We start from the raw sequence: 125,461 nt of genomic DNA, 5'->3' as shown, positions 1-125,461 counted from the left end.
CAGACTGAAGTGTAAGTGTAAGACCTAATAGTCACAATAAAGAGGAGTTCAGGGAGAGATTTAAAACATCTCAAAGTATTCATGTAGCCATCATGTAAGACCTCATTTTTTGTATTCTTGAAAATAAGAAACCTGTTTGAAGCAGTATTTTTTTCTCTGTAGTGTCTGTGTTATCATACATACAGTAAGGATCTATTTTTGAGGTTTCCTGAGAGATTTGAGATTTGAGAATTCCCAGCGTGTAATTATTTGAAAGGTCTTGTAGCATCATAAATGATTATGCTGGGAGAGAGCTGGGAACACTTCTTGACTTCTGCTATAATCAGACATTTAATAATTAGACATTAATGAATTTGTGTTGTTGGGTACGTTAAGTTTTTGGTTTTTATCTTCAGGAATGCAGAAAGGCTATGAGTCAGGAAGTCTGTATTTTAATTCTGTCATTCCTTCAGCTAGGTTAATTCTCTTTTCTGTTTCACTTTTACAACTGAATTAATATCTAGCTACACTACAAGCTAAATATCAGAAGGAAAACAGAAGCTAATTTCCATAGCTGTGTGCCATTTACACAGTTTGTGCATCACCACTGGATTGCTTCATGTGATTTAAAATATGTACGTAACTAGTACATGAAGGGAATTTAACTCCAAATGGGTCAAGAGCCAGGTAAGCAAAGGGCCCAGCTCTTTGAGGATATTGACTCAGTATCTTGGTTTTAAGATCAAGGTAACAACCTTTCTGAGATAAATGGAGATGTATTCACATCTTGCTCAGATATATGTAAGTCCAGAATTCTGTGAGGGTTACTTTACAGCATGTTTATCAGGCTGGGGAAATTTAAGGCTCCTGTCTCTGTGAAAGAATAAGCTTATCAGATTAAGAGCCTATTTGGAAATCTCTATCAGACGGTATAAAAGAGAGGTTCAAGTGACTCTGACCTATTGAACTTATTGCAGAGCACGGATTTGACATTTTTCTGGTACAGGAAGACTCCTTTGGTAAAGGAATCACACAGCAGTATCTGTAATTCAACAAATCCTAGGTTTTGAAGGATGACAGAGTTCCTTCATGATTTCTTGTTGTGGAGCAAAACAGAACTTGTAGCATAAAATACTTCAATTTGTGTTTAAAAGCAGTACTCAACCTGGGCTGAAGAAATTATGTGATAGACAACCCAGCAGAGTAGGCCTATGATGAAGAATTCTCACAGCTCAAGATTTCCCATTGAAATTTTCTAGATTCAGTTTCAAATCCTGGTATTTATGAAGTCAGAAAAAAAAAAAAAATCCCACCATGGTGGTAATCAAGACTGTGAGCTAGACAGAACTTGTAAGTCATGGTGTGCATGTGGGGACAAGGGGCATGAGTAGACCTCAAGCCTTACAGTGCATCTTTGATATATCTTTGCACATTGTTCTTTCTGCAGAAAAACTGTTTAAAATATGTGTTGAGTAATAACCTCAGTATGTGATGATAATTATTGAAAAGGTAGTGCTATTTCCTTATTCTATTTGATCTTTCTCTAGTTATACATGCACAGACTACATTTACCCTCTCAGCTACAACTTTGCATTGGGAACTCACATTGAACTGTTTTTTTCAAGGGATTAGCCTTTATTCTATAAGGATTTTTTCTTCTGTTGATAACCACACATCAGAAATAACTGTAGCCAACAGGAGCTCTAACTATAGCTTATCCATGTGAAAATAAAGGTTTGAAGGTGTCAGTTGAAAATGTAATGATTTTTAAACTAAAAGTATTGATTTTTGTTTCTATAATCTACCTTTTGTGAATGTAAATTGGAGAATAATATTGACCTTCTAGAAAAGCTTGGGTGAAGGGTTAGTTGAATGCTTATTTATGTAACTCACCATCTCTATTCAATTTAATTTAAGATGTTCATGTAGTGAAGCTGCTGATTCTGAAATTGTTTTTCAAAATAGAATTTTTAACTTTTGAAGAAAAATAATACATGAGAAATGAAATCTGTTGTTGTATTAGCAGAATATCATATACATCAGAAATCTACTGATTTGTGGAGTGCAGTTCTGTGTTCTCCATACTGCCTACCCTTGAGTATCTGGCTCAAGACAGGAATTTCTCTTGTCAATATCTGTGTTTTCATGCATGTTTTCCCAGCTCTAAAAAGCCTGTGAGGCTACTAGGTGGCACAAGCATGACATGAACTAGCTCTGGAGAACGCTGGTGTTTAAAACGAACAGTTTGATGTTCTGACCCAGGCGCTGTGAACTGGGGCTCACCCATTGCCCTCCCTGGGCCATGAAGTGTGCTTTCAGGAGAAGCACAGTCTCCTCCAGCACCTGGATCCAGGAGCTGTGAGAGCAGGCTGCTGACAGCTACACATTGAGTGACAGCCTGCAATCATCAGGCAATTGAATTGATGACTTGTATCCAACATCAACCCGGGAAAGCCAAATAAACATTTAGCAGGAGACAGGACTGATGACTAGAATTCTTGAGATTTAGCTCAGCCCAGGACTGGTGCCCCAGCCCAGGGTCAGGTGGATTTACAAGCAAAAGGCTGGGGTTGGTGGGTGAAGGTTTCTGGAAGAGCCCCATGGCTCTAACAGCACTTTTTCTTGCTTTTCCTGCAGATATTCAGGAACAGCAGGATTTCACTTCCCACTTCAGCCCATCAGGCTCCCTTGTGCTGCTTGTCTCTTAGATCTGCTTTGATTCCTTACTCTTTCTTGGCTCCTACTCTGCTTTCAATCTGATTTTCCAAGCCTTCACAGGTATGATTACATGGCTGTGAAGTTAATGAATGTTTGTATATTATTGTTGTGGTTATTGTTGCATTCATTTATTATTTTAGAAGGAATCTATATTTGATAAGGATACCTATGAAATGTTAGTCTAAACTAGAGCTTGTAAAAAAAATTTAGCACATCCATTCAACACTGACAGAAGATCATGGTCTTTAAAGACAGTAAAATGAAATGCCATTACCTCCTCCTCGTGGTGTGTCAGTTCAAAGGGAAAATAAGCAGTGATAATTCTTTAAACATTTTGCCAATAAAATTCTCTCCTTAAGAGGAAGTTTTTAGTGGGGCTTCCTATGAAAAGAAGTGGCCACAGAATAAGTTCTCAGTTTTCTAGTATTGAGATAGTCATGCCCTGCAGATAATACAGACTTCTCCCACAAAGTGAACGAACAGGGACCATGTTGTTTGCAACTGATATGAGCTGCCACTAAGATAAATAGCAGTCAAATGATCTTTTAGTTTGTCAGGACAAGGAATTTCTCATATCACTGTGATCCTTTTACTCTTCTATGTTTAGCATTTGCAATTCTGTAATTGAATTTAAAAATGAGTGCTTCTACAAGTTTTAAAATAGTAAGTGGTGTGTATTGGACATATAATCTTGGTGCTATAATCTTGGAGAGGTAAATTAGGAACTGAAGTGTTAAAGCATCAGAGATTGCTTTTTTAAGTAAATGACCTTGTGTCTAACACTGGATGGCACTGAAATACTTCACAATGGAGCCAAGTAGGGTACAGGAAATGGCTAACTTCATTATAAAGCTTCATTTTGCAGGGAACTAACTGGATAAGGGGTTTTCATGGTATTAACCTCTCCCAAAATAGTATCTCTTTAAGATGGTATGCAAAGAGGATTTATAAGTCATCTGTGAGGTCTGATTCAGAATTAATCCTGGCATTACGACAGAAACTTAGCAGATACTTGATATAGTGATAATTTAAAAATTTATGTTGAGACTTCAAGGCAGAGTGCAAACTCTATCCTGACACAATGTGGGCCAAGTTTCTGTCTGGTTTCATGTGAAGCTGTCTCACTTCACTCACTGACATATGCAGTTTGCTGAGAGTTGAATATATGCCCTCTATGTAAGAGAGATATTTCAATGTTCATTAATATGAAGGATTTGCAGTGGTGCAACTCAGATGAGGAAGGGAACTAAGCATGTGCTGAATTTTAAGCACACTAGAAGTCCTCTGGGAATTAAATAGCCTCTTGCTTCAGTGCTGACCATGTGAGAAGAATGAAGAGCAAAGAATGATGCTGCAATGCAAGTATCAGATGACTGTCAAGGTCTCCTTCCTGCCTTCTCATATCTGCACCTACTGTGTATTCTACAGAAGAAAAGTCTCAAAACATTCAATTTTGGGTGATTTTGAAGAAATCATCTAGCCTGAATTTTAAGTTTTGCATTTTTCTTACTCTTAGAATTTCTGTATCTTCAGACGTCTTGTGCTTAGCAGAGCAATAAAAGGGCAGGATCCCTTCTATTTTGTACATGTCAAAGACTTTGTCAAGTCCCTTGTTGTTTATTATGACACAGAGGCCATCTGCAGGAGTTGGGCTGATTCTTCCATGTAACTCCCTTTTTAAAAAAAAAAGGTAATATTTCTTGATGTTGCAAGAAATACAAGTATTTCCCTTGTTTCATTGTTCTTTTTGAAACCATAATGATTCATTTCTAGTCTTGTCCTTAACTGTATCCTGTTAGTTTTGATGCTTGTACTGCCTTGGAGTATGATCCTATATTTTGTCAGAGGTACATAAAGTATCAGAGACTGCTCAGTTCATTAACAAAAAATCATTTTCCTCAAACAGTAAACATAGCCCAGTAATAATATTAAGAATATAATTTTTATCACAGTCCTTACCTGAATGAGGTCTCTCAGCTTCCTGTATATGCAGAGTTTATTTTTCAACAACTTTTCAGTGGCATCCAAAACACCTTCTTAGTTATGACTTTGAGCTAGAGGATGTTCTATGCTGGTAACATAAACTAATCAAAGCCTAATTTTGACACATTTCTCCACATATTACTGACATCAGCAAGTTTTTATCTTGTGTGATGGAGACTGGAACATGGCAGCAGCATCTGGAACCATACTAGCATCAGCATCTGGCTAGTAATTAATATTTAAACTCAATGATTAAAGCCAACACAGAGATGAGAAGTAGTAGAAGATCTAGTAGTATTTATGTCTTACACCCAAAAGCTGATATTTGGGGACAGGACTACTGTGTCCATGCAGAGGTATGGAATGAGTCAGTCATGGTCCAAGACAGAATAAAAACCAGAGATGTGTTTTCCAGTGCTGCACCACACTGATCACAGGTCATAGTAAGATATGGCAGCTTGTGGAGTTCCTCTTTCCGATGAGCACCCATGCTGCTTTTGCTACATTTTGATTCTCCTATCATGCTGTGTTGTTGCAGTCTCCTGTGCTGGTAGGTTGTATGTTAGATACCTCACCTATAAGACTAGAGATTCTGGTTTGAATCTCTGATCAAAGAACCGGAAGGCTATGCAGATACTGTGATAAGGATGGGAAAACTGTGCAACAAGGAAATAAACTTAGAAGCACTTTTTAGTAGTTAAGAATTTGTTTCTTACAAAAGGTTTCAAGAAAAAAAGCACACTAATATAGAATATGGTTTCTTAAAAAATATGCTTAAATAATTCATAAAGTGAGATGCAAACATGTCATAACAATTTTTAGATTATCTAGTAATAAATTCTAACATCAATGACTCATTCCTTCACTTCCTATTCCCTCAAAACTTTCACAAAGATTTTGTGACAGGGACCAGTAATGGCTATTTACCTTTAAGGTCTATTCTTCTGAAACCTGCTGACTGAAAAAAAAGTAGTGACTCATTGTTCTTGTGTGTGGTTCCTTGTTGCATAACATTTGTTGACAGTGTGTGAAATGCCACATACATAAACCAAAATATGTATGCCACTTGCTATGGCCTCTAGTTTGAAGTCATAAATCCTGAAACACTGCTAAAAATACAGTGACTTTCCAATGAGTGAATGAAAAGTGTCTCACCTTTTCATCAGCTCCTGATGTCCCTAAGTAAACAGTTACTTTGGTCTAAAAGGAAGTGTAGATGGATAGAAAAGCAAGCCTTCTTGTGAAATATCCAATGGCACTTACTTTACAGGGGTTACACGGAAGTCTAACAAACTAGGGAGAGGAAAATAAATCAATTGTAACATGTCTATAGATTGTCCCACAAAATAATACTGATCAATGCTCATGAAATTTTCAGTATTGTTCAACCCTGAGAAGCCTTAAATTTTTTCTGACATTGCAGTGGTTTATATATCATTTTTATTGGCTTAATGAAATATATATGTGTACATTCTTTCTTGCCTGCCCTTGACTCTTCCTAATGAGCTCATCTTTTTGTAGCCTTCATTTGCCATAACAACCACGTTAAAGCAAAAGGAACAACATAAATAATTTGCTACCTACTGGGAATTAAACTTGATATTAAGATGTATTCTAGGTATTATATATATTCTAGGCTTCATACAGTTGCCCATTCAAGCTATCTGTCCTAACTCTGCTTATGAAAAAATCAGATTTCATTGATTAAAAAAAATTCTTAGATAAAATTATGTGACCACAGTTATGCTGATCATCTTATTATTTACTACTTACTAGTATTTATATGAAAATTTTATAACCCATTGTAAACCCAAGAAAACAATCAGCAAGAAGAGGTGGTTTTAATGAAGAGCAGGACTAAGCTTTAGGTGTTGATTCCTAACCAAGTCAAGTCACAGGATAAATGATTGAGTTCCTTTTGAATATGGGATAATGCTGAGGTCTTTGAATTTAGGGAACAATTTATGACCCAAAAGCAGCAGTGTATACCTTGCTGGTTGTTCAACCCAGTAATTATGTTCATTTACACCATGGTTTTGATATCAGTGATACCAGAAGGGGAAAGTGCAAAGAACAGAATTAATTTATTTAAATTCCGATTGGTATTGGTACATCAGGATGAACTCATCACTGTATTTTATTTGCCTTCTTTGCCATACCTTCTGTTTTGCTGTGACACTGTTTTTGCCCCCAGTGTCTGATGCATAAGTGCCACAACTGCACAGCCTTATTCCATTGACAGAACTCATCTGAGCACATATTTGTACCGTAAACGTGCTTTGCTGATATTTGTAAACTTACGAATTTTATTTCTTGGCTGGTTTTCTTGGCTAGTAAGAATTGAGAGAGAAAGAAGGAGGAAGAGGAAATTATGGCATTTGATCTCCCCAAGTCACTGCTAAACATGATGGGGCCCTGCTTTCCTGGAGATGGCTGGATACCTGCCTGCCCACTGGAAGTGGTGAATTAATTCCTTGTTTCGATTTGTTTGTGTGCACGGCTTTTGCTTTTCCTATTAAACTGCCTTTATCTCAACCCATGGGTTTTCTCACTTTTACTCTTCTGATCCTCTTCCTCATCCCCCCAGGGTGGTAGTGAGTGAGCAGCAGCTTGGGATTCAGCTGCCCACCAGGGTTAAACTTGGCACCTGTCTTCTTCAGATATTGTTTCTTGTCATAGTGGATGCTCAGTTACAGAGTGCTGTGAACTCTTGCATAGCTTCATTACAGACTCTGACTTCCTGTCCCTGACAATGTCTTACTGTTCTGTCAGAAATTCATTGTGTCCTCCCCACCTCACCTGATCACAGAGACATCTGTGATGTCCCTGAACTTCTTGTCCCAGAATCTGCTCCTGATCTGCTCTCTCAATAGGTATTCAGTCCTTCAAAATCATAAGACTGTTTCTTTTTTGATGAGGTGAGCCATATGTTCTTTTTTGCACTTTCCTTAAAATAGAACTATTTCTTACGTTTCGCTTTTTGTATGGAGTCCTATTCTCTCTGGTTTCATAGAATTCAGTTACCATTGCCCAACAACTAAAAGGCATTTAATTTATCATGTGCTTCAAACCCAAATATCATCCCGTATTCTGCTTGCAAAGTGAGTTTTTGTTAAAAATTTTTCCAATACCGATGTCTGTGGCCCCAAAGTCTGTACTCATCTGTACAGATTTTAAACTTTGGTCTTTTAGCAGCTCCATCTTTCCCATTATGGTTTCTTTCCTCTGTAAGTGATGACCAGGCCCTGTGGTTTTACAGTCTCCCTAAACCAACAGAATGACTGGCTGCCATTAAAGGTAATGATGTCTCCATTACTCCCTGGATTTGTAGCACGTCCTGCTACTGTCTATGGGCTGGTGCTAGCAGCTGTCTAGATAAATGAAAACTCAACCATTTTTCTTTCCTTTGGCTACTTTTCAGCTAGGTCAGTTTCCTGATCCAGACTGTTGTGGAGATACAGAAATTCAGCCTGTCATAGCATGGAGGAGAAAGGAGGGAAGGCAGAAAAACCACAGGAGGAGGAAGAAGTGGCAGAAACTTTATCCTTATGTCTGAATCTTTCTGCTAGAAATCTGTTCCCCTTGTGTTCACTTTGTATAGCAAGATGCCCCATCCAGACTCAGATGTAATATTGAGGTTTTAAATTCAGGTTCTCCTGTGTGGCAAGAATGAGGATATGGGCCAGATTCTTTTGATAACAGATGTAAAATCCCTTTTGATTTAAATATAATAAAGATTTCACTTCAGGCAACACGGAAATCAAAGTAGTTCTTGTTGGTTGTTGTGTGCCTAACACCTTTCAATCTGTTTAAGCACATTTAGACAGCTAGGGTAGAAGAAAATCCTCAAAGCAGAATTAGTGGGAACCTGAAGAAAGTTAATTTGTTTGTATATGACATGGACAAAGAAGTACAGGCAAACTGGATAGTCCCATTGTTACAATACTGAGCTTTATAAACACAATCCTCAGTTTAGCCTTTGGGTGTACAGGTGGTTCCACCTCTGATTCTGACCTTGTGGCCATGTCTACACTGCAGTTTGTAGGTCACCTCACAGCAATGTAATGGTTGACTCTGGGTGGATAGCAGGTGCCCTCTGAAGTTGCTCCATCACTCCCCCTCCTCAGCTGGATAAATGAGTGAAAATATAATGAAAGTCTCATGGATTGGGATCAGGATGGAGAGATATCACTCACCAATTACTGTCACTGATATCACTCACCAATTACTGTGAGGCAAAACAGACTCAGCTCAGGGAAACTGACAATTTATTGCCAATCAAGTCAGAGTAGGAACAAAAACAAAACTTAAAACACCTTCACCCCATCCCTCCCTTCTTCCCAGGTTCAACTTTTCTCCAGTTTTTCCTCTACCTCCTCCCCAACAGCAGCACAGGTGCACTGGAAATGGAGGTTGCGATTAGTTCAAAACTCATCTCTACTGCTCCTTCCTCCTCAGTCTCTTCCCTTGCTCCAGTGTGGTGTCCTTCCCGTGGGAGACATGAATTCTATGAACTTCTCCAACTTGGATCCTTACCAGAGGCTGCAGTTCCTCACTCAGTGTGTGTCCCTCATGGTTTGGCATCCTTCAGGAACAGGCTGCTCCAGCATGGGTTCCCTGCAGGCTCAACACTCCTGCCAGCAAACCTGCTCCAGCATGGGCTCCTTTCCATGGGGTCACAGTTTTGTTTGGGCATCTGCCTGCTCTGGAGTGGGATTTTCCATGGGCTGTAGTAGTGTATCTCCTCCACCCTGGACCAACATGGGCTGCAAGGGCACAGCTGCCTCATCATAGTCTGCACTATGGGCTGCAGGGGAATCTCAGCTCTGGTGCCTGGAGCACCTCCTCCCCCTTTTCTCCACTGATTTTGGTGTCTGCAGGGCTGCTTCTCTCACATGCTCTCACTCCTCTCTCCAGCTGCAGTTGCTGTTGCACAGTTTGATTACACTCCCTGCTGTGCTCCCCCGCACCCCACTTCTTAAACAAGTTATCCCAGAGGTGCTGCCACTGTCACCAGTGGGCTGTCACTGGCTCTGTCAGGGACAGGTGCTGGCAGCTTCTCAAAAAGTGGCCCCCTGTGAACCCCTCACAACCAAAACCTTGCCATGCAAACCCAAGACAAATGGCAAAAGTTTAGCAGGAGCATCACAAAATTTTCACGTGCCTTCTGCAAGTGTACCATCCCATAGAAATGCCCTGTGAGGTCCTAATTCACGAAAGAACAAATCACTCTTAAATTCAATAGGAAAATTGTTGTCTCCAGGAAGTTTTGTATTAAGAAGCACCCAAAGTGCAGTTTCAATGAGTGCTTAAAATAGTGTCTGCATCATCTCATTTAAAACAAAGAACCAAACAAATGCAAGAAAAAAAACCAAAAAAAACCAAAAACCAAACAAAAACCAAACAAAAACCAAAACAAAATAAATAAATTAAAAAAAAAACAAAAACCACCAAGACCCTACTTTTGTTTCAGCAGTGCTAAAAAGTACTTTGTGACACAGAGTTTCAAAATGTTTTATTCTACCAGGAAAAAAAATTGTTTGCATCTGAAGAACTTTTCTTCCTTTCAGATCAGTTTTCAAAATACCTAAAAATTAGTGCATCAGTTTCGTTTTCTTTTTTCCTGGAGAAAAATATTGGAGTGCCAGGGATGTATGAAGGGCTCACACCCTTCACTATAAAGATCATGACACAAAGAAAGAGTGTGCCTTTTGGTTAGCTAATGATGTTGCAACTGCTCTTAACTCAGCCAGCTGTTTTAAGTTGAAATCTGAACACAGGACACTGCTGCAGAATTTGTAAATATACAGAGAACAAAAATTAAGGAAAACTATTCTTCCTATAATTGTTTAAAAAGGCAAATCCAAATGTTTTCTTTCTCTATGTCCATCTGAGGAGTAAAGGTGCTTATCCACTAATAACTAGATCATAAAAGATTCAAAGCCAGCAAAGGATTTTTCTGTTGTTCTCAGTTTTCTCTCTGGAAACTTCATGCAAATTATGATCACTGCACTAATCAAAGGGGAGGCACTTTGGAAACCATCTGTTTGGAAATTACTCACTTTTACAGAGATAAAATGCTATTTCTTATATTAAGGAACCATTTTGCAGTATTCAAAATCTCTCAATAATCTTTCTCTCATCCGAAAGCAGGGCAATGTGTGAATTTCCTTATAACTGAAGCCTCTCCATACATTGGCTTTTATATTTAGAATAAAAAAAAATCTTGGTAATCATACATGAAAATTCTACCTATGGTATGAATGAGACCAGACACCACAGTAATCCACCTCTTTTAGATGATAATGTGTTTGGTGTCACTAATCCCACTGCTTTATGTCTCAGGGAACCCATAAATATAGGCCATTATTTTTAAGTTTGTTTGATGACTTGGACATTAATTTTTCTAGTTTCCTTTCTATCTACCATGAGAAAGAATGCTATCATCCCAGGTACAGGTAACTTCCTACTGCATCCTTGTGACTGAAGGGAAAGAAACAGAAAGATCAAAGATGGCATACAGATGAAGTAAAATCTAACATGTAAATTGGAGAGCAAAACAGCTGTCAAGGGGAATCAAGACAGAAGTGTAGCAATGAACCAAAAAGATAAATATGCAGGAAAGGAATGGTCATGAAAGAACAAGGAGAAAAATACAGTAAGAGAATAGTTTAGTGAATGAAGGTCAGGAGGAAATACACAAGGGAAAACATATTTCATGGTTGTGAATTTGTCAATCACTGCTTTGAAAATGTATGTGAAAGACTGCTCCTTGAATGATTAATACAAGTTGTGTATCTGATATGATGTACGTTTTTAGCCTCTTTGTACAGTGGCATAACTGAAACTATCTAAACATGAAAAAAGTAATGTTAAAAATAATGTAGTAGAGAGATCACACAGAATAGGAATTGGGAAGATTTGGATTTGGGGCTTTTTGTAGGTACTCCATGGAATAACAACTGTGCTTGGTCTTTTCCCATATGCTATGAATAACTTCTGAAAGCACAATGTTGAGATTTTGGAAGTGATCTAAAATAAGGGTTTGTTGATAGCTGTTAGAACAAAGCTGCAAAATTTTTAGCCTAGTATTCTTTGAGCACAGAACTGCAATATGCAGTTTCAGTACTTATTTCTCTGCAGCAGTTATTCTATACTGTTTTTGGCTTTCTAAACATGTCTACTGATTGTGATGATATGAGAGTCTAATGCACTAATATTTTTTTACCATTAATGCTAATGCACTGACCTTAAGCAGCTTGAACTGAAGATATTTATAGTTTGGCACTGTCTGAAGTCTTGGATGTTGAATGGGAAAGCCATAAGTGCTTCCTTCAATTGTTCATTTCTGACTGTCAGCTCAGACTCTTGGCATTCTATCAACATGTGGGAGCAGATGGCCTATTTTGTCTTGTATTCACTAGTGTTGCTGAAGTATTTAAAATTACATTAGTGAGAATGGTGTGATGACAGCACTGTGCTATGTGACCTGTGGTCCAGGGTCAGTTTCCAATTTTAAAGCATTATGGCAGAGGGAAGTGCAGGGCAGTACCACTTTGAGCAGTTCTGGAGACCCTAGGGGGCTCTAAAAGACCAAACAACAGATGGAAAGGCGCATTTAAGCACTTCTCTTTATAGCAGGCCTAAGGCAAGTCTTCTTGTTCTTTGTCATTGTTCTTCTTCAAAAGAAAATAAAGAATTGGTTTTTAATGCTTGAAGTAATTTATTGCAGAACCTGCAGGATCTGCCGTTTTTTGTTTTGGTTTGGTTTTGATTTTTGGTTTTTTGAATTTAACTTCATGAAGCCAAATGAAATTTTATGAGATAAAAGTGACTCTGCACAGCTTCTCTCTCCTCTATGGCAGGTCTGACTTTCTCACTAATATTAAAATTCAGTTTGTAAATGAAACCATGCACAAAAATAGGGATTCTTAAATTGGATCTTACTTTTAATATGGATGCTTAATTTAAGAAGTATAGACCAAGAAGTAGTAGAAGCAGAGTTCAGGGCAGAATGTCAGTAATACATTTTAGTTAATGTGCTGATCAAGGACTGCATCCCTGAAAGTTTAAAATCTTTTTAGAAGGTCCTTCAAGTCTTCAGGGCAAGATATTCCCTTATATTGGATGTCCAGACTGGCATACTTAAAAAATGAAACCTTCTACACAAAGTTACAGACACTTTAAATGTACTGAAACCCTGCCTCATTTTTCCAATGCTATCCTTTGTTCTAACAACCTACCTATAAAATATGGTGTGTGTACCTTTTGACAAAATATTATAGATACTTAATTAGTGTCCACTTTTGCTGTTTGCGTACACATCTTAGGGAAGTCTCATTGGGACTTCAGCTAAGCATGCCTCTGTTTAACTGGGAGGGGATACCTTCCATGCTAACCAGATCTCTCTTTCCTTCTCTTAGTTTACCTTTGTCACTCCCACGTAATATTTCCTTTAGAAAATATTTTTTAAAAATTTCCCAGCAAAAGTATTATTTTAAAATGCTGAATGTTTATACCAGCAGGTTTTTTATTGATTTTTAGGTATTGTTTTGGCAGTTTAGCAAAACCTCAGTGTAAATTGCTGCTATATATAAAAGACAAATTGACAGATTGCAGTGAATGTGGCATTGCTGGCAAAGAGGTTATGTTGCAAACATAACAAATGCACAAATGATCTTTTTTTCAAGCCATGAGGAAAAGACATGATCAGAAAGAGATATTTTCTTCCAAAAGTATCATAAATTTTTAAGTTATGGTCTTATTTCAAGATTTTTTCATCTAGAAAGCAACCTTCAAGACTTGCCCCTCTAAACTTGTTACTTGTCAAAAAATAAAGGTCACTTACAAGTTAAAAAGCATCAAACAAGTGAGTTTTTCAACAAGTAGCTGCAGTCTTCAAATGCCAAGTTATGAAGAGTATCTGAAATAGAGGCAAACTAAAAAAAAAGAAGTATTAATGAAAAAGGGGGAGGAAATTTCAGATTACAAGGATTCTCCAAGTATTATAAAAAAAACAATTCAAATTAAAAGGCTTCTGCCTCCAGCTATTTCTATAATTAGCTCTTCAGTCTCTCTTTTTCCCCTCCATAATTTTGAGATTTTCAGGCTATTTTTGTAATGAATTAAATAATCTCTTTATAGCAGTTTTCAGAGTCTCTCTAGGGAAAAAATAGCATTGGGAAAATCCTGTGGACTTATCAGGTAAGCTGTGAAGTCTGTGTCTTGAAAACCTAACATTATCTGCTATGTGAGTGTCAATGACTGGTTTAATTATACAACCTTCAGTAAGTAAGAAGTGAAAATATCTGTCTATATCTGTCCTGTTGTGAAAATCTGTCTTCTGCACATCTTTTGTATTTTTAATACAATAAACAAATGTACTTTCCTCCCCCTACCCATGCAGTCTTCTGCTCTACTCTGTCCCCAGCATCATTATTGTCACCTAATTTTAGGCATTTACTTACTAAAGAGTCCACATCTAAGGTGACAATCTGGTTATCTTTTAGAGAATGGACGGCAATCCTATAATCTGAAAACAGATGAGTCAGCTAACTTCTGCTTTAAAAGTAGGTCTATCTTTTAGTTAATTAAATAGAGAGATACAGAGATAGCTTAGATGAACCCTCATGAGTCTGCAGATGACACCAAGCTGAATGATGTAGTCGATACTTTAGAGGGAAGAGATGCTATACAGGTGCACAGTGAGAGGCTTGAGAGGTGGGTCTGTGTGAACCTCATGAAGTTCAACATGGTTTGGGGCAAACCCAAACCTGAATTCAGACTGGGAAATGAGTGGATTGAGAGAAGCCCTGCAGAGAAGGATTTGGGGTATTGATGGACACAAAACTGCGTATGAAGTCTGTCAATGTGCATTCACAGCACAGAAAGCCAGCCGTGTCCAGGGCTGCATCCAAAACAGCGTGGCCAGCAGGGAGAGGGAGGGGATTCTGCCCCTCTGCTCTGCTCTGGGGAGACTCCACCTGGAGCAGTCTCTTCATTCAGCTCTGGTGCCTCTGGCATGAAATGGACATGGACCTGTTGGAGAGCATAGAGAGGAGAGCCACCAAGCTGACCAGAGGACTGGAATCCCTCTCCTATGAGGAAAGGCTGAGAGAGTCGGGGTTGCTCAGCCCAGAGAACAGAAGGCTCCACGGAGACCTTGTAGCAGCTTTCCAGTTCCTGAAGGGGGCTCACAAGAGAGCTGGGGGGGACTTTTGACAAGGGCATGTAGTGATAGGACAAGGAGGAATGGGCAGTGCAGATTAGATGTTATGGAGGAATTCTTTGCTGTGAGAGTTGTGAGGCTCTGAAACTGGTTTCCCAGAGAAGCTGTGGATGCTCACCCCTGGCAGTGTTCAAGGCCAGGCTGGATGGGGCTCTGAGCAACTTGATCTAGGGAAAAATATCCCTGCACATGGCAGGGAGTTTGGAACGAGATGATCTTTAAGGTTCTTTCCAACCCATTCTATGATCCTATTTCTCTCCTGGATAAATCTAAAGCCGGGTGAGAAGGGTATTATTACCCAATATTTACTTTTTTTTCTTGTTTTCAATGCAAGTTGCTTACAGGAACTGAGGAAGTTAATTTTGTTCAAAGTTGATTTTGTTCCACCTTAGGGATCTCCATAGCCTCCTATACTGCAGCACTTTGATGTAAATCATGAAAGATCATAAATCATAAAGAGCTATACTAACAATATAGTATGGATTTGGCTTCATGACATCACCCTTGAACACAAAACAGAGGAAGGCTACTTCCATTGGAAAAACTGGAAAGATGCTTACAAATTTGCTGAATACTGTGTCTTTGGACTGTATAAAGCACCAATGGGTTGTAAAAAACACTTTTTTGCCTAAATTTATTTTTGGGTGCAAGGAGTGGTGGTTCAAATATTGCACACATGACTACAATAGAACAGAGAAATGTGATTACAGTGTGTGGAAAAAAAGGCATGGTTTTCAAATTGCAGGTTGGAAGTGGTTGTGAATCCCTGCAGTAGTTGGATATTAAAACTCTGGCATAAGCATATCCATGAGAACTAGCTAATTTCTGTTTTGTACTCAAAAGTAGCTCAATTGCTCTCTGGGATAAAGGTGATTGTTGCAGGTATATATGCTGGAGACAGAATAGGAAATAAAACCTCTAACTTTTGGCTAAAATCTGGACAGGAGTGAATGAAATGAGCTAGCCAGTGCTTCAAAGAAACCATGTGTCACAGAATCCCAGAGATTATGTAATATTACAAAGTACTGTCTAGGCAATACTGATGGCCCCTTTAGGCTCCTCAGAAAAGGATGAGTTGAGGAGTTTGAACAGTGCTCAAGATTCATTCTTTTCTCATTGATATTCTGCTCTACCTCTTCTGGGGCATTTACATTTATTGCATTTCTAAATGCTAAAAGGCTAAAGACTGGAGCCTTTTAAAAAAAATACTGTGTTCTGACAGGAATCTGCTGCCTGCTTTTATGATGCTCTGCCTTGCCTACAATGCAGTGAAAGCTTAGAAGAAGCACACAGGAACTTCGCCCACTTCACCCTGCTTTGCCTTCTGAGGTGCATTGAGTCCCTCATGCAGGTATAGAAGAGGTTATGGAAAAATAAAGCTTGATAATCCCACAACATTTTTGTGAGTCACTTTGTCACATTTTTGGGGAAAATACCTGAGAGGCCCTGCAGCAAAGAAGCAGAAGCTATGGAGAAGAGGCAAGTAATCATTGTTTCTGCAGTGGAAGACCAGAACTAGTTTTTGGGGTTTTTATAGTCAGTGGAGCAGGGGGACTTGTTTCTTATCTATTTTGTTTTTGTAGAACCAGAAAAAATCGTTCTTTTTTCTTTTTCTCTCTAGTTTAAGCCTTGAAGTTAGTCCAAACTGCGATTCCTAATCAATTAAAATAAGCCAATTTCATTAATTGTATGACTTCACTTCAGCCACTGGAAAGGCTGTGGCAGTCAATTCCTCACTTTCTGTACAAACTCTGTTATAACTCAAGCCCAGTCATACAAATGATGGACAAAAACGAGATTCCTACACGGGAATTCTGAAAGCCCTTCTTGTGTAGGGAAGAGATGGAATATGAATCATCTTGATAACTGAGAGAAGTGTACTGGTTATTTAATTAACAGAAAGGAATCTACAAAGTAAAAGCAGTGTGGGTGATGCCAAGTTGTGGCTTGGATGCTCTCCCTGTTTCAGCTTCTCTTACTCGGCAAGGGGATGGAAACGCAGTACTGGGAACCTGGGAGTGTAGAACAGTCCACTTAAGGAGGGCATGATGTATGCTGAATAACAAAGGCTTCTTTCTTTCCAGCTTGAACGTCAAGGCTAGAGAACTCAAGGCACATGTTCTTGTGATTGAGGTCCCTGGCTCAGTGCTTACCTGGGATCTGGTACATGGAGGAGTACATAGAATTACTAGGTGATAATTATTGCAAGGTTTTTAGTGAAGCTGTTAATCTTTACATAACTAGTGGAAAGAAAAAAAACATACAACGTGAACTCAGAATGGAGGGAGAGGGATTTGGATGTTTTATTCACATAAACATCCAAAATAACAGGTCAAAATCAAGATGTTCAAGGATCATCTTATTTTATCTGAAACATTTGAGTGCACCAGTCACTCTTGCATTATTTCTTTTGTCCATCGTCTGGCCTTTTTGACCCATTCAAAACTCTCAGAAATTATCTTTCTGCAATTAGGTCAAACCCATGTTAATTTTCAATCTTGTGGAGACATGGACTTGGCTTTAGTGTCTTAGCATTATTCTTTCAGTAAGGACCACTGGGAATAGATCGCAACAACTGTGAATTGTTGCTAATCTCTGTCAAGGGTGGCAGATAATTCTTCTCAGTACACCAAATAGGCACAAATGGGGTAGCCTCTAAACCATGGACAGCAACATGAACAACTGGGCACAGGATTTACAGTTATTGGATATTCAATAGTACAGAAAGAATAGTTGGTGCCCAAACTTCACACAGATTTGTGGTAATTGAAACACAAGTATCTGGGCAAGAAATTATTATGACAGAGGTTAAGAGTTAATGGTACATCACTGAGCCAGAATTCACTGCTTCAGCGACTGCTGCAAACCTGGGAGATCTGTTTGTTCTTTAAAGCTCATATTCTAATATAATTTGTTATGAAACTTCGGCTGTTTCATGCTGACTGCACTGGTAATTTGAATCTCTGAATGTTATTTGCACTGTAATGAAGTCCCTAAAAAAGGGTACATTGAAGGTTCTGCAGTTTCATCTAGTATTTCCTTCCCAACACATCTCCCAGCATAAGTTGTCTGTAATGTTTTGTCCTTACTAAACAACCTATGTTTCCACAAAAGAAAAGCAGAGCAGAATCAGAGAATCATAGAATGGTTTGGGATGGAAAGGACCTTAAAGATCATCTGATTCTAAATCCCCTGCCATGGGCAGGGAGACCTTCCACTAGACCAGGTTGCTCAGAGCCCCATCCTACCTGGCCTTGAACATCTGCAGGGATGGGGCATTCACAACTTCTCTGGGAAACCTGTGCCAGCACCTCACCACCCTCACAGTAAAGAATTTCTTTCCAATATCTAATTTAAATCTACTCTCAGTTTGAAGCCACTTCCCCTTGTCCTGTCAGTGCATGCTCTTGTGAACAATCTCTCTCCATCTTTCTTGTAGGCTCCCTTCAGGTGTTGGAAGGCTGCAATTAGGTCACCCCAAAGACTTCTCTTCTCTGGGCTGAGCAATACCAATTCTCTCAGTCTTCCCTCACAGCAGAGGTGCTCCCTCTGATCAACTTGGTGGCCTCCTCTGGACTCTCTGGCTCTCTCCAACAGGTCCATATCTTTCCTGTGCTGGTACCCCAGAGCTGGATGCAGCACTGCAGGTGGGGTCTCACCAGAGCAGAGCAGAGGGGCAGAATCTCCTCCCTGGCCCTGCTGCCCACACTGCTTTGGATGTAGCCCAGGACATGTTTGGCTTTCTGGACTGGGTCAGGTCCAGCCTCTCATCCCAAGGACCCAAGTCCTTCTGGGCAGGGCTGCTCTCCATCTATTCACCACCAGGTGTTGACACCAGGGGTTGCCCTGACCCGGGTGCAGCACCTTGCATTTGGCCTTGTTAAATCTCATGAGATTCCCTTGGGTCCACTTCTCAAGCTTGCCCGGGTCCCTCTGGATGGCATTTCTAGTGTCCTAAGATGTTTTTTTCAGCAAGTCAAGAAAAATGGCCTATGACTGATTCTCAGGCCTAATAGTCTCAAGAGCCAGAATTTTCTTTAGAAGGTATGCATTGGTTTGTGTTAGCTGCTTGTGTATCACAATGAGACAAAGACAGTATGATAAAAATATCTAAAGATTAAAATACTTACAAACATCTCTACTGGGATTAAAAATAAAAGTAAATATGAAACAGTCACTTAGCTACAACTGGAATTACAGCACAGAACTGAAAACTGAGTAAGAATTTTTCAACGTGTATATATAAGTGTGATGTGTTCTTACTCTGTACACTCTCTACCTGCACATATTGTTATTCATTTATTTCAGATGACTTAATGTGGGCCTAGTGATATGTTTCATCTGTTTGGTTAATTACAGCTTCATTACATATAGGATTACGGTTGCTGCAGTGCTTTCTTTATGACAATATTGCCGATACGGTATTGCAGGGAACTGCTTACCAAGGGACAGATCAGAAGGAGCACTCATTGATTTAATGAAGAACAAATGATGCTTACTTTTTTGCTGTGCTCTGTTTCCTCGGAGTTGGGGATGTGGCCATGTTGACATCTGTGCAGCTTAGTAGCTCATCATCTGTTTCAAGGAGGCATGGGACAGAATATGAGCAATTTAGCCCAACTGTTCTTCTGATTAAAATTTTTGATTCAAAAATCTAAGTTAGCTGCACACCTAAGGAAGGCTTCTTGTTCTACTGTTTGCACACAAACACATGCATATGTGGGCATGCCTCTTGTCTGCACAAGAAACAACCTGAAGATGTGTAAAGTCCACTTTCAGGACTTCTGGCCTACTAAGACACCAATGCCTAGACACTGCATCACGTGTATAAGCAGAGCAACTGTATGAGGTGCTCCACCACCTCTGAAGTTGATCCAGGTTATTCTTTGCTGCTAGGTGCCCTAGCTGAAAACTGGTGCTACATTTATAGGCCAAAGACTGTGTCTTGTCTGCAGGTATTTTTCTGGTATTTCTTAGTTGTTATGATGAAGCGGCTGCTGCTACAAAATGTAGCTAAAAACTGCTACTTAAAGACATGAAGGTGGCTGAAAATTAATTTTAGATGTGATTCTTAAAGACCTATTTATTATCCAGACTAGGCAGAATTCAGTAAATGAGGGATCTAACTACTTATTCAACTTCTGGAAAAACCAAAATAAAAGGAGACTTGAAGCTTGAAAAGAACCAGTCCATGCTCCCTCTTCATAACTAATGGAGCAATTAACAAAAATTTACTAGCTTACTGCTGGTGGTAAACCACAAGGGCAAGATTCATTATTGCATTGTCCTGCATTTTTCAAATATGTAATTATAATGGACAAGGCACAACATTCACGCAGAACTGCAGGATTAATAGCACTCCTCGTAGAACATGGACTGGAAGTAAATAAGTATCTTTGGGAACAGACAGGACAGAGCTCAGCAATAATCTTATCAAAAGCATCCTGTCAGAAAAGGCTCTCATCAGCTAAGACAAACAAAAAAAATGCTTGTTAGTAAGGTACTATGGGAAGAACACAGACCTTGTTTTCTTTGGAATATGGGGACAAAACCCTGGCATGCTTTAACGAACAGTGTTTGAGAAGTATACTATCAGAGTAATGGCATTGTGTCCAATTAAGCTTTGTGTACTTTTATAAAGAAGAACTCTTGGACATTGTAGGAAACCTCATCTGTTGATCATCTATTAAGAAAGAAAACTGAAGTTGTAAATTCATGAGCCTGGAGAGAGTTGATTTGGAAGAGTGAATCTACGAAACATGGATAATCTATGTTATGTTTGAAACACACAAAAATTTAGCTATTCAATCTATATCTACTGTGGTTGGAAGAGTAATAATATTTAACTAATAAGAACAATGCTGTTAATCCTTCTTTATTTTATTGGTTTGTGTGAAATGAAATTAAATGGTTCCTGTAATTCAGACAAAGAGATATGGCTTATTGATATTTTTCTGTCCTGATTCTTTCCTTGTTAGATGTTTGCATCTTCCCTTGCTTGTAACTTATTGCCTATGTCTTGCGTACATTTTTACCTTCAGAAGCTGACAAAATATTTCCTAATCAAGGAAAAAATCAGGTTTTTAAAAGATAATACAATAACAGATTTTTTTGTTTGCTTCCTTTATGTCTTACACTTACATGGCCATCTTGCACTCTTTTTAAAAGTTACCATTGCTTTAATGTCCATGCAATTTTTCATTGCCTGTTGATTTCACACAGCTTGGATTTAAATGTCTTCACCAGCTGACCTGCAGTAGTGTAGCCCAGATTAGATTTCAAATGAGGGCTCTGATTTTTAGTTTCTGGCTTAATTTCTTACTGAGCTACACAGTCCCTGATCATTTGTGGGTGATTAACCAAACCTTCTGTGGAGCCTTTCCTATTCATAAGTATGTTTATGTTTTCTGTCCTGCACAAGATAATATCAACAAATATTTCATGTAAAAGTATTGACGTAGCACCATAGGGAACTTTATAAATACCCAAATTCTTCCCCAGTGAAATATGAACGAATGCTCTAAGAATATTTTGGTATTTCTTTGGTGTTACTTATTTGAAAAAACTTGCATTCATAATGCTGTTTGGTTTCTTTTTTTGTTTGATTATATTCACATTTTGTTTTTCAATGTGATTTTATTACCAAAGTGCTAAACAGAGTGATTTGCTTCCACTGCAGTTTCTGATTTGCTTCCACTGCATCCATGCCATCCTCTCCTGGAATTAGTTTTTTGCATTCTCCAGATCAAACATTTTTGCTAATGTTTTAATTTTATTTCTAGCATTTTATTTTATTTCAGTAAGCAATTTATCAAGGGGGTTTTACTATGCTTTACATGCCTTTGTGCTGTTGAAATATTACCGATTTTTAACAGAAAAAAATTCTGAAAAGTTGTATCAACTAAAGTATGAATCAAATTCTTGAAGACCTACTGAAGTGAATATTTCCACTTATTTCACTAAATGACTTTCAGAATGAGATTGCAATTCTAAATTTGCAGATTCAGCTGTATGTTATGTAAGAACTATAGTGATTTACAACCTAATGTCATAATAGTGCATGAAAGAAAAGGACTAGGATTGCACCTACAAAGGTCTTTTTCCTTCCTGCATTTGATTATTTCTTGCAGTTGCAACAATGGCGACTTCCTTAAGTTATTGTTAGAATTTTTTTTCCAAAGTGGAATAAAAAGAAGTGCTTAGCCTATTACATTTATTCATTTTAAAAATGGGGTTTGGACTTATGTGTATAGATCTCATAAAGACATAAAAATATTCTAAAATGTGATACATTGTAGGCAAACATAATTTGTTATTGTTTGCTACCATTTATTAAGACCAGAAGTCATCTCACTGAAGCTAATTTCGAAGCATTATTTAGATTCCTCCAGAAAAATGACATGATATACCGAAGAGCAGGCTCTAAATTAATTTCTCTTTGTCCAAGAAGTTTCATCATTTAATTTACACAAAGTCCATTGACACTGGCACACATCAAAGGTGTTTTAATAAAGATAAAATTTTCCACTCCCAGGAATATAGATATTCTAGAAGAAAAAAAAAAAAAAAAAGAAAAAGAGAAGGAAGGAAGTGTGAGCAGGAGTAAAAGTGTCAGATTCAGCTGTGAGAATACACAGACAGTAATATAGGTGAGTCAGGGCATTCAACTACTATTTGGGCTGATTTGCAGCCAGGCATCATACTATCACTTCAATCAACAGTCAGTGAGAGCTGCAGGGGTATAATATCCTTGAAAATGAGGGACTTCCTGTATCTCCAGCTCATGACCCACATACTGAGTTTGGTGGACATTTATATGTCCATTTATTTATTTTTTACTATTTATTGATATAATTTTCACATAAAATTTGTAGTGGACAGGAATGTACTCTTTTGAAATAGCCAGCAAATGTTAGATCCTGAAATGTAACCACTGAATTCCAGTTATTTGGTAACATTAAAAAAATATTCTTAATTTTATAAAAATAATTTAAAGTTATGACATTTATAATTTTCATATGTTTACTTTCTAGTTCTCACTGTGTTTCCCAACTGAAATGCCCCTTCCCAAGTACTAGGTACAATGGGAGTTTTCTGTTAAAAGTACAATGGCTGGCACAAGAGACTCCCACTCTCTGCCTAGCGTCTCCATATGGTCTCATTTTTCACCCTTTAAAACAATGTTAGTACGAGAGTGGATGGAAGTGTTTCTGTGCAGAGCTGGGACTAGGCCAGAAAGCAGTGCTTCCTACTCATGCTCAGGATGAGGCTGTTACCATCTCCCACTCTCCAGTGATGCGAGATATTCTTAACTTGCCATTCTTCACGATTAACAACTTTGCCTCCAAAAGCACTCACAGAACTTGCATTTCACATCCTTTTCTTCACTGCAAGTAAATTCCAAGAACTGCACTGTATCAGTGATCTGGAGGCACGGCTCTGCCTCTGGATGCCCAGAGGTGTGGTATCGTCCCTTTCCCCACACCTGGTAAGGCTGAGATGGTATGTACGCCTGAAGAGTGCAGCAGTGCAGTTTGGCTTGGTGCAGCAAGCCTGTGTGGAGCACCATGGCAAGCCCTCATAGAGTTTATAAACAGTTTTAGGTGCTTCTGAAAAGCTGTCTAACTAGCTGGAGTGATGAGTGTTTGTTGTGATGGAATTAAACGCCAATGTAGCATGACTGCTTCCGAACAGCTGACGAGCTTCGAGTGTGCATCTCCGTCGTGCTAATTTGCAGCACACATATGCAGTGACTGGTTCAGCCTGCAGAGAAGGATCATTGTGTTTGAATCACATTGCTCATGTTGTTTAGGCTTTTGCTGGCAGAGCCTAATAATTGCTAATTACTGTTCTGCTAGTGTTTATAACACTGAACTGCAAAAGTACACGACTTTTATCTGGGTTCTACGCTTTTACTCTCTAACCAGCCAACAGCCACACCAGCAGGCTGGAACAGGCAAGCTTTAGAAGTGCTTTTCTATGCATCACTGACAATCTGACGGGAGAAGAAAACAGCACTTGTTGAGGTAATCACAATTAGCCGGGGTTTCAATACCAACTGTGGTCCAGCGAGGCACGATCAGCCCCAAAGAAGCTGGCCTTGCTAGAAACGTTTTTCTCAGAAAACTGGCCCACGCTGATATTCCCTCTGCTATTGCTTTCTCTCTTGCCCCCTGAACTTACTGCTCCGCCAATTTCTTCTCGGATTCATTTCCGCGGATGCTGTCCGGCGGGGAGGGTATCCCGGTCCCTGCCGGGGAGGCTGCTGAGGCGAGGCCGAGGTCCGCGCACGGCGGGGAGCACGGAGAAGCCGCACGCCCGTGACCCAGACCGACGCGGCGGGAGGCGGGTGCCCATCCCGGGGGTTCCGCACCGGACCAGGGCTCGGTTCACCGTTCGGAGCCGCGTGCGCGAGCGCTGCCCGCCAAGCGCGGGGGCGGGCGGGGGCGCGGGTGCCCGGGCCGGCGGCTGTGCGGCGGCGGCGCTGCGGCGGCCCCGGGAGCCCCGCGGCGGGCACTGCCGGGGCACCTGCGGGCGGGGGCGGGCGGGGGCGGCGCGTCCCGCCCTGACGTCACGGCGCTCCCGCACCGCCGCCCCCGTCTGACAGCCCCGGTGCGGTGCGGGCAGGCAGAGAGCCCCGGCTGCGCCGCTCGGCTCGGCTCGGCTCGGCTCGGCTCGGCTCGGCTCGGCTCCGCTCCGCTCCGCTCCGCTCCGCTCCGCTCCGCTCCGCTCCGCTCCGCTCCGCAGGGCTGCAGCGCGCTGCCCTCGCTATGTCGGTGGCCGGGCTGAAGAAGCAGTTCCACAAAGCCACGCAGGTACCGAGCCCTCTCCCACGGCTGCGGCCCGAGTGTGCGTGGGCATGCACGGGTGTGCGCTGTGCGGGGTCGTGCGCGGGTCTCCATTCGAGGGAGTGCAGCGTGAGTGGGTTTGCGCGGATGATGTGCCGGGTGGTGCCCGATGAGTGAGCGTGCGAGGGGCCCTGTGTCCGCACGGGTGTGCGCGGTGCGCGCAGGGATGTGCGCTGTGCGTGAATGTGCAGGGGGGCGGAGGGTCCACAGGGGTCTCCATCTGCGGAGGGCCAGGACTTGCGGGGCCGCCGCGCCTCCCCCGCCCGGCCCCGGCCGCGTTGCGGCAGCGGGCAGGGGCTCCTGGAGTGCGGGAGTAGCTCCGGGCTGCCCTGTCCTCCCCGCTTGGAGCCCGCGGGGGCAGCTGCTGGAGCAAATACCGCCGTGGGCTCGGACCTTCCCTACCGAGGCGCACCGTGTTTCCATAGGTGTTGTTTTAGCCTGACTTTGGGAAAAGAGCAATAAACATGACCTTTTTGCTTGTGGGTCTAGACTACAGCTGAAATCCGAGTAATGAGGTTTGGTTCTGTTGCTTTAGGCATGGTGCGATATTGCAGGAAGGTCAGGGCGAGTGTTTCACCAGTAGCTGAGTTGTTTCATAATACAAAGTCTGTGTGTTACAGTCTGCAAGGGTACAATTTCTGACTCAGTGTGCTTTGGGGCTAAATTTAAAATGGTTTCATAGAAGTCAGAGGAATTGCTTTGAATCTAGAGATCTGACACCAAGACCCGTGCAGTGTGCTTTTTTTTTTTTTTAAATTTTGTTTCTTCTAGTTTGTAACGAAGTAGAAAATCTCCCATTATTTCCTACTACTTGCCATTGCAGAGATCTTCAAGTAGGAGTCTTGGTCACTGCAAGCAGTCTATAGACGCAGACACGCAAGATACATTCAGCTGTTAGACTTTTCAACACCCATGTATTTCCCTTTCTCATGCATCTCATCTCTTGCACACTATGGGGAAGTGTTCCCTGAAAGAATGATCCTTAATCAAAGTATTCATCCAAATTCTGATTTTCCATACCTTGGAGTTTCACCAGTACACATTGTAACTTTGAATGCAATGGGTTATGCCAAGTCCTGCCTGGGCGCATGGAGGCATTGAGTAACACGGTGTCTCACCTTTCCTGCCACGTTGTGCTGCATCATTGGTAAAATAAGCCTCACAAGAAAACGGCTGCACTCAAAACAGATGCTGCAAGGAGCAGATAAGGGTGCCTGAGCCCATCCGGCAGTGCCCATCTGCTGCTGTTACTTTGTTGTTTCTTCCCCTGCTGTCTATGGTGCTATGAGAAACCCACGAATCATCATTACTGCAATGAATTCTGGTACTGGAAATAAGAATTTCAGTGTCTGTGTGATCCATGTTTAAGAAGCAGGCAAACTGAAGTTCACTTTTTAGTACTAGAAGTCTCAGTTCTCCATTATTGTAAGGTAATGAGAATGCATCTGCATCAGCAGAGGTAAACATCTTTTTTTGAGGGAGCATGGTGTGAAAGCTCTGTGCATGCTGTTTTGTCCTTCAGATGACACTCTCACACTGATTGTCAGTACTGTAATTTAGAAGGAAGGAAGAGTTTTAGCTGTCTGGAGCCAAAATACTAAGTCTCTGATGCCAGATTTAGCCGCCTGACATCTGATGACCCTGGAATTTTTGTCCCCAGCCCTTACTTTCAGAGTTTGTTTTCATGCAGGCCATGAAGACACATTCATGTATGAGAATGACTCACAAGTACGTTGAAGACAGATCTGTTTATTGGCTTGTTTGCATTATGAGTGAGAAATCTGCGATGTAGTTGTGCTGACCTTGCTGTAGGGAGTAATCCTTTAGACTAGTGATTAAACCCCAGGTGAAATACAGATTGACATTGCTGGCATGAACGGAGCTTTCCAGACAGGACCAGGAAAATAGGAAGTTTTAAAAATTCTGAATTACAGATTTGGTTCTTACTCATGTTTATATATATGATGTGCTGTTTTAATAGAGTCCTAAGTCTTATCAAGAACGCATCTGGATTGTTTTATACAATGTAAAAATTTTATTTAATGTCATTTATTGTTTTCTGACTTGTTAAATGTCAAACTAACTTGCATGAAGTACTGCCAGTTTAGAAGCCATGCTGAAGAACTTCATGCCTGTCAAATTTCATGGACCAACTGCAACAGCAGTGAGTCACTGAAAAGCAAAGGGATACTTTGCACCTTCTGGAATGAGTCAAGTGTTCACCCTTTTCTTTTGCCTTTCAGCAAAACTAATGCGTTTACCTCTGTGCAGCAGAGAACTAAAGTTTAGAGAAATCTCCTGAGTTTGTAAAAGCAGGGTGAGTCTGGAAGTCCTGACATTAATACAAAACTGCAAGATATTAGACCGACTGGTGTGGAGCAGGTTAGGTTATTAATTTGCTTCTTATACCCACAAAGCACCTAAGAAGGAGAAATAACTCCATTTGAATATTAATGTGCTGCTGCAAATCTATCATACGTCCTGAAGCTAGGAAGATTGATCTAAAGAGTGTTTTTCCAGAAATGGGCAACAAAGTGCTGTGCCACCAAATTATCCCTTTTTCTTTAGGCATGCACACTCCTTTGCCAGTAGTGCTATGCCAGCATGACCGAGAGAATATTGCTTCCTACAGGTTTATGTACAGTTTTAAAAGTACCATAATCACTTTGGGTGATACAGATCTGACAGTCTGGGGCATTTAAACAGAGTTGTTTTAAAATAGGATGAGCTTTGTTTCCACATGACTGCATTCATTGCATAATGTGGCTCTTGTGAGGCACAGTCAAAACTAAGCTTTCAGAAAGCAATAATTTCATAGGGAAGGAGATTAACAAAAATTCAGGGAATGGCCACATCTGATGTTCCATTGGAAGCACCTGAATAAATGTGACTGACATTTAAATAGCAGTCTGAATGTGGTGATTTGAACCAAAACCCTGTCATACAGTTTCTTTTCTACCGCTGTATTCTGCTTTTATGATACGTGACTAAATTTGTCTCAACACCAAGACCAAATTAACCAGTTTATACAGTTTTATAGAGAAAAACGTTTGATATTGAAAGAAATAATCTGAAGAAATTACTTCCACTCCACCCATCGTTGTCACTAGATTGTTAGATGCCCTGACTTTAGGTGGGAAGTACTGTGCTTCTGTCTTTAACCACATAAACTATGAATTGCACAGTAGGAGAATGACTGTGGTGGTTAATAAGAAGCAAATGAGACTCCTGCCTTGCTATGCTATTGTCCAGAAAATTCTGTGCACTTCACAGGGATTCTTGATTTACAGCCTGTCTACGCGGGTTCTCTTGCAAAAACAAAGACAGAATATTAGGGTTTATCTGTCTGAATGGTTTTTTTTAATTCCTTGGTCAGAAGTATGTAAAATGTTTTTCACCGGAATTTATGAAGCAATCCGCTTACTAAACAAACTGCAACAAAACAATTTTTACTGTTCTGTGTTGATATCAATATTTTCCTAAATCTCTAGCACCCTCTGTATTCATAATGTTCCCGACTGTCCTGCAATGTTGAGTAGGAGCTGTGTGTGCTTTTCCAGTGATAGGACGTCACCTGTCTTTTCCAGCTGACTGTGGTTGAAGCTGGGCTCACACTGGGTCTGCTTTTCTCCTTCCATGTTTCCTCATAGCCTCACCCACCGAATAATGGTCAGTTCCTGTATATGTAAAGGTAGTTATGGGAGTTGGTCTGGGAAGTTGGGCAATGTTGCATTTTTCTTAGTGCAAATGCTGTGCCGTGTGTCTGTCGCTTATGTGGAAATTAATGAGCTCATTTCTCATGGAGTGTGGGAACTTGTGAGCAGTCTGAGGAAAGCAAAAGGGGAGCCATTTGCAGGGTGGTGTGGCTCTGAGGATGGTGCCCAAACAGGCTGCTAGAAACTTCTGTCCAAGAACATGCACCTCTGGCAGTCTGTTGGTTTCTCTCAGTGTGGAGCACTACCTTTTGAGATCAAGGAAAGGGAGCAAATTTCTGATCTAGAAATAAAGGCTATTTTTAGAAAAAAATACTTACTTAGCTGCAGAGGGGATTATTTCCACAGCAGGTAGGGAAATTCCTTCTGTTTGTGCACTCTATCTTGATTGCCAGATACATTATTCACATTTGGCATCATTCCCATGTGTCCTTTTATTGATATTACATAATTGAAAGGGTGAAAAATTGACTTTGATCTAAATTGCCCTTTAGTTGGATACTGTGCAACCCTTCTGAGTTGTTGATGGCTTAAACAGTCTGCACCAGTTTCAAACCCTGTTTCTAAATCTGATTAGAGGAACTGCTGCTTTGTGTACTAAAAAGATCATAGCTTGTTTTTTTTAAAGATTTCTCGAACATGTATTACTGTAGTATCTTTCCAACTGATAGATGATACACTTTCCATTTTTATGTAGGTATATAAAAGTTGGAGCACTGAATGGCACTCATCTCTAAATTTTCCCCCAGTGATCTCTGGAGGCAAAGAATACCTGTGGATGCTGTGCTCAAAACACAGCCTGCACCAGATTTTTGTTTGATATCTTGACTTCCATCTTAACTGGAATTATTACATAGCAAGGAAGAACTGTCTGCTCTTGGTCACTCATGCAAAACAGTCATTAAGTTTTAAATGCATCCTCACAACTAGCATACTGATAGATAGCATGTTCATGAAAGTGCTGGAGCAGCATAACCAGTTTTGATTGAAGATTTTGCAGAGGTTACTGTGCAGAAGATTCTGTAGTTTTATGTAGCTGTTACTTGCAAATGTAAGGGAGGTGCTGGGTTGGTCTGAGATAATCCTTGTGAAGGATGGAGGGTTGAGGAGCTTGAACACTGGCTGTCATGACCTAGCAGTGTACCAGTGAAGTCTGGCTTTGAAAAGATCAGCAAGAAGGACAGAGTTGAAAATCTGCTTTGGGGGCCCCAAGGAGCTGCTGCCACTCTGTGTGTACATATGAAGAGAAACTGTGTGGACAGCTTTTAGTGGGAAGTGCCCTGATGAAGCAGACTCATGGCCCTCTTATCAGTGAAAGTCTGTGATATGTTCAGGGACAGGCAAAACATCCTCCAAACCTCTTCTCTTAGAACTGAAAGGTCGTCCTTGTGCTGCTTTCCAGAAACTTCTGTGGCTCTGGTTCTCAATTTCTTCTCATGTAGTGGCCACTGATGGACAATGGTGGTGCTTATCCTTTCTTAATTATATGGAGATAATCAGACGAAAGAAAATTGAGTTACAGCATGGTATTATTGTGATGATGTTTGCCACAGCAGAATTACCTCGCTTTCAGTGCTATCTAATCCTGCACTTAATCTTAGAGACAAAATAGTGCTTTTTTATAATCTGAGGTTATAGCACACCACAGGAATCCAACGAATCTGTCATAGAAGTGCTAGGAGTTAATTTTTTTTTTCTCACGAAGTTGAGAAAAAAAAGAGAAATTGCTATTTACTGTGCTTACATTTTTCATAAGCTTTCCTTTATGAAGGCTCTACAGACCTGCATGGTAGAAAATGAAAAATTCGAAGTGTTTTTTTGAAATTCAGCATATTTTCAATTTGTCTGTGGATGGAAATCACTATGATGGACCTGGACAGAATGCTTCATGGGTATGTAGTTGCACTTGATGTAATAGTGATGATGTTCTTGTGTCCATGATGGAGGACATATCTTTATAAATAAACATCTTGCAATTTTTTTTTTCATTCTATAGGCTGAAATTGGACTGATGTAATTGTTGTAGCATCATTTGGTTCACACTGAATGCAGCAGTTTACTCTCACCTTCTTTGCCCATCATCATTCCTCCACAGAAAGGGAGTGTTATTTGATCCCAGCAAAGGTGCTGCTGAGGCAGCAGCAGCATAACCTTGTGGTTTGGTGTGATGCCAGAGGACCTTCTGAAAGAACAAGAAATTCAACCACTCATTTGGCTATTTTTCCTCTTACTGGGGGAGGGCTGGAGAATTGAACGCATATCTGTTTCAGAAAAGATAGGTGCCACTAGCTGGGATCCTTGTCAGCATTGATGCAGTTTCCTTCAGACTGTTTTGGTCTTGTGTTCCTTGGATTTGTTATCACTGTCAAAAGGGAATATTAAGCTGAATACTTTATAAGCAGAAATTCTAAAATAGAGAAAAATATTGGCTTTCTCTGTCTTTTCCCCCTCGATTCTATGGAAGTAGAACACTTCACAGTGTTAAAATGTTTACATTCCCCTCTGCCTCAGTCATATTTTTTGTGGATTTCAGTTTGGTGGTTTTAATAACTTGTGTTATTAATATATCAATTGTTACTCTTTTTGATTGCCTAGATTCCAGTTTCTTTTGGCTGCAAAAGGTCTTTAAATGTGAAAATAGTTTACCTAAACATTTTGATATAGGGCTTGTTTTTCACCTTTGTGTCACGAAATTTGGTGACTGTTGTGCAGAAACAACAACAATAGTATTTATCTTTCAATTTAAAGTGTCCTTAGGCACTAGACATCACTTCTGTTCTGCTTCTCTGGGAAAGAGTGCAACTATAGTGAAACAGGGTGGTTGGAGAACATGTTTCATTAGAAATGAAAGCTGGGGTTTTTTTCCTCTGGAAAGAAAATTGTCCTGAAAATTATTGTTGATTTTGTCTTTTATGACTTTCAGTAGACTAATGGGACTTGCTCTTTTAAGCATCACTAGACAGTTAGATATTTTTGCTGAGTTCTTTTCCAATCTGTACACTTTTCAGCTTTAAGATATGTGCCAGAAATTCCTTTTCATGCAAAATCAATCTAGATGCAGCAAACCAATTAATAATTCATAAGGTATAAATGTCAAAAATAAATAGTGTTTGCCTTTCCAGATGAGTCACTTAGAGCTTGGCTGTCTTGGAAAGTTATGGCATCATAATCTAAGGGCTGAATTGGAAGTGGTGCAATTTTACAAGTATAACTCTGCAATGGATAGGTTTCTTTCTGCCTGTAGAAGAACAGCTTTTCAACTTTATTGGCTTTTTTTGAGAAGGGAGTTGAAGGCATCAGACTAAGACCCATCCTTCCACTGCAAAGAAAGTACTTGCCCAGAACTGGCTAAGGCATTAGAGATGATCAGTTAGTGTATTTTTCTCTACTAATTCACCAGCTTGATTTGTTTGCTTCAGAGGAAGTGAAGTGGTTTCACTACTTAGGAGCAGGTCCTAATTGAATCTTCTGTTGGCTGCTTCCTCCCATTTCTTGCACTGGTCAGGAAAGGATGGAACTTGGTTTTATTTTTTACTATTATGAAAGGAATTAGTAACTTTTAAAACAGAGCTGAGGCTTGCAGAATGTTCCAAGCAAATGCAAACATTTTTAGGAACCAAAATGTTTGAATGTGGAAATGTGCCTTGATGTGCAGAATAACCACATGAGTGCATGTTTACTGGTTAGACTCCATCATCCAAGGAGCCTTTCACTAGTATTAAAAAATGGAAATTTGTCTTTGAGGAAGAATGGTTGAATCTTACTTTTTTATTTACATTCTAAATTTGGGTTTTAAATATGAACATAGTATTCTGAGGCTGGCAGGGAATCTGCCTTTTTCACAAAATTCCTGAAAAACATATTGCCAAATATGAGGCAAATTCACCACTGTCAGATGTGGATATGACTATTGCAAGCAGCAAACATAATATGCCTTTCTTCTAGAATGCCATAAGTATAGACAGATAAAATATGAGTTTTCAAAGCATAGGAAATGTAATTGCTGAAAGCTGAGGCAAGTTTAGGTAAATGATCGTTAGCTTTTTAATGCAGAAAAATTTGTTTTCCTCTATCGGACTTTTTCTGTTTTGTTTTGTTTGCTATGTATGCTGCTGCAAAAAAGGCATGTAGGAACAAAAGTTAAGCTTTGCATGGTAGGAATGGGATTTTCTTACATGAGAGCGTAAGAGCCAAAAATATATAAAATATCAAAAGGTAAGTAACTTTTTTTTTCTTTGTTTTACAATATTGTTATTCAAAATACATAAGTCGGGGTGATTTGGGTCCTGTTACTTTTCAAAGGTCTGAATTGGCATGTTTTAGGAAGGCTGCATTTTTATGGCCAAAAATCTGTAACACTTGAAATAGAATAACAAAAGCTCTACAGCTTCTGGAACGTATCCTGGTTTTTTATTTAACAGTAGACTTGGTTGGGAATAAAATGCTAGAAAGGAAGATGAGTGAGGATGAAAGACTGGAGAGGTCCACAACGGGAATCCTTGAAAACTGAGCAGATGCAAATTCTCTGCTCTGTTATGTATGGGTAGAGGGAGAAGGAATGGCAGATGTTAGTGAATGAAGCTAGCACCTGCTATTTCCTGCTTCGTTAGCCTGCTATTTCCAGGATTCCAGCTCCTGATCTGGACACAGTGATCATGTATGTTGTTCCAGCCTAGGAAAGATGAATGTTCCCAAAACTCATACAGCTTAAGTAGCACCAATGGGTTAACGAGGTCATCATGAATTTAATGGTGTTGGTATAGGTGGAATTGAATGTGATTAACAAGGGAAAAAGCCAACATTGTTTCTAAGATGACAACCCCAGCTGTTGCAGATTTCCTGTCTCACAGGGAGAAAGAATAAGGCAAAGGCAATACTCCTCTGCTGCTCTGATTTCAGGATAGTCTTTTAACAAAAATTGCTGGACAGCCACTGAAAAATAAGCTCTCCATGACTTAGTGCTTTTTCCGTTCCCTAGGGAGAGTTTGCTGTTCTGAGTAGACTGACAGAGCCTTTATGTTTTGTGTGTGGAAAGTTTCTCCAGCACTGGCTGCCAAAGGTTCTGCTAGGTTTTGATCAGCAATGTCCCCGCATCAAATCAGTGACTCATTCAAACTGTTCGGTGAAGCTCAAAACTCCCCCAGGCAGAAGATGAGCTCTGGGCTGGCATATTCCTGGGATCTCTGCAGCGCTGTGGCGTGCTGGGGCCCAAGGTGCTCTCAGTGACTGAAAGTACCCAGCCAGGCTGCAGAGGCAGAATGCAGTAACAGGTACTGGTTATGCAGATGTATAGCTTTTTGGGATGAAAGGCAAGATTGTCCCAGTGTGTCTTACTTCTCCATAGCCCCGAAGGAGGGGGAAGACCCTCCTACTTTAACTTGAGAAAGCATTGCTGCAGATTCTTAAGATGCATTTCAGTGTATCTGTAGAAAAGGAGTTATCCTTCTGCTCTGTGCTGTTCAGTGCATGCCACCGATGCCTGGAAGTGGCTACCTAAAAACAGAGGCTGGACAAAAATAAGATAATAAAGGAAGGTATTTATTTGAAGGGCCTTCAAAGGTACACCCTGGGCAGGCCAAAGGCTACACTCAAGATGGACCCTGGGTCATAGGTTCCTCACACTTTTATAAGTTTGATCCATTTTCATATCAGGGTTAATTCTCCAATTAGAACTTCAGTTAATGATGTAGTTACCCCAAGTTTGCCCCTTCTCTTCAAAGGCTCTTAGTTTACATATTTTGGGGCCTGGGACAATCAAGGTGTCCTTGAAGAGCAAACCTAGAGAGGGTTTGTTATGTCTAACCAGCATGAGAGAACAGCAGTTAACAGGCTACACGAAACTTCAGTTACACACTAGGCAGTACAGGATTTGAAAAATATAAAAGTTAAAACCTATGGCATCATCACAAGTGGCTAAATCACATATATTCTCCTTCCTCAGAACAACGTAAGTCTCTGGACATGTGTGCGGTTGTGGTGCTTGAGATCTAGAGAGCCTTGATGGCAGAAGCTGAAGTTTGGCTTTCTTGTACATCCTGAATGTACTGGCCAAGAAAGGAATCGAGTGTGCTTGGGTTGAGTTTCTGACTGGGGCCTACTGGTTCCACTGCAGAATCTATTCTAAAAATAAAATAAGATCCTCAGATAAAAACAAATTGGAATGTGGATGGACTTCTACTTGAAAATGTCTACCAAACTATAGGAGAAAATTCACATGATGCCCAAGGCCTTACACTCATTTCTTTTGGGCTGATAGGGTAATTGCTGATTTACTCCTCTCATTTTAAGAACAAAACTGCTTCCAAAATCATGTATTAAAAACAGCTATATGGGATTTCCACCAACTTTTATAAAATGCAGGCAGTTTTCCTGAGCAGATTTAAAAGCTTCTCTAGAGACATACAGACATGGTGGTGTTAGATCTTGTTCCTTCTGAAAGACTCTTTCTCTCTTTTCTTGCACCACACATTGGAGCAAGAGAGATTTGAAAATTTAATGAAGGTGCAATAAAACAGCCTATTCTAGTTCCATCTTTTTCTCATTTCTGTTTGCACATTAACTACATGTGTGCCCAGGGAAACTTCTTGACCTACAAACAGGTTGACTGCTGTAGACTTTTTTTTCCTGATTTACTCCTGATATTTCCTTTAAACCTTTGGAAATTGTTGTTACAGTAAATTGTATTTCCTTTAAATGCTATATTAATTTTCTTGCAATAAAATTAAAGTTGGGAAGGTAAATTAAGCAGCTGAGGGAGAAGCCATGGATGTCAAATAAGCTGTTTCTTAAGGAATGAAGACCAGATCAGGAGTATAAGTAACAGCCTTGTGGATGGCTGAGCCAGAGGGCTCAGGTCTAGAAACTTAGGGCTTTTGCAGCATGTGGTGGAGCAGGTAGCAGGGAGCTACAGCAAGAGGGGAGAGTGGGATCAGGTATTGTCTTTGTACGCTGTGTTTTAGCAATTTTATTAGCACTACTCTGAGGACTTAACAGAAGAGCATGTGACGAATATTTATTTTTTCCTATTCTCTACTGTGATGATATGCATGTAGTCATGATATCACAGCATACCATGGCTGTATTGCTATCAGAAGTCATCTGGTATGTCCATTTCCTGCCCTAAAATCTCCACTGTTGCCCTTGAGAGTGACTGGGTTTGTAGTTACAGGTTTAAGTTGTGAAATATTGAAGCTTAGCAGCATTAATAAGCAGGGATGAGATAATGCCAATTTGCTCCTTAGTATTGCCAGGTGAGAGATGAGAGCGCTTTAAAATGCTGTTGCCCTGTTTTTGCTTTCATGGGCTTGCCTCGGAAGTTACTTTCTATATACTGAAGAAGAAAGCAGTAGTCATTTCTGGTGCCCTGTGCTAAGCTACAGGGAAGACTTGAGGGAAAGGTATAGGAAGTCTGTCCTATCATATCACAGATATACCTAAGTGTCTGACCAGAAATCTCAGGGAGGAGTGGAAGTGGCAGGGGGAAAAGACAAATTAAAGTATATTTACAGGTACTTGGTTTCCTGCCACAACCCTCCTGTGCCTGTGCCAACAAGGAAAGCTCTGCAGTGCTCTCTTCTGCAACCATTCCTCTTCCCACATCTCTGCTGCAAAGTGACCAGGAGGGCAGAAAAAGTGACTTTTTGCTCTTTTTCCGTGCCATCCTTCAACATCTGAGGAATTTCTGGCAGGGTTTGTGGGCCTAGTTTTCTCTGCAGCAGGTCAGGGTGAGCAGGGAGCTGAGACTTAAACAATTAATTCATTGTTTCTATGATTGTGACTCCTTGGCTCTACTGAAATATAGTATTTGGTTGGCAGGCTGGAAAGGATAGGTTTTGTTCTGATACCTTATTTGTTTTTAAGCGGCAGGAGTCCTGTCATTAACAACTGCTCTAAATTATAAAACAATGTAGTATAGCTCTTAATTCTTCAATGTAATATTTTAAGAGGTGGTTAAATTAGTTCATGAAAGCAGAAAACGTTTATGTATTATCAAAGATTTTGCAGGCAAGCAGTGCATAATCAAGATTTACAAAAATTTTCCCAGTATTTTGTTTCCAAAGGAGACTTGATACAAATGTACAGTGGAGGTGACCTGGTTGTTGATATGAGACATTCACTAATGCATATGGTATATGCCTTTACTCAGTAGCAAGAAAACATTCTGCATACTAAATTCTGCAGATCTAGGTATTTTTGCTTTTTTATCTTAAGCATTCAGAGGTCATCTTTAACTAAGCTTTTTTATTGTTATCATTATTAATAGTGTTTTAGCAGCATATAATTCCAAATGTTAAGGAGATATTACAGAATCCAGATGTTTTAAAATTAGTAATGCAAGAGCAAAACCTGTGGTTTTGTTATAACCACATGTTTATGAGACTTAAGAGTTTTTAGGGGGAAACAACACATAGCAGCAGACAAATGACAGGCATTGCAAAGAACCATCAGTAATTCCTCTGAGACATTTTGTCTTCTTAAAGTTCACCTCCTTCGAGAGCTGTTCCAGTTTAAAGTGTGTGCCAGATCTTTGACAGTGTGTGATTGTGCCCCTCCCTCTCGCTTTCTTTCAGATAGAGTGATGTAGCAGCTGACCTGAACTTCTGAGGCGGTGTCTATGTTGGAAAGTCACACAGTGCAAAAGGCTTGTGAAAATTGCAGGAAATAATCCAGATCCAGATGGACTTTTCTATGTCATGCAAAAATCTAAAGTTTTTTTTCAGACAGCTGTGAAGATCTTTCTGTTCAGCTGATGGGTTGACTTAAGTTTTAGATTTAGTAAATTGCTTGGCTACTACTAACTTCCTTTGCAAGCAAGGGGGTAGGTAGATGCAAGAAGAAAAGTAACATCATCCACACAGAAAAGAAATCATGTAGATTTACATGAGAGCTGTATTTTAGGAAATGGTGTAATAGTGAACAGATGTGGCAGAGCAGGTGTCTTTACCTTTCTCTCATTTTAAAGAACTAGACTGTATTTTCTGAGGCACAGGCCTACATGGGACTTTAAAGAGACATGAAATACCAAGAGGCCAGGATAGAACTCCTGAAACACTCCCTGTGATCTCTGGTGGTCTTGGTAGCAAGATGATGTCTTGCCATCTAGGAGGGTCATCTTCAGGAAATCTGAGGTAGTGGGTACCCTGCTACAGCAGGGTTCACATCTCAGATTGTTCACATCTCAAAGGTTGGTCACATCTCCAAGGTTTGAATAACCAGAGAGGAGACCAGGAGGCTGGTGAGGAACCACTTCTGTGCTCCATTGTGAGTTTTGATGTCTGCCATACTTGGCCTAGGAAGTGAAGGATCCTTAACCATTTTCTTTCTGTGCACCCAGACATACGCTAGGCAGTAAATAGTTGTAGTCATGAAGGGATCCACACAGGCAGTGTAAGCTCTGCTCAGAATTCCTCTCCCTGCTTTGCATCACTTTTGTATCACCAGTATGCAAAAGTTGTGGCAGTGGAAAAGCAGCTGCAAACTTGTGAGGAAACTGTGAATTCATGATCTCTGAGTATGCCAAAGAGGGTGGCTATTGTAAATGTGGCCCTGAAGGCAAATATCTATTTATCCTGCTTTTTTTTTTTCCTTTGTATTTCTTTGTATTTTGCTGATCTGAGCCATTATTCTCATGCAACCAGAACCCAATGACTAGAGTGGTGTATCATCTTCACTGATGCTGGTCTTGCTGAAGATACATGCTGTGTAATTCTGACTTGCTAATTTACCCAAGTGTACAGGGCTAGTGTGTAATGGTAGTGCCATACCTGTTTCTTGTCAGTGATTTGAAATATGTTGTTTTAAAACCACACTTTTCAGACAAAGATAGACCTGTGATTTCTCCTTGACTTGACAACTTCGGTTTTGCGGCTGATCAAGTAATCAACAGGACTGGAAGATCTGATGAATTTAATCTATACTCAGCAGGTAAAGATCGTTGTAGGAACTGAAACATTTTAGGTGAGTATGGGAAGACCCTGGATTCTGCATCCCTCTGAAGAGTCAAGAACATGATGCCTCCTGATCTCTGGAGGCTTATCTTCCCAGATACTTCCAGTAAAGCAATGCACTTCATCAGAGCCATGTGCCATGAATTTTAATTGCCTTCAAATTCTTTATTTGCACTGCAGCCTATTTTTGTGTGTAGAAGGAGAAAGATGGGGACACCCTGTATATTTATGTTATTTTTAAGGCCTTACATTTAATTTCTTTGTAGAATTGAAGATTTAAATGAAACGAGTGTATTTGGAAAGGTAAATTTTCAGCACTGAGAATGAGTTGATCAAAATTCATTATCCTTTTAAAATTTGGGCTCTTTGGCTATACTTTCCCAAAGTTCACACAAAAGCTTGATACACTGTAATAAATACCATTTCTCATGAATAACACTTTAATCAATCAGGGAAATTATAGTTTTGGTAATATATGTGGGTGAGAGCCATTCTATATTTAAACTGTTTGGTGTACCCCCTATTTAATCAGAGCTTTGCTCATGTCATTATTTGTCTGTCTGGTTCTGTAGAGTCATTGTGATCTCCTCAGTCCTGCATGGTAGGGGTGTGTGCATGGCAAAACTTCCAAGGCTGCATGGACTTTTGAAGTTTTCAGAAAGCACTCTTTGTTACAGAGAGCAGTCATGTAAAGTGGATTTTCCTTCAAATCTTCCTAAAGCAAATGTCATCATTGGTGTACTTTACTGTCATGCTGCAGAAAGGATGCTTATCTGTACTTATGCAAATAGCCTTTGTGAGAGCTCTGTTCCTTCTGTTTATTTGTGTTTCTAAGGCTGTTACAACTTTTCTTCCCATAAGACCTAATGACATCACTGAGCAGCATTACAAGTGATCTTCATCCTTTAACATGAAACTAATCAGTCACACAGAATTGTCCAAGGAGTAGACCAAAACCTGAATAACCCGTGTTGTATTTTTTCAGTGGAGTGTTCAACAGAGTTGCACACAGCAGAGGTCCGAGATCTCTATGCTAAATAACAACACAGAGATTCTTTTGCCTTCAGAGTGCTATAGCTGATGCTGCAAATAACTGTAAAGATTGGTGTATCCCAGTGGCATCCTATATATACACCTGGCCTTCTACCTGTGTCCTTGCTGCTGTGAGGACAAAACCAGACAAAACTAGACTGTGACAGACACTTTCCTTATACACTTCCTTCACACTGAACATATATATACACTAACTTGGTATGCACAGTTTTATATCTTGATTTCTTGAGTGACATCATGAAAACTAGCTGTCCCTCTGAGACTAACCCAGCTTTGCCTGTGTTCAGACATCTTAGTAGTTGTCTGCTTCTGGGGTGATGTGTATATGGCAATTACTCTTCTTCTCTTCTGGTCCTCACATCCTCTCTCAGGAGCTATGAAGCTCTTAGGAGCCATAAAAATACATTTCTTGTACTTGCATTTTTACACTACAAATATATTTGGGTTTATAGCACTTCTTCTGCCCACATAACCTGGATTTTTCCTGCTAATTTCACATACTCATTCTCTGTAGAAAGACCTGTGAGTCAGTTGCTGCTTCTCTGCATTTGGAGAAGAATTTGAGATTCTTGAATCGAATTAGACTCTCCCCGTAGACATGCAAGCTTTTTTCATTTCACATTCTTCTGGTTTTCTTGTGCTTGTGGAACTAGCGGTGAAATTACTGTAGTGAATCCCTATTTATATATCTGTATATGATTATGTATCAAGCAATCCCAGCCATTATTAGGGATGTGAATGTAATACTCAGACAAAGGAGATACGTAATTTTGTGTACATGTCCATTTTATTTATGTATCAGCATAGGAAATATTTAGATATAGACACACTACCCCTGATACTCTGAAGTTCCTCTTTAGGTGATGAAGTGGTACATCAGAGAAAATGGCTAGCTGTTGTTACCATCTGACCTGTGCAGAATATCTGAAAACGGTGCATCTATTTTATATATGTGTGCTGCAAACATAAACAAAAGAGCGGATTTGAATACTAGCAGAAAGGAGATCAGCAAGCTTTTTGTAGCAAACTTAAGCTTCAGCATTCAAATCCAGGGATGAAAGTGGCTTCTGAAGTGGAAATTAATATTTTATGTTTTATATCCAAGTAGCAAATTATGGTAGTTTAATGAGACAAGCAGTACTATTTTGATGTATAGCGTAGTCAGCCATGAACATTTAAAAATCATGAGGTGGGCCATTATGTGTTGGGGTCTCCTCCCCTGCCATGGAGCCCTGGGAGAGGGGCCCTGAGGGGAGACACAGGGTTTCCCTGCCCCTGGTCAGCCTCATTCCCCATTGGTTGGTTTGTGTTCCCTGGTGTGGCCAAGGACCCTCGGGTCCCGTGACTGTGGAGTTCCTGGGCAGAGCCCCGGCCATGCGGCTGGAGAAATAAACATCTCTGAAACATCTACCACGAATCTGTCCATATATACTTCGTTTCTACGGGACTCCTGGTTTGATATATGCATGTTGCAGTAATCCCCACTGCAACAATTATGATACTCAGAGGCTGAATTAAAAGCATGATTTAAAAAAATATACTGGACTGAGTTTGCATTATTCTTGATTTGAAACTTTTTGTGTTCATGATTCCAAACCTTTCAAGAAGTGCAGGGCCCAAATGTTTAGTTTAAAACTCCATGAAGTAGGTATCTTCAAGTAAATCATTTGCCCCCAGGTTCTGGAGCTATTATGAAAATAGTAAATAAAATTGCAAGATTTCAAAGTAAAAAACCACTGACATTTCATAATCAATAAAGTGAATTCCTCCATAGACTAAGTGTGACATATGGCTTTTTCTTCCCAGTCTTTGCGTTGGTATAATGACCTTCCCAAAAAGTGATGTCAGCTGCTCTTTGTAAGTCTTTCTCTGAAGATCTTTCACCCCCTTGGTCACCCTCCTCTGGACATGCTCTAGTAGTTTGATGTCCTTCTTGAACTGAGCTCCCAAAACGGCACACAGAACCTGATGTGAGGCTGCACCAGCACATAGTAAAGATGGATGAGCATTTCTCTTGCCCACAGCTGGCGATGCTGTGCCTGAAGGATCCCAGAACACAGTTGCCCTCCTGGCTGGCAGGGCACTGGTGCCTCATATTCAACTTGCCATCAATCCAAACTCCCTCTTGTCTTTCCACAGGGCTGCTTTCCAGGCTCTTGTCCTTCAGCTTGAACATACAACCTGGATTACCGCATCACAGGTAGAAAATCCAGTACTCGCTCTTGTTCAATTTCATACAGTTGGTGATTGCCCACCTCTCTAGTTTTATCCATATCTCTCTGTAAGGCCTCTCTACCTCTGAGGAAGTTCACAACTTTTCCTCTTTTGGTAAGATCAGCAAAGTACTTAACATACTTTCGATTTCTGTGTCCAGGTAATTTATAAAAATATTAAAGAGCACTGGCCCTAAAACTGAGCCCCATGAAGCCCACTGGTGACTGTCTGCTGGCCTGATGTGACCCAATTTACTGTAAGCCCTACCCGTCAGTCAATTTGTCACCCAACATGTTATAGACTTTCCTAGCTGTGTGCTGGACATTTTGTCCAGCAGGCTACTGTGAGAGACAGCATATTAATCATGCGTAATGAATGCTTTCATTAAGTGCAACACATCACATCTTCTTCATTATATAATATGTTTTAACTATTTATATTCACAACAGAGCATGCAACTTTTTTAGTCAGTTCTTAAGACTGTTAAATTTTTCTTGAATCCTCTATAAAATTTGCATTAAATCTCACCTCTTCTAGTTCTACTCCGTGAATTGTTTTCCCATGTCTAAAACTGCAGAGATGACTCACATGTGCTCGGTGATATCTTGACCTCAGTGAAGTAGTTTTATAAAACCAAAAGTATTGCATTTTTCTCTGCACTGAGAGACAGACAGCCTCAGATACTCTGCCAATAGGATGTTGTTTAGTGACAGAGGGAAAGGGAAGCTCTAGCAAAAGAAGGGTCACTGTACCAGTATGGAAATCATAGTATGTGGCACTGATAAATGACTTGATTGATGTATTAAAAACATGCTGGGATTAAAGACATTATGAAGCTCTTACAAGTAAAATGAATTATAGAAGAAAAAATTGCTTTGCTGCTTCTGTGTGAATGGCTTCTTTTGGCAGAGGTCTGGAGATCAGGAGTCAAGTCAGTCCCCAGACAATACTTAGCTGTGTTAGGGCAAATATGCAGTATAGAGCTGCCTGAACGGGTGGCTGTGAAAAAGGAAGGACAGAGGACAGGGATCTGGTCAGGTAGTGTTACACATGCTGGCCAAAGAGCCTGAAGCAATAATGAGTTATGAGTACCTTGGGGGGAAGATCAGGCTGCAGGAGTCTGCTGAGGGGTGTGGTGTCTGCCCCTGTCATGGGGATCAGCACAGATATTCAGGTTTTTGGAGTATGCAGGGCCTGGTCTTCAGGTACTGTGCAGTTAACAGAATGTGGGGCTTTCTTAAACATTCAGTTATGCTTTCAGATTTTTCATCTAGGTTTAAGGTTTTGATTTAAGGCTAGGAAGACAGATGTAACATTGAAGTAAATAGAAACTTGTGGCATAGATATTTGTACATAACGTATCAAACATTTACATATAGGTACTTTCTGTAGCTTAATTAATTCCCACTACAGAACACATGCAGACGTCTTAAGCTCTTAGTATCCTAATTTTTATTATTAATTGATTATCATGTATAATAGAACTTCTGTTTTATGTAATTAGGGAAAGAGATTGTTTTTATAACTCAAGTTCTGCACTTTGATTTTCTTTGAACTTGAATTCTCAAGGAAGTGGTTCTTAAGCTACTTCAGACGTGTTAACGAATATTCAAATCCCAAATACTTCCAAAATTTGGTGAGGACATGAAGTAATATATCCAGTGCTGATGCCAGCTATTGTGATTGTAGTAGGAACAACTGTCTGTGATTCTGAGAGAAAAGATAAGTCATACTGAAAGGTTTATGACATCTTCTTTCACTATTAAGAGATAATTGAACAACAGTTAAAGCCTTGTTAGTCTTGTGGTATATTTAAAGCACAGATATGTACGGGAGATTAAGTATTCTTTGTATGTCTATGTGAAAGACAAGTTCATACAACTGTTGAGTTCCAAATTCAGTGTTCTTTTTGCTGGTGGAATGCTTGAGATGGCCACCTAAAAACAGAGACTAGGCAAGAATAAGAGAATAAAGGTAGGTATTTATTTGAAGGGCCTTCAAGGTACACCCTGAGCAGACCAAAGGCTACACCCAAGATGGACCCCAAGTCACGAGTTCTTCACACTTTTATAAGTTTGGTTCATTTGCATATAAGGGTTAATTCTCCAATTAAAACTTCAGTTAATGATGTAATTTCTCCAAGTTTGCCCCCCTTAAGATGTTAGTTTACACATTTTGGGCCTAGGACAATCTGGGTGTCCTTGGAGAACAAGCTTGGAGAGGCTTTGCTACGTCTACCTAGCATGAGAGAACAGCAGTTAACAGGCTACAAGAAATGTCAGAGTTGCACAGCAGGCAGTACAGGATTTGAAAAATTAAAAAGTTAAAACCTAAGGTGTCAGAGCCATTGGCTGATTTGTCCCATAGAGATGGTTCTTGCTAATATGTAATCACATGATACAGGAGTTATGTTTTAACACTATCTTTAGAACGGAGCAGTTTTGGTAAGAGATACAAACTTCCACAAAATTTTTGGCAATTATTGATAAACTGCAATGTTTATCAATGCAATGTAGAGGATGTAGAATAAAATCCATATAAGAATTTGACTGGGGAACAGAAGTGTCAGTTTGTGTTTCAAGCAGTTTGTAAGCCAGTGTTTGACTGATTTTCTGCTCTTCTTTCTTAAGCAACTTCAGTTTCTTAGAGTAGAAGAGGTTTTTTATCAGTGAAAGGCTCTGAAAGCAAGAGTGACCTCCAGTGATAGAGCCTGCTTGTGAGGAAGTAGGGGTGTAGCTTTGTAAGAGCAAAGGAGCTTACCTGCTGAAAAATTCTGTCTCTCCTTTCACAATGGCTGAGAGGACCTTATCAGCCTGAAGTCTTCATGCTGCTGCCATCAGCAAAGCCAGTCTTGGTTCAGATGTCCAAGTGAGTTACCCACCCCCCACTGTCAGGGATGGAAGCGGAAGCAGAATCACTTTTGGGAGAAAAGAAGGAGAAGGCTTCGTGGAGTATCACTCTGGAAAACACTATTGTCAGGAGACAAACCAGGTTAAAGATGAGCACAACAGTGAGGATTAGTGGACAAGGCTGGCAAATGAAGCCTCACTGGCATTTTAAACCAAATAAGAGTATTTATTATCCTTCTTCTCAGCATCTCATGTGGAAGCTCTCTAGTTGTGCAAATATGAGAAGTGGGGATTTAATTCTACTAAAAAAGAGATATTGAGTAAGTCCTTTCACATAAATAATGGCTTTTTCATAGGAACAGAAAAAAGACCTCTTTAAAATTTGTGTTTCCATTTTAAGCTGACTAAAAGGTCAACACAGACATTCCAAAGACAAGTGCTGGGATTAAAAAATGCATGTTTCTAGAGTTGGTTTGAGGCAGGAAAAATGCTGATGCATTTCCAAATGGGGATGCAGTCTTTATAGGAACTTCTGACACACCACAATAATCCTCTTCAAGTTCACACAAGTAACTTTAGGAAATGGTAGTAAACAATTAGTTAAGAAATGAGTAGTGTGTGGTAATAGACAAATACTTTTGACTGTACAGTCCAAATTACACCAATAACAATTGGTCTTTCAGTCTTGTTTTGTGTGATGAGAGTGCCTTTGTGACATGACGATGGCTAAAGTTCTGACACATATCAGGCTTTGAGACAGTGATGCTCATTATCAGCACAGCTAAGTCACAGTAACTGTTGTATTGCATGTTTTACTCTGCAACAGGTCCAATCCAACTGAATTTGGTAAATTGTTTTAAACTTCTTTTGAGTACTCTGCAGAATCGAGCACTGTCAAAGAGGTTCATTGTTCAAGGCTCCACTATGTGGAGGCCTACAGAGGAAATCTGAAGAAAGTAGGTCTGGATGGCAAATTCAAATACCTGTGTTTTGTAAGAATGGCATATCTAATTAAGACAGAAAAGGATACACTTTGCAGGGTGTCTTGGATGTTCAACAGCATCAAAAAAAACCCCTAATGACGTTCTAATTTAACTGTATGTAGAAAAGTCCATTTGACATTCCAGTCATATTCAAAATACCTACATCTCAGTGTGCATATTTGAGATTTAGGTAGTTGCTATGCCAAGTAGAGGAATTATCATTGAACTAAAGGTTAAATGATCTCTGATTTATTGCAGTCCAAAGGTAGAGGAACACTAAAAAAGGTTACCACATTTGTCACAGGAGTTTTCAAATGAGACAGTAAAATGAAGTACTTCGATTTGTTGGCTTTATGGACAAGACTATAAAAATATGAGCTTTTTTATTTTGAGCTTTGTCAATTCAGACATCACAGCAAAAGATATTCAGTAGAAAAGCCAATACTGACCTGAAATTTGCATCATTATGGTAAAGATCCCTGTCTGTGGGACATTTTAAAGTCACATTTCTTCTAGGCTTCCCCAGAACATTGCTGATTTGGAAACCGAGTCTTCCACTGTTCTTTCCTTTCTGCTTGCTCGTGCAGACATCACTGACATTGGAATAGTGATGCCTGTTCTGTCACTCCAGTAAAATCTGTGGTTTCCAGAATAGAGTATGCTATGTGTTGGTGTCCCAGAGAATATTGCTCTCCTGTGACCTCTCCTTCAAAGAAGCTTCACTTACTTTCAGCACTTGTATTTGTTTATTTCAGTCTAAGGAAAAATCCTCTGTGGAGGAGTTTGACTTTAGTCTACTATTGCCTTTCTTCCAGCAGAACACTATTTATTTTACATCCCTTTTCAATTCAGATATATTTAAAATGTCCACTACAAGAGGGACACTGAAGGAACTGCTGTCTTGTATTTCTTTCTCTGTTCCACCTTTCCTTTGAGTTCTCCTGATACTAGTCTTGATGAGGCACAGAAAAAGTACTGATTAGCAGGAAAAAAACATCATATGCTAAGAGAAGGAAAGTCAGACTTTTTGAGAAGTCTGCCCAGACATAATAATGTTGCAACAGACTGGAGCTGACTACAAGAGTGGCTAGCGCTTTGAACAGCTATGTGAATTGGGGCTCTCAGGAGAAGAGTGACATTAGCAGTGTAAGTGTTATTCAGTATTATTTTCCATTCAAACCTCACACTCTTGCAAAGGCATAGAAAGTTAATAACACTTCAGACATGGCATTTTCAGGATACAGAGAAAACATCTACAGGTCCTTATGCTTGCTATTCCCTGACCTTCTTGCCATTGATAGATTGGAAGCAGAAGCACTTGGGAATTTGCAGATAACTGGTTCCTGCAAGGATTCACTAAAGAAGAAGGAGTACTGCAACACTTCGCCTCTCTGTGCATTTCTGACTATAAATGGATGAACTACGCATTCAAGACTATATTTTGAAATGAAAATATCACTTTTTCAGTGTGAAGCGGTCAATTAATTTTATATGCCTATAAACAGGAAGACTTACTATAGTCTCAGACAGAAACCTTGGCTCTGACTCCTGCTTAAATGGTGATTACTGTTGTGGCTGACTGTTGGGTGACTAAATGAGGAACATCCGTGACTAAAGGTGAGAGATGGTTTAGGTTAATCTTGGATCTGTAGGCTCCCTGTCTGGGTTTATTGTTGGTTTACATGATGCAGAGATAGAGGATAGGAAGGAGCCATGATTATTGGATCAGAGCTGATTCATTCTGTTCATCCCTTCAAAAAAAGTTGTACTCATTGTGGCTGGCTCAAGCAGGGATGCTGACAACAGAAAAAAAAATTGCCATTGTTTTTCTAAGAGGCACAAGTCATTCAATTCCTGATGAGCTGTACTTAAAACACATTTCTGCTGTAGAGAGTTTGACAGCATCCTCATTTCCAGACAGTCAAATATGCTGTTGAGGCTGTTTCAGTAGCACTAATTAACATGTTCTCTCCTGCTAGGAGTTAACAGCAACTATGCTGAAATCTTCTAGACTAATTTCTCAAAGACTCACGCTGGTCTATTTTTAGGGTGTTGAGCAGCACAGCAGCATTGTTAGGAAGATTTTAAAGATGGCTTCTTTGTTGCCTGCAATGTCAGTGCCTGTATAAAATTTCTTTCTTGTGTCTTGCACTGTGAGCACCATTTTGCCTGTGTTTGGTGTGAGGTGAGGCAGCAGGAAGCAAGGGCTGATCACTGGGGAGCAACACTGGATTCCCTGGCAGCTGGGAGCTGCTTAGTGACTTCAGCACAGCATCGGTTCAGGCCCCCACTTAACAAATTTCAGTTACCATCAGTTATGAGCACTGAGGAAGAAGGGGGGCATGGGAGACACACTTCACCCCGTGTCTGACCATTTCCAGTTGATTTAGGAGTATTACACCACTTATATAATGCAGTTATTGCAGTGTCCCGGGAGGCATGGGCAGCAAATCGCATAGAGGAGGTTGCCTGATCAGAGAAATTCTGGCTTATGAGCCACTGTAGGGCAGCCTTGTCCCCTACTCTCCTGAACTGATTTATTGTCAGCTCACAAAGCAGTACAAGCTACTTTTATTCTCTTGATTTGTCTGATAGGGTGTTAAGATTTTATTTAATCACAGGGTACGATAAGCTCTATATGGCTTATCTGTAGATTATGTAATGGCCCACAAACACAGGCTGGGGTCTCAGTTGGTCCTGAGCTATCTGTGCAGGGCTTGTGCTGTAGCACTATTGTCATGGCCCATATTTATCCATTTATTTAGAAACAGCTCATCCATCTCATATGGTCTTTATAGAAGATGCTAAGGACAAACCTTAAGAAGCCAAGGCACCTGGAATAAGTCCTTTTTCCCTTTTTTTTTTTTTTTTTTTAAGTTATAATAATGCATACATAGAAAGTGAAAGGGTGATACAATGAAATCGTTATTATCAGTGTTTTGCCATTTCTAAACTTACATTTACCTTGGTGAGACCCATTTTTAAATATTTAAGAGCATCATTGTTACCAAAAGCTGATACAGTATTCAGTAATAAAAGCTCTTGAATTCTAGAGCAGTTGACTTAAAGATCATCATTTAACCCTGACAGGATTTTTAAGCTGTTCTCTTTGTGCTTTATGAGCACTGCCCTTTGAGGTTTAAAAGATCTGTTTAATAAAAGTGAACTTAAATCAGATATTGTTGCAGCTATTTACAACCTTTGTATCCCTTCTGCAGTTCATATATCTTATTTTCTTTATAAAGCACTGTTTTTTAAGCCAACTTCAGTTCAAAGGCTGTTTAAAAGACTTTTGATCTTAATTAAAAGAAAGAGAACAATAGGTATGGAAAGATTCTTACTGAATGGTATTATACTGCTTGAATGCTGTTTAAAGACATTTTTCCTGCAAGAAGCTTATATATGGAAATGTTTTTCAATACATATTTTTCTCCAACTTGGTATACACTGCCTTATGGTTGTATACTTTCTTGACAAATCACTGTTTCTGAAATGCATTTCTTGCAAACACAGCATCTTATGACATAGCACTACCGTAACGACAATGAGGAAGAGGCTGTGGATGTTGTCTGCCTGGACTTCGTCAGTGTCTTGGACACTGTCTCTCACAGCACTGTCCTGGAAAAGGACAGAGGCATCCTTCATTGTTTTAAGGTGGCCGAGCTGGACAGCTGGGCCCAGAGAGTGGTAGTGAATGGTGTTGCATCCAGCCAGCATCCAGGCACTGGTGGCATCCCCTGGGGATCACTGTCCTGTTTAATATCTTCACTGATGATCTGGATGAGGGGAGTGAGTGTGTGAAAAAGTAAAAGATGAATGAATTAGTGAAGATGTGAAAAGTTAAAGAAGCTCAAGATGTCACAAAGAAGTTCTGTCAATATAGGAAAAGGTGTCACCACTTAGGCTTTGATCAAGTTACAGGAACCACATTTTTGTGAGGAACTGTTGCTTTAGCTATGGAATAGTTTTATTCAGTCACTCCAACATTTGTAAATATCTTCTACAAATAAATCAAACTGCAATAAAGCAGTTGGATAGTCTTGCAACAGTATTAATACTTTTCCTTTCTCAGCAATGTCAAAATATTCTGAGGAGTTACCTTTGATAGGATGAAGCCTACACACCAAAGTGGATTCTCAATAAATTAAAATGTCTAGTGAAGTTAGAGACATGGAAAATATTTGGAGTCAATTACAAGTAATCAATGAACACATTTGACCATAAGCTGTCTTTAACTATTTCAGCAGAATCTGGTATCTTGCTTACTGTATTCAGATGGTGAAAAAAAACTCTTACTAAAATCAGAAATCAGAAGATTATCGTAAAAAGTAGATGGAATCATATCAAACTCTAGGACTTGTACTTTGAATAAAGATTTTTTTCAAATATCCCACCAAAAATACGGCCGTGAATCTTCAAGTGCTTTTATGCAAATCAGTGCAAGCAACCACTTGATATTTCTGACAGGAATATATCGCTATTTCAGGCTCTGCAGCTTCTGTGCTGGAGCGCGAGGTGTAGCGATCTCTAAAAGGCATCTCCAAAGCGAAGCCGCTCAGCAGGATCGGCTACACACACACGCGTACATGCACAAACGCACGGATATCTCCAGTAATATGGGTCGATGGCAAAGAGGCAGGCAGGGTCCTTGCACAAATTTCCACAGGAGCAGTTTATTGCTTCGACACTGTGAAAGATTCCAGAAGCAAAGACAAGAACAGCGGAAAACTCAGGTTTAAGTACGAGAGTGGAGCGAGTGCCAGAAACCAATGATCTGAGGGCATGAGGGTGGTACAAAGGCGGGACTAGGGATTGGGAGCCAATGGGGAAGTTCTGGGGGAATGGCGAGGGGCAGAGGCCAATAGGGGGAACCTGGAGTGGAGAACTCTCTCGGATTTGAAACATATAAGGCAGCAAGGGGGCTGGGCTGCCAACAGCCAACTGGGAAAGCAGAACTGGGGTAGATTACCATAACAGAACAAAGCGTTCTGGGAGAGGCTTCTTTTCTCACCGTGACTGACAGAAGTCTCTGGTACCAGGGACTGTCCTACCGAGAGCTCTTTGTACCTTGTACCACAGGCTAACCGGCCACCACAGGAAAGGACTAGATAGACGCTGAAATTGAGAGAGCTGGAAAATGAAAGTACATAGATTTGGATGCTATACCTACCCTCAAGTAAACCTTCTATATCCTACCAGAATGAATTTTTTAGCTAAATAAGAAAAAAAATTATACCATTGACTATAACAATAGTTCCTTCATGAAGTCTATCCCCCATGTACAAAGATTTTACATGCAAAATGGCAAGTCAGTTACAGAGCAAAACATAGACAATGTATGCTCTATAAAAAGTTGAAAATGCCAAATTTCTGTGCTCTTAATCTCCTTAATTTATATTAATCTGGGGCCTTAGGAATAGTATTTATTTTTGATAAATAATTGTCATTGTTTAGGAAATTAGTGTCTTCCCCCCCTCCCCCCACTGGAAAATAGTAGCCTTTAGAAATATTTCCTTAATGTTCTAAATAGAAAAAAAGCTGGATGTAGCAACGGAGTTCAGTAATGGCAGCAGTTCTGGCTTTCACCAGCCTAACAGTGGTTATCTTTTTGACTGTATGTGTAATCCGCAACCTAAATTGAACCCAGCTGTCTTAGCTTGTTATTTAACTGCTGCAGCTTCTGGAACAAGCATGTGTTCGGCTGAAGCTTCCTGAAGATTATCCATGCCAGTGAAAAGGAAATTGAAAAACTGTGATATGTCTCACAGTACTGGAAAAATTCATTTTCAGTTTAATGATCTGGGTCAAATAGGTAAAGTTGATTCAACTGCCTTCTAATTTTGGTGTGTTATGATTATCCTGAGAGCTTTTCTTTACATGTCATCTGCATAGATCTTTAATTTTTTTTTTTTTTAAGAAAATACCCTTTAAAATCATGCTTATTTGGAAAAAAGAAAAAAGAAAAAAAGGAGAAAAAAAAAGAAAATAAGAAAAAAGAAAAGATAAATTTTGAAATCTCTGCAACTAGCCAAAGCAAAGTCCCTGGAAAACTGACATCTTAAAGATGTCATTCCCTCTCTGGTTCTCTGTGTCAACTGGTATCAAAAGGGAACATCATCTCCAAATAATTTCTATGATTCTTTTTTAAATTACAGCATACTTTTTGGGGAAAGTCCACATTTTGGAGCAATTTTGCATGCTTTCTAGACTTAAAAATGTATAAACTTCTTATATTTTTATTTTTGAGTCTGTGAAACCTACTATATGTGTAATTAAAACATTTCTCCAACCATCTCATATCTCTATAAGAGATATGCAATTTGAAACAACATTCCTTTAGAATGGCTTTTTTTAGTATTTCTGGGCTCCTGTCTTTTAATTTCTTGAAAGGATTTTTCCCCTGGTCGGTCTTCATTTTAGATTTCTCAATGCAGCTTCAAAATCATGTCTTACACCTGGAACTTTGTATGTCGCATGTCAATCCCTTATCAGATAGTGATGACTTCTAGTTATTGGTAAAGTCTTACTCTTCCACTCTATTAAATTTTTAACCTGCATATAAATCAGGGCCACAAGAGGATCTTTCCCCTTCTTATTTTCTAGGATTCGGGTTTGTGTTTCATCTTGATTAAAAGCATAGCCAGAGGAGAAGTTAGAAGATGATGACCCATACAGGTTTTCCACTTTACAATAGTACAGTTTGTGTTCTTTTCTTGATAAGAATACATGATGATTATAGAGCTTGGGATGTGTCTCTTACAGACAAAAAACCAACAGTCTTCAAGAAAGATTGGTTGTTTTCAGGTTTTTTTTTCCCCTCAGCATTTGGATAGAGATTCTATTTTGGATTTTTGGGGGTGGGGTGCGGGGATTCTGGTTTTTTTCACTTAGTGCAGGGTTAGTGATCTTCTCTGGAAATTAATTCACAGTCCATCTTCAGTCGAGCTGGTAAATGGGATTAAACAAGCAGAGTTGACATGCTTGCAGTAAAACTCCATTTCTGCTTATGTTTATTTTTCCTAAAAGTAAAACTATAATGTAAACTTCACTTTTACAAGAACTGTCAGCCTCTTAAGTAAAACTTTAAGTTCTTTTATTAAATATAAAAAAGTGCGCCAAGAAAATTTTGGGGAATTTAACTCTGGGGGATGTATTTCTGATGTATTTTTCCCTCTATGGGCTAAGCTCTCATGTTGTACTGCAGTTGTGTGAAAATGGGTATGGTCTGTTATGCTGTGAGTTAACTTTGCTTAAAGAGCCTTCCAGAGAAGGAGGTGCTGGGTGAGGCTCTTAGATCTTATTTCTTAAGGACACCATAATACCTTTTTTGAGTTTTCTGCCTAGAAAAGGGTGAAGTATGGGTAAGATAATGTATTTTGACTATATATGATTTGATGCTAATAAGAACATTTTAAGATAATTATTAGACGATAAAACTAGCTTCATTCCTCAAGCCTACTATTCTATTGAATCCAAGACATAGGAAGATGAAGGTGATACTTTGAAAATTATGTGAATGTTACTTCTTAATGAATCCTTTGAATAAAGTACTAGTAAAACATCTGTTTTTCTCTTTGTAAATTTTTTTGTGTCTTTTTTCAGTCTTTATATGGGAAACAGATCAATTTGCTTCAGTAAAACCTTGCCTGGTTAATAACTGAGAAAAACTGTGGACACTTTATTCAGCTGAGAGCCAGCAGCTCTGAGTTTAAATCATCTGGTGAAGTGGTAGAAACACCACTTTTGTGACATAGTATCTTGCTGTATTTTCTTTTCCTTGCTGCTGATTTGTTTCTCAATATATGCAGAAAAGTAATGACTGTGTCATCTCTGCTTTCCTAAAACATAATAGCTGCTGAAATAGTGTGTAATGTAGATGTCTTTCAATGTCTGCCATCCTGTAATTTCTGCACTTATCTTCTGCACATTTACAGAAAAAGAGACATAAAAAGAGACTAGCCCATTTTTTTTTTTACACAGTGGTTTTGGGTTTAAGTCACAAAATCAATGTGTATATTTGTCATTTTTACATTCCCATACTCAGATCAAGGATATTCCAATACTTGGAAACATGTTTGATTGTTGGAATCCAGGTATTTTGAAGGGATGTAGTGTTATTTTGAGTATGAAATTATTTAAATTGCCTGAATGGAATGATTTGAAATCTGCCATGAGCTACCTGTATTTGTTGGAGACATAGGTAACAAAGAGCCTCAGCTAATGGGAAAACTTCTTTTCAGCACTTAATATCAGAATCTATTAATGGCATGCACATGACTGTTATGTCCAAGAGCAAACCAAATCATCCATCTTTTCCCTCACTTTCCCACTTGGAAAATAAGAAGGATGTCAATCATTCATCTTGAAATACTATTCACACTGATACATGGGTGTCATCCACCGTACCTCCAAAATGAGTCTGTCACCACTTTCTGTGAAGAAAAGCATAGGCAGAAGTAATACTAATGAAATTCGTCATTATGAAAGGTAATGTGGTGATACATGGAAACACTAGTGAGTGCAACAAGGTATATCTGCTGGCTAAGTAATTAAATTGCTTACACAACTAAATGTATGCATCTTGAGCTTCCTTGTTGCTCCTGAGAACTACGGAAGAACCTTTTGGGCTTTTTATGCAGAATTTTTAAATTTTGGAGGTTTGGTTGGGGTTTTTTTTGTTTGTTTGTTTTTTGTTTTTCTCTTTGGTTGGTTTGTTTTGTTTTTGTTTCTAAGAGGCAATGAAGACATGGTCTTTTCCTTGGGCTTTTTGTTCAGACATGAATCATAATTGAAAATCAAGGAAGAAATAGACATTTTAATGCAGTGGTGTCAAGTTTACAAATGCAAAACATCCTAGTATCATCTCATACAGTCTTTTCTAGACTCCTTTGAGGTCCAGACTTTCTACCATTTAGAGACTTTGGTAAAGGTTTATTTTGAATTAAGAAAAAGGAGGAAAAAGTTTGAAACATTATGGATACTCCAGAATAAATCTCTATGCTCTACAATGAGAAACTTTTTGCCGTAGCTGCTCTGTTAAGAGGGAACATGGCTTACCACATTTGTAAGTTGTATCAGAGGATCCATCACTTGTTATGAAGTAATTACTTTTTTTTTACTAAAATAGTGTGGTTTTGAGACTTTTAGAATTTTATCAAAGAAAATAAAAATGTGTTACAGAGAAAGTGACAGTGATATGGAGTTTGTTGCTTGGCTGATTGCAGTATTTCAACAAATACAAAATAAATAAAAATGTTGGAACCCACAGTAAATAATTGTCTCACTACAAGCTAGCAAGCTTTGTCTCGCTAAAAGCTATCAAGTTTTTTTGTTAGCTGCTAAATTAAGCAGACAACAGCTGCTAGCTGGGAGACATTTAGGTCTGTATTTACATTTATAATGAGTCATTCTGATTATACTTACCTTTGGGTTACTTAAAGTAAATTATCTCACCTAGTCATGCCTGTATCTGACACTCATCTGCATATTATACTATTTCTTTAGTCTGACTTTCTCGATAAAAGATACATTATCATGGCCTGATAGCAATGAATCTTCTTAAACAGTTTTATTTTTCATTTCAAGGGTTAAATGTTTGTAATTCTTTCTCAGATGGTAAAAATTCTGCTTTCAAACTGCTTATAGGAGAAAATTGTCCACTTAAGCATAAGGTTTAACTAAAAATTTAGGGTTTCATAGAAATTTGGTAATACACAATGCTTTATAATATAAATCCAATGGGACGTGAAGTAATAGATACTTTAGATGTTTCTGTATTGAGGAATAAGAACAGAAAAACCCTGTCTCAATCACTCGGCTGGTTTCCTGGTCTGCTTGGATGCCATTGGCGCTGGTCTTGGACAACAGGTCATTGCTGCTTTTGGGTGGAATTATGTCACTTTTGCTTCCTCCAGTCAGAAGACAAGTCAGCCACAGTTGCCTGATTGTTGATGTTTGGGTACTTCTTAGAGTAAGGTCAGTCTTATTTTCTTTGACTGAAGAGCTTTGTGCTCAGGCATTGATGTAATGAAAGAGCCATCTGTTAATTTCCATTTGGGGCACATCAAGGATAACAGATCATTAACTTAAAAGCCATTTTTATTCCTGTGCAGCTTTACCATTCTCTGAGTGTATGGAAGGATCTTGAAATTCTCTATATAATATGCTTTTTGACTAACTAAGTTTTGTGAAGGTGCTGCATGTCAGTGTTAGGAGATGCTTACAATGCAGTTGTAGTTTTACTTTGTAAGGTAGCTAAAATTGTCTTTTATAGTTTGGATGTTTTTGGCATCCTAAATGCAGTGAGTTTTTAACTTAAAAATGTCAGGCTTATTTTGATAAATTCAGGGAGATTCTTTTCTCCAGTACATATGGACATGCAGTAATGTTACCCTTTTAAAGGCCATTTGCCCTTATGGCTGGATCTGAAACCAGATTTAGCTGAAATCTGTCCCTCAAATTCCAAAATTTAAATCCTGAAAAATCCTATTCTGCTTACTCCTGGGCCAGAATGCCTGCAAAATTTTACTGGCTTTTAAAACCTTGTCTCACCTAGTCTTTAGTTTTGTGACTAGTCTGTTAGTGACTTTGGTTCTGTTTTCATAGACAACCAGCTGAATCCTAGGCTTTAGGCAATTTCGTAGCTGAGCACCTTGCTTATAACTTAGAAGAACAGGGGTTAAAAAACTTGACACTCATCTGTCTGAATCAGTCAATGCTTCATGCCTTCCATGCAGTAAGAAGTTTTGATCTCATATTCACCTTGGGACTGTCATCTCTCTTTTGGTGGTGGATTTATTGTACCACTTCTCTTAGCAGGATCTACAACACTCATTCAGAAAACGGGAGAATTCTTCTTAAGGCTAGCAATGTCCATCATCCATGCCTCCTGTTTTTCTTAGCAGTCTTTCAGTCACCAAAATGGGAATATTATACCTTATTTCTGAATCAGATCTTACAAATGAACAAGTGATCTTTTGAGTGACTGGGAGCATGGCTATGCAATGTGATGTTGTCCTACCTGGTTTCTCCAGATTGAATTTGGAAGATTTGTCTAGGGACTGAGGGGAGGACAGCGAGTCAACATTTTTAACATCTCTTGCTCGAGTTATTTTACTGCCATGTAATTACATGCCAAATTTTAATGTAATGCTAACCGAGACTCTCCAAAGGGTCTTAAGTGTTAGTGTTATAATTAAAAACCTAACATAAACCATGGATGTGCATGGTTACTGAAAATGTTATTCTGTATTCCCTTCCCTTCCCTTAAACATTCTCTGAGGGTTTGAAAAGCTGCAAATGGAACAGAACCCTGGCTGCAGGTGGAAGGTGAAACACGGGAAGAAGAACAAGGCTGAAAATTGAGCTCGCCCTGGTGCATGTGGGTGTTAATGGAGCTTCAAGTGGTCTCCAGATGAGTGAATCAGTACATTTTCCTTTTCAGCAAAACATCATAAACAATTCATTTCACAGGACACTAGGGCCTGCTGGCATCTGTAGGGGTAAAGCAAGCAGGTTTTAGTAGTAAGTGCTGTAAGAAAAGGAGGATTGGGGGTGGGGGTAAGGAAGTGTCATGTTTTGGCTTCCTCACAACAGTATTTAAATGACGACTATGCCCTAGGCCAGCTGGTTACAGTTAACTCTGTGTATTTAGAGCAATCGGGTCAAACATGTTCTGGAGACATCTGCTGCAGTATAGGAGCAGGACAGTGGGACGAGGGAAGTCAGTTTACAGAATATGCATCAGTGTGTCCAGATCCTGTGACCTAAAAGGTACTCTAAACAGTCAAGCAAGGAGTTTATGTATCATTCCTATGCTCTTTATCATGCTGGTGTAGCAAGGCCTCAAAAGTAGAACTCAACAGCTTTTCCTCTTTTTCTGAGAGGAAAGTGTGTAGCATAGGGTCTGGTTAGTCTTAACTTCACTCATGTTTTGCTTTACATTAAGGAGCTCCCTGCATTTTCCACTGTTTCTGTGAACATTTGTGGATGAAAAATTCTAGAAATCATGTGCAATCATTTTTGTAAAAGCTGTTTTTAAAAAATGAGGAGAAACATGTAGAGAAGATAGCATTAAAGGAGACTGGGAGATTGTGCTGGTTTGGCCAAATTTAGAAATATATCCTCTGAGAGAAGGCGCAACCACCCTCCCCCACCAGGTTTGGGAAAAAATAAATTTTCCTCGAAGGAAAGTGAAGGAGATAAAAACTATTTATTTAACAAACACACGGGAAAAGGAAAATAATGCTAAATGATAAAATCTTTCACTGTAGAGAAAAAACCTGGGAAAGTGTTCGAGTCCTCCCTTTGGTCTCCTCGGAGCTGGGACTTGGCCCAGGGCCAGGCCCTCTATGCTCGGTGGAAAGTCCTCCTGATGTGCTCTGATATTGAAGCAGTCCACAGTAAAAGGGAAAAAATCCGGCATTCCAGGGAAGGAAAAAATTCAACTCTCAGTCTCCCTTCGGAGAAAAAGAAGCTGAAACTGGCCAGAAGCTGATGGGGAAGCAGCAAGCCGGGTGCTTCCTCGCTCCCCTGCTGCAACTGGAAAAAAACAGTCACTATCTGTGTGTGACCTTGAACAAGCTGCAAACTGCTTTGAAAAAGTTTTGCTCAGTTTTTCCTTCCTCCTCTCAGGCTCAGTTTAAAGGCATAGAAAGGCACAAGAATTAATTTCTGGGCATAGGGCAGCAATATGGGATGCACATCATAAAGTCACCCCAAGACAGAGATTTAATTGAACAAATACTCTTTTGTAGAGCAATAGCACTTTTCTCTTATAGTGACTCCTGTGACAGTGTTTCAAAGATTTTTATCTCTTTTCACAGATGAGGAAACTGAGGCAAAGGCATAGGCAATTTACTTGGCTCTCCTGTGCAAGTATTTATTTGTATGGGATGTGGATTTTAAATGAGTAAAATCAAAAGCTGTTTTTTTAATGCTTTTAGTGGGAAAATGGGTCATGCAGAGCTCTCTCAGGATTTTGGACACAGCATTACTCAGATCCATTTCTGTGTTTGTAGAAAAACCTAATATACATGTTATAATATATTATACCTAATATACATTGCTACTGATGTGCAGGCAGAGAAAATGCTTCTTACGTAGTTACTGCTCTTACAGTTTCATCTGTAGAGTTAAAAAACAGAATAGGTCAATGACATAAAGATTACTAGCATGTTAGTTTTACCCTCCTGGACTTGAGAAGACCTAACAGGGAATTGATGTTGCTAACAATGTTTCAACCTTCCGTTTAAAAAGATTGTATGTGGAGAAAGAGAGGGAAGTACTGCTACTAATTTCAGATTTTGCTAAAAAATTGAGGTGTTCCGTTCTGATACTGATGTCATAATCACATAGACACCTGCACATTTATCACTGTTTCAGTTAAGCTGCATAAACTTAGCACCAGACAGGATCACTCTAACAGAAGTTTTATTTAAAGACCACTGTGGGCCTGATAAAACCTGTTTTCAGAGGAATGGGACAGACATAAGAATACAAGCGGAGGTGTGATTATCTCATAGCTACTTACATCTGTATTAGTCAAAACCCCTGCTAAAATGTCCAAAACCACTTGTTCCCTTCCAAATAAACAGACGTTGGGTGTAAGTGAACAGCTTGTGTTAAGAACATCAAGCTGCTAATAAAATTCTGCAATAGTTTTCACATTTATTTAATTTAATCACTCAGTAAATATAATCCTAAGAAGTATCTTGCAAGAAGGAAATGTACTTTGTGAAACTTCATATCCCTGACAGAACCAGAGCAATGGATGGTTCTTGACATCCAGTTATCTCCCTACCTGCTTTAAAAAAATAACATGCCTGACCTTACATTTGATTATTCATGTATCATCCCTAACAAACAGAAGCAATACAATATCTCCAACTTGGATGATTCTTTGTAATACTTACAACTTAAGAAGCTGGTTCCTACCGTAAAACTTTCTAAAAATAACCATTCAAAAGTAGCAGAAGGACCACTCTCTTTTCTCTGTTTTTTTTCCTTTATGATCATGAACTGGATCAGTGAGTTTGAAATTAACTAATAGGTGGCACTGAGAACTCATTAAGAAATCAGTCTCTTTGAAATTCAACATGAGTAATGTCCACCACCCTTACAGATTGTTTTGTGCCACTTGAGAATAGTAATGACAGACTATGATCATAGGAATTACCTTATGATGAAGACATAATGCTGTGTGATTAAAGACTGTGTCTAGGTTTCTTCAGATCACTGGACAGTATCAGGACCTGTTAGCAGAAACTAAATTTGTACTTTTAAAGAGACTAAATATTCCAAAACTAGTCAGTTGAGTAATTTATCACATGGAATATCACAGGAGAGCATGGTATGTAGCTAATGTTATGCAGACAGGGAGACTTGATAAGTATTTGTTTCTTTTGGATCTGTCTTTAGAAGAAAGATTTCATCTGTTTCTTTTCAGAAATAAAATACCTATCTTCTGAAGAACTTTGAGGATTAGTAAGTGGTGCTTTTTTGCATCTTGCCGCTACACCTTGTGTCCTTAGAGTGTTCATTTTTCCTCTATTGCACTGTATTTTGAGTATGTTACTCCAGAATAAAAGGAAATTTATGGGGAATGTGAAAAGTGTCATCTTTTAAATGCAAGTGAGTAGATATGGAAAGAATATCTTCTGGTGTGGTGTTGTGTTATATTTTGTAAATGAATTACAGTTGTACTTCAAGCACTGGCTTCCATTATGGCTGGCTACTATGATGAATGGCGTATTTCTTTCTGGAGCCATTAAGAAAGAATAACTATGGAATAGGTGAGTTGATATTTGGTCATTCATCCTTCAGAGAGGAGGTGATGACATCAGATCTCCTTTCAGCAAGACATCCTTGGGAGCTATATAAGACCAGTGTAAGTACAAGGTCCCTCTGCAGCTGCAAAGCACAATGCCCTTCACCTGCAGGCTGCAGATGACTTACCTAGATGGCCAGGACACATTTTAATATGTATTTCAGATGCTGACCGTGTGAAAACTCAGCAGTCAGCATCCTCGAAGCTGACTCTGGATTTAAATGAGGACAGCAGTTTGCCTGGGCTGCAGGTTGCTAACTTCTGCTCCTGGCCATGAGTTCCAGCTGCTGCACCACTTTGCTTTGTGGTGGGATTTTTCCTCTGATGAGGAAGGGGACCATGGCCAAAATAATCTCTTTCTGAGACAGTTTGCCTGAGTTGAATTCTTGGCATTTTTAATAGAAAATAATGTAGTTGTGTATATAGCAAGAAAATGCACATTTCATGAAGTAAGTGCAGACCTGCCCACAGCTTTATTACCAACAATGGCCAGTATGAACTGACTAATTTTTGTCCAGATTAGTTACATCTGGAAAGAAAAACTGTTTTGTTGATGGTGCCTCCTCTTCAAGACATTCTCAGCTAATTAAGATGCAAATTCCTCTTATCTGTTACATGGTGGGTGTCTGGGTTATCTTTTGTGTCCCAAAGATGTGGGTTTGGTTTTGAGTGCCTTGTTCATGTTTCTTTCTGGTAATATCCTGAGACTAACCATTTCTCTATGTTGATATATTCTTAGCAGATTTAAACAGCAACTAAGATTTTAAGGCTGCAATAGGACATTTGGGACCAGGTAACTCATATTGTACTCTTCAGTAGCACCCAAGCCAGACCATCTAATGGGATATTGCAGTGCAGTAACTCTCCCTGACGGAGCTGCACAGTCACACTGCCGTTGCCAAGGGTAACTGCAGTAAAGGCAAATTCAGTATTTGGAGGCCTAAGTTCCCATCTCAGTATTCCCATGGGGTGTCTGGATGCAGTTTCTCTGCTGTGCTCTTCCTCCTCTGATGTATCACTCACTTCCTGTGCTTTGTATTCTTACAAAGTAATGCTTAAACTCACTGTTATGGTCTTTCAATAGTATTTTGCACTGATGTGAGTAGCAAACATCAAATGATCATTCAAGATAATGAATGAACCTGGATTGGTGCTGTTGAAGTTGTGAAGAACATTAGAGGTCAAAAATCAGCTTTGCTTTGTACCCCTAGCCTCCATCCAAAGTCAGGAGTGGCAGTTGAAGTTAGGTCTTAGGGTATTCATTTGCCGTTTGTATGAGGAAAATTTAAAAAGTTAGCTTTTATTAAAGCTGATCAATCTGAAGCTAGATGCATGCTGAACACGCTGCCCTCTTGATATAGTCAGTAACTGCAACATCCTGATCAGAAATTAAAATGTGTTAAATATTAAAATTTATTGAGATATAAGATGCTAAGAGTCTTAAACCAATAAAGAAATAGAGCTTTGCTGCACCTTTATTTAGTATGTATCTTTTTCTGTGTTTTAGGGCATTGTTCCTTAAACCAGAAAAAAAACAGAACAAGAAAGGAAACATAGCTTCTGCATGGAATAGTGTCAAGTCCCTCCAGCTTAAAAAAGCAACTAGTACAAACATTTTTTAAAAAGCATACTGCATTATCAGATTAATCATTCTATTAATCATATCATTAATCATATTCAGAAGTGTAGCTTGCTTTTCGGCCCTTTAATGCTGAAGTTAGATGGTTCTGGTAGACCCTCCTGTAAAGTCCAACATGCATCTACGAAATTCAACAAAATCTTGACCTCAGGTGATATGTTTTCAGCTCAAAATGTCCATCTTCTTTTTTGAGTAGTATCTCTCTGGCTTTCTGCATGTTGATGTTCAGTATCTTTCTAACAAAGATAATGATTTTATTGCAGATGTCTAGTAGCCATAATATCCTAATATATTTCAAGGATTGGTAGTTTTATGCTGTACATCCATTAAGTAATAATTATTTTTATAAACTTGCTGCAAATTATATACATGTATAGTCACAGATCCACAATGTTTCTGGAACATATTCTTTTTTAAGAAAGGGTTGTTTTGATTTGGTTTAAATAATCATAACTAAGTTAGTTTAAAATCCCATTAAATGTTATAAATACTGCGGCCTCATACTTAGACAGACTCTTCGTACAGCTGGATAATCCTTTTGATGTTGGTTTGGAAAACTCACTGCAGACCAGGAAGAAGAGAAGAAAGGACTTCACCTTTCCTTTAATACTCAAAGATAGACCCCCAAAATTCACAGAGATGCTTCTGCACAGCCCTTACTCATTCTGCAGACGACATCTTCAGCAGGTGAGGCAAGGGATAGTTTCAGCAAGGACAAGAATAAAATGGCATAAATAGTAACCAGCCTAACCAAAAAAGTGGGTTTAGATTCTCTCCAGCTGAGATTCCATCAGAGTTCAACTGATGCAGAAACAATACAACTTAAATTGATTTCAAGAGAGATATAGTCTCACAGAACTTCAGCTGGCAATTGAACTCTCAGATTCTAAACCCTCTGTAAGAGGAAGAAATGTGCATTGACGTAAGTTGAAGGTAAATTAGAGTCAAGACCTAGGATAGAGTGATGTACCTCAATGCTGTAGTGAGTTGCAAGCTTTTACATATTCCATTTAAAGGTAATGAAGGCTCCAAAATCGGCAGTTTCATCAGGGAGACATCCCCATGACTCATCTTGCGTAAGCAGAGCTGAGTCCTCATGCCAAAAATAGAATAAAATACTCCCATTCTATGAAGTGAAAGCAACATAGTTGTGGAAAATAATTTTTTTTCCCCCTTTTTTTCTTTTTTCTGGTTTTTCTTTTTTTCCTTTAGCTTTATTTCAGTCGTGATATTGTGGCTCTTAATTAAGCAAGATTTTCACAAACTCATAAAGTCTCAGCATGTCATTAAAAAAATAATGAATCAGATGAGCTTGTTTGTGTAACAAATTGTTACCACAACCAGATTGTTCAGTGACAACTATTTTAATTGTGATAATCCTTCAATTTGGAGGGCATTTTATGAAAAATGGATATTAATTGTCCTGTGTTCCATCATGATTTTAGAAATTGTGTCTTTTTAAGGACATTAAGAAGTGCTTTTGTTAGATGTCTGGAAAAATAATCCAAGTAAGTTTTTTCTTTTATATCGTATGACTGTAAATGGCTTAGATAAAAAAAAAGGAGCCATGTTTTTACTGCATTTTCATAGCACCATGCCCAAAGATGTATTTTTTATCTCTTATATTTTGTCATAATACTATTTTTAAACATAAAATGTTAGTCATAAGAAGTCAAGACTTTTGAAGTAGCAGTAGCCATGACAACCTTCACTCTTGGGGGTGCGGTACAAGGTCTGTTGCTGTGTGGCTGGACGTATACTGCATGTGACTGAATGAAGTGTTACTGTGTATGGTAAAATTACTTATGACTTCATTAAAGACTACTTTTTCTAGGTCACACAACAAATTAGCTGCAAGCTGCAACTCAGGAAATTAGTTGTCACTGCTATGCTTGTTCCATCAAACAGTGGATAAAGACACTGTTGTGCAAGCAAGATCTATTAAACAGTGCATGTTTTGTGGATTATTCTTTTTATTTCTTTCTCTTTTCAGTTTTTTTTTTCACATTCTGCTTACTTTTCTTTATTTCCTCCCTTTATTTTCTTCTTTTTCTGTTTTTCTGTTTTTCTTCTTTTTCTGCCTCTGTTTTCTGCTCTTGATCATCCTTTGTACTTAGCACTGGTGAATTTGTAAAACAAGTAAATAGACTTTTTTTTTTAACTTACTTGGGAGATACACCTTTTTTAACCCCATCTGAGTTGTACTGATCTTTAACTGCATAATTCTCACTGCAGTCATTTGGAATAATTGTGATACCTACGTTTAAGTATTTCAGAATTAAAATACAACATGTTTTCTGAAGACATGTTTTCCCTGAGGACATGTGGAGCTCACCCAAGCAGTATTTAAAGGAGTGATATTCTCTTGAGCACCTTCTGTATTCAGCAATGCAGTTAGAAATGTCTGAGTGAAACTCTGAAGCCCCTGTTGCTGCTGTATTGCAAAAAAATTTTCTGTGAGCAGGGTTTAAGCTTTGTACATACAGCAAAGGTGCTTATGATCATGTATTCTTGTCAATCTATAAATACCAGATTAAAAGAATATCAGAACTTATTTAGCAAACATTAAAAAAATAGGTTTTTCTACAGAGTTTTTGTCAAAATAAATTCAAACATGGTTTTGTAGCACTCAGGTATTAATTAATATGATGGGAAAGGACGTTATGAAGAATTTAATCTTTATGCATGTCATGGTTTTGTTGTAAGACAATTCTATACAGATTGCACAGTAGAGCTGAAACAAAGTAAAAGATACGAGTTTTTAAAATTAATACTGCTCATTCTATATAGTGAATAAGAAAATGATAATGAAACTGCAATGAGTGAAAAAATAGTAAATGTTTACATATTTTAGTGATATATGCAGAGAGCATATTAGGAGCTAAATTAAAGTTACTTAGTAAGTCTAATTGTGCCATGTCTTGTATTTTTGAATGTGTCTATAAAGCATTCCTTATCTCTAAAACAATTTTATGCATTTGGCTTAGTTTATCTGCTTTTATATCTCTAAAATACAGTTACATAGACAGTGTTTTAGCAATAAATATAGAGACAGTATTTCAGAAATAATTGTAGGTTGTACTCATTAGAAATACAATTTATTATTAAAGATACATTAATTATGGTTACATAGTGTTATAAATTTACATATTAATATAAATTTAAAATATTTAATTTAAAATTTTAGGTACATATATCAAATCAATAAATATGTGTCTTCAAGTTAAGACAACTGCTACATTACTTCTCTGAATGTTAAGGAATTTTCACTTTTCAGTTGGACAACTAGAACAAAGCTAACCTAGGTTTTTTTATAAAGTTACTTGGGAATGAAATAAGAAAAAATTGTATCCAGGCAATAGCACCTTAATAATTTTACAGCATCTTAGATCCACTTGCTCAATATTCAAACCATTTTCTGATCAAGAAAGAGCAACTTACATAAACTACTTGCTTTGTATGTTGTTTATACGTCTGGATTTCTGGTAAACGTGGGAGTTCCTCCGCATTAGTACACAGCTAACAAGAAGTTAACAGTTAGCTCACTAGTACCTGTATTTTTACAGGTGTACATATCAAGCTGCCCTGACAGCAGTGTGATGTTTTGTGTAAACTGTGCTGTTTTGACAGGCAATGACCTCTGTACTTGAACATAAATATTACATTGGCTTTCAAATGGCAGGAGGAGGTTAGTGTAGAAACCATCCTCCCTTTTAAGGATCTGATGGCCCCTGCTTCTCAGGGAAACCAGTGTGAAGAGGTTCTATTCTTGCTCTGTTGAGGTAGCAGAGACCTGGAGTCTCCTGTCCTTGAGTCTGTGCATGGTGACCCTGACTGCTTAGAGGGAGACTAGTGGGGCATTTGCCCTGGTCCCCAGAAACAGGCTTGGAAGGCAGGGGACAGGGTGATAATGCACTGTGGACTATGACATTTAATGAAGTTATGTGTGCTAAGCAAAACACCTGGGAAATTCCAGACAGGGAGGCAGGAAGAATTTGGGAAAGGTTCACTGGGGCATTTCAGATTAGGTAGTGAGGTGACAGATTGGGCATGGCAGCTTTTCCCCTAGGGAAGTGAGGAAGAGCCTGGCACTTTAGGGTGCTGCTGTCCAAGAACTGTCAGTACCATCTTCTCTTTTGGCCTAGTCAAAATGATCTCTATTGCAAAGAATCACAGAGGTGAAAATCCTGCTTGTGATCCAGCATCTTCCACTAGAGTTTTCTTTTCATTTTTGTTCATTTGTACAAATTAAGAGAAGAGATAAATCTGGTCCCAGGAGAACTTCTTGTGATCAGCCCAGAACATTCTCATGCACCACACAGGCCAGTTACATGCTGCATGTTTGTATCTCATATAAGAGTGTGAGCAAACTGACTAATCAGATTATATCAGTGGTGCAGCTGGCATATTAAATAATGTAATAACCCTTACTTTGCTGAATTTGGACATAATCATGTCAGTTGTTCTGGTGTGTTTGACTTCACACCTTCAAGACAGATCAGTAATTTCTGTATTCAAAGAAAATCTTCTCTAAGGCATACAGTATTTGAGCATGTGGAAGGTGACACTTCACCGTGCCATAAATCGAGTCTCTCCTGATGGGAGAGAATTTGCTGAAAGTCCTTGCAAGGAGTTTCAAAGATAAAGTGAGACGTCTTTTGTAGTTTCAATGCTTCTAGATAGTTGTTTATTAAGTCTTATCAGAGGAACTGAGCCACTAGCATGACCCAGGTACAGCATAGAAGGAGGAAAAGTAGGAGTGAGAGCAAGAGAGAGAGCAATTATCAAGATTTACACAGCCTTTTAAAGATATTTTAACCAGTAGTTACTGAAAACGTACATTATTTTCACTTTCTTACCAATTATTCAGTAACACAACTAGGAACTGCGGAATTTTCTATCCAATCAATCCAAACTACTTTTACTGCAGAACATGGAGTAGTAGAAGAAGGAGAAGAAGGTTTAGAGAACAACAACAATCCTCCATTTTGATATTTTTTACCCTTATCCATTTACTATAAAGAGAAGCCTAAAACCTCTAAATTTTTCACCCTGTGGCAATCTTACATAGTAGTCTATCACCTAATTCACACCACTGTATTTTCTAGTTGTTGTCTGACTGTTGGTAATTTTTTCCAAGGTTTGAAGCTAAAACAGTGTTGTTCAGGGGGGTAAGAACCCTTAAAAACAGGCAGAGAAATATTCTCGGCGCTCTGGGTTCCTACAGAAGGTGAGCATGGACTGCATTATGTTTACTCTAAAAGGTGATAGCTGGTTTTGTTTTGAACTGTGGCCGATGTGACTACTCTGTTTCTTTCTCTTTGGCATTTGCACATACCAGAAAGTCAGTGGCAGCCTGTGTCTAAATCTACCTGTGATAGAGGGATCACTTCCAAAACAGCATTTTGTCAAGACTACCCACTTTGGGTGTGTCTTTTCTGAAAAACTAAGATGAAGTTCTGTGTTTCATTTTTTCATTTACAAGACCGTCCCTTGGATTTGAAGGTGGTCTTTTTTTTTTTTTTTTACCTATAAACCCGGCTGAACCAGCATAAAAGAAACCTGTCTCATAAGCCAAAAAGAACATTAATCTGGAGGGCAAAATGTAGAAAAGGGTAAGTACAGGAATATATTGAGATCCTATGTTTTGTGGTGGTAAAGAGTTCATTATTCCTTGAAAGGAATAGCATAGGGGTTTTTTATTAGTTGGCTGTTTTTTAGCCTAGATTTTGTTGTTGTTGTTTTCAGCTAATTTATTGAAATAAAATGCTCTGACATTTTCCTGAGTATTTCAGAATGGCTCAGGAAGCTTTTTAAACAGCCTAGAACAATGCTGGGATACAGCAGTGGAAAAAAATCTGCTCATAAATAAATTATATTTACTGACAGGAAGTCAGTATAGTTCTCTGGTAGCGATTCTAGCATGATAATGCAAAATATCCTGTAGTTCTGAAAGGATAGTGGAATTTTCCTTTTTTTTTTTTTTATTTATTTTATAACTGCTTAGGAATGCCTTATTTTGGAAGAATTCCTTATTTTGGAAGAATTTATCAGTATTTTAACTCTTGTGTGAAATACTTCTTTCAAATTCTACCTCCTTGAATGCTTACAACAAAGCCACACAGTAAATTTAAAACACAAATGACTTATTAATGATCAGGTAATGACCTCTGTTTAAAGATTGGTGAACCTTTTTCATAGCACAAGTGATAATGTTGAAGTTGCATGTCTATATAGAGACATGCAGTGTGCTGCACAGAGCAGTCCCATGTTATCTTATCTGAATAATTCAGGGCAAAAAAAGGCAATGAAGCTGGTGAAGGGTCTGTAGCTCAAGCCCTGTGAGGAGCGGCTGTGGGAGCTAGGAGTGTTTAGCCTGGAAGATAGCCTGGAGGAAAGGAGGCTCAGGGGAAACCTTATTGCTGTCTAGAACTTCGTGAAAAGAGGGTGTGGTGAGGTGAGGGTCGGCCTCTTCTCCCAGGCAAACAGCAACTGGGCAAGAGGAAACAGCCTCGAGTAGCACCAGAATAGGTTTGGATTAAATATTAGGAAAAACTCTGTTACAGAGAGGATGATCAGTCATTGAAAAAGGCTGACTGGGTTGAATCACCATCCCCAGAAGTGTTCAAAAATCATGTGGATGTGGCACTTAGGGACATGGTTTAGTGCTGGACTTGGCAGGGCCAGGTTAACTGGTTTGGACTTGATGGAGATATTTGAGGTCTTTCCGACCCAATTGAGTCTATGATTCTAAGACTACATGTGAAAAAGATGTATTTTTAGTAGTGATTTACCTAAGAGCAGTGGAAAATTGTTGATAAAATAAGGGTCCTCAAAACTCAAAATTGACTTCTGGTTATCTGTGCCTGCTTTCTCACTGTTTTGAAGGTGTGAAGCATCTGTCCTTGGACAACGTTTGCTTCAAAGACTCCCAATGCCCACCTACTCTCTCTGCTTTGTATCTACATGTGCAGCATTGCACTGCACTGCATACGGATGCATCCCATGAGATACAGGCCTGGTGGATTTATTTTCAGCCTCAATGGGCCACATTTTGGTTTTGCAATGTGTAGAGCTCTAGACCAAGAGCTGTCACAGCTCACTGGATTCTATTTGTTTTTTCAGATAACCTATTTCATTGTGACATGTACGACTCCCATGAAACCATGAAAAGTTGTGAGGGAGATATGGGACCTCCATCACTGACAATATCACAAGACAATGATTTCGTCTTAAATATAGTTCAAAACTTCAGCAGAAGAGAGAGAACAGAGCTGACTTACTGTTCCTGGTGAGGAGCTGATGAGCTGTATTATGTGTAACTGGAGCTTATGGAAGTCCCTCTGAGCCTTGCAAATACTGAATTGCAGTAGCGAAGCTGAGAAATAGCCGACTGTCAAATCACTATCTCAGGACAGTGCCAAATAGGCACCAGAGCTTGAAAGCACTCTGCAATTGATTAAAGCACTCTGCTCAGTGCTATGCTAGAGAGCCTATGAAAAAGCAGATACTTCTTCCAGAAAACAAAGCAGAATTTAAAACATCTGTAGGGCTGAGAGTTCAGCATCACCATTATCTAAGTCAGAAGATTTTTAAAAGGTGAGAACAAGGACTGAAAGTTCATTGAAGCAAAAATCTATGTGTTATAAAGAAAAGATGAATTAAGACTAAAAGTTTATACTATAAGGAAACAAAGACTTGTCTGTCTCAGCTTTTATGTCATCAGCAGTCACAGTGGGTCTCTGTAAGCAGAGTACATTCCGTATATAATGTGATCATAGTTACTTCTCTTTTTCAGACAGTGGTAGGAACAAATTTGAGTTATGTTTCTGATTTTGTACTTCAGGAAAACACAAAGGTTTTAATTCTTCCATTGCTGTAAAAGCAATATTAATTTACAGAGTGTACAGGAAAAAAATATGGAAAATTGTTCTTATAAGTTGAATTGAAGCTTACATGTTTGAAGAAATTGCTTCGGGAAAGCTGTGTTAAGGAGTGATTTTGGGTTCTCTAAAGAGGGTAAAACAAACCAATTAATGTAACCTAGAATGACATATGATCTGTTATTGAGTTTTTAAGGTAATTAAATGACCTGTCTAAAGGTGCTTAAATAACTCAGTACTGGTAAATGAGGATAACATAGTCTGATCTGTAAGTCACCAGCTCGTATCAAGATGAATTGTGTAGGTGGAGCTAAAAGTGATGCTCCTGGTCTGCTGCAAAGCAGTCTGATATCCTGCTTTAAAACAAAACTGACCCTCTACAGGGAATTAGTCTTTTAACTCCCAGGAATGTTGCTGTGAACACTGAGTGACATAGCATCTTACAAACAAACTTCAGCTGTTACCAGTCCAGGAATTTATGGCCCTGGAAAAAAACAGTTTCTCTGACGATTTATGTAAGTTTTCAGTTAAATAATAATGAAGTGTTATTTCTAATGTGTTTCATTTAATAACATCTCTGGGACTGTGTGTTCTGCTGTGTCAAAAATATTATTATTCAGTGCAGGGTTTTGCCTGTTCTTTGTTAGAAATGGAGTCAGGTATTATAGAATAATTTCCAGGCTATTTGTGACATGAATTTGTTTTGCATGATATGTTAATGTACAGTCATATCAATAACCTGATTCAACATTTACAGAATGAGAGCACTGTTTTTCAAGTTATGTTCCCTCTGGGCCAGTTTCATAAATTGAAATTGCTTGCTAATGAACTCGACTTTTTGTGGGTTTTTTATTCAGCAATACTGTATATAGATCCAAGGTTTCTCTGCTATGCAAACAGATTGGTATTAGCAGGAAGCATATTCTAATCTTCTGTTTACACTGCAGAATTCAAAATATATTGTTCACTTTTGCATTTTTTCACATAGATCTCCTTATGTTTTTTACCTGTTGATAGAACTGATCCTGGCTGAGTTAACTGGTAAGGAAGCCAGCGTTTGCTAGACTTATTCTAACAACTAGACAATTCATTCTCATGAAAGCTAATATGATTCAGGAAAATTAATCCAACTGTAGATTTAGTTGGCGAAATACACAAACAAATTTTAACCTTAATATTTATAAATGAAATTGAAGCTATTCATCTTTGAGTAATAAAATGCCATTAGGCACTTCAGACTCGGAACAGAATGCTAGTATGAGAAAACTGCGGTGGTGGTAGGTGTGATGTGTGGAGGCACTGCATCATTTTGTTACAAAGGTATCTTTTTACTTGTCAGTAGGTGAAGGGAGGTTTTTTTATGGCCTTTGCTTTACTGGTAAATTTTTTGTATCAGTGTAGCAAAGTGGGACCACAGTGTTTATTTTCCGAACTGAAACTCTATGGACTTGCAAACGGATGCAGAGTTTGCTGGTGCTTTCTGCAGGACACGTGGTGATAAGGCCTGTTATATAGGTCATGCTTTGGACTTATTTATTGGGTTAGCAGTCAGTTGTTTTGGGACATTTGTAGGATGTAAAGTTTCTTGCTAGCATACTCTGGGATTGCAAATAGTCCAAAATCTATAGTAGAGTTGTGAGGTTTCAAGTAGGTGAAGGAGAAAATCTGGGGGAAGGTTTTATGGCCTATTAACTCTGGGTTGGCATCTTTTCATTTGCAAGCTGTGTGCTGTGTTTTGTATATTCTAGTGGGCACCTGTTGAACTGGTATCTATTAGCCTACTAGTTAACTGCTCATCACAATAAATGCAAAAACCCACAAAGAATAAGGGAAAGATCAGAGGAAAAATGACAGGCACAGGAACACTTCTAACCTACTGCAAAGTACACTGAATCAGGGACTTGTCATCATAAAATACCAAATAAATACCATCAGAGAGGGAATGTTGGACAATTATACTTAGTGCAAAATCTAAGATGATTTAGAGAAAAAAAAAATCTACCACACTAACTAATTGAGGGAGATTCTCCTTGTGGTTTGAACTGACAGCAGAGAAATCCTTTTCTTGGAGAACTCTCGCACAACTTAGTTCATTCCATTCTGTGTCCCTTCAAAAGATAACACTTGTTTCTTTGACCCAGAGACTTCCCATCCACTGCATGCATAATTACTCCTCTTGCGGGAAGTCTCTGAAATAAAAAAATCAAAATGTGTTGCTAAAACCATTGCTGAGTGTTTACATGAAGATAAGACTGCAGATGTTGAAATGCTTTTCCAGTTCATGGTCTTGCAAAATTGTTTTTATTTCCAGAAAGATTTCTTCCACCATGAGAAGAACCACAGCAAAATATTTAAGAGAAGAGCTAGATGAATTTAATTTCATACTCAAAAGGAGAAATGTTTTATGTAGTGGTTTATTTGAACATCCAGTGCAGCTACAGGAATTACTTTGGTAATTTCTCTATGCAAAACTCCTAACATTGGTACTGCAGAAAGACAGTGTTATAATGACAAACATCTTTTCTTGCCGTTATACAGCCAGCTGCTGCACATGGACATTAATCTGAAGCTGAAACAAAGTTGAATCCATTCAAGATATAATATTTCCCTGGGATATAATCCTTGTCCAGTAGCTTTAGATACTGCTCAGAAAAAAAAGGTGTCAGTTAGTGTGAGACTGAGGAAAAGTAATAATTCGAATCTTGGTTTAAGTGGTTACTAAGAGAGGGAAAAGAGTTCTGTTAAGTGCATTATAAAGCATTTTAACACTGTATTTATTCCTTTTAGATCCAAGTTTAAAAAATGAAATAATTTCCATTTCTCCAAAAATACTCTGTTGTATGTGACTATTGTAATACCACAAAAATATGCTGATCCTTGTGTTTTGAAGACTATGATCCTAGAGATCTAGGGATTTTTTTAATAACAAAACCCCTTATTCCTAACTCTGTTAACACATACGTTTCCTATTTATTTTCTACTTAATAGAATTATTTTAATTCCACTGGTGCCTCTCTGGAAACCTTAACTTAGTCACAAATGAAAACTGGAGTGTGAAGAGTGGGAAAGATCCAGCTCTGCAGCTCTCCCATAGTTTGAAAGTGTTGTGTTTCTCCTGGAAGTATGAGCAACACATCTTTCTGTAGGCAGGTGTGACTGGGTCATGTCCTTGGGGCTGCAGGTCTCAGGTCAGGCTGCTTGGAGCTATTGCTGTCTTTCTCTAGCTGAATTCCAGCCAATCCTTTCTCACTACCCAAGCTATTTTGATGCCTGTTACAAAGGTGGATTTAGCTTCTTACTGAACTGTGAGTTGGAGACCTTCAATTTATAAAGAGGTACAATTCACCCCAAAAAGATACTCTTTCAAATGAAAGTACTAGAAATTTTCCCTCTTGTCCAGTTCAGCTGAGATGCAAATCACAGAGTCTAGATGATTGCACATAATCTCTTAATCTAGCAGAGATTTTTCTTGTATTGCCTCCCTACCTAAAAAACAACAGCTGTCATTTTCTACATTCTCTGGGACCATCCTTCCTCATGTTCAAACCACCTGGACTGGTATTTTTAATGCTGGTGAATAGGAGCTGCACAGCTCAATGCTTACATTGCAGTTTGAGCTATCCTTTTTCATTTTAGATTTGTATAGCTGAAAAATGTCTGTATGCACTGACATTTCTTTTGCTTTGTGTCAGTTGTTTTCTGCACTGTTTTTCTTGTTTTGATTGTTCTAATTTTCATAATTCATTTGTTTGATACTAGATGCTTTTCTTTATATGTATTTTTTTTCTGCAGCTTTGGATATTGTTTTTATTGCCTTTACAGTTCTGTTCTATGTGGGTTTTTTTGCTTGTACTTTCCACTAAATCTACCTTTCATTTCATAAGTCAGAAAAGGTAAAATTTTAGGCTGTATTTCTAGGAAACAATATTACTGGTAACTTTACTGACAGTTCAAGATTTGTAGAATGACATTATAAGTTTGAAAAGTATTATAGAACTGTCCTTGAACCTAGCTTGAGACACTGCATATGTCTTTAGTTGTCTATTACAGAATGACATTTAAGCATCTACTGCTGTTTATAATTTTTATTTTATAGCTGCTCTCTTAAAAGTCTATACATAGGCCTTACAAAGTTCTAAAAAACCTTTCCGTTCAGTAGTGTTAGATGTTAGCAGTGTGGTGAACTTGAGATAAATCACTGGCACATCCAAGAGTTAAAATACCCACCACCATCTGTAATGGGGAAAGAGCTGTGTGCTTGTTAGGAAAAAAAGCTCAAAGATTATATTCTCTGAGTCATAGCTACACCAAAGTTTGTGTAGCTGATGTAGTTTAAGCTAAAATGTGTACAGAGATATATCTACAGTTTTTCAAGTGAAGGATTAGCTTTGCTCAGATAAAAACACAGCATCTTGCAAAACTAAGTTGGAGCATGGTTCCTCCTGAACAGTCTTCAGACATAAAAACTTTTAACATATCTCTAGTATCGACATCATACAATAGCAAAGTATGCTCTCTTTAAAATGATGAATATAGAGCTTCACATAGTGGTGGTATTGTCCAAGAAAATAAGATCTTCTCTATCATCATCTTGAATATCATAGTATAAGATCTCCCTTTTATCAGTAGTAGCTGGCAAAATTGACAATAGCAATTGCAGGTTGTACATCCTTATTATGTAATTTAAAGTTCAATAAACACTGAGTTATTCTGAGGAACAGACTGTAATAGAGATTCCTGGTAATGGTACCCCTGTAAAGAGGGAGGAAGGTGTCTTAGGGAGTCAGATACCCTAGTCCTGAAGAAAGTGAATCAGGTAAGGAGTAAAGTTAGGCCTCTGAACTTAAGAAAAGCAGACTTCCAGCTCTTCAAGGAGATGCTCAATAGGATTCCCTGGGAAACTGCCCTCAAGGACAAGGGAGCAGAACAGAGCTGGCAGATCTTTAAGGAAGTCTTCCATTGAGCACAAGAGCTGGCAATCCCCAGGAGCAAGAAATTTGGCAAAGAAGGCAAGAGACTGGCTTGGCTGACTAGGGAACTGCTGGTCAAACTAAAGGAAGAGAAGCAAATGCAGACAGCAGAAACAAGGACTCATAACCTAGGAAGGGTATAGATGAAGTTCAGTTGCGTAGGGATGGGGTAAGGAAGGCCAAGGCAATGCTAACCTGAAATTGGCAAGGGACATAAAGAATAAAAAGAGCTTCTTCAGGTATGTTAACCAGAAAAAGAAGGTCAAAGAATGTGACCCACCCTCATAAAAAACGCTGGAAAACTGATAACTATGGATAAGGAGAAGGCTGAGGTACTCAACAAATTTTTTTGCCTCAGTCTTCAACAGCAACCTATCTTCTCACACTGCTTGAGGGGATGGACAGCAGGATGGAACTGGGGGGTCTAAGTACTCCCAACTGTAATTAAATGTCAGCTTCATGATCACCTGAGGAACCTGAGTACACATAAGTATAAATGACCCAATGAGCTGCATCCCAGAGTCCTGAGGAAATTCGCTGATGTAGTTGCCAAGCCACTCTTTCTGATATTTGAAAAGTCGTGGCAGTCAGGTAAAATCCAGGGGACTGGAAAAAGGGAAGCATTGTACCCATCTTCAAAAAGGGTAGATATGAGAACCCTGGGAACTACTGACCTGTCAGCCTCCCCTCTGTGCCTGGGAAGATCCTGGAACAGATCCTCCTAGAAGCTGTGCTAAGGCACATGGAAGACAGCGAGGTGATTTGAGACATCCAGCAAGGTTTCACCAAGGGCAAGACCCCACCTGGAGTGCCGTGTCCAGCTGTGGGGTCCCCAGCACAGGAAGGACATGGACCAGTAGAAGGACTGCCACTAAGGTGATTAGAAGGATGGAGCACCTCTCCTAAGAGGGAAGACTAAGAGAATTGGGATTTAGCTGCCTGGAGAAGAGAAGGCTTTGGGGTGACCTAATTGTAACTGAAGTAACTGAAGGGAGCTACAAGAAAGGTGGAGAGAGATTGTTTACAAGAGCATGCACTGACAGGACAAGAGGGAATGGCTTCAAACTGAAAAAGAATAGATTTATATTAGCTATTAGGAAGGCATCTTTTACTGTGAGGGTGATAAGACACTGGCACAGATCTGCCAGGGAAGTTGTGCATGCCCCATCCCTAGAAGAATTCAAGGCCAGATTGGATGGGGCTTTGAGAAGCCTGGTCTATTGGAAGGTGTCCCTGCTTTTGGACTCTATTGGGACTGAGAAACTAATACCCACAGTTGAAATAATGTGCCAAAGCAATGTATGCAGCACTGATGATTGGCTGAGATTTGAGACAGGTATTAAAATTTTTCACTATCATCTTACAGTAGATTTCCTGAATTTCCTCTATGCACACATTTCATGTGTAAAGCAAAGAACTAAAGTGACGTAATATTCATAACTAAGGTTGCTGGTTGCAGCATGTTTGATGCCTACTGTACATGTAAAAGTTTCAGATGTACAATTAATATGTATGTTTTTATGTTAATTTATTATTCTTTCTCTATGAAACCTCTATATTAAGCTCTGATTTGATAAAAAGCATTCTATCACATCTTTGCAACTCTCTATTTGATGTAAATCATGTATAAGCATGATCAGACTGCCCAGCCAATCTGAGGATTCCAGTGCATCCTTCAGTGCATTCCTCTCTGTCTCATCAGAGCAGTGAATTGCATATTTGGAGCTTCAGTGTTTGTGATTTCTGCTTCTCTAGTGTCATTTCTATTGTACATAGATTGTTTACCAGAACTGTAGTTAGTAAAGTATTTCAGTAGGTGGGATCACTGGCAGATAGTTAATTTTTATTTTCTTTCACCCATTTATTTTAGGGAGAGAGACCTCTGAGAGGGTGGGGGAGAAATGTCTGCAGTACACAGCAGATGGGATTCCAAGAAAGGAAATGTAAGCACGTGGAATGGCTGAAAACAAAACAGCTACCTGTAGACAGTAAAAAAACCTGCAGAGGAAGCTCAGGAGGAAGAACAGAGTTCCACAACTGGACAAGCACTGGACATTGGATTATTATTTTACCATAGGCTAGTGGTACAGTATGGACAGCTAAGGGAGCTGCCTATAGCTGAAAATGTATGGGGCTGAATGTCAAATATTCTTATAGTACCTGCTATCTTGCATCTTCTACAAAGTTACCTTTTAAAAACACCCTGTACCTTCTACTTGGAGTAAGAAGAGGTCAGACAACAATTACTTCAGCAGTGGGAAAATTTGTGTACAAAAATCATTTCAGGATCCATTTTGTATCAGGACTGAGACTGTTTCAAGATGCCGCAAAAGTTATCCACAGAGACTGAGCATTTTTGTTCTTTTTTTCTCCTTCATCCTGGTTTGGGTTTGGTTTTTTTTTCACAGCATTGTATAATATCTCTCTTATGACTCATGGCTTATCTGACATCTTCCCAAACAAAACTGCAACAGTTGAGGCTGACCTGATAATAAATTGGACATGCCTAGTAAGAAATGTTACTTGTGTGGGAAGTGAGAGCGAGATTGTTTGTATAAGACTGGATTATGGTACTTCAGAGAATATCCCTCAAATCCAAACACTGGTGAGAAAGCTGTGTGAAAAAGGATGGGTGTATAGCTGACAGCATACCTGCTAATTCTGTGCTCTTTAGCTGCCATTGAGAGTGCTTGCAGAAAAACAAAACACAGTTTTGTGGTGTGGATAGTGGATCTAAGCCTTTATACTGCTGTATCAGTAGTATATTTCTTCTCTGAGAGAGTAATATTTATAAAGCATAAAACTGTACCAGTGTAAGAAAAGAGTGAAACAAATTTTGAATGAGGACACATTTTACTTCTGAGTTGTTGCAATGAAATTCTATCTATGTTGAATTCTGTGCCAGTAATGGTTATTAAATACATTGTAAAAATGTCTATATGATGAATACTGTCTTCTGTCTGTGCAATCCTAACTTAGATCTAACTTAGATCTATCTAGGAGTATTTTGTTGGGGTTTTTTTTAATAGAAATTGGTGACAGGTAGATTTTTAAAATAAAGCATTTGTCCCCTGCTTTTCTTGAATAAGAGTGTTTGCATGATTTAGGAAGCTTTGTTGGCATGACTTCACCATTTCTTCAAATAACTAGTGCTCTTTTAAGAAAAACTATGAAAAAGTTCACTCTTCGCTCATTTGAGGGACCTGTCTTATCTCCCAGGGTTTACAGTAGGCAACAGTATTGAAAAGGTGGTTGGGTTTGGTTTTTTTCAATGCTCATAATTTTGCACCCTAGAACTCCCTTTTTTTGTTGCACCCTCAGTTTACAAATCAGTAAAAATGTACTGTGTTTCTGAAACTTTATATTAACCTATGGTGCTTAATGATTACCAGCCTTAAAGCCAGCAGATTTCTTTATCTGCATGCATTTTGAGGTGATGCTTCTGTAGCTCTGCATTGCAGTTGTGGCTTAGTTATACCCTGCTTTCTTAAAATTTCTTCTCCTCTAAATATTTAACTTGATAAAAAGATGGTGAACAGATGGTGAGATTCCAGGGCAGACCCTTGATCAAGACCAATTGTTATCAGCCTATAGGTAGAGTATGAACCATTATCCTGTGAAACTGATTGAGCCATATTTTCATTCATCTGCTTGATCATGCAGACAGTAGAATCTCTAATTACTGGGATAATCTCAAAAAGCATCAGTACCAAGATTAGGAATGCTAGGCATCCTGGCCTTATCCTACCCCTTACAGTAGTTCCCACCCTGTTCAGAAAGGAGCCTGCATTTTTCTCTTTATTCTAATGCAATTAAAGAAGCTTTTCCTGCATTTCTTTGTGTTCCTTGCCAGTTCTGGCTTCAGCTGAGCTCCAAAGATTTCCAATGTTGTCCCTGTACATGCAGTCAACAATCTTAACATTATCAAGTTTGTTGCCTCTGTTGGTCAAAGTATTTCCATGAGGTAACTAGGAATATAGAATTGAAAATAAAGCATGGGAGTGGTATGTCTAGACACAAAGGTTTCACTAATTGACTTAGTCCTTAAAAATTTTTACAAATACCACCTGGGATAAAACCCAGCAATCCTTTGCAGTACATTGCTGCAATTGTCTCAAATATCCACAAAGCAGCAAGACATGTCTGAAAACCCTTATTACTATTTTCTCCATTGAGAAGTCTGACAGATGTAATATGAAATCACCATTCTTATTTTATCCTTTGTAAAAGCTGGTGATTTAAAAGCAAAACCTTTAATTAGGTACAGCAGGCTACCATGCAGTAATTTTAATGTCTCAGTACAATCAAAATACATAGCCAAAATACAAGTCAAAATAACTCTTGCCTACATAAAAAAGAAAGTAAGATTTTCTGTGACTTAGCAGCCGCAAAGTCTGTAATGAGAGCCAGAATGGCTTTACCCAAGTAAGAATGGTTGATCACTTAACTTATCAAGAGCTGTAGATGAATGGATTTTTAGTAGGTAATTAAATTAAGAAACACTATATAATTAAGCTCGTGGATCATGGAGAATGTTCCTTGATATTTTTGCTGTGCAAACAAGTTGTCTCTCTCTTGTGTATCTAATTACTTAACACTCTCTAAGGGCACCTTTCTAAGTGGAAATCACCAGAAAAAATCTCACTGATGCTATGATAAATCAACCAGACTTGGTGGTATTGACACATGGAGGGATTCACACATTGTGCATTTGTAATGTTGTCTTCTGCCTTTCTTACCTTACTTTGTAACCGACACATATTTACTGATGACTTAGTTCTCAGCACTGCCAATATTATGGCAGAAAAGGCGTTGGTGAATCAACAGGTCACCAACCTCCAGTGCAAGGTATCTTCCATACGATCTGTTAAAAACACAAGATACCAAGAAATACTGTAAGATACAAATTCATCATATGAGGAAGAGCATGATTTTCTTGCCCTCTGCAGCCTTTCAAGATTGCAGAAGATTTGCTAACTTGCATGACACTGAAACTAGTTCTGAGGTAGCAGAGAATTTTTGTGGTAGAAGCTGAGAGCAACCTGCTTAATATGTACTATCCACGTACAAATTTCTCCTGTGCACTAGATGACCTTAATAGTTTCTTTTGGACTGCCTCCACTTTCTGTGAGTTCCTTCTTCCCTTCACTTGTTTCAAAATATTAATTCAAACTGTTTGAGGAATTCCTAAACATACCTAAATCGACTCTATAGTGTACTGGCAGTTACTATTTCTGGGTATTGTTCAGATGCCCTAAACTGTAAAAATCTTTCTGAAGTTATTAATGGTACTGATCTTGTGGGTTCCCAACTTTACAAAGGGCATCTGAACCAGAAGCTATTACACAGAAGAGATTGCAGGGAAGAACAAAACATCATCGTGCTGTATCATTTGAGTTGTTTGAACAGAGCTCAGATCAGTCATCTCCTTGATTGTATCACATGAGATGGCCAGTGTCATAAAAGCTTCAGTTTTATTGCTTTTGTTTGCAGCTTGCAGGAGGCTTTATAGCTTCATGAGGAATGTGAGAGGCTTTTAGTTTTTAGACATATCCTTTTGCTGCATTTTGTATGTCAAAATTCCGGTGTTCATCTCCTCAGCACTGGCAAGCCTGTGTGTACCTCAGCCTCAGCAGTGGCAAGCCTGCAAGTCCTGATAGATTGAACTAGCATGATGAGGTATATACTGTGTGTAAAAATAGTCCCAGTGTTACCCAGGCAGACTTACAGCTCCAGGATACAAAAGAGAGAAAAGTTGAGGAAGTAGATACTACTCTTCATGCAAAGAGCAGTGACATAGAAGCATTAGCAGCCTCATTTCAAGAAAAGGCTAGCTCTGTCAGCTTGTAGGTTAGTACATCTGGTCCCAATCTTGCAGTCTTTTAGAGCTAAAATTTCTCAGAATTTTACATAGGAATTTTTTCCTGTGTCAGGAGAACAAAACTTTAACTTGGTATTGTTTTGTGTTGATTTCTTTTTTCAGTTTCAAATTTTATTATAATTGTAAAATTTGTTGTTGATAAAGCTATTGAGGGCATAATGTCCTTATTTTAGGGTGTTTTTTTCATACATAAAACTTAGGGGTTTTTTTCCTTTTTTTTTCTGACACGCCCACAGTATGAGAAGGGAGTACTCATTTGCAATTCTAACTGTTCATTTTGCTCTGTTTGACAGAAGCAACATCATATGTTAAGAAAAAGTGTGTTGGAAAAAGCCCAGCTTCACAAAAGAACTTTATACAGCAAATAAGAATTAGAAACTTATCAGTTACTCCTAAAGATAAGTAAAATGTTTGTTATAAGAGCAAATTACATGCTCTTTTCCATTAAGCACAGTAATTCTTTCTTCAATTTCGTCAGTAATTTAAAGTAGCATTATGCTTCAGAGTGGCTGTGCTGTGGTAAGATAAGCTTGAGAATGAAATAGAAACTGTAGAGCCGCAAAACCTTTTCATCTCCCCACTTTCTACTAAAAAAAACCGGGTCATCAGTCATGAGAATGGAGAGCACTGCCAGGTTATCTCAGCAAAGGTTGTACTGCTGCTGAAACTATAAAAATACTAAGTCAGGGTAGCTCGTGGCAGAACTGATGCATGAACAGATTATACTGTGGTATGTAGTGATCAGAAATAAAAGCAAATGGTTGGGTGGCCACCAGGACACAAGAGCTTGTAATGATTTTTTTCTGACAGCTCCACAAATAGATGCTGCCTCATGTTTGTGAAGTACAGGAGATAGTGTGTAGACGGGAGTATCCTTTCTTCCCTTAGGAAAAAGACTTTGGGTTGTGACTTTTTACCATCTTTTGACATCTTTAAAAGGAGATGCAGTTGGCTTTAGTTTTCCTAGTTCAACCCCTCCCCACGACCCCCGTCCCTTTTCAGAAGGGTAATGGCAGTACCAGTTGTACATTTCTGTGGTGCTGGAAGGGAGTCTTCTCCAAGCTCCTGGTTTTCCACCACTGCAAAGGCCAAAGCTTGCTTTCCCATGTATCTCTTTAGTAAAAGTTCTAATACAAGCAGGATTTAATGGCCGCCTTGTCATGGTCCACATATTTGTAGTGGAGAACCTCAGGAAGGGTTCAAGAGTAAGAAGTGAAAAGTAAGTATTGAGACCACCAAGAATATATGTATCCATACAATTTTTTGCCCTGATTTGTCAGATTGTGTTCACCAAGCTAATTCACAGTGTCTTTATAAATGATGTTCTTTTAGCTTTTGAAAAGTCCTGCTATACTTGTGTGTCAAGAATATCTTTTTTTTTTGTATCTCTTGTTTAGCATTTGTCCATGTTTATATTGGCATAGAGTGTCTGGATATGAGATTCTTGGACCATAATCAGGAGGCACAATGTGACAGATTTCTAAATCCCATCACAACTCCTGCATATTTCAAGGAGAAGATTAAAAAAATGGTTTATTTTTCTGTATCCTATCAGTCACAGAGTAGCTAAAGAATTGGGTCACAGGGAAAATGTTATTCACAGTTCATCCATATTCACAACATAGCTAATTTATTGTCCACCAGTCTACACAACTTCAAAGTGAGTGACATATTGAGCATAAATGGAGTATGAAAAAGGAGATATTGCAAAATCCAGTATGATTTATCTGTCTCCATACTTCCTAGTTTCATTTCTAGATACTTTTCAACCACTAAAATCCTGGGTTTTGAATTGCCATTAGCTAATGGTGAAAGAGAGAAATACTAGCACTTATATATGTACATTTATACATATATATACTATTTATATACAATAATTTTATTTATTATTTTTAAAAAACCCATTAATCCGTACTGATATGTATTGTAATCCCTAACACAATGTAAACTGATGATGAAAAACTATCCTGCAAATTTCATACCAAATTATTGTTGCCAATCAATGTAGTAGCTCAAGCTCAAGACACAAATAATTCTTTAGTCTTAAGGAGAAGATACAGAAGTTGTCTTTTTTTTTTTTTTTTTTTTTTGGATGTTGGATGGTGTAATGCCATTATCCTGTAAAGCTAAGTGTTAAGGGTGATGTACCTAGGAAACGGTCATGGTGCTTGCTATCATTGGATTTTGTGTGAATAATTTTTGACCTTCAACATTTTCATTTAATCTAGAGAATCAAAGTACTATCATTTGCATATTTGGGATGTGCATACCTAAAGTGTAGCTATACTTTCATTCATTCCTTCTTTCCCAGCTTTCATGAACAGCAGTAGGTGTAATTCAGCATGCCACTATGCTACTGCTTCTTACAATTCCATCTTCAGGTCTAAGTTGTCCTTACTATATCTATCTGACAGAATAGCTATAGTGTAAACTACTTGACTTTCACTTTTGCTGACAGCACTGGGAGACCAGGTGTAGGTGAGTCACCTGGTTTTGCATAGTAAAGGTCCCCTCCTGAGTAGTTTGGAAATATTATTGTCCCAAACGGCAGCCTAGCATCTGAAGGACTTCTGAAGCCAGGCTACTTCTAACCATGAAGGAGGTTGTTTTGCAAATGACTCCCTAGAGTAGACAAAGCTTTTTTGTATTCTTGTTAACCACATAAAATCGTGTTTAAAGCAAAAGACTTACGGCTTTATCTGTGGACTGCTGCCCTATAGTGGTTAAATACTGATTGTATTACATTGTAACAAATAGCAGCTGATAGCTACTAATGAAATGTCAAACTGTTGCAAGGTTGGCATTTCTTTAACAGCTTTTTTCCAAAATGTCTAACATTGCTGTTTACTTTTGGGCTGGTATTTCTGAGATCTGGTTAGAACAATGTTACCAACTCCAGTTACTTTTCTGTTAACATAAGAGACTCAAGAATCCAAGGAAAAAGTATATAAAGGATGAGAAGCTTATGAGGAGAACCTCAACAAGATTAATTTAAAATTAGATTACTCATAAGCAGAATGCAGCATTTGTTATAGAATTGGTATAGAATCATAGAATCATTTAGGTTGGAAAACACATTTAAAATAATGATCAACTGTTTTCTGAACTGTGTCATATGAACTTATATGAACTTATATGTGTACAATTCTTAACCTGGCACTGCCAAGTCCATCACTTAACCATGTGCTCCCAAGTGCACCATCATTTACACCATTATCTGTTGATGGTAACTCAACCACTTCTCTGGGCAGCCTGTTCCCATGCTTGGTAACGCTTGAGGGCACAGCAGTGCTGAGTATACCTGGGGCATGATCCCTTCCCTGGTCCTGCTGGCCACTCAATTTCTCATACAGGCCAGGATGCCTTCTTGGCCACCTGGACACAGCTGGCTCATGTTCAGCTTCTGTCACCAGCACCCCCAGGTCCTTTTCCAATGGACAGCTTTACAGTCGTTCTGCCTCCAGCCTGTGGCACTGCCTGGGATTGTGGTAACCCAAATGCAGGACCCGGCACTTTGCCTTGTTGAACCTCACACACTCGGCCTTGGCCCATCTCTCCAGCCATTCCAGATCCCTCTGCAGAACCTCCCTGCCCACCAGCAGACCAACACTTCTGCTCCGCTTGGTATCATCAGCAAACTCACCGAGGGTGAACTCAATCCCCTCATCTGTCATTAAGATGTTAAAGAGAACTGGCCCCAATTCTGAGCCCTGGGGAACACCCACTGGTGACCGGCTACCAGCTGGATTTAACTCCATTCACCATCATTCTCTGGGCCCAGCCATCTAGCCAGTTTTTCATACAGTGAAAAATGCACTTGTCTGGTTTCTCCCGGAGAATATTGTATGAAATGATGTCAAAGGCTTTACTAAAGTCTAGGTAGGCAACATCCGGAGCCCTTTCTCCATCCACTAAGCAGGTCAGATGTTTAACACTACATCACTCCTTAACACTGCTGCTTTCCTTGATTCTGTATTTGTAAAATCAGTGGGAATTTTTCTGCTGAGCTCTGTGGTAAAAGGTCAGTTCTGGAAACTACAGCACATTTGCTAAGAAGCAAGTTTTGCTACTGTTCTGCCAAGAAAATTTGTACTTCACAAACATTCTAACTGAAAGACGTGGTGGAGACTGGGATCCTCATTAATCCATCCTTTTACTGATACGGTGTAGGGAAGAATGTGTATGTGCTGAAATCTGGTCGCAGGAGATTACAGGACTTGGCTTAAGTCATGCTCATTCAGTGAAATACCTCACTGTAAAAACATTTCAAAGCCAGTGGCATAACAGACCCACTCACATATGAGAAGAAGTGATGTCTTAAGATGTCTGTAGGGGTACAGTTTCAGCTGTAATACAGGGCTTCCTTGTTTACTGGGTTTCTGAAGACTATGAGGATAAATGGGTTTAAAATATTTTTTAAATTATGTGTACGTGTGACACCATCACAAGCAGATAACAGTGAAAAATCTGTTCTCCTCATAGACTCAACAGCCTTCAGATGGTACTGTAGAAGATGCAAGGGGCTTCTGCCTGTCACTGAATGCTTTGTGCAGGCTAGTCTAGGATTTTCTCTACATGGAAGGTGCATTAAGGCAGTTCAAGACCAACAAAGCATATTTATATGTTTAAAGCTGACCACCTCTGTGTATGATTTTTGCTTGTGTGTTTCTTTCAGAAATTAATTTGAATAGAGTATTTTAAAGCAAGAAACAACAGTGTAAAAGATTTAGGGCTTCCCAGGAATTACTTTTTACCTCAGATTGTGTACACTGCTAAGCAGCTTCCAAGGCAGAGTAAACCAGTGAAGTATTTCTGTGTTTCTTTTACAACCAACTATAGGTCTGGAGACTTTGTAAGAATACAGAGTCCAACTTATTCTTCCTCTCACGTCCCCAAGGTAAAACTGTCTGGGTGAAATGAACATGTTAATTGACTGCAAAATGGACAGTAGCTCTGAACACATGGATAATTAGGCTAATTAATCTCATTCATTAAGAGGCTACTGCTGTATTTTCATTTGTGGTTGTTATGTTTAAATTTTGACATTTTAAACCTCATCTGGTCTGCATTTTTGTTAATTTTTGCTTTTACATCACCACAGAATAAGTTTCATATTGAAAGTTGTGGTAAATTTAATATTGTACATAAATGTTGTACTAAATTTAATTAGCAGATGAACATAAAGGATCATACATGCTTTAATATCCCATGCAGACTGCAACATGTTTTCATCCTAAAATTCAAGACTTATTTTAATACTTGCCAGTATGGAAAACATGGGGAGGATGGAGGGAACAGAAAGTTCTACTTTTGCCTCTAGTGTAAGGTGACTGTCTTCTAAAACATTTCTCATTAGGTTATTTCAAATGGAAGAGGAATCCTATGCATTTCAGAGCTTTATTTTGCATGTCCCTTTATCTCATTCTGGAAAGTACAAAGATACCTTTTGATGAAATGTAGTACCTCTGGGATAGAACCTGGAACAAAGCAGATCAATGCCTGGCAACACAGTGTACGTGTTTTTAAGAAAACAGATGAAAGAAGAAGAAGAAACGAATCTTCCACTGATAGGGCAGCATAGAGCATCTGCAAGAATTACTTGTGTCATGAAATGGAAGCTGATTCACGTGTGCTACACCAACTGAAGGGCCTGTCTTCTTTATGATCTGGTTTCCTTGCTTTTTTCACATGCCCTCTCTTCTTCTGCCAGGCAGTACTCTTTTGCAGGTAGCAGATGGTAACTTCGGTGTCTTTTACAGAAGCTGTAAAGTCTCCATGCATATGTCAAGGACTGTATGATGTGTCTTATGTCAGCTGTATACTACAAAATGGAGAAAATAGGTGTCAGGGAGATGGCTGTAGATGTGGAGGCAGAGTCCATGGGCATGGGCTATAAGGACTGCCTTTACAAGTCTGTTAAAGACAGATGTGGTCTTTCTAAATGGGATGAGACAGGTTTAAACTATTGCTGTGTAACTTAAATTGACATGAATATGCAGCAGTCTTTCTACAAAGAAAGATGCTTAGGATACCTCTTCCTCTGCATTAACATGCAGAAAGAATCAGGTGGGGTTTTAGCACCAAGTAGTATATATCCACGTCTACATTTCTGTACTCTTAGTTGTGAATATTGCCCCCTTTATGTAGGTATGGTCTTATTCAGAGTGCGCTGTCTAAGAGGTGATTGCCCATTTTTCAGATGAACGTGCCTCTGGTATGGTTTAGGAAGGATGAAATGGCAGCATTTATAAAATCTTACCTTTATTTTTTATGAAGACATCAGTATTTTTCAGACATATTTTATCTCAACTCTGAAAGCAATCTATTTATGCGTGCATGTACATGTGCACATTGGAATCTACTTTGCCTGTTTTGTTTCCTGCATGGGCTTATGGAGTTTAAGAACACTTTCATTAGGGAGTTTAAAAACACTTTTATTATGAATTATGGAGTTCCAAACACTGAGGACGGGGAGTGGACATAAAAATGGATTAACTGTCAGAAGGCAATTCAGGAAAGAATCTGTTGTCAGTTCTCATATTTTTGTAAAAGTTAAGAAGTGTAAGTAAGCATTTCCACATTTGCATCTTCCAGATCACTTTTTAAAATTCAAAGTCCTCATTTTTAATGAGCCGGCACAACCAGGTCTTGAAGACTTCATAAACTGCCATAGTTTATTCTCATATACTGTTAAAGTTACAGGGAAAAGGCAGAAGAAAGCAACTGAATTTGTACATGAAGAGGAACATTCTTCTTTTCTGTGAAACTTCAGTATGTATATAAATAGATCCACAATGGCTCAGAGGTTTGACTGCTATGTAAGACTGAAAGACTGATTGTAGAAGACTGCAATTATCTTGAGGTATTCAAAGGTGTAAATTTTACAAGTTTTGAGCTGGCTGCAGGCCCTTTGACCGAGGACCTGTGTCCTCTGTTGTTTGGGAGTTTTTCTATGCTGTTCTTTTTTAAAATCACATTTTTGTCAGGATTCCATCAAACAAATTGTGAGCTAACATTAGCAAAAATGCTTTTTTCATTTTATCTCTCAGAAATCTGTATCTCCCTTCTAGTAGTAAGACACTGCTTTGTAAATTAAAAACTTACTGAAAGGTTCTCATTTTCCTTTGTCACAGGAGCCTCCTTAGAGCATAAGTACCTTGAATATGAGCTAGAACCATAGACTCATTACTGCAACTAAGGCAGAGTTTGTTGTGTTGATCCATGTTGCATTATGATCAGATGTGACCGTAGTCATAAGCCAGTCAGTGTGATCAATCCTGTTGTATCATTTATTTTCAGGGGGATTTTATGGTCATTTTTCTAATTTCTTTGGTATCTCTTAGATAGCAGTACCTATCAGAGAGCAGCAGGCTCAGCTCTGCTTTTGCTTAATGCAAATATGTTTGTGTAGCTGCCTGAATGTCAGAGGTTCTTTTGGCGGGTCTCTTGTTTGTTCATGCAGGTTTTGTTTCCTTACATTTTAAAATTACCTTTATCATTGGTAGCTGATACACACAGTGCTGAAAGGAGGAAAATTATCATCTTCAAATTTAAATATTAATCCCTAAGGCTGTGGCTATGCCTTCATTTTAGTAGGAAGGGACTCTCTTCCTCCATGCCAGGGATTCTGACAGAAACCGTCTGCTCACCTTGCTGCAGCTGCAGAAGAAACACTGCCTCTGCTCTGTGTAGCGAGCTCATAACACAATACAGTGTCAGGCTAAGTGGTGCCTCCAGTCATTTTCTTCTTATATCTGAGTATGTTTCATCCAGTTGTAACTCATTCAGTCCCCATTCTCTTCTTTTTCTCTTGCATACCTCTCAGAAGCACAAAAAGGCATGCCACCATTTCAGTCCATCAAGCGGGTCACCCCACAAATGCCCAGTGGCTGACAGAGCATTACTGTTGTATTGCAGTGCTCTTCAGCTCCTGAGAACAGGCTTTGGGATATATTGCTCTTGCATGGTAAGTTGAGACACAGGACATCACTTTAAAGGGAAAGCATTTGGTTTAATTTATATAGTGCTTATGTAAAAAAAGTTAAAGCCTAAGCAGATTTCAACAATTTCTAAATGTGCTGCTATCAAACTGGAAGTGTTGGATGGGTTTGGCTTGCTCTGTATGTAGTTAATAAGCTATCAACACTGCCAACAGCATAAGAAAATAGTTTGGACTGGCACTTCGCTGTGCTGTGTAGACTGCCTTTTAGATGAAGTAGCAGTAGGAAAACCAGAAATAAAACGTATGTCAGTATTAGCAACAGCTTACAGACAGGTTTTTCCTCACAAACTTATTTTAATGTCTTCTCTTAGACAGATAACAATTAATTCAGTGACAGTTTCCAGCAAACACTTTTTCAAATGTAGCAAGAGCAACTTCACAATAGCACAGTTTGTACAGCTGCTAAATTGATGAATCATATTTAAGCCATGTTTTGTTCTCTTATCCTCTAGCAGCTTCTGAATGTTCCTTGCATTCTCACATTTCCAGATGTTAAAGACTAGGCTGACTCTCACCCTGCAGAAGGCATGTAGACTAATATATATTAGGTAGAGGTGTAAACTACATCCTAAATGGAATTTAGTTGCTGTAAATTTCTCCTGCTGTTATTTTGCCTGTTCTTTTGGGTTTTTTGTTGGTTTTGGGGTTTTTTTGGCCAGATTATGCCCTATTTATTTCTGCTAGACTTTAATTAATTCCTGTATTGAGAGAAAAATTACAACACCCCCAAAGCTCTAATGCTCTGTAAAAATGAGCAATTGATCTGCCTAACAAAATCACGTGTAGTAGAGTCTGCTTTACCAATCAATATTGTTGCATCACTGCTTGCATAATGCTGATCAAATATTTGGGCTCTTTATTGTGGAGATCTTAGCAAGCTGTAGATTGTGCCCTAGCACTCTTTACCTGCTATGACTGTTTTTCACTGCTGTGAAATACTCCAGTGTTTTTCAAAGTTGATGTCTAGTACATATAAGTCAGCTGGATCAGTAGCCAAGACTAAACATTCTTCTTGAGGAGTGAGCATGAGCTCAGCCTCCCAGCTGGCATCTTAAGCCACTGCTGCAGGAAACACAGTTTTGTGCTGAAATGGAGTAGGTGAGGACAAGTGGTCTGGTGACATAGTTTCAGAAACCATGGGATGGTTCCTGTCACCTGTGCCTGGGTTGCATCTGCTACATGGTAAGGTAGGCATGTGCCAAGTGGAGCAGTGGGATGGAGATCATAGTTTCTGCTGAATTTAGAAGCCACATGGATGAAGCAAACATGTTAATGTGTGTAGTTGAGCTAAGATGGATCATGATCCATAAATATGCTCCAGATTAGGATGCTAGCTGGATGGATACCTGGGCTGTGTTCTCTTTGTCTCTTTTTCCACTCCATATATTGTCATATTGTACACATGCAACTCATCTGCCTTAAAGTACAGCAACAAAATTCAAAGCTGCAATTCTACCTACCTAGAGGAAGCAGCTGCCTTTGAAAGCCTCATAAAAATTGCTTTGGAGACATGAGAGAGGTATGGAAGTTTGAATGAATATGTCATTTTATGGTGTACACTCTTTCAAATACATACCCGATAGTTATTCATGATAATAGCATGATAGGTCAGGAGCTGGCAACTGGTAGCATTCCAGATGAGAAAGCTGGTGCTGTGCACCTTTCTAGGAAAGAAACCTGAGAAATCCAGAAATTTTTAGTGGTTTTGGATTAGTTTTGCCACTCTCAGAATTTTCTTATCACCACACAGCTGAATGAGCTGCTTACATTAAAGGAACAGGCAGCTACCAAATTTTTTTGGCACTCAGAAATACTGCACAGATGTCTTCTTTCTCTGTGGCACTGCAGTATAGGGCAGGGCTCCCACTACTGCTGTGTGGTGAACTTGTAAGAAATGTGGGTCTGAATCCAGATCCCTTTGCACAGAAGTAAATCTTGTGGGCATTTTATTATCCACAGGTTCACTATAGAGACTGATCAAATCATGGTACTGTTGTCATCAGAAGTAGAGATACCATACAGGAATAGATTCTCTGCTCCTTTTCTGTACCGCAAAAAACCAGAGATCGGCATGTCTTCCAGCCAGCCCAGCCACCTTTTTAATACCAACTTCTTTTTCTCGTACTGGTGTCCTGCTGGGGACAGAGAGTGTTGAAAAAAAGCACACAGTGTTCTGACTGTCTTCAGCTCTCTGTCAGCTTTTGAGCTTCTGCCAGCTTCTCTTTGTCAGCTCCCAAGGCCACTCTAAACTTCAGAGGTGCTGGAGTTGTGACCAGCTTTCTGGCTGAACTTAAACTTTGCAGAGAGCCAGCCTCCTGTAGTGTGTGTTTGGTAAACAGGAGAGACTTCAATAATAAGTTTAAATGCATGAAATTAATTCTGTTATCATGGATACATTGCCATGTCTCAGCTATCAGCCCACTTCTGTGACTGGCATGCATAACATTTATTTCAATTTTTGTCGGCCGGAGGGTAATGCCTTCCTCATCTGTCACAGTGGGTGCCTCTAGACAGGGACTTCCCTTACAGAGATGCAGCACAGGGCAGTACTACACCAGTGCTTCTTCAGCAGTGCCTTCCCTGCCCTCACCCAGCTTTATTTCACTCACCAGAGGACAGCCTCCGGTGTAATGCATCAGCATAGCAGCAGAGACTCTGCAGTAACTCTTGTCAGTGCAGAAGCCTGCGGCATACTTTCATATTGTGCGCTAGTGCTGAATGTGAATGACTTCCCCTGTATTGCTGGAGTTGCAGAAATTCTGCAGTATGGGCCTTGGTAGTAGTTACAAAGCAAAAGGCTAGATCAAACTGAAGAACAGATTGTTCCAGCCACCCTCTTCCCTCCCCTTTGACAACTCTAGCTGAAGATAAAAAAAAGGGATTGAATCTAAGTGCAAAGAGTACGAACATGGTTCACAAGGTTCACAGGTTCACAATGCATATTTCTTACCACGTAACGATGCTGAGGTTGGGATCCTGACCTTTATGTATCCTTCTTGAGGAGAAATCGTTCCACTGAGATATTTTACTTTTGCTCCACACTGGCATTACTGGAGAGCTTATCCCACAGAGAGTTTCATTCATGGTTGACAGGCTTTAGCAATGGCTTGTCTTTCACACTGACAGTTCCTGTGTCTTATATATGTCACATCTATAGCCAGTTTCCCTGGCTTTGTGACCTGCCTTCAGACTGTTAGTGGAACTAATAAACAGGGCTGTGGGCCCTACTACTAGCAGCTGTGAGGACTAGCAAGGCCAAGCTATTGTATAAATATAAAGGGTATTTAGAAGATGCTTTGTGAGAGAAGAAGGCAAGCCTTTTAGAGTCCAGTCATAGCCTTCCCTGCTTGAGTTTCCAAAATTCAGTTTACTTCCTGGTCTTTGAATAGTGGACTTTATTGTTCACACTCTGAATCCAACAGCAGAGTCAAGGGAACTTTTAAGGGTGAATAAAGCTAGCCAGCCTGTGGCTAGTTTGGTGTTGTGGTGGAACAGGCAAGCAAACAAAGATTTCTAGCTGGAAGAAAGTGATTTCAGTGTCATTAGGGGACAGACTATATTATTCCCTGATTAAATATATCTACTGAGTGACAGAAGGGAAAAAGAAAAGATGATCTCAGGCATGTCTGGCAGATGCGTACCTAAAATACATCACGAACATTTCTGTTAGATATGCTGCTGATGGCAAGCAGTACCAGGTGCAAATTAATGCTAACCATTTTCCCATGTGCTTTGCAAATGCATTTCTTCCTTTTGCCAAGGAGAAAGCAAAGCCTCAATGACATGATCAAAGTCTCAATGAAAACAGGAGATAAAAATTAAGTTCTCTGGAGATTCTTAGATCTCTAGGTTTTTTTACTTGAAATATCACACTGTCTTCATGACCCATTACAGCTTCTGTGACAGGAGCGGTATCACTGTGCTCCTTACAGAGCAGCAGTTCTGTAAGGCAAGGATCTTCTGCTGCTGAGCTCCAGCTGGCATGGTGGCCTGCCATTGTGGCTGTACAGCTGAAGAAGAGGAATTTACTAATGAAATGGACTTTGCTGTAACTTAAATGTATGTAAAATTTTCATTTTACTAGTGAAGTGGCTTTTTTGTATTCTCATGTATTCTGTTGACAGTCTCTATTTTTCACAAATTGCTTACATATTTAAAAGAAAAATACAATAAAATTAAAATAATTTTAAATGCAGCATTGATTGTGATAAGCTTTCCTTGTGAAATCTGTTGTATTTAATGGAAGTGTGGGGTTTGCTCACTTTCACTAACAAATAACAACAGTGTGAATGTAAGGCTTATCGCACACTTCTAGCTCTTGTGAGATTATCACAATTGTTGAGTTTTCTGAAGTTTTCCAAAATTAATGATACTGGATCATTTGGCTTGTAAATGAGGACTAGCCTCATCTAGATGGTTATTCTGGAAAAATTGAGCAAGATCACTCTACATCAGCTAAAATCCTTTTCAGTACATGATAAGGTGCTGTGAATCAACACTGATATTTTCTTCAGCCTCTTAATGTTTCTGAGATAAGGTGTCTCCATATTAATCTGGAAAACTCCTTCTTTTATTCTATATTTTGTTGCCAATTGAAAAAGAAGAACTCTTAAAATGCAGCTAATTTACACATGCTTTTGTGGTGGGTTTTTCTTATAGTTTCTATTCTAATTTATCTGAATAAGCAGAAAAGCTCCTCTCTTGCTGACTGTTATTGCTGAGAATGTGGTTTGCCACAAGATGTTTCCTAAGCTACAGAGAGCTAGGGTCATGATCATAAATCTAAATTGCAGATGTCACATGTTTTCCATGGTAATAAATTCTGATACCATAAATGCCAAACAATGCAGGATCATCCAGACGAAAAAATTAGCCTTCAAGTGGCAGTTTTTTCTTACTCTAGTGTGTGAAGTGATAGAATAAAAAAAAGTTTTGGTTAGAGACTGTGAGGTTTTTTTAAATAAAAATGTTCCTTTTCAAATATTTTCTTCTGAAAAGCCTGCAATGTTGGCAAATCTTTACCATATATACACAGACTTCTTCCCATTAAAATACTTTCTTTTGAAAGTCAGCTATATCTTCCTTGTGTTTGAAAAGCTCAGAAAGCATCACAGAATTTTAGAGCCTTTCTGAAAATCCTTAACAAACCTTAAGATAATGCTGTCACTGTGCTTCCTTATTGTGACAAAAAAAACTCAAAATGGCAAAAATGGCATGGAAGAACTTTAGAAACCTGTGGAAGAAATACTGAGCAATCAGGAATGAGAAATCAAGAGGGTGACTTGAATTTAATGAGCATGAACAACAGAAAGCATTATTTTTCTCCATTCTGAATATGTAACTTCATTCATTACTCCTTCCCATAGCTTTCATATTAATAAAAATGTTCCTTCTACCACCCTGCCCACTGTGTGACAATTTGATAGGACTATGCTGTCAACAGCCTTCCTTTGAGGAATAGAAGGTATGTAGCATGGATACGTATTTGGATGCAATAAGGAGACTGTTACTTTTTGGACTTACTGTGGTATCACCGCCTTGCAAACAGGGCATTCATTTTGCATCATAGGAAAAGGCAGTGTATTGTGCTGGTAATCTATTAAAAGCTGTTTTTCTACTCCTGTATAGAAACAAAGCTGCTATCTATACATGCTGCCAAATTAGTATGTTATTAAAATCATCAAGCTGCAAACTCAGGTGGCAACTAGTGTATTTTAATGCTGATCTTACTGCATTTTCAAATTTGGGTAGTGTCATATCATACTCTGCAGGGGTTTCTGATCACAGTTGTTTGACCTGTGAATTGTTCAGAACTCTGGTACAATGCAGTGTTCTGGAATAGATGTTTAATGCGTTTGATTTGTATTAATATCTTGTGAGTTGTGAGAGATGACAGCATCAGAGTCACATCTTTAGAGGACTGCGGTATGAGGCATTGTGTAAGCAAGTGATCATCAGTGTATTCTCTAAAAGGTAACTGGAATTTTCAAGATATTCATAGTGACTGCACAAGAATTCTTTTGTCCTTTGACATGCTGCATCATAACACGGCAACACACCAACAAAAAAAAAAGGGTTATTTGCACAAATATATGAAAAATGGTATAAATGGCTTACAAGTTTTGTTTTTCACATGAAATCCATCTACCAAACCTCATTCCTCTTACTATGGCTTATGTTCCAGCTCCTGTGAACATTTACCAAAATCTGTGTTTTTAATATTAACTGCTGGGGAAAAGAAAAAAAAATGTTTTTTTCCTCTAACTGTAGGAAACAGGCCAAATTTTTTTGTTCCTGATGAAACCATGCTGACCAGCAGATGTCAAATTCATGTTCTGCCCGGGTGGGAATAGGATCTTTATAAAACTGGGATTTGCTCTAAGGAACTCTATAGCACTGTTTTTCAGTGAAATAAGGTATGAAGATCCCAACAGTAAAACATGACATTTGTAGGGGTAGAAGAAGTCTGTATATTCTTGATTCATAAAAATATTTTCAGAATACCCACTCCTTCCTTAAAAAGATTAATTTTAAATCTGTTGTAAAGCGAGAACCAAAATGTTGAAACCTTGAAATGATGTAGCAAGGGAGACTTAGTTTCTGGGTAGCTGTAGCTGTTAGCAGACAATGTTCCTGAGAGCTTCTGAAATTTTTGGCACAAGAGCACATCCTGAGCTGATGGAAGCTGGCATGGTTTCATGACCTATAATAATCAAATCTGACTATCTTAGGTATTGATGGAGTGGTAGCCTTAGTGAAATGCTTTAACAGTTGATTTGGAGGATGAATATAAACAGACTGAAAAATATGTCTAAATTTAGTCAATACTACTAGAATGGCATAGATGCAGGCCCTATTGCAAATGTCTTTTTCAGGCCCAAAGGTTCCACCTGATCTCTTTTGATTATGGCCTTGAAAAGGTGGTGATACCCTCTGTGCTGGTATGGCCAAACTTAGAAATATATCCTCTGAGAGAAGCAGGCCACAAACCACCGCTCCCCCACCAGGTTTGGGAAAAATCGAATTTTCCTCAAAAGAAAGTGAAAGAGATAAAAACTATTTGTTTAACAAACACACAGGAAAAAAAAAATAATGCTAAATAATATAATCTCTCGCTGTGGAGAGAAAAACCTGGGAAAATTTCAGAGTCCTTCCATAGTCTCTCTCTCTCCCCCTCCTTGGAGCTGGGACGGGGTGGTGGGCCCCCCTCCAGGGCCAAGGCCTCGGTGGAAATTCCTCCTGATGTATTGTGATGTTGAAACAGTCCAGCAGAGAAAAAGGGAAAAAAAATGAAGTCCCAGGAAAACAGAAGTTCAATTTTTGTTGAAAAGGAGCTGAAAAACTGGCCAAAAGCTGGCTGGAAAACAAGCAGGCTGCTTCCCCCCTCCAACTCTGCAGAAGCAGACAGGTTTTATCTTTGTGTCTTTGGAACATGAAAACAAACTGCTCTGAAAAAGTACACTTTTCTCTCTCCCCTCTCAGGCTCAGTTTAAAGGCATAGAAAGGCATATATACTAATTTCTGGGCATAGTGCAGCAATAGGGAATACAACATCAAGTCACCCCAAGACACCCTCTTTCGAGCAGATCATACCCTTCTGCCCCAAGGGGCAAGAACAGTTGAGGGTTTAACATTTTATCCTTGAATTTGAATTCTTAACTTGAGTTCTCCTCTCTGACTGCTTGAGTGACGGTTGTCTTCAAGGAAAAAAAAAAATCAAAACCAAACGGTATTTCAATTTTTAAGTGGGATTTTGGTTCAGCTGTTTGTTTCCTGAGGTCTGTCAGTGTTTCTCCAAACCAGAGGTTTGTCTGGCTAATGGAGGTGAACACAGTTCCTTGAGGGCCTGTGATGTAACTACCCCGAGAGAAGAGACTCCCAGCCCCAGAGGGGCTGAAGGCTTAACAGTTCATCCCTCTTTCCTTTGGCTCACTCTTGTTTGTAACAGTACTTGACACAGAGCTTTACAAATTAATTTTCTGCTTAGTACATAGTTTTTTTAGCCACCTTAAATGAATGACTCTTGATGGTAATTGTGAGCCTAATATTGACAAGGTGACCAAAAACTGAAAGCAAGTTTAGAAGAGACGGATGACCTGTCTTTTTGACTTCGCAGTAACCACTCCAGCAATCTGTAGGGTTGTGCTTTTAAGAGTGTCACACATTCCTCAGCTAGAGTAGTGATGAATATGAAAGAAAGGAGCAATCGCTACCGTTTATAGATGTGAATTAGGATGTTTAGGGTATCTGTGGGGATAATAAGCCATGTCTTTGCAAATCCTCATCAACTATGAAAATATTTCAAAATGATGAAATGTAGAGCTACAGCCAAAAAGGGCTGGGAGTTAAATTACCTTTGTATCCTTAGAGTTGAACTACAAGTATTAAAATTTATCTTAAATATTTAAGTGCTAGCATATTAGCGTACTGTTATTTTCAGAGATCTGAAATCTTTATGGTAGGAAGCTCCTGTGTCGATTTAGCTGTATTATCTGTGGAAGAATATCCATTTGCAGAAGATTCATTCATGAAACTAAAAATGAATACAAACTTTTAGGACACTGAAACTATCCCTTGTCCACTACTCCTAGCAGTACTGTGTTTGAATATTTTGTGGCACTTCACTCATCTCTGTAAGGCACAATTTAGTAATACAGACCACAAAAATTCATTTGTGTTCAAGTTATTGATAAGAGGGTGTCTATACGGTTTTGCATATCTCTTTTGCACAGGAAAGAAGGGAGAAATACAGTTCCTTGGTTTTTCCATAGTATTGTTGTTTCATTAATGCACAATTTTGGCTACTAATTTGTGAGAAAACAAACAGAGCTGATAGCTATTTCCTATTGCATAGATAATTACAGCCTGCATTAGTAAGTGCTTGGCCATGATGCACTTGCAGTTTTGTTGTAGTGAACTGGAGTGAAATTAAAATTATTCAGATGTCTGGATTTTACTAATTGCATGTGAGTGACTGGTGGTATTCCTCCTCTTTATACTAAAAAATACTATGGAAGACTTATCACAGTGGTTAAAACCAAGAGGGGGAAAGTGCAGTTTTTCTTTTCTTTCTTCTTGTTTATTGCTGGAGTCACTTCACTGAAATCAGTAGTTAATAACTCATATGTCTGATTAATTTCTTATGACAAGTTCCACCATCCCAGTGAAAGATTAGTATATTCACTGGATCATGTGCACCTGACTTAGTTGAAGGATTATACCACTAAAGTACTTTGTGACTGACAATGTAATTGCTAAAATCCATTTTGAATGTTGCTGCATAGCAGTTTCCTTTCAAGTCTGTTATTGTCAATATTACTGACTGTAAAGGGAAACATAGTTCAATGTATTACATTGTATCAGGGAAATGAAACAGTAGCACAATATAATTTTCCAACTAGTTTTCAAACTGAATATTTTATAAAAAACCCATAGTATTCGCTAAAGTCATACTACCAGAGTTGCCTTTCTTTCTTTCTAGATAAGTGAGTTGGGTATTTTATATATCATTTACGTAACACTTAAGATCTTTCATGGTGTGAATATAGGGGTTTTTTTAATCAATCTCTCTATCTTCCTCTCTGTCTATCAAGTTTATATATAAACTTTTGATTTTTACTACTTCGGGTTGAGTCAGTATCTGAGAGTTCTCAGGCATGGGTGCCTCTTGCGTTCTGGATGGCTAGAGCCTGGCCTTGGGAGCTTCTTATTGCTCTGTGCTTAGGTATGGTTTCTATCCTTGGTCAAAGATTGGGTCTCTGAGGCTTGAGCAGTAATATTTTATTTCTGAGTGTTTAACTTCAGAGTGTGTTTGAAACAAGTTTTTCAGAAGGAATAAGTGTGATGGTTGTACTGACTTAACAGGAAAGAAATCCTAGCATTTCTACAAGGAAATGTCGTAGCTAGATTTTTCAGTTGTTGCTGAATCTGTTTATTGTTCTTATTTTAATTGCAGAAAGTGAGTGAAAAAGTAGGAGGTGCAGAAGGAACCAAGCTAGATGATGATTTCAAAGAAATGGAAAGGGTAAGTCTAAATACAGATGCATATATTCATTATTACCAAGCATTTTTTTCTTTCTAGGACAGGAATTTCAAAGGTTTTGTCCCTGAGTCACTCAGATAATTTTGAAATACTCAGCTTTTATTCAGAGTTTTCCAGTTTCTATTTCTTTTTGTTTTCTGACCAAGGGATATGTAATGTATGGCACTCTATAATGCAAATATTTCATTCAGAGATTGAGGCTTAAGTCAGCTACAAATTAGCTGTTTTTAAACCCTTGCAGAGGACCTCTGAAAACTGAGTCTGTTTACAAGACGGCTATTTCAGTGGCAAGGGTGCTTGTAATTCTCAGCTCCTGGATTATCAAGGCACTGGGCATGACAGTGGCACTGGGATATTCATTCACAGGTTCAGAGGTCCTGTTAGGCAGTCTCCACTGGCCAAATGCTTCAGGTAGATGGGGCTAACCCTCCCAACAGGCTGCTTGGTGAGGCTGGCAGTGACAGCGCTGAGTATCTTAGTGGAGAGGAAAAAAAAAGAAAAAAAAGCCACACCTGTGTGTGGCAGTGATAGTATTTCACCTGAAAGGATCAATAGGGGCAGGGTTTTTTCAGGCTTCAACTTTGAAAAGTACTGTCAAATCTTGTAATAAAAACTTGTGCTATGAGATTTGTAAGGTGTGTATCTGATATATAACTCTGATTAAGAGAAGAAGAAGCTGTTTATCTGTACCTTTGTATAATGAGGTGGGGAAAAAATCTTGGATGGAAAATAAAGGACATATCCTTTGTGCTTCTTACAGAGAAAGTACAGAGTTGGGTTCTCCCCTTCCTCTCAGCTTCTGTTTGAATGGGTTGCAAGTATAGGCATTCCCACTGGAAGATGTTAACAAAGATACAGAAAACTAGTGTAAAGTTTAGAGTGGAAAACAGGACATCACAACAGCCAGGTGTGAGTCCCACATCGTGCTTGGCATGGGTTGGCAGCTCAAGAGATAGGAGCACTGAGAGTTGAGAAAGAAGTGGTGTAAACTTATCAGTTGCCTCCACACTCCCCACCTGGCCCTGTGCCCACTGCTTTTCTGCAGGCAATGGACATAATCCTTCTGCATGTCCCTGGCCTTCTGTTCCCTCGCTCCCACTATCCTCTGCAGCCTCCTAACCATTTCTGCATTCCCTGCCAGGCAGTTCAGCAACTTATTCACCCAAGTCTGGCAGACCTCTCCTGCTTCTCTGTGTAAAGGATAGAGCAAGACCCGGCAGATGGCAGTGACAACAGGAAACAGGAAAGACATCATGACAGCCTGATGCAACCAACCTATCTCAGGTGTTCTTTTTTAAAATAGGAACTTGCCAATATGGTAAAGGAGTTCACTCTGTAGGACACAAGCTACCCTGAAGAGAAATGCAATGTGTCCTCATAAATACAGAGTACAGGACATTACAGGGATCCCCAATCTGCCAAAGCAGCATTTTTTCTTTGAGACCTGATTCTGAGAGTGAGAATAGTTGCATACTTTGCAACATTCGTCTAGGAAGTGGATAGGAACTGCTTTCTGAGAAAGGAAGACTTCTTAATACAGAAGAAAGTAGAAGAAAGTAATGCTATTCAGTTCTAAGTATTTTAAAATCCTAAATATAGGAATCAGCCAGGGGGAAATGGTCAGTGCATTCATGCTGATAGGTTTCTTGAAACTGGAAACTGAGTGATATTTAGTCTTCCTTACCCCAATTTTACCAGACCTTGCTCTGGAAGAGGTAAACAGCCCATTTTATTGTTAGTGGTTGATTTTGAGTGACTTCTACTTCCTTTCTGGCAGTTATTAGGGGATCAAAGATAGCCAGCTATCCAAAAAGTTGACAGCGACTGTTCTATCAAAAAGTTTATACCCAGGGTTATATAAAGAATTAGCACTGTGCAGTGATCAAATGTATCAATAATGCTGTACAATGTATCAAATTCCTAATACATCCTGAGGTACTCTGTATTGATGGCCTTACTTTAGAATGGATCTGCTATAAACTGAAATGGTGGACTCACGCTTTAGTAGTTTTCCAGGTGTTATCACCATTCTGGTACCAGGGCTGTTCTGAAGTACATAAAAATAAAATTGTAAGAAGAGTTAAAAGAATTTATAAGAACAAAATGAGAGAAAAACTTCTTCCTTTTGTCTAACTTTCATGTTTCTTTTTGTTTAACCCTCTGTCTTTCAGAAAGTGGATGTTACCAGCAGGGCAGTTATGGAAATAATGGCAAAGACAATAGAGTATCTTCAGCCAAATCCAGGTAACCTAATTTCACAATTTTACAATTTTGCAGCACTTTTTGAAAACACTCTTTCTTACCAGTATAAAGTCTGACAGATCTCATCCTCACTGGTGCAATTAAGGCTGACACAAAATTGGTGAAGTTACCGTGAAGTAAGCAACAGAGATGAGTACAGGCCTCTATGTTAGGCTGTCATGGTGAATGGAGACTGGATTTGGAAGGCTTGTTTTCCTTTTGAGTCTTCTTACTTTGGGTAAGTGGGCAGCACATGCCCACCAACCAGGTGCATTTACTTGTAGGAGCCTGTGTGTCAGCAATGTGAGCCTGGGGGCCTCCCCTGAAGCTGGCGACAGCCGTGGACTGCCCAGGGCAGCAGGGCAGTGCCTGCAGCCAGCGCCCGTCCCACAGCTCCAGCCAGGAGTGGGAGCCACTGGGGCAGCCCTGACATCAGGCACCACCCTGGGCATGGGGCAGCTGAGGCCCTGCAGTCAGCCCACACGTGGGGACCAGGAGAGGCACGGTAGGAGTGTCTGCAGAAGACAGCTCTTTCTTTTACCTTCCCAGTCATTCGCCATGTGAAGGAAAAGGACCAGGCAGTCCTTGCAGACCATGGTAAAAAAGGCAAAGTTCCAAAGCAATTTCCTTCATGGCACAAGAAGAGATACCTCTTCTCCTTTTCCTCTGGACCTCTGGCAATTTCCCATCCTTATTACAGAAAAGGGATGGTGCAAAAGAGCTTTTGATGTCATACCGGAGAAAAGGACAGAAAACCAAGTGTTATCAGACATGTCTAAACTGAACCCTCAAAATAGAAACCAATGAGTCTTTTCCATGGGGAGATGGAACAACATGTTCAATTGGGGTCATGGAGAATTACATGTTCCTCTTTTGCCAAAGGTTTCTTGCAAGGAGGGGTGATCTGGACCTGTAATAAACAAGTAAACCATTACATTGAATAATACGGAGACTTCTGTAGTGATCTAGGAACATAAGTGTTTTGATACTAGCGTAAGTCAGTGCCAGCATCACTAATAAGGTCAATGGAGTTAGCTGGTGATAAATCACAAAATCACAGAATATGCGGAATTGGAAGAGACCCTCAAGGATTATTGACTCCTGGCCCTGTGCAGCACCATCCTCAAGAGACACACCATGTGCCTGAGAGTGTTGTACAAACACTTCTTGAACTCTGTCAGGCTGGTGCTGTGACCACTTCCCTGAAGATAAAATCAGGCCCTCTGTCTACCATAAGTATCTTAGAGTTTCATGGAACTACAAAGAAAATTCACTCATTCGCACTGAGAAATTTTATTCTTAATAGCTAAAATAAATTTGAACTGCTGTGAAATATTTCAGCTCCAGTGTGGTATGCTGAAGGACTGTTGCTGCGACAGATTAATTAGAGATATTTTTATGTTAGACCACAGAAGAGAAGATAATTTTGATGATGCTTGAAAAAACTAAAAAGGAGAAGTAGTATTTACAAGTTCAAGAACAGCTAGAGAGAAAATAATGATGACTAGAACAGTTTCTATGTCAGCAGATGAAAGTCTCTGTATGATTTGAGTCTACAGCTTCATTGCTCATCATAAGAAAATACTCTGCAGGAAAAGCAACAGGATTGGCAAACATTATGGGGATAGTGATAAAATTGTTAACTGCTGTCAAACCGCTGTTAAGCAACACTGTGTAGACTGAGTTCAGTTCTTCTCTGACTGCCTTCCTGACACAGCTGAGTGGTTATGATTGCTGTGAATCATGAAACAGGCTCACAGCAAAAGCAGAGAGCAAAATTTCTGCAAGTAGCTAAGGGTGTGATTTCAGGCAGGTGCAAATTTGGAATGCTGCCTGAAAGAACAGTTTCCATAGTCTAGCTACATATCCCTTCATCTGCCTGTGGCACGTGCAAGTAGAATCAAAAATTAAAAATCATAATAGGCAGGAGGAAGATTTACTTTCATGCCTATATAATGAGATCATGTTACTCATTCTACAAGTAAGAGGAAAGGAAGACTAAATCTTTTCAGTATTCATCTGATCTTAGATTGTTTTATGTCAGTTGCAAAATGGCTCCCTAGAGTGAGAAGAATTGTAATTTATTTTTTCAATAAAATAAAAATTTTTCTCCTTTAAAATTCTCCCTACAACTATATTACCTTTTACATGGGTAACCAAAAATACCAGTATTCAGTATTTCCCATTTTCTTTCTCACTTTCATAAAAATTAGGAATATTACATTGGGAAAACGGAGGGAATTTAATTAAAAAAAACCAAACCAAAACAAGCCATGAACAGGAAAGAAACCATTTAACAGCAGTATTTTAAAGATTAGAAGTTTACCTGGTTTTGGTAGGAAGAAGAGGAGTTGGGATGTAGCACACATTCCTTGATATGTAAGATGTGCCTGGAAAACACTTGGATAACATAATACTGTGAAACTACAGATCACTTGGGTCTGTGGTGTTTTGAAACATCAGTAAAAGAAGTATGCCTCATTGTCTAACTTTTGCTTTCTACTCTTACCTTGCTGTCCAAAATATAGCCACTTCATTTTTTATATTCCCTCTTACACTTCTTTCTTTAATTTCTGAAAATACTCTCATTTGTTCCTGATTTAATTCAGCTTGCTGCCTCCATTCCTCTGACTAATCTTGATTGTGCCTTAGTTTCTTTTGTGTTTCTGTATTTTCTTATTCCCACCATCATTTCAATGACATTTAACTTTGTTAAAATGCAGTTTCTTATACTGAACTGACTGTTGTTTTTTAGTGGGTAGAAACAGAAGGCATCAAGAAATTCAGATGTTGACAAGCATAATCTGATGGCACTGAAGGGTAATGGGAAAACTAACAAAAACATAATCATGTTAAAAATGTTAAAAATATGTTGTGCTTTCATAGCTGCTTCTCAGGCAAAATAAGTACTGTGAGACTTGCCTGATTTTCCTGTGTCTGTTTCCATCTCTGTCTCTGTGTGAACAGATACATAAGCTGCAAAGTCAAACATACTCAACAACAAGAATTCTCTCTTGATATGCACTTTTTACAATAAATATATGAAAAACATTTGTTGACTCCAGTCTGCTAATACTATGTTTTGCTGCAATAACGTGTGCAAGGTTGGATTTTGACCAATGAAATCAGCGCACAACAGTGTGAACTACTAATGTTTTGTAAACAGAAATACTAACTTTTAAGAGCACCTTATAAAGTCAAGCATTTGCAAGGGGGAAGGTAGAGATATTCATAGCTGTCCTTCAGTAGCACAAACAATAATGTAGTTAAGAAACATGCTCTGAGTCCACATTGCTGACAACACGAATTAGCTGGCAAAATTTGAAGCCAAACAGCATTAATTAATTCACTCTCTTCAGGCCATTCACATGCTGTTGCAAAAATTCACTAAAGTACATCAGCAAACAAATTAATTCTTTTATGTTTGCTGTCTTTGTTTTCATCAATTATGGTACTTGTGTCCTTTCTTTTGATCTTCAGTTGTGTGTCTGAAGTAAAATGCAAGCCAAAGTACAATTGAAAATCTTATTGAAGTAGGAGTTTCCCTAAATCCCCATAAAAAGCAAAAAGTGTTGCAAAGGTTGCTGCACATCATGTTTGGGGACATAGGCTGCCTTTAATATTCTACAACAGAAAAACTTTCAGACATTTAAAAAATGGGGGATACCACAGTTTGATCTTGAGTGTACCTAGTCTGAACTTTCCCTTGAGGGGAAGGCTGGCTCAATCTGGCATCCATCTGGTACCTAGGGATTTTAAGATAAAGAAGAATTTGGAATATGTTAAAGATTTTCTTCTCTGTCACGTGTCAAACATGCTATCTTGGGAGTGTTCCTGGGCTTACTTCTGTCCAAGTCATTTCAAGGGAAGCTTTGACTTAGAAGTTCAGGACAGAGACTCCTCTCTAGTCTGCCAACAAAATAAAAATGGTAATGACCAACAACATTTCATTCCTTTGCTCTAAGAAGAACTAATGAAAAACAGGGCTTAGTCCTAAACCTATGTAGGTTTAAAGTACATTTTAAGTCACTCACATAAAGGTAAACACAAGAATGCATTTATGCCTGTGTAGGCAAACAATAGCATGTCTGTAACATCTGTCACTTGCCTTCTTCAGCTTCCAGAGCTAAACTCAGCATGATCAACACTATGTCAAAAATTCGAGGCCAGGAAAAGGGACCAGGCTACCCTCAAGCAGAAGCCTTGCTGGCAGATGCGATGCTGAAATTTGGCCGAGAACTTGGTGAAGAATGCAACTTTGGTAATTTGTTTACTTCCTTTTCCATTATAATGTAATAAAAATGGTAGTAAAATTTCATATAGCTTTCACTATTAAAGGGCTGCACTCTTATAGAGGAAGAACTTCTGCAAGAAGCATTAGAGTTCTGCTTCATCAGACTTTAAGTTTGGTCTAGGCCTGTTTTGAGTATCTTTTGAAGATTTGGACTAGAGAATTTTTCCTCATAAATGAAAGTCAAATTGTTTCCATTTGTACCAATAACCAGATAGGCTTTAGCTCTCTATCATAAATTGTGATACTGTGACTGTGTTGGGATGAAATACATCCATGTACAGAAACTGTGTTGTTGTCTATGCATATACAGACCAAAGCCTCTTTGCCCTCAGAATCCTTAAACTGTTATCGTCTTCATTGCAATCAAGGAATAAAAGCCAAGAGATTTTTAATAGGCTTTGGCCTTTTTTTCTGACCAAATTCCACACTTTAAGGCAATGTGAGCACTCCTGTCTTATCTGTTAATTGCTCCTCCCTCCAAGCCCAAATGAGTTTACAGCTGAGTTACAAATGTTAAACTGACTCTTAAAACTTTGTTCAGCAGTAGAGTTCTGGTTATAAAAAGATGACATTCACAACAGCATATTTTGTCTTTCTGGCTTGTTTGGACTTCTCTGTGGCCATTTCTACATGACAACACACAGGACCCTCAAATTGGACTGTGAAACTCCTCTATTTGAACCATCATAAAACTGTTTTCTTGACATTTGGAATGGAAAAAAGTACTTTCTTACTTGTTTTATGTAATTCACTAGTTAGCTTGACAGATGTAGTTTGATTTGTGCTAAATACTACTGATTTTTTTTAATGGGTTGCCTCTCATTTGCTAAATTTCAAACATATTTTTAAAAGGAAAATCAACAAATATAATCTAGTTTCTGCAAATTGCTGTATATTCTGTGATAGCTGCACTAACATGCAGCAGAACAGATACAGCAATTATTTTCACATTCTTAACTAATAGCAGCTATTATGGCTATTTGTCAGTCTTTGTCCAAATCTGGAAGGCTCTCTCATTTCACAGTGCATTGCTGGCATCCACTGCTTGGGAGACAAAGCTCTTTTGGTTTTCAGACCCTTCGTACTACTTCAAAGTGGATTTTTTTTATCCCTAACCTATACCTCAAACCAAGAGGGTATGTTTGAGCTTCTTGCTTTTCTTCTTATGCAGCAGAAGTAAAACAGAATGGTAATTTTTGTGGCCCTCAAGTTAATCCTGGAGGAAATCTCAAAAGGCAGCTAATTAGGGTTATTGAAGTTTATGAGCTTCAAACACCTACACTTGAGTAGTCTATGTAGTAGACCTCCCAAATATAGTAATACTATGAAGTCTATAGTCTCATCAAAAAAACCTTTCATTAAAAAAAACAATCTGTGAAATTGTTAAGAATTTTTACATTTTATACTGTCACCAGTCTCACTGATAGAAACGGGGAGACTTAGGCTTGAATTAAAACTATTTTAAATGCAATGTAGTGATGGTACTACTGAGAAAATACAGTTAAATCTCTTCCAGCATGTTTGTTTCAACAGAGTAAGGAATAAATGGACAACAAGGGATGTGGAGGAAGCTGTCTTGACACAGCATGGAACCACAAATTCAGCTGTATTACAAAGCATGAACTCTGGTGGCTGCAGTGGTGTAAAATCTATATTGCTCTTTCACATAGTGCATCATCCTCTGTTTCTTTCCTAAACTTCAGACTTAAAATGAAATACTAACTGAATTTTCCGTGAAGTTTCCATGAGTCAGCTTCATTCTATGGTGATTCAAAACTAGGTTAATTTGAGGAAAACTGCATCTTTTCTTTCAGGACCAGCACTTGTTGATGTAGGAGAAGCTATGAAGGAGCTTTCTGAAGTCAAGGACTCTTTAGATATGGAAGTAAAGCAAAACTTCATTGACCCACTTCAGAATCTCCATGACAAAGATCTGAGAGAAATACAGGTATTTCCATCAATGCAGTATTTTAATAATGCCAAATGTGTGGACTGTCTATATATTCAGAATTTTTATTAGTTGTGTAGTTTAAAATGGGGCACTCAGGTTTGAAGAGACTTGATTTTTGTCTCTTTTGGCTTGAATTTTACATTTCAATTCTGTGTCTCTTGTTGATGGTTTAGAAAGGGAAAGATCAAAATTTGAACATTTTTGGATGGTAGAATTTTCAGTCTTATGCAGGCATGAACACAGTACTCTAAGCTTACCATTTGAAAGCTCGTTTCACAAAATAGATGTACCAATGTTTACATTCCATTTTCTAGTGTATGGCAAATGCTTATTGGCCTAAGTAGCTGCTGTTCTCAGCTCAGTAAGGCTTTAATACTATTAAATATATGTGGATGAAAGATATCTTGGACTGTTTGATGTAATTTAGAAAATTGGTAGTTATATCACAGTCGATGACAAATTGATTCTTCTGGGAGAAAGTAAACGCCTCAAGTAACCATGGTCATGCCGGTAGAATTAACTTTTGGCCAGTTGGATGTGGCAGCTGCTAAACAGATAAACATGAATGTTACCTCAGTTAACAATCTAGAAAATCTTCAGTATAAGAAAATCTTAAGATAATTTAGTGGTCTGGTAGAAATTATTAAAAATATTTTCTGTGTTGCTTTGTTTATGAGTGCTGTCACACAGACAAAAATGTACTAAGTTCTGCTTTTAAAAGAATTTTCTCCTGAACATCTAGGGAAAAAAACATAGTGCTCAGGTAATTCTTCATTAAAGAGCAAGAAACCTGCATATCTTTAATACAGATGGCAATTGAAGTTGTCCATTCTGCATGGCCTTTTATTAGAGTTGGTCTGTCACTTAGATCATTGCTTCTTAAATGATACATAAATCCACCTATTATTCTGTGTTTCTCTCCTCTGGGGAAGGGTTGATAGACAACAAACAGCGTATGCCTGCAAGTGTGCAGGACTACCTCCTTACAATGCAGTAACAGGGAAAATCCTTTACACTGTGCTTGCATTTGTGTTTTGGTTTTTTTAGCATCACCTGAAGAAAATGGAGGGTCGACGCCTGGATTTTGATTACAAGAAGAAAAGACAGGGAAAGCTCCCTGATGAAGAACTTCGCCAAGCTCTGGAGAAATTTGATGAATCAAAAGAAATTGCTGAGTCAAGCATGTTCAACCTTCTGGAGATGGATGTGAGATAACCTTTGTTAATCTTTGACCAGAGTCTTAGAAAGATAGTGGAAGCACTTTCCTCCTTGTTGGACACAGTGAGAGGATCAGAAGCTATAGTAATGTACAGCATGTTCATGTAGGACCTATTTCTTAGGTATTTTATAGATAACTGAGCTAAAGAACATAAGTCCTCTGTAGCGTTGTTGTGCTTCCTAACTGCAAAGCTTTAATTACAAAACCAAAGTATCTTTCTTCTTAGTATCATGTAAATATAGCTAATTACTCTTACTTGTAGCTGTAGGGTTTGTGCCAAGGCTTTTGCTCAAGTGTGTGAGCTGCTGAGAGGATTGTAAATATCAGAAATGATGAACTCACAACCCCATGGTGTCTGTTGTAATCAGATGCAGTTGTGAATAGAAAACTCAAAGTTACTGTGTCTGTCTCTATCTGACTCTGCAGAATATGTTTTGCTATAGACTAGCTAGGATTGAGCATTTACTAGGTTTATCTAATGTTCTGTTTACAATTAATGTTGAAATTGTAAAATTAAGCAATAAAAAGCATCTCTATAACATGTCAGCTGAAGTCTGTCTTGTAGAATATGTAGCCAAAGAAAATTAAGGATTTCTGTTGATGTGAATTACTTGATTTAAGTGCACACCTTATCTAACTCCTCATTTTGTTATCAGATTGCTGTAGAGGAGCTATAACAAACCTGAATATATTTGCTTATAGAACTTAATATTTGCATAGGAATTAAATATAGCTGCACTGAAATGAAAGAAATATAACAAGTTTGTAGTTTTAGTCCTTGTAGTAACATCCATCCCCATGTGTGCAGACAGTGCTGGGCAACATTACACCATTGAGGCACTGTGCATGATGGAAACTGCTAGCACTTGTGTTGCCCACAAGTGGGGTTTTGGGTGTTTTTTTCCCCTCATGAAGTGGAATGCTCTCTGCCTTCACTACAAATATTCTGCATCCCAGAGTACATAGTCTCTTTCCATTCTGGTCTGCTTCACAGGTCAGAATACAACAGAAGCATGACCATAGTCCCTGTGGTTCTGCGCCCTTCAAAGGCAGGGAGGGAGAAGGTGTACTATACTCTCATTACAGTCTCGTTTTTACTTTCATAGTGTTTGCTGAATGTGGTAGGTCTGTAGGCTGCTGTTCATGCAAACCAGCCATGGAGAGATGATCAGCGGAGAAGAGTTGCAGTTACCATTCCAGATCAGGTCATAACCAGACGTGGTAATGAATAAAGACTGATATGTAAATATTTACTGCTAACTACAAAGATGATTCAAGTTTTTAGAGAGATAAGTAAAACTGCCTTTGCAGTGGACCATGGTCCTTATTCTCTATTGCCTGAGATGTTAGTATTCACCTAAGATCCGATGTTTTAATGTCAATCCTCAGATTGAACAAGTGAGCCAGCTTTCTGCTCTTGTGCAAGCCCAGCTGGAGTACCACAAGCAGGCCACACAGATCCTACAGCGAGTTACTTCTAAGCTGGAAGATAGGTAATGCACTTTTTGTAAGTTTCTTGAACAGTTTGTTAGTTCAACAGAGGTAGAAAACCTATGAGTAGAATGCAACTCTGTTATCTTTCTCAACTTGGTACTTTTATGTTTATGAAAACAAGGGTCATTTCATTAGACGATTGCAACCTGAGGTTTAAATGTTTTGGAGATGCATCTGCTTCTGAGTATGAGCTCAGGAAAGCACATCAGCTCAGTAAAGCTGTTAAATGTGAGTTAACTGAAAGTAAGTGTTTATAAATACTGAATTCAGTGACACCCGCAGCTTCGGATTCCTTACTGTTTGTGCATGTATTCAAAGTGTGCTTATTCTGAAAGAAGATGTTAAAATTTGATTTTGAAAAAGAGCATCTTGTTGCATTCTTGTCTACCTGAAGATCTTCCTGAGCTAGGTAGTGACACCCTCATTATCTACCACTTTATTTAATACTCCTCCTATTATCAGATCAAACTTGATACAAGACTTAACTTAGTTGACCTCTTCCATCCCCTTTTGTGTAACTGCATATGCTATCAGAATTCCTGCAATATCTTTTTTAAGAGAGTTTAATAATTTTTATTTTAGAATATTTGTTTCCATCAAAACAGATTGATCAGCTTCTCACACATACATCCTTCTTCACGAAACTTTAACATACAGGAAAGGTTTCTCTACCAATATGGTTCAGGAAGACTCTTAGTAAAAGCTGGATATAATTCCCAAGAGGGGATAATGTTCATGTACTGTGCAAAGGCAGCTGTTTTCTGATGTCATTAGTATAGATCAAGTTGCTAATACTGCTGGGTCTGTCAGTGTTGCTTTTCTCAGAGCGTGCATCCTGAAAACCTCATTCAGTTCTAAGTCTTAAAATCTTTGTGACTAGCAGCAGCACTTGTTTTGGTAGATGGGCTTCCAGCTGACTGCTCCTGGATACAGTTTGCAGTACTGTCTAACAGCTAACAAAACAATTTTTAGCACTTGCAAAACAATACTGCAATTCACATTCTTTACAGAAGCATTAAAAATTCCTCAGGAACAGGTGGTTTATCCTGTAGTCCATAAATTATGCCATTAAGTGAACATAACACTCTCTGCAATAGATTTCTTTTCTTGTATCAATTCAGATGATCCTTTGCCCTTTTAAAATTTCTGCTAACAGGTCACTATTTTTGCTTTAAGTTTCAGCTGTGAATGGTTTTAGCTTTTCAAGGCTCCTTCATCAGAATGCTATGGTAATTCAATTGAAGTAAATCTTTTGCATGCCTAATTGTAAAGAGGCTGCTGGCTAAATCGTCCTTCATCCACACCACTGGACACAAATTGAGCACTGTGATATGCTCATGCCAGAGATGAGTCAGGAATGTAGAGCTGTTACTATCCGAGCTACTAGTCTCTCCCTGCTGGTGATAGGCAGGTAGCAAGTAATGCATAATCCCTGGGGCTTGGGGGTTGTTTTTTTTGACTATATAGACCAGAAAATAAATGATGCTTTACTTTTAAGCTGAGCAAATTGTTACTGTTCACTGTCAGTGATGTCTACTGCCCATTTTCTAGGTACCTTTTTTAAAAGAGTGAATGGGACCTGTTCATGCTGATTTCTGGCACAGACAACGTCTTATAATTACTAACACTGTCCTGTGTAAAATATTCACAAAAGAATTTTTAAAAAGTATGAGTTAGACTGCAAAAACTACGAAAAACTTAAAAATGCAATTGTCTTCTATTTTTTCTGGGCTGTTTGGATTAGACTTCAAGACTTTCTTCAGGAAGTACAAGCTCAAGAATTTCATTCTTTTTCTGCACATTAATGAAAGGCATAAACTTCCTTAAAATACCATGATTCCAGGAACTGGGAAACATTAGGAGGTTGGCGAATGTCAGGAAACTTTCAGTAAAATTAATAAAAACTGGAAGGTCGGCAAAGACTATTTTAAACTCCCTTTTTCACCAAGTGAAATGAGGATGCAGTTTTCCCAACACAGTATCATGACAGAGCAGCTGGGAAGCAGGAATGGTTTCCTTGGAGATATTTCTTTTCTTAAGAAACATGGCTCATGCTGAGCTTTTGGGTAATTTTTAGCAAATCACTGTAACTGTCACCTTGTAGTTCATAATCTGAAAAAAATGGTATTTCTTTCGGGAAAGCATTAAGAGAACTAGTTTAAGTATTTCTTAAAAATTTTACTGTCTTGAAAAAGTAACTTTTGTTAATGAGTGAAACACAGCAAAGGCTTTTTATTTATTTTGACAACTTCTATTACTTAAGTTTTTAATTTACTTACCAGGTTTGGTTTTTTTAATGTGGAAGAAAAGCACTCTCTGGGGGCTGACTTATAATAGTATTTTGGATGGTGAGGAAAACCTTGTTATCAGGATCAAAAGTCATTAAGTTAGACGCAGATCTTTTCAACAGATAAATCAAAATGTGCAACCAACAGCAAGTCTAGGGCAGATATAGAAAAGGTCAGAGAAACCAACTTGTCTTTTAAACTCTTATGAAATGTTCTTTCATATGTGGAATTAGAAATACATGTGGTAGTTGTTCTGCATAAGCTGCTCTGATTCTGTTCATCCCTTCCTTGGATTTTACCCTGGAATCTGTAAATGTACCCTTCTCTAGAAATTCTAGATTTCTCAATTAGAAGAATAAGTTGAAATGACTGATAAATAAGTGCTTATTTTGAGAGTCAGGAAGACTGGACTTGTGTCCCTTTGTGAAACAAGTATTCCAAATAGCAAATTAACCAATTCTGCAAATGAAGTCAGTACATTCCCACAGAGTCTTCTTACAAAATGACAAGAGTTGGCATCAATCAACTGAATAGTTAGAGGCAAAATTCATGCTAAAAATTGGGACAGAGATGTTTGTAAACCCCTTTTCTAAGCATTGATAGTCACGTAACAAGTTTTCCTTTATTATGAGCTCTTTGTTTTTGTTAGGCAAAAGGAAGATAGACAAAGTGCTAGGTTTCTAAAAGGAATGAAAAATTAACAACTTCATGGCACATTCACATCAGCTGGTTTTCGTAATTCAAACTATTGTTGTAAACAGAAAAACTACTCCAAATGACAGAACTCGTTTACTATGGATGATTGGTGAATGAGAACTTCAGCCTAGAAATAAAGGTAGTCAGTGCATCTCATCTGCTAACAAGATACTAACTCTTGACATTTAACTTCATGTTTTGGCAGAATAAAAGAGGCATCATCTCAGCCCAGGCGAGAATACCAGCCCAAACCCCGTATGAGCCTGGATTTCTCAACTGGTGACAATACACAGCACAATGGAGGAATATCCCATGCCACCACACCCAAACCATCAGGTAATGTCAGTAGTAATGTGAGCAGGAAAACCAACTCTGTCTGACATTTTGTGTCAATGCAGAAGTTGCATGCTTTCTTCTGGTGATTCGTTCTTCCATGAGGGAAAATGAGAATGGGGGTAGGAGAGAGATGTCTGAACTGTTGTTTCTTTGTAAAGTGTTCATATCCTCAGGCAGGAGAACAGAGAGGGATCCTCCATTGCTTTAAATGGGTCTTTTGGTCAAAAATTTCCTTTATCCTAGAAGCTTACCTTGAAATACAGATCTTTACAAAATAGGCATTTAGAAAACCAAGATAACAATTGAAAGTTTTCCATCAAAATGCAGAAACCTGAGGCCTGCCAGACCACCATAACCATATCCTGCTGTTTCAAACCAGGAACTAGAACACAAAGAGCTGAAAGTAAAAATAACTGAAAAGAAAAACTAAACTATATTTTCTTTGTCCAAGTAGGAGCAGCACAAGCAAGATTAAGCCTTAGTATGACTGTGTGCAATTACTGTCTTAAAGAAGTGTTTATTTAATATCAGCACATCCCACGGAAGGCTTATTATTTGTTTCTTACACAATAATGATCTGTTATCCCATGTTATGGTGAGGGCTAGCCTCTGTCCAGATCCCCATCTTAGTTATTCCTTAGTTTACCTCAGTGACAATTGCTATCACATTCCACCTTGCAAGGCTGGATTTTTTTTCACTAGATCTTTTGTCAGGATTTCCTTTCTTTCCCTCACATCCTGATGTGAATGTTTGATTTTCTCCCACATTTAGACAGAAACAGTATCTCCATTTGGCACTGGCAACTGGAAATAAACAATCTTGCGAACTCCTAGCAATCTCCTCACTATGCTAGCAAGAAGGATTTAACAGAGATTCCTTGTGCATGAATGTGGCTTGAGTCTTGCATGCTGGAGCTCTCTTCACTCCTTTTTTGTAGCGTCATGAACACTTGTCTGTGCTAAGGCAGTGCAGACTGATGTTCATGTATCTTTCCAGCATTTATATTTCCCTCTTCAGGGAGCAGTGTTTAGCATTTTCTTCAATAGGGGTTCATTTTTTTGAAGTTTTTATTGGTTTCAGAGGAATGCCTTCTTTGAAAATTCTTGAATGTATGTTTGGGGTGATTAATTCAAAGAGTTTATTTGCTAATTCTTCTAAATTTCAGCTGGTAGAAATGAGGATAGCAAACATGCTGTAAGGCTTGTTGATGTCAGCACAGTTGTCCTCATGACAAAAAAACCAAAATACACTGTGAGAGATATGTAAAGAAAAGAAATAAGGTTTCACTATAGAATGTAATAAATTAAATCTAGTATTTGAAAAACTTGCTCTATTGAGGTCTATAGAAATGGAAAAATTTCGTCCTAAAATAACTCAAGCATGGGCCTTCTATCCAGAGTGTGTGTTCAAAATGAATATGCAAAATGTTTGAATCTGAAACTTACTCATCTTAAAGTCTGTATACATGAAGAAGTAGAATATGTATTCTTAGCACTATCATTATGGTGAAGTGGCATGTGTTGGTTCATTCAGACCACTGAAGTGCATAACTTTCACTATGGAAACTCAGGTAGAGATATGATTTCTTATAACTTAGTGCTGCTCAAATCCTAAACATTTTGACCAGTAACAATTTTGGATTTGGTAGGCTTGAAGTTATAGAGACTTCAGGGAGAGGGCAGAGGGAGGATGTTTGTTAATTTCATATAATGTATGAAAACATTGTCAAACTAATGACTTATAATAATATCAACTAGCCATCCTAAAGAGTTTATGGTCAGATATTTGTGAACTAGCATATTAGAGAGCTCTCCATTTCAAACTTTTTCTGAATCTATCCTGACAGCCCTGCACTAAAGCATTTTGTGGGAATAGGGAATAAAAGTATTTGGAAACGTGATACTAAAATTCAGAGGATTAGGAGCATATACAGTGGTATAGCTGTACCACTGAAATTTCCAAATAAAGGGCAAACACACAGTTACATCTTCACTGTTGTTTTAAGCTACCCCTTACACTACTTACCTGAAGTAAATAGATAAAGCATCTCTTTGCCAGTAAAGCTGGAAATACATTAGGGCTTTTGCTTAATTTTTTGTGTTTTATAAACTGATAAAAATTAGATTCCAAATTGATCATAGTTGTGCTTTCAGGTGTGGGCTTCACTAAAGCTTGGTTTTTGGGATTCTCAGACTTTTACCAGCAGGCACTTGAAGTAACTGAAGACTGTCAGAAGCTAATGATTGTCTTCTAATGAAGCTTGGCAGTCTAAATATAGATATTATTGAAGAACTGTCATCAGAATATGAGTAATACCAGAAACAGCAAAATCTTTCATAGGTACAGCGGTAAAATGGGTACTCTTAAGTGTTGAGATTTTTAAGCATGTTGTTTCTGTGTCTCTTCTTCCCAGGTGTTCACATGGATCAGCCATGCTGCCGAGCTCTGTATGACTTCGAACCAGAGAATGAAGGGGAGCTGGGATTTAAAGAGGGTGATATTATTACCCTCACTAACCAGATTGATGAAAACTGGTATGAGGGAATGCTTCATGGCCAGTCAGGTTTCTTCCCCATCAATTATGTTGATATTCTGGTTCCATTACCCAATTAGGAATGCTGATCCACCACCTCTGACACAGATAGTTGTGTCAGTACCACTGCTTTCAAAATGCTGCTTCTTACACCTTACAAGTGCAAACTGCAGTGGTTAGAGTTATCAATTCCTAATGAGCATCTTCAGTTTACGTGTTGTCATACTATGTGGTGGTGATGCATTGTATCTTCTGAGCCAGCATAGCGTGGATTAGTTTATTGACTGTGCTGGCCTGGTAGTAACCAGAGCCATTAGTGAGATGAAATGGGGAAGATGATGGCAAGCAAAGCAGATAGCTCATAGTGAAGTAGCAGGAAGTGAAGGTGGTGGGAAGATAATGCCTATCACCACCGTAGTACCTTTTCAGTCTTAGTTCTCTATAAGAAGAGGGAAAAGTTCTTGCCATTCCATCTTTCCCTTCCTAATGATACAGTTCACACAGGTCTAACATTGACTAACCAGAATTGTATCTTCCAACCAAACTGGCTGGGTGTTCTCACAGAGAGAGCGTAAGTGTAGATCCTCTGGTTTCTCAGAAAGTGAACCACTGTACTGTGTGCCCTGCTGCTCTCTGCTAAGTTTTATATTCTTAGTTATTGTTAAAAGGCCTATTTCCCTCCAGAGGTAAACTGTAAGCTGTCAAATGGGGATTCCTGTAGTAGAAATGTTGGACCACAAACCACCTGAATTTGCCCTTCAGGAACTTTTAGCATGCTCACCAAAATGCCAGTAAATGGGCAAGATGGGGAATAAAACTGGCATTTATTTAATGTTTCTTGTCAAGTCTTGGCACAAAACCTTGCTGCTTAAGCACCAGATATCCTTTGTAAACTCATTCACTGAGGAATACAGTAACCAACCAAACACAACCCTCATTTCATTTGTTTCTGTCTATCATGTTCTTTGAACATCATTTGTGCATACCCTCTCCTCAATGAGGACAAAATAAAATGTCATTTTTCTGTTGAGCAATGAAAGACATGTGGCTGTATATGCAAAAACATTTCCCATCTGTTTAGTTGGTTCTCCTGTGTTCCTCCTTCCTGCACTTGGTGTGTACAGTGCTGTGCCTAGCTTCTTGGCATTCTTTTGGTAACCGTTGCAGAAGTTCTGTTAGTTTAGTTATCCAGAGTTCTATTTATCTAAATTGTACAGACTCTATCAGAAGTTTAATGTGCTGCTTCGAATGTGCCACTTCAATACTGGATGATGTGAAATGAAGACAATTCCCTACTGCTTAACATATAAACTATATCATGGAAAGTATTGTTATTTCAAATAAATGCTGAGAGAATAACTAGAATAATGTTGTGGATTATTTCTTTGTTGCTTTAAAATCTGCTTTGATAACTTCAGCTAACAGGAATTTTATTTTAGAAAGCATTTTCCTCATTTCCTGCAAATGTGAAAAATCTTCTTTTTTTGTCATTATAATTTTACCTCAGTCAAATAAATCTCATGCATATAATGGCCCTCATAAGTGGGATGAACTTAAGACTGACCACATTAAATTAATGTCTCAATGACAAGAATGCAGTCTTGTAGATACAGGTTATTTCATATCAAAGAATGCTGGTGTTCACAAACTCCCTAATGAAGCTTAAAGACTTGGTAACTTTATGGTTCTAAATAAAAACAGGGCTATTGTCACAAGCAAAACAGACTTGACTTAAAGAAAACTAATTTAAACCAATTCAAGTATTTTTGTGCAGTGAGAACAAAAAGACTATCACCTTTCTTGTCCCAGTTCCCAAGCTCAAATTCACTCCTGACTCCTCCCCACCAGCAGCTCACTGGCATGGGTATTTGTAGGTGTACAGTATGCCCATAAAACCTCCTCTCTGCTGCTCTTCCCTCCTCATTTTTTCCCCCTTTTTCAGTGGTAAGTCCAGCACGGGACTTATTGTGAATATCTGCTGGTATGTCATGGACAGTCTCCACCTCATCATTCTTCAACCTCAGTGTTCCTTCTGCTAAGAGTGATTCTCACTCTTATTTTTCCCCTCTTCTGCTCTCTGCCCTATGTTCATGTCCCAGTGCATGTTGACAGAGACTGACAGAGTAGAAGAAGAGTCTTTCAGAGATGGTGCCTCATTCAAGGCTCAGTTCAACGTCAAGCTGGATGGGAGTCTGAGCAACCTGGTGTAGTTGAAGATGCTCACTGCAGAGGTCTTGGACTAGGTGACCTTTTACAGTCCCTTCTAACCCAAACTGTAAAAAAAGTATAGATACAGGTAAAATTCCTGTAACTTTTTATTACAATTCGTCCTAAATCCAATGACTGGCCTCTAAGGAAGTTTCTGTCAGTGATTGGGAGAAATCTGTTTCAAACTCAATGGACTTGAAACTTTATACAGATGCATTAATGGTGCCATACTACAGTTACTATTAGTCAGTATTATTATAAACAGTTACAGAACAATTAACTACATTAATTATCAAGACCTGGAAGTCACAAGTAGTGCACTGGCACATCTCTGTTTTGTCAGATTATTATTCTGTAACATTTGTGGAGAGCATACAACCACAGGGCAACAACCTCAGAGATAAATTTACCTGATTTAGAGCAAAAGGATTGTTGGCATGCCGTGCTGTCCCACCCTGCTGAGGGGCCCTAGTTTTTAAGGTTTAGGGAAGTGTGGTGTCTTTCAACAAATGGGACCAGAAAGATTGCACAGAATAGTCATCATGATGACATGGGCCTGGTCTTGACATGTTGCACAATTATTGGCACTTCCTTATTGCTCTGTTCTGTGTCTCCTGCAGGTAATACCCAAAGAATGCTTTGTTCCTGAGGTGGTAAGATCAAAGTCTGACTTGGCCAAGAGAGGGATTACCAGGGCTGACAAAAGTTTGCATCTAAACCTTCAGTACAAGGATAAAGAGGGTGATCCAAAACAAAGCAGGAGGGTGTTTGCTTTTCCACATCAGGTAGTTCAAAACTTTGCCTATGGAGCTCTGTGACTCTTTCATTCTAGAATCACATGAGATATGTTGTTGATGGATATAATCTTTTTTCACTGGGAGACTTACAACTTCTGTCATCCTGCTTCCTAAGGTGTATGTTTTCAGAAATATTTTAAAAATATGACATGGGTTCCTAATTACCAAACTTGGCTGCAGAACTGCTCCTCACAGAGGAAATTAGGAAGTCTGCCAGCACTGAGCTATCAATTGCCAAATAGAGCTAAATGCTTTATGTTTGATGTTGGTTTATTTTTTCTGTTGAACTGTAAGCTTTCTTGAAGCTTTTACCTTCTTAGCCTTCTTTATTTATTGCAGAGTGAATCTTTCTGAAAAATATAACAAAGTACTCCAACAGTTCCCTGAACAGTTCTCCATCTAAATAAAGAAGTGATTGAAAATGTGGGGTTTCTCTTCTTTTAAAATATCTTCTTCCTTCCAGAAAGAAAGATGGTAGTGACATCTGGAATTTTGTGTTTGAATCTGGCTTACAGACAATTCTCCCTTTGAAGATAGTCATACTGCTTTTCCTACACGAACTACCTTGACAAGACTTGAAAACTGCAATGAGGACTTCTTTCCTGGTTTCACACTTCCAGGTCTCGCATATCTTTATGGCCACTCCTATGCTGAGTAATAGTTCCACTTCAGAATATATCCTAAGCTTCTCTTATCTCATGAAGGCAGGTGTAGGTCAGTGGAAATGGGCCTTCTTCCCAGCACAGGAGTAGGCTGACTTTGCGATAGGCAAAGGAGGTCGTGAATTTGGGCATATACACTTGTTTGAAAGTGAGTACATTCTACACACATGTTTAATTTTCTGTAAAGCACAGTAGGTCATCCTAGACTTAAGCTCAGAATGTCTAGAATGTTCTGTAATTATTATTTTATTATTTTGAAACTTTCAGCACTCTGGTAGTTCAAGCACAGATTGAAATTTCCAGAAGACTTTGCTGTCTTTCCTTGCCATTTGGTCTAATGTGTTGTCAAAGATGGGAACAGCTTTGTCACACATATTCTTGCTGTGCACTGTAATGTACAGATAATTTCTAAGCTGTTTAATAGTATTTCCTTGGAGATGCAGCACAGTGGAGCAGTCAAAGAAACAGCAACTTCTGCCATGCCTTCCTAGAGCTGCTGGCTCTTGAAGGATCTGGCAGCTCTGGGACACACACAAAGAACATCTCCCTTTCAGGTGCCACTAGGGCAAACAGTGGACAAGCTGAATTCCTTGTAGGGAGAGCCCTCTCCAGGCCCACAGCTCATTTGGTGGGGTACTGGCAGCCAACCTCATGCTTCTTATACTCCCTTGTGCAGTGCTTAGGGCTTGTGTCTTTCACTTTCCCTGCACCTTTCGTGAAACATGGAATTGAAAAGAAGCACTAACAATGCAGGGAAAGATAAAGGGGCTCAAGCTCCTCTGTCTCTTCTCATCTTTGAGCTGAGAGGTTCCAGGAGAGGCTGGGCCACTCTCTGACAAGATCTGCTTTCCCAGCACCTGCAGATACATACTGGTGCTTCTTTGGGTCACTGTCTGAAATTGTAGGGTTCAGCAATTTATCCAACCACCATCAACAGTGCTTATTTCCTGTCCCTCAGCAGTCATTGACTTGTGGCATGTCCTGTGCTCAGAGCATCCACATGGGCAGCAAGATCCTTCAGTAGGCACTAGTGGTAATGCACATCACCAAGACAGCTGTTTTAGTAGCATTTCTAATGATCCCCATAGTCACTCTGTCTCTTCCCACACCAGAGGTTTCCAAGGTCATGCAAGAGGCTTGCTAAGGACAGGAGGACTGATGCACAGAGAGAGAGAGAGAGAAAAATCCTGGCTTCAAATAAGGACCCTCTGCCAGGGTGTTGTGGGGCTGCACATCCCCGGATGATGGGCATAGTGCCCTGGACTTGGCACCCCACAGCTATTTCCCATTTCATCTCTCTACTGTGGTGAGCACCAATGCCACCCTCCATGGGCTGCAAGAGCGACCTCCTATAGCCCCCTGCTAGCTGTGCTGTGCTTCCACACCACAAAGACCATCTGCTTTGGTATTTCACTTTGTTGAATTTCATGAAGCCCATTTCTCCAGCCTGTCCAGGTCCCTCCAGATGCCAAAACAACCCTCTGTATCAGCCACTCCTCCCTGTTTTGTATCTGCAAAGCTATAGGGGGTGCTTAATCTTCCAAACTATTAATAATGAAATCACAGTGTCATAGAATGGTTTGGTTTTGAAGGACCCTTCAGAGATTTTCTAGCTCCAAGCCCCCACCCTGCCATGGGCTTGGACATCTTCCACTAGATCAAGTTGCTGAGAGCCCTGTCCCACCTGAGTTTGAACATTTTCAATGATGAGGAGACTACTCTGGGCAATCTGCTCCAGTGTCTCACCATCCTCCTTGTAAAACAATTACTTTCTTATGTCCAGTTTGAATTTTCCTTTCAGTTTAAACCACTTCCCCCTTGTCACTACAGGCCCTTTTAAAAGGTCTCTCTCCATCGTTTCTATAAGTCTCTTATATACTGAAAGACTGCAATAAGATCTCCCTAGAGCCCTTTCTTCTCCAAGCCAAACAACACAAACCCTGTCAGCCTTTCCTCGTAGAAGATGTGCTCCAGTCCTCTTGCCATGTTCATGACCCTCTTCCAGCCCTACTTTAATTAAGAGAAACAAGCTGAACAAGATTGGACCCACTATTAGTCACTGGTGCACACCATTCATGTCAGGTCATTGTGCCACTGAGCACAACTGTCTGGGCCCAGCCATTCAGCCAGTGTTCCATCTACCTCACTCTCCCCTGGTCTAACATAGTTTGTCAGCTTGACAATTATGATATAAAACCTCAGAGAATGTTATACCACAGGACTATAATAAATTGTATCTATCTCTGTAGCATTTGCCTATATCCTATAGGCACCATAATATCCTAAACCACTTTGATGCTTAAATGATGGCAAGATTCTTAAATATTGAACATCATAAATCGGTCATCTATTTTCATGTTAGCTGGTGAAACAAATTTTCATAGAACCAAGGAAAAATTTAGATTTGTAGAGTCTGATTCAACCTCCTTCTCAGAGAAGGTATGATTAGACAATGATGCTCAGGGCCATGTCCGGTTAAGTCTTGAACATATACAAGCTGGAGGTGCAGATTTCCCAATTTTTTTTTTTTTTTAAGAGAGGTAGAACATCCTTAGTTTCTGCTGGAAATAGTAAAATCATAGCAGTGTAAAAGTTAGCTGGCATATGCTATGCATTATGACCCTGTGTGGCTGGAACAGCTATAATGGCTGACTGTATGAAGAATTTGAGGGGTACTGAGGCATCTAATGGTGGATGTGACAATACACAACTTGCATAATTGCACTGATTTGATTGCATAACAAGAATTCCACAAATACCTTGGCAAAGTTTCAAACATTTAACATGCATTTGAAGTGCCTATATTTAAAGTTTGGTTTCTTGAAGTGCCCATTGAGTTTTCATTTAGTCCAACTGACATCACAGATTTTGTTTGTAAAGTTCCTCAAGTATTTGTATTTATTACTCAGAAGCAGTGAAAGCCTGGCAAAACTCGTCTGTGACCCTTTCCAACTGACAAGCTAGATAATCCTCTGCCAGTACTGCAAGTAGAACTCAGTGCAGTATGCAATTAAATTTTCTTGATTTATGTTGAGATCTGTTGTTTGATTTGATTGTCAACACATCTAAAATGAAAATGCTGATCAAAAATTGTAGCACTTAATCTAGCTGGGCAGTCCCAGTCAAACATTTCATATCTCCATCTGCCTGGATCTTCTACAGATCACAAGAATAGGAAGAAACCCAGAAGATCCTGGGTAGGAATTTAGGAGGTATCATATGCCTGAAGCTTCAGCCCATATATGGGGTTGCAGGATGAACAAGGGCTTCTTAGCTTTAGAAGAGGAAGAAAGGAAGTTCAAACTGCTAGGAGGAAGTTTCACCAGAACCATCCTCTCTTATTGCTGAATTTTCAGGTGATACTGGAAAATTAATTTATTTCCTGAATCATAAGGGAACAGCAGAGCAAGAAAAAGAGGGAGGAATTTTATTTCTTTTCTATTCTTCTAGAGACAGGATGTGTATTTCTGAAATTTCTCTGATTTTAGCCTGTAAGTGAAATATAATCAGAGGTGCTTCTAGAAAAAAACTGCACAAAAACAGTCATAAATGGAAAACCTTGCAAGCATAATTTACTTCTTCAGCATGAGATGAAAGGTGGCCGCTCACAATCTTCTTGCAGTAGGCCGTAATGGCTTGTAAGCAGCTCCAGTTACTGTAATGCAAACTTGAACCACAAGGAAAAGATACAGAATGATGATAGACATCAGCACACATCAGTGGTGATGTCTAAAGGAAGCCGCAGATGCATCACCATCAATTCTACAGTGATTTTCTCATCAAATGGTGTACCCAGTTCCTCTGGGATGAGTGAGGTACAGGGAAGAGTAGTGCTAAGGCAGCACATCAGTTTCTGCAACTCCTGTAAGCAGGTGCTTTAGTGTTGTCTTCCAGGAGCAGAACGAACTACAGATATAAATTTAATAGAAGGCAGCTGGAATGTTTATGGTATCATTTTAACACTTCTGATCAAGAGGATAAAAAGCCCGGTACACCACAATGTCCAATACAAAAGAGCAGAACTGCTATCTCAGCTATGTGTAAAGCTGAGATAGCTGTTAAAAATGAGTAAGCTTCCAGAGGTATAGGACATCATAGATCATTTCACCACAACCTCAGCATTCCTTCTCCCAGAAACTGCTCCTTGCTTTCACTTTGGAGCACCCCAAAGTTACTATTTGCTTTGGCCTGGAAGTCTAGCGGTGTCTCATGGGGTTCCTAAAGTCACAAAGTCACATCACACCTGATCTGTTTTAGGTTCTAGGAAGAAACTCAGAATAGATTTGATTTCACATGCTGACAGAGAATTGTTGCCAGAAACTGGGTGATGCATTTAGTTTTAATTCTCCAACTATACATTAATTCTCCAACTATACATTAGGGGTGATAATAATTCCATATTTGACAGAGCTGTTGAGGATGCATATTAATGTGCATAAAGCTCTCGGAGTTTACACTGTGGACTTGAGAAAAAAATCTATTGTTTTCTTTGTACAGCTATGGTATTAATCCAGCCAAAACAAAATTTCTGCTGTTATTCAAGGCAAGCTTTTTACTTTGGACAGTTTAAGAATATTTACTAAGCATTAATACTCTAAACTTCAGCTTAGAGTCTGAAAACAGAATTAAGCTGAAGATATCTTCCACTGAATACTGGGATGGTGTTTGGCAACAAGAGTAATTAATGCACTGCAATTTCATAGCTATCTGGAGGTCAAAACTTTAGCACTTCACTAGGACTGTGCAGATGCACGGTGATGTGGTCTCTGCACCTTCATGTCAGAGGGCCTGTCAAGTAATACTGCAACAAGCATCAGTGCTTCTATTTCTATTCTGATTTTCAGCTGGAAAAAGTAATAAATAATCCCCAGTTTACACATTTTTCATTTCTTTATGCCTAAAGGAGCTTCATGGAATTCCAAAATTCCCTGTAACCCAAGGAAATCTCTTGCTTCCTGCTTCTCTGCAATATTGAGCAGTATCAAAAAACAAGTCCGCTTATCTGGCTTTATTCACACTTTGAGAGACACTAATACTAATACTAACACTAATATTAATACTAGTACTAATACTAAAACCCTGGCAGAAACTGGAAGCACAGACACATGTTAAATCTTCCTCCCCACATCAGACACTGCATGGGGACAGTCAGCAATCTGATGCAGCCACTTCTGAGCAATTGTTTCCATTTTGCACAACATGCTTTTCACTTGATATCTGTTTTACTTGATGTTTCTCTCCCTCTTGATAGCGTGCAACTGTCAATCTTTTTCTAAGCTTAACAGATATCAGTAGCCCATTTTTGTCACAGCTCCTGTGGGGAACTAGAACAGGGAAAGACTGTGCAGAAGCAGTAATTTCACAATCCCTGCTGAACTTGTAGGCTCTCATGAGATGTAGAAAATGTAATAGAACATGCTTTGTTCCCGTTTTCATACCCTGGAAAGCATTTTGTCAATTGATGATGCACAGCCTTGCAGCCTCGTTGATGCATTATGACTGTGGTTCATTCTGACATGCACTCAGCAGCCACTGGAGAAGCCAGTCTGTTTCTTCAAGCTGCATACAGCCTGTGGTACCACCACCTTTTTAAGACGCGGGAGGGATGTACATCTGTTTTAAACCAGTGCAAGATTTTTCAAATTAAATGCAGCTGTCGATCTTTTAGATTTTGGACCATGGTGCGCTACAAATGCCTCATTTTTGTTAGTGTTTGGTGCTACTATTGTGAGCCAGTAGAGGGCACCCTGATATTTCATTTTAGTGTTACTAACTTTTAAATAGATACGTTGTCATTCTGAAATTTAAATAATTTAAAAAATATTCAAAGGATACTGTTAACTGACGTAGAGACTCCTATAGATAATGGCTATTGTACAAAGACAATTTTGAAAGTCTTCTTGTCCAATATCATCAAAACCTGACCATTAGAATTTTAAAACCCCCAAAACCACAAAAGCCCAAGTTGTGGAAGCTCACCCT

General features: G+C 38.9%; 1 protein-coding gene and 1 long non-coding RNA gene across 2 annotated transcripts; both read left to right on the top strand.

Annotated features, from left to right (window-relative positions):
• Nucleotides 1–24,579: 24,579 nt before the first annotated feature.
• SH3GL2 (SH3 domain containing GRB2 like 2, endophilin A1) lies at nucleotides 24,580–117,177 on the top strand. The gene is made up of 9 exons (XM_039567704.1): nucleotides 24,580–24,723; nucleotides 98,673–98,741; nucleotides 100,931–101,003; nucleotides 105,118–105,261; nucleotides 107,109–107,242; nucleotides 108,293–108,451; nucleotides 109,854–109,957; nucleotides 113,148–113,278; nucleotides 115,693–117,177. The coding sequence occupies exons 1-9, from the start codon at nucleotides 24,679–24,681 to the stop codon at nucleotides 115,890–115,892; spliced, it is 1,059 nt and encodes a 352-aa protein (XP_039423638.1). The 5' UTR covers nucleotides 24,580–24,678; the 3' UTR covers nucleotides 115,893–117,177.
• LOC120411552 lies at nucleotides 69,047–77,772 on the top strand. The gene is made up of 2 exons (XR_005603948.1): nucleotides 69,047–69,580; nucleotides 76,705–77,772. It is a non-coding gene; the product is annotated as an uncharacterized LOC120411552 (long non-coding RNA).
• Nucleotides 117,178–125,461: the final 8,284 nt, after the last annotated feature.

The sequence above is a fragment of the Corvus cornix genome, chromosome Z, assembly GCF_000738735.6.
Source record: "Corvus cornix cornix isolate S_Up_H32 chromosome Z, ASM73873v5, whole genome shotgun sequence".
Taxonomy (NCBI): domain Eukaryota; kingdom Metazoa; phylum Chordata; class Aves; order Passeriformes; family Corvidae; genus Corvus; species Corvus cornix.
This window is presented reverse-complemented; position numbering and strand designations above follow the sequence as displayed.

What these genes read in the sequence shown, in the direction of transcription:
- SH3GL2 (XM_039567704.1), top strand. Translation starts at nt 24,679, where the DNA reads ATGTCGGTGGCCGGGCTGAAGAAGCAGTTCCACAAAGCCACGCAG. An exon ending in AAGATCTGAGAGAAATACAG is followed by an intron (nt 107,243 to 108,292) that starts GTATTTCCATCA and finishes TGGTTTTTTTAG; the next exon opens with CATCACCTGAAGAAAATGGA. An exon ending in TCAACCTTCTGGAGATGGAT is followed by an intron (nt 108,452 to 109,853) that starts GTGAGATAACCT and finishes GTCAATCCTCAG; the next exon opens with ATTGAACAAGTGAGCCAGCT.